This window comes from Triturus cristatus, chromosome 2_1 (genome assembly GCF_964204655.1).
Source record: "Triturus cristatus chromosome 2_1, aTriCri1.1, whole genome shotgun sequence".
NCBI lineage: Eukaryota > Metazoa > Chordata > Amphibia > Caudata > Salamandridae > Triturus > Triturus cristatus.
The window spans coordinates 147,619,734-147,763,912 of NC_140581.1; positions in this window are offsets into that span (position 1 = coordinate 147,619,734).

Consider the following 144,179-nt stretch of genomic DNA (forward strand, 5'->3'; position numbering starts at 1 on the left):
TAAGCGCACCGTAAGCTGGCTCAGATATATATATTGATTTAAAGGCTATTTTCTCAGAATCTACTGAACAGATTTACACCAAACCTACAAAAGGCACTTCCTTGACCTGAGGACTACCTCTCTGCCAAATTTCTAGTAATTCTGTTCAGCCGTTCGGGCTGTAGCTGTGTCTAAAGGTCCTATGGAAAAATGCATGGGAAAAACGCGTTTTGGGACCCCCCTTTTATCTCAGCCCCCGCTTGACGAATCCCCCCGAGACTTTCAGGGTAGGAGCAGAGCGTAGCGCCCCACCTATTTTGAAAAATTCGCGAGGATTCGTCGACCGGCGCCAAAGTTATTCAAAATAGAATGTTGCGGATTTCCTATGGAAACGTGGTCCTAACTATAACTACCTACTGGCGACCGCCAGTAGGTAATATATATATATATATATATATATATATATATATATATATATCCTTAAATAACAATCCAAATCAATGCGCTCTTTGGATAATACATTCCAGTGTTCAGATGCAAACCAAGTTTAATCAACTACGAGTTTCGACTGCATCCACAGCCTTGCTCTATGTGTACAAAGTGCACGAAAAAAAGGTGTCTTATAATGTCAGATTGAAAATCATCAAAGCAGAGAAAGGACACTGGTGATAGCCTACATTGGCGGCCATACTTGAATGGTTAATCCAGACCACATACCATGTTTGTATAACAGAGAATACACAGTCTGTCAATCAGAAGATACAAATAATCACAGTGCTCAGCAGAGAGGTTATGCTGCAAATGCAATACATGTACATTACATGTCGCCAAGCTCATAGTGCAAGTTAATGTAGACATGAATAGTAACAAAATACAAAACTCTATGTATATGTAGAACCCAATTTATGACTATTGTCCGGTATACCGCATTCAGTCTATACTGCTGACTGTTATTCAACACACTTAAATGAGACATGGGACCGGGATAACGTAATACCTCCCAGTCTTAGAAAGAATCGCGGCTGTGTAGTAAACGCCTCATATTCTGGAACCAGGGTCGTGTCAGTATGGAGTTGATAGTAACCCCTTAACGGCAGGTATTCGCATAGTGCTCAAGGGCATACTATCTAAAACCCTTTGATGTCAAGTATTCGCCTGGTGCTCGATGTGTACAAACGCATGGTGCTTGGATGAACTACATTCAGTGCGTGTGTGCCAATCAGCAGAGGACTCACAGTATTAGATATGAGTGCTAAAAAACGTGGACTTAAAAAGGAATAAACAAACCCACCACTCCATGGTCAGTCCTTCCATAACTCTGCCTTAATACGAGTCTCAATCATGTACAATTGTGCCCAAGCGGTGATATCCAAAAGTGAATTTGAAGAAAAGGTTAGGTGACCCATGTAGGTGAGTGGGCCCCTTCCTTCCCTCCTGCAAAAGAAACAAACAAAAAGAAATTATTAAAAACGTGGCGTAAATGTGCCAGTGTAACTCTATCAAAACACAGTTACTGATGCACAAATTTCTGGAGGAAAAGACACAAATGCTATATTAAGCTAATTCCAAATGACTATAACAGATGTAATACCTGTGATAATATCGAGAGAAAAGGAGGGAAAAAGGCAGTAGAATAACGCAGAGAACCAATTAAGAGAGTACAATATGACAGTCTATTCCCTTTTGAGGTGGATGGCAAGTTACTCATCCTGATTGAGACTCCATGGGATCCTGGTCTGAAAATGCACAATATACCTAGACTCTCTTTGTCTAAGCCTAAGTACTCTGTCTCCTCCTCTCTGACCCAGCTGGATCTGTTCGAGTATGAAGTACATCATAAGAGAGGAGTCCGAAAAATGTTTATCCTGATAGTGATGAGCCACAGGATATTTGGGATCTTTGTTAGTGACAGCATGCTTGTGCTCTAATATTCTCCTTTTTGCCATCAACATCGTGCTCCCTATATAGAAGAGCTTACAGGGACATTCAATGACATACACCACAAAAGTGGTGCTGCACGTGAGGAACTGAGTGATGTCCTTCCTGCGGGTTCTGTGTACAAATTCATTGGGAAAACCGCTGGTCATACAGGCTTTGCAGTGTCCGCAAGGAAAAAATCCTTTGAGACTGTGCACTCCTACGTCCTGTTGCATGGTGATGTCACTGTGTACCAACATATCCCTTAATCTCCTGCCTCATCTGTTAGTGATGTTGGGTCTGTCCTGTATGGTGTCGCCTATACTGTTATCACACTTGAGTATATTCCAGTTCTGAGCTAAGACTCGTCTGATACTGTCTGCGTCTGAATTGTAAGTCAGAATGACTCTGGTGTTCTTGTCACATGACTCGTCCCCAGTATTTTCCCTTTTGGAGAGGGTCTGAGCTCTACTGACACCCTCAGCTCTGTCAATGGCTTTTTTGAGTAACCACATCGGATATCCCCTAGCCTTAAATCTCTCAATCATGTTACCACTTTCAAGGCTTGAGGAAATATGAATTTTGTGATCAGTTATGTCCCCTATCGTAGACCCCAACGGCTCCATGTGCATGCTATAAGTACATGTATGTTCCCTCCAGTTCCAGTTTTGAAGACGCAAATATATGTGCGTCCACCGTCAACATGTCCTCTTTCAGATCCGCCATGAATGGGTCAGATATTCCACTCCTAAGTATGAAAGGCCACCGACTTTATGTGGTTCACTTTCCACATTTTACAGATTCAGGCGAGTAGGCCCTGAATTCTGCCATCAAGCCTTTTCCTGCCTTCTGCCTCTGAAAGCTCCAGTCTGAGCCTGCATCTGTATCCATGAACTTTGTCCTACTCCCTGCGCGGCTAACGGTGCCTGATCCAGCCTGTTGCCTGCCAAAAACTGTATTTCACCTTCAAGATTATCTGCTCCGCTCCTCATCCGATACATTCCTGTCTAGTAGTTTAGGTAAACATTCCTCCAGCTACCGTGCAAAGGGCCAGGGCTCGCTGTCCTCATGCAAGTAATTCATAGCCCCTGTTACCATGGAAGATTCCTGCCCCCTCGCATCTCATATAGACACTTAGACGCTTGTACACGCACTAACAGTCAGTATAGAATAGATTCTATCCTAGAGACCTTTCCTTTTGGATAACACAGTTCTTTAAACATAGGATATTAGATATGATTTGGGATTAGGTTGACATGACCCCCAGACTTCTGTCTCCACATGTAGAGCTAAATGTCAAGTCCCCTTCACCCTCTAGTTGCACGTCAATCACACGTCATGCGGCTGCGCGCGCATCTCTGCCAAATATTTCTGCTGACATTGCAGGATTCTCTTATGGATCCACCCACTTGTGACATCATGTATAATGACGTTTTATAAGTTACGCCTATATGTCCGCCTTTTTTAGTTACGTATGCCTATTTTATCTGTATTATCAGCTGTTACGCCTCTTGCATCTGTTTCACTGTAATGCATTTCCTATAAAACTGATTATCTGTCAATAATGTATGCCCTTCCTTCCTGAACTTTCGTGGTGATGGAATTTGAAGCCTGCAATTCGAATTGTATTTCCTTTGTAAAGGAATAAAGCCTTTTAGAACCTCTAATACCACGGATTCTGCCTCTTATATTTACTGAGTTATTCTTACTAGATTTTACCGTATAAAAAATAGTACCGGTAATGAAATATTTACCACATAATTTGGCGCCCGAATAGGGACACTTTCTCATCTCACGCGCCGGCGGTGCGTTGCAGGCCCGGTCTCCTGCTACAGCTGAACGGACAAAAACGCGTACCCGCAGGATTTCCTGTATCTCCCTCCGGCCAAGCGGGGGCGACTGAGGCTGCGATCAACACCCAGACGAGGCGGTGAGAAGTGCGAAGTATCCCGACCAGAGCCTAGCTGAGAGAGCAAGATCCGAGGTATACAGAGGCCCACCAGGTTCCAAAGTTCCGAGTCCAGTCGAGTCGAGTCCAGTCCGGTCCAGTTTCAGTTCCGTTCCGAGGCCTTCCGTTCCGAGCTACCCGGTGAGTACCATTACCGGGGAGGCATTTAACGTGCACATAGTCTGTGCCGGTCAAGACGGGTTTGGGTACACAAATCCGGTCTGCACTGTTTCAGCAGTGTATCTGTACTGTTTAGCAGTATATCTAGTATATCTTGCATATAAATAAGTATTATCTAGTGTCAGTATTATGTCAGTAACTAGCTTCCTATTAGTTATCATTATTCGTTACAATGTTAAATGTTAAATGTTTTAAATACGTTCTACATATTGTGGTGTGAATGACTGTTCATTATTGTGTTTAGTGTATTAAGTGTGTTTAAGATTAAGTAACCAGATCTAAAAATGCCGCTCTTTTCGAAATTAAGACAGATCAAAACTAGAAAAGGGGTACTCGAAGAAGCTGTTCCCATTCCACCTAGGGATACCCCAGGATACTTTATGTATCATAAACATGGCCTAGATGCCGTATTATTTCTTGATTTATGGGTGGATTACACCAAGGATTTACCAGAAAGTCAGAGGTGGCCCGCAGCGGGGACCTGGGATGCAGATTGCATCATGAGAGTAGAAGAAGAATTATGGAAAAAGAAAGCCAGACAGTCACAGAAAGATGCCATTGAATTATGGCGTAAAGAATCATATAGACGTACAGAAAAAGCGCTCAGACAGGAAGAGAAAGGTAGAGAGAATTCAAATAAAACCCGAGAAAATCTATTAATTGAGGAAGGTACCCGAGTAAAATCAGAACAAGTAGATAGACAAAGAAACACTCTTATGAATGGTATGTATCCTCTTCTGGCCGAAGGGTTACCTAAGGCTACCCCGGAAATACCAAAAGACTTGACTCCTCCATTGCTCCCGATAAAAGCACATCCCAAAACACATCCCAAAACAGCAAAGGACGTTTTCCTTTCCTCCTATTTAGATGACGTAGCTCCCGAGTATGCTAATACCATACCACCCACACCGCTTGCCGATGGTGTTCAACACCAAGAGCATCTGTCTGTATCCCCACAACAACAAACTCCTACGCCCATTCCCACAGGTCCATCCGTTTCTACTGTTTTTCCCGCATCTACGATTTCTATCTTACGTCCAACGAATCCTTTCTTGCCCAGCACTTCAGATGGTGCTACAGGAGGTGCGACAGACATGTTTGCCACACCGCCGCAAAATAAACAGACCCTTAGAGATTTAGCACTCCAGCGTACACCCCAACTAGCGACATCCGACATGTTTAAAGAACAGCTTGTGGATTGTAGATACGACCCAGTACCAGGTAAACAGGACAGATTGCTCATATCATCACTACGTATACGACGAGCTACATTGTATTTAATGACGATACCAGGAATGGTTGAACACCTAGACAATATATATCGCTTTGTCCAAACAGGGCGAGGTCCAGAAAGTATTAACGAAGCTATGGAATACCAGAAAGTGGATGTACAAAGACAACTACTACGCTTTTTCATAAATTGCGTGATTAGGAACCAAGACAGGCCTGGGGCAGATCATGATATCATGCAAAAACTTGTCAAATGGGGTCAGAACTTATCAGAAGAGAAACATGATAGACAGGCGTGTATAATCGCCATGTATCGAAAGATCCGTAAGGAAATAGAACGAATACATAAAGAAAGACGAGAAGCAGACAGAATTGAATCAGAGGAGGAGGAGGAGCAAGAATCAGAACAATTAGATACGATAGCTTACGTAGGTAGAGGAAGACCCCATAATAATACTAGAGGCTTTAATGATCCGATACGTCCGATACGTCCAGAATATAGCAGACATTTTACAAACCCTATGTTAAATACAAGATCCCCTGAACACCTATTCCAAGCCGCTGATGAATTACTCCGAGATCGAAGGGGGTACCATATGCTCGATTCCATGGATGAACAAGAATTAGCCAGGTCAGCAGTACAATGGGCTGACAGTCCCAGCGAATACAATGATGATGCACTAGCACACACGTTTCTGAATCTTGCCCCATACGAACAACGTTTAGCTAGTATATACATGATTCAACACCTCCTTATATTATATAAAAGCCAACACTCCGATCCAGGACCCTTACCTGACATATTGACAGAACTACTCACGAATAACTGGAGAGGTTCAGGTACTGATTTAATTAAAGAAATTCTAGAATTCCGAAACCAGTATATAACTTTTGTGTGTCCAGAACACGTTCCGGTTCCCATTATGGGAAGAAAAATGTATCACATAGATAGACAGAATCCGTTACGCGAAGTACACCCAATCAGGGGTGAAGGTAATAACTTTACACGCGTGTTTGTGTACACGCCTATAACTAAAATTGAATTATTAGAAATGAAGAAAGTAGTACCCAGCCATGACAAGGATCCAGCAGGTTTCCACCGTGAGATAAAAGACATGTTACTCATGGGAGAGTACACATACCCCGACATTATGAAAATACTGAAAGTGTTAATGCCTGCCGGTGTTTACGAGAAACTCATGGAAAAGGAATGGGAGGTGGGAGACCAAAAGATAGATTGGACAGCATTAGAAAACGAAGAGAAGGCCCGAGCTGCAGGAGCAGGGCTTGGGGAAAAGACTACAGCATTACCAGGATTATTAGTGCAGGTACTGCCACGTTTATTAACTACGAAAAAAGAGGACTGGGGTGCAATCTCAGCCTGTAAACAAAAGCAAGATGAAGACACTAGTGATTTCTATTCCCGATTTGAAAAATGTTTTGGTATTAACAGTGGCATAAAAGCAAGTAGCGAGTCTTATCCGCATCTGTTTGTGACAAAATTAGTTGAAAATTCCCTGCCGCAAGTTAAGAATAGAGTATTGAAATTCGAGAGTACCTGGCAAGGTAATACCCCGTCACAGATGTTACAGATGTTACAATATCACCACAATAGAATTAGAGAAGAACAAGAACACGAACAGAGACGTATGAAAGATACAAAAATGAAAATGCTTGTTGCTCAGTCAGTCCCAGCTGATGGTCATCAAAAGGGGGATTCCGCAGGTCCAATGAAAGGGACATGCAACTATTGTAAACAACAAGGACATTATATACACGATTGTCCAGTCCTGAAACATAATATTGCCACAGGTAGAACCCAGGAAAGACCACGTCCACCTAGACAGGATCAGAATCAACAACAAATTCCTCAGCATGTACAACCTAGGTCAGCTCCGCAACAACTAGCTCCGCAACAGGCAGCTCCACAACAGACCGTAGCACCACCACAAGCGCAGCCTATTGCTGCCACACAAGCAACAACACAACAGATGTATCAGTATGCACAAGCAGATTATCCCGATTATCAGCGATACACATGAAATAGCCTAGAGAGGTAAGTTGGCTTACCCCTTATTGAGGTTCCTGTAGATCAAGAGGGACCTTATGTACATAGTGAACTATTAGGGGAAGACAGAAAGTTACTTGATACAGGGGCAAGCAGAACAACTATAAGACGCAGTGAAGTTCCAGGGGCACCCCTCTCAGGCTCACAGAATATTTCCCTTGGATTCTCAGGAAAACCTATAATTAATGACGTAACACAACCTCTTCCACTCACGGTTGGTCCATTGACACGTACTACAGATTTATTGCTTACTAAATCATGTCCAGAAAACTTGTTAGGTATAAAAACATTGAAAGCTCTAGGAGCTATAATATGTTGTTCTCCGGAAGGAGTACGACTATTTTTACGTGACTTTAAAGGTCACTACGTGTCCAGAGACATGGATCACCGACTGCAGAATTTACCTACACATTTATGGGCACAAGGCCCCACTGATGTTGGTTGCATGAACATTACACCATATCGAGTCACACTAAAAACAGGAGTAGTACTACCACGAATGCGACAATACAAGTTACCACCAGATGCTGTTGTGGCTTTGCTGCAAATCATTGACGAGCTCATTGCACAAGGAGTGGTTGTAGAAACCGACTCCAATGTATGCAATTCCCCGATAATTCCGATTCTTAAAAGAACGGATCCAAAAGCACCACCAGTATATCGATTAGTTATTGATCTGCGCGAATTAAATAAATGCATTGTACCACAATACCCTGTGGTCCCAGATATCTCTTCACTACTAACAGCTATTTATCCAGAAGCAACGTTCTTCACTGTAATTGATCTCAAGAATGCTTTCTTTAGCGTCCCAATAGATCCGGAAAGTCAATATCTGTTCGGATTCAGTTTAAATGGACGAAGTTTTAAATTCACACGCGCACCTCAAGGATTTACAGAAAGCCCCAGCATCTATAGCCAAGCACTGAAACGAGAACTTGACAGTATCCACATGCCAGTTAACACTGCCTTGCTTCAATATGTCGATGATCTACTGATCACCGCCCGAAGCGAACCTGAATGTGAAACAGCGTCACTGACGGTTTTAAAAATTTTGGCTGACAAGGGGCACAAGGTGTCCCCTTCTAAGCTGCAATTCTGTGTCCAGCGAGTTGTTTACCTTGGGCACTCGCTGTCCAAGGAGGGAAGACAGCTTACACCCGACCGCATCCAGTTAATCGCTAACATGTCACCACCCAAGACACAAAAGGAGGTGCAGGCTTTTATAGGCCTCACCTCGTACTGTAGGCAGTGGATCCCTCAATATGCATTTCTAGCAAAACCACTCATCCAGTTGACAACACAGGAGGCAGCCACATCGACTGTCCTCCCTTGGACTCAAGAACATACACATGCCTTTGAAAACTTAAAGAAAGTTTTATGCCAAGCACCTGTTTTAGCAACACCATGTTACAATAAACAGTTTACACTCTTTGTTACAGAACGCGAAGGTACTGCCTTGTCAGTACTCACTCAGGAACAAGCAGGATCACACAAACCATGTGCTTATTTCTCTAGTACATTAGATCCAGTAGCTCAGGCTCTTCCTGCGTGCCTGAAATCGGTGGCAGCAACAGCTTTAGCAATCAGACAAAGCGATACCATAGTGTTAGGACACCAATTGACAGTACAAGTACCACACGCAGTAGAGGTTCTTTTGAACCGCACACAAACACAACACTTGACTATAGCGAGACTCACCGGTTACGAATTGACATTGTTTCAGCCACACATAGAAATCAGACGTTGTAATACGTTAAATCCTGCCACACTGTTACCAGTAGGCGGAACAGATCCATTGGCACATGATTGTGTCGAAGTCATTACTATCACGACGAAACCCAGACAAGACTTGACAGACATCCCTTTATCAGATCCAGACCTGACATTATATGTAGATGGTTCATGTATGAGAACAAGTACAGGAGAGTTAGTGGCCGCTTACGCAGTCACAACAGACACTGAAGTCATTGAAACAAATTGTATTAACACTTTGTCAGCTCAAGCAGCAGAGCTCATCGCTCTGACACAAGCCTGTATTCAAGCCAAAAATAAGAAAGTCAACATATACACAGATTCACGTTATGCATTCGGAGTCGTCCATGACTTCGGCGTACTGTGGCGAGAGAGAGGTTATTTAACTTCTCACGGTGCCCACATCCAACACGGACCCCTCATTCAAGCCCTATTAGACGCGATTCATTTACCTACTGCAATATCGATTATGAAATGCAAAGCCCATACAAAAGTTACCGATATCATTTCTCGGGGTAATGACCTAGCTGACAGAACAGCTAAACAGACTGCTCAGAATCAGACTCATATAACTGACACGACAAAGACAATAGTTCCGACACCAACACATTGCATGATAGTTAAGGATCCCGTCCTTGATGTAATTGACATACAGACACATGCTACACCAGAAGAAATAAAGAAATGGACTGAATTAGGAGGGATCCAAACGGATCAAGGATGGATGACGAAGGAAAAATCTATATGGTTTCTTCCCGACTCCATGGTTCAAGTCATCATTAACACAATACATAGTCCAGCGCACCTAGGAGAAAAAGCTATGCTAGACAGCATTCAACACATTTGGTTCAACAAACACTTGCGAGCAGCAGCTAAACAAAAAGTTCGTACCTGTATGATATGTTGTCAGTTTAATCCAGGTAAAAGCATCCCCGTAGAGCAGGGTGGATTTCAACCTCCCGATCATGCTTTTGAAGTCCTCCAGATGGATTATATCCAGATGGAACGATGTCGAGGATTCAAATATGTTCTCGTAGTTGTCTGTGCTCTTTCCCGTTGGACAGAAGCCTACCCGGTTTCAGATTACACTGCCCCGACTACTGCCAAACAGTTAGTTCGAGAATTCTTCCCACGGTACGGTTTACCACGTGTTGTCTACTCAGACAACGGCCAGCCATTCTCATCCGAACTAATGAAACACGTTTCCCTTTTGTTAGGCTACCAATGGAAATTCCACTGTGTCCGACATCCCGAGGCAGCAGGTCTCGTGGAACGCCATAATCAAACACTGAAAATTAGATTGTCCAAAATATGTAGAGAAAAAGGTGTCGATTGGATAGTAGCCTTACCAGTTGCGCTCTTTTACATGAGAATGGTAGCACATTCTCGAACAGGGCTATCCCCGTACGAGGTGATCTTCGGTAGACCACCAAATATGTGGGGGACGCCTATACCTCGCAAAATCACTGATGTTGATTGTAATATGCTGACAGATTACCTGGCTTCCTTGATGTCTGCACTACAATCTTGTCGTTCACAGGTAGCTGCAGCTTTTCCCGCTAATACTGAGGTGAAGCCCCATGACGTGGTTCCGGGCGACCTGGTTCTGGTCCGGAATTTCGACCGGAAGACCCAACTGGAGCCTAGGTGGAAATCGCCAAAGCTTGTTCTACTGACAACAAGGACAGCCGTGAAGATCGAGGGACGTAAAGGGTGGTTGCACTCGAGTCATATCAAGAAATTTTATGGACTACCATCCAGTGTGAATACTCAACCCTGCATTCCCTCACAGACAGACTCTAAGCTTCCCTTGGTTGAGCCGTCAAAAACGGAACTTTATAAACTAAAATTAAGGTCTAGCAAGTCAGACAATTTGATTGTTTGAGTCCTCTCCAAGGTGAATCGGTTGAATTTGTCTCTGACATGTATCCTCTAGACCGGAATAGAGAAAGAAATCAACAGATGCAGCTTAAAAAGCATGCGTATTGTAAATCACTTCGTAGTCACTGCACAGTAACCTTATTAATTTTGTTTTTTCTAAGTCTTCTGATCATCGTTTCCAGTATACTATTGCACATGTATTACCCTATTTTTAAGCGTGCTTACAATGTAACTGCAGAACACTCTTTTAGCGAATTACCTCCGCATGAGTTGTCCTATAGATTTGCGCTGCGCAACAACACATTCATTAGTATGTTACATCATTCCCACCAGACCAGCAATGCCACAAATTGTTGGATATGTGGCCGACTCCCTCCCTATCAGAACTATAAAGGAGTTTTGCCCCTCTTTCCATATCCGTTCACACACAATGGCTCCTGTGGAGCATGGTTTAGTTTGATTAATTCCCTAGATTCAAATTCCACAGTTTATCAAGACAACTGGGTATGGGGAAATCTGAACCTAGTTTTGCTTAAAGTCTGCTACCCTAATAAGGAGGGACTTCCCAAAAGAACAGGAACTGATCTAGAGAATGAAGTATATGGACTAGGTAATTTTACACTTAACCTCATGATCCTGAACGTTGAATCTGAAGCTACACCAATCTTGCCCGCCATGTCAGTATTCCCAGTAAAAGGGGAATTATGTGTAAGAAAGAATGGTTCCATACACATGGGCCATAGTAAATGCACCACTGTAATAAAATTCAGTGATCAAGGCAAGTCTACATTTAGAGCGTCCCGTCATTCCTACTTCATATGTGGCCAGACCGCATATATACGTCTACCTCTAGATTGGGATGGTACCTGTTACATAGCATTCCTTCTGCCACCTGTCTTCCTAGCTCCTCCTGATTATCACAGAAATACCCATTTAGTACACAATAGACAGCAGAGAGATCTCCTAATTGTCGATTACACTGAAACGGCATGGGAGCAATACACAGATTTCAATAAAGGTTTCTTTCCCTATATAGGTACAGTCACTAATAGTAAGCTGATACGTAGATTAACTAGAACCCTTGAAGCAGTAGTGAACGAGACTACTTCCGCCTTAGGCAATTTAACAGAAGAGCAGTCTGCTATGCGGATTGTTGTGCTTCAAAATCGTCTTGTCCTTGACGTCATCCTGGCCGATAGGGGCGGAGCTTGTAGGGTCATCGGATCAAGTTGCTGCATTTTCATACCAGAAAATTCGCCGTCAGTATATAAATCCATAACCCGCCTTCATAAGATTATAAGCCAGATACACCAGAGCCCAGGCACCTGGACTTGGTCCGGTTGGTTTTGGGGCGTGTTGTCCGCCTGGGGATGGAGGATCCTATCCTTCCTAGGTATTGGCTTCCTTATACTATTCAGTTGCTGCTTATGTCTACAATGTGGGCCAGCGATTTGTGGTCTGTGTGCCACATCGTGTATCCCACATCCAAGATCCCGGAAGAAGAAAGAAGAACAAATGATGCTATATGAACAGATCGATGGATTGATGAAGATCGATATCTCCTGAGGGTCCGTAGGGGACAAGGAGGGAATGAGGAAATATGAATTTTGTGATCAGTTATGTCCCCTATCGTAGACCCCAACGGCTCCATGTGCATGCTATAAGTACATGTATGTTCCCTCCAGTTCCAGTTTTGAAGACGCAAATATATGTGCGTCCACCGTCAACATGTCCTCTTTCAGATCCGCCATGAATGGGTCAGATATTCCACTCCTAAGTATGAAAGGCCACCGACTTTATGTGGTTCACTTTCCACATTTTACAGATTCAGGCGAGTAGGCCCTGAATTCTGCCATCAAGCCTTTTCCTGCCTTCTGCCTCTGAAAGCTCCAGTCTGAGCCTGCATCTGTATCCATGAACTTTGTCCTACTCCCTGCGCGGCTAACGGTGCCTGATCCAGCCTGTTGCCTGCCAAAAACTGTATTTCACCTTCAAGATTATCTGCTCCGCTCCTCATCCGATACATTCCTGTCTAGTAGTTTAGGTAAACATTCCTCCAGGGCCAGGGCTCGCTGTCCTCATGCAAGTAATTCATAGCCCCTGTTACCATGGAAGATTCCTGCCCCCTCGCATCTCATATAGACACTTAGACGCTTGTACACGCACTAACAGTCAGTATAGAATAGATTCTATCCTAGAGACCTTTCCTTTTGGATAACACAGTTCTTTAAACATAGGATATTAGATATGATTTGGGATTAGGTTGACATGACCCCCAGACTTCTGTCTCCACATGTAGAGCTAAATGTCAAGTCCCCTTCACCCTCTAGTTGCACGTCAATCACACGTCATGCGGCTGCGCGCGCATCTCTGCCAAATATTTCTGCTGACATTGCAGGATTCTCTTATGGATCCACCCACTTGTGACATCATGTATAATGACGTTTTATAAGTTACGCCTATATGTCCGCCTTTTTTAGTTACGTATGCCTATTTTATCTGTATTATCAGCTGTTACGCCTCTTGCATCTGTTTCACTGTAATGCATTTCCTATAAAACTGATTATCTGTCAATAATGTATGCCCTTCCTTCCTGAACTTTCGTGGTGATGGAATTTGAAGCCTGCAATTCGAATTGTATTTCCTTTGTAAAGGAATAAAGCCTTTTAGAACCTCTAATACCACGGATTCTGCCTCTTATATTTACTGAGTTATTCTTACTAGATTTTACCGTATAAAAAATAGTACCGGTAATGAAATATTTACCACAGGCTGTATGCTTCATCACTGCTGCAGTTTGTTCTTGCCCTCAGCAGTTCACCATAGGGGAAACTCCACTTCAGTGATTCAGGGTGGCTGCTGAGGGCATGGAGAATAATGTTACCCGGTGTGCTCTTAGTGGTGTAAATCGTATTCTGTTTAATCTCCAAGCGCACATCCAGGTATTCTGCACTGGTGTTGCTAATATTGCCAGTGAGTTGTATGCTGCGGTCATTGTTGTTAAGTTACTCTAAAAACCTATTGGCTTCGATGTCTAGATCTCCTATGTGGCCTGAACCTGCGAAGATCTCTTGCTCCCAGAGGCCCATAAAAAGATTAGCAAAACTGGGAGTGAAGCAGGATCCCATCGATGTCCCGGTTGTTTGTCTGTAGAGAGCATCGTCAAACAAAAAACTGTTGTTGGTCAGCCAGTATTTGTCATTTCTAGGATCATATGACTGTGTTCCTAGTACTTGACATGTCTGTTCTTAAGGAAATGTGAACATGCAGCTAACCCTTGTTGGTGGTCAATGATTGTGTAAAGCGAGTGTACATCCAGTGTGATCAGAAGAAAATCACTCTCCCATTTGATGTTCTCTATTCTGCCCAGGAAGTCTTTGGTGTCCCTGATGTAACTCGGAAGTTTACTGACAAAGTCCCTGAGAAAGTGGTCAACATACTTGGATATGTGTTCAGCTATACTCCCTCTAGAACATACTATGGGACGGCCGGGAGGTTTGACAGGGTCCTTATGTGCTTTGGGCAAAAGGTAAAGTACTGGCAGTTTGGGATAGTCTTTCTTCAGATAACAGAATTCCTCACATTCAAGAATCCCCTTATCTTTCCACATGGTCAAACTGTCCAATATGGTGGTAACGCTAGTATTTTATATATCCCTGGAGATAGGTGTGTAGTATTTAGTGTCGCTCAGTTGGCAGAGTGCTTCAGTGATATATTGCTCTCTGTCTAGGACAACAACATTGTCCCCCTTGTCTGCCGGGCGAATGACAATGTCCTTATCCTCGGCAAGATACTTAAGTACTTGTCGTTGTTTTAAGGTCAGGTTTGTGTTGCGTTTGTTCTTAGTGAAGGACTTGTGTCTGAAATCAGTAAGTAACCTGGTAACACTCTCGTGAAAAGTGTTGATACTGTTGTGTGGAAGAGATGGTAAAAAGGTAGAATAAGGTCTGAAATCAGTAGAAGCTGCCGCATCTCCAGTGATGGCCAGCTCCTCAAGAATCTGCTGTTCATCAACCATGTAACATTGGTGTCAGTTCACTGTTGTAATTCGAGCATGGTAGTCAAAGTATCAATGTCACCTATGTTCAAGCAGGTGGCTTGACTATCATCTCCACTACAAACGTTCCCCTTAGGTCCCTGTCTCCTCAACAGGTGCCACTTTCTGAATACACACACACATATATATAGATTCACAGAAAAAACCATAGGTTTCAGGCACGTTATAGTTAGGAATTAGCATTTTAAAACCTCAGAAATTCACTGAAAAAACCATAGGTTTCAGGGGTGTTATAGTTAGCTGGACTTTTCACTTGTTCAAAACCATTGAAATTCCCCCGTTATAGTTAGTTCAGCTAACTATAACTCACGCGCCCGCAATGCACTGCTGATGACGTCACATATTACATCACTCATGACATGGTCAGTGACATTGCTGGAGCAGAGTTTTCTGTTGAAAATGTATTGGGTTTAAAGCTCCAGTTTTGTTTATATGTTATGATTAAAATTACTGATTTATAATCACTAATTATTAGTTTTGTTAAAAGTCTTGATTAACCAACATTACTAATGACAGAAATTACACGTGGGAATGCATATATGTTGCTTAATAATACGTGAACTAAGTTGGTGTGCAATTTAATTAAATAAGTGTTGCTAAAGTGCTATTTGTTTCGTGTTTACGCTTTTAAAATAACGTGCTATAATGCTTCCTTGTGTCGCAGATGGCTAGGTAATTACATACACATAAGGGTATTAGTGGGGATTAACACTGTATAATCATTATGATGTGGTAACGTTGTTTTGTGTTTCTTTTAATTAAGATGGTCCGTTTTGGCCTAAACAAAGATGGCTGCTATTTACAGCCTGCGCTCGAGTGATTGAGATGTGACGAGAGGCCTTGCTGAACATGGTTGGAAGTCACCTGACCACAGCCTCTGTCTGATTTAAAAGTTTCCGTGAGGACAGCAGCTCCGGGCATGCTTCCAATTGCCCTTGGAAAAAAATAAAGCCACAATGAACTAAGATAAACCTGCGGTGGCTCTGCTATGGTACCAAGGAAGAGCATTCATGAAGTATCGCTTCCAAACTCGAGTTTCCTTCTTCCGTGTTTTTATTTTTGTGATTTTTTCTGAGCGGAGGTTTTCTAAATGTTGCCAGACGACATCCTTTCCTGCTCGCTCTGCTCAGCGGCTCAACGGACATTCAGAGTTTATTTGTTACTTTTATTTCGCTAGTTTTGTTATAAATAATGTTAGACTAGAGAGGGTTTAAGGCCACTTCTTCCTGAACCTATTTTCGTGAGGATCGATGCTGATCGAGAGGACGGCAACTCGGGAGTCTTTACTGAGAGACCTGTCCTGACCCATTTAGCTAGAATAGGTAACTATGAGAATAATGATCTTGCTATTGATTGACTTTCATTTGAATTAATTTAGATAAACAACCATTTGTTTGAATTCCAGTGTCGGGTGGTTATTTCTTTGTCATTTATTGAGTTTCAAATGTTTTCCCTATGTTTAAAATCATGACTCAGGACAATTTCTTTATGGTCGCATTGACCTCGTTTTAGATGCAGATTGGTTTAGGTTTCTCTCATATATTCAGTGTGGATAGAGTAATAGAATGAATGTTAGTGTGATGGGCCCTAGCGTATGATGAGTGTATGTGCGTGTGACTGTAGGTTTACTGTGTCCGTGGAAGTAGGGAGAATTTATATGCGCCGATCTGCAGCAGTTTCCTGGTAGCAGTATGATGGTTTTAGATTATTTTCTTGATCTGATAGATTGCTTGTACATAGGCTTTTGATTCATTGATTTATTGATTGGTGTTGGTATATGTACTAATACTATATGTTGAAGTCGTCGTATTGAGTTCTATGTAGTGTGTATGGCTTCTGGAACGTGGGGAGCTGGTGACGGTTCTGTAGTAGGGCAGAGGGAAGTGAGTGCTGCTCTCGGGAAAAACGGGATTGTTGGCCCTGTACGTATGCGGGGAAAAACGTGTGACAATTGAAGTTGCGCGTCACATTGTCTGGGTTCGGAATCAGTGACATCGTCGTGTGTTACTATTAGGGACATATTTTCGGTATAAAAGGAGTGTGTATGGTAGCGAAGGTTATCTGTGAAACTCTGGTCTTAAGTCCCAGGGATCCGTAAGGTTCGCCGTTAAAGCTTATCGCGGGAGAAGTAATAGGTATTCTCTGAGCTTGTTTGAAGGACTGGGCAGAGGTAAGCGCTGCTTGGTTAACGTATGTTATAATTCGGTAGTGGGACAGATTGTTTGCTGTTCTCGGGAAAGGCTGGATTCTGTGTGGGTGTGCTACATTTTTCTGGTGTGAAAGTGCGTGAATGTATGAGCATTTAGTTGATTGTAAGACTCTTTGGAGCAGTCCTAGAGGAAACAGTTAATGGATGCATGTTAGAAGGGCAGAGTAGAGGGATGTGCTACTGTGTCAACAAAAGTAATAATTCCGTAGTGGAGCAGAGGTAAGAGCTGTTCTAGAGAGAAGCCGAATTCTTGTGAATAAGAATTTCTTTACTATTCTGTGGTTAGCGAAGCAGACAATGGAGATGTTTATATGTTGTAACTAATAGATTTTGTGGAATCTGAAACGAGGTCTACTGAAAAGGCTTTTGTAAAGGAGGGGTAGACGAGTGACAGGAGACAGAGCAGAAGCGACTGCAGCGACTACTGACGTCATACAGACCGCGCTGTGATTGGGTAGTGGATCAGAACAGTGCTCGCGCTGGGATTGGTGCATTGGTGTGAGCCGCACAGGGATTGGAAGGAGTACAGGGTGACGTAGATGCTCCAGGATTGGTGCGTTGGTGTGAGTCGCGCTGTTATTGGACAAAGATCGTACAGTTGCGGAAGGGACTAGAGAATATTGGTAAACGTTAAAATGTATTACCAACCGGAGGAAAATAAAAATAAATCCTTGTTCGGTAAAATTAAAAGGTGGTTCGACAAGGATAAAAACATAATAATAGAGAAGGTGAATTGCTACCTCCAACGAGAACTCCTGCATCCTTCATGGTTTCAAAATATGGGTATCATACCTGTATATGGTTAGATAACTGGGCTAAGTACACTAAAGAGGATGGTGTTTTAGCGTTCCTGGAACATGGTTCATTTAATTTGGCTGTGTTAAGAAATTTACGGGAAAAAATGATGTGTCTAGAGCCTAGACCAAGGCCGACACAGTTCGAGGCGTTGGTGGAATGGGAAGATGAGGTGCATGAGCGAGAAAAGCAGAGGAGTGGAGGCAACTATAGGTATATGTTCGGGAGGAAATATGATCGTGAAACTCATCATGATCGAATGAGGAGATGGCGAGATGCTAGTATGTCAGAGGGATTATATCCTATGAGAACTGTTGAGGAAGCGGAAGGGAGGAAGGGTACAGAAAAGGTGCCTGATGCAGAAGTGAGAAGGTATGGGGCTAATGATTACGAGGATGAGGTCTTGGATGACATGATTTACAAGAGACCCCCTCCATATAGACCAGAACCAGAAGAGAGCACGCCAGTTGCTACTCCTGTAAGAGATACTTTGCGAATTATTAAAACTGAGGTTATGACACCTGATCTGAAAAGTGGTAACTCTTTCACGGAAAGGGAGAGAGAGAGAGGTCGAGAGAGAGAGAATCGAGTCAGTGACGAGAAAACAAGAGAATTAGCCAGAACCACATCTGAGCTGACTGAGAAAATTAGAGAGCTGACGAAAAATCTGGAAGCTGTTACAGTGCCTGTAACCATAGGTCCGGTTTTGCCTATTTTTGATAAGCAAAGAATGGGTGAAAATAGTTTGACAGTTCCCTATGTTGGAAATGGTTTGGTTGGTACTTGTTCTTTGGAGGAGTCAGGAATGAGTACTGGAGGAAATAATTTGAGACAGTCGAGACATGACATATGTAGTGGGGGATCAGATGTACAGCCTAATTCAGGATTAAATACTGGTTGTTTGGGAGGAACGATTTTGGAACCACAGAGGATGACAGAACAAGTGGGTGCAGTGAAAAAGTCTACAGAAATAACAGCTGAGGATTTGAATGATTGGTTGAAAGTTCTTCAAAAGAAGGATAAAGATTCACAGGCAATTGATGTAGCCAAGTTGCGCATAGAATTGGAGGAGCTTATTGCAGGAACAATTCCTACAGATATACTGAAAAATCATCATGATGGAGAGTTGTTATTTATTTGCAAGAGTATCACCTGGAGGGCTAAAAGTAAACATGACAGGTTAAAAGCAATAGCGAGTGAACAAGGAGTTGACATGGATAAGGTAAAAGCTTTGCAGAAGCCTTACAGGGTGGATTTCACCGACAAGGACATTGAAAATCTAAATGGTGTTGGTAGAACAGGACAGATTAAGGAAATGATTGCCTTATTGCGAAAATGGGGTGATGTGGAAAAATGGAAGGATAGATGGTATAAGAAAAGGGAAGATTCAGTGGACAGGACTTACTCAGCTTTTCCCATGAGAGAAAAAGAAAAAACAGTGGATGCTTATCCTATGAGGGAGATTCCTGGAGGAGGATATGTACATGTCCCATGGACTAGACAGGATATTTTGTCATTTACAAATGATTTCCCTCGACTGAGAGAAAAGCCCGTCGAGTGGTATAGGCAGGTAGACAGGTTTGTGAAATTGTCAAAAGTGCTGTGGATTGACCTGAATAGTCTGTTTGATATAATTGTTCCAGCAGACTTGTGGGCAGAGTGTAAAATAGTTGTAGATTGGCCTGCTAAAGAGTATCCAAGAGATCCGAAAACAGGAGCACCAGACCCAGAGGTGATGAAAAAATATGATCAGGTTATTGTGTTCCTGAAAAATAAAGTACCACCGAAAGAGACAGACTGGGTTAAGATAGATCGAACACATCAGGAAGCGAAAGAATCAGTTCATGCTTTTTACAAAAGGCTGATACTGGCTTTTAAACAGTTCAGTGGAGATGAACACCTGGGTGACAAGGATTTGAGTCATTTTGTATACAGATTTGTATATGGCTTGAGACCTGAAATTAGTGAAAGAATACGTGAGCACACAGTTGATTGGCAGAGTAAAAAGATTGATGAAATCTTGAGACATGCAAAGTACTTCAGTGATGAGATTGAAGCAAAACAGAGAAAGCTGAAAGAAAAAGCAACGTGGGCACAGGTGAAGGTTGCTGAAAGACAAGAAGCACAGTTGGTGGAACAGGCCAATAATCCAGGAAATAGGCCAAGATATGCAGGAAAAGGAAAGGGGAATCTAGAGGAGGCAAAGAAAAAGTTCCCTTGTCACAACTGTGGACAATTGGGGCATTGGAGATCCGAGTGTACCAATCCACCATTAGTGAGTAATGAGAATAAACCCTTGAATCAACAGGTGCAGAACGAGGGGTGTAATCATCAGCAGCAACAGCAGAAGGTTGTCAGACAGCAGAGCCAAGAGCCAAAACCACCCTTGCCGCAGAATAGACGGTCCCAAAAGTATAACCAGGACTCAGGATTCTACAATGATGAGCAGGTAAACAAACCGAGACGTTCTAACCCGGTACAGCAGTACTGGTTAAAGAATGAGGGGAGTGAGTCTGAAGGGGACTATTGACGGTGCCGAAGAGAGGAGGAAGAGTGCATACTTGGTGCAACTCTAGAAATAGACCAGGCAGGACCATTTGTAGATGGGAAAATAAATGGGGAGAGTATTACTTTTTTGGTAGACACAGGAGCGACGAGATCAACTGTCAGGCCAGCAGATATTAGAAATGTTCCTCTCTCGGACGAAGCAATCCAAGTGGTTGGTGTAGCCAATACACAGATTAAGACTCATCTTACCGAACTAGTAAGTGTAAGAATAGGGAAATTCTCAGACATGCACAGGTTTGTAGTCTGTGACACTAGTCCAGTGAACTTGTTAGGTAGGGACTTATTGTGTAAGATGAACTGCACAATTTTTTGTACTCCGGATGGAATAGCTTTTGAAACACCAGATGAGGATGTTTTGTACAGGATGACTCTAGATAATAGAGAGAGTGAGATTGTTGGTACATATGCTGTGTTTAATTCAGATGATTTGCCTCAGGAGTTGAGACACACAGTGAAAACAGCAGTTTGGGATTTTACTGGAGAAGATGTGGGATTGATGAATAATGTAGATCCAGTGAAGATTTCAGTGAAAGAGGGGATTGTTTATCCTAATATTCCTCAGTACAGATTGACACCAGAAATAATTGAGGGAATAACCCCTATAATCGACAAGATGATTCAACAAGGTGTTTTGAGAGAGTTACTGAGTAGCCCGTGTAATTCACCGATATTGGGGCTAAAGAAACCTAATGGAAAGTTCAGGATTGTACAAGATTTGAGAAAAGTTAACAAAATTGTGGTGGCATGTTGTCCCATTGTGCCAAATCCTTCAGTGATTTTGTATCAGATTCCTCATGATGCTGAGTGGTACACGGTGATTGATTTGTGTCATGCTTTCTTTTCAATTCCATTGCATCATGACAGCCAGCCGATTTTTGCATTTCGGTTTGGACAGCGTATTTTAGCATGGTGTCGTATCCCACAGGGGTATACAGAGAGTCCTTCGATATTCAATCAGTTGTTGAAAAAATCATTGGAGAGTTTGATCATGCCTGAAAGCTCAGTTCTAGTGCAGTACATCGATGACCTACTTGTGGCATCGAAGACACGTGAAGCATACAAGTACCGCTGGAGGGTTTCTTTTGGTAAATACGGAGATGATTGCCGTACGTGCCATGTCTATGCAAAATCGACTTGCCCTTGATATTCTATTGGCCAAGGAGGGTAGAGTTTGTGGAATGCTGAAAGTTCAACATTGTTGCACTTACATTCCTGACGAAAGCAGAGATCTGAAGATCTATATCAAAAATATTACTGATTTGCATGAAGAATTAGTACCACTGGAAGCTGAAAGTGTCTGGCCTAAAATAGCTAATAAGCTACTAGCTGTTCAGAGTTTTATTGCTAAGATAGGTAGTACCATTATTGGTAAGATATTATTTCCTTTGACATGTGTAATTGTTGCTTTATTGATACTTAGATTAGGGTGTTTGTGTTGTAAAAACAGGGGAGGGAAAAAGAGAATAATTAGAGGAAATATTGCAAAGAAACAAAAGAGGTCAAAGAGAGACCCACAAGAAATAGAATTAGAAGAATTGAGGGAGAGTGTTTACTTGGAGTCGAAGAGGGATGATGAAAGAGAATCTGGTGTTTAATGTTGTGTCACAAAAGACATTTTCAATTTCTCCTAAAAATTGCGACAACATTTTTTTTTTGGGTTGGTTTTTGTGGTGATAATATATCACCAAAGGGGGGATTGCTGGAGCAGAGTTTTCTGTTGAAAATTTATTGGGTTTAAAGCTCCAGTTTTGTTTATATGTTATGATTAAAATTACTGATTTATAATCACTAATTATTAGTTTTGTTAAAAGTCTTGATTAACCAACATTACTAATGACAGAAATTACACGTGGGGATGCATATATGTTGCTTAATATACGTGAACTAAGTTGGTGTGCAATTTAATTAAATAAGTGTTGCTAAAGTGCTATTTGTTTCGTGTTTACGCTTTTAAAATAACGTGCTATAATGCTTCCTTGTGTCGCAGATAGCTAGGTAATTACATACACAGAAGGGTATTAGTGGGGATTAACACTGTATAATCATTATGATGTGGTAACGTTGTTTTGTGTTTCTTTTAATTAAGATGGTCCGTTTTGGCCTAAACAAAGATGGCTGCTATTTACAGCCTGCGCTCGAGTGATTGAGATGTGACGAGAGGCCTTGCTGAACATGGTTGGAAGTCACCTGACCACAGCCTCTGTCTGATTTAAAAGTTTCCGTGAGGACAGCAGCTCCGGGCATGCTTCCAATTGCCCTTGGAAAAGAATAAAGCCACAATGAACTAAGATAAACCTGCGGTGGCTCTGCTATGGTACCAAGGAAGAGCATTCATGAATGTATCGCTTCCAAACTCGAGTTTCCTTCTGCCGTGTTTTTATTTTTGTGATTTTTTCTGAGCGGAGGTTTTCTAAATGTTGCCAGACGACATCCTTTCCTGCTCGCTCTGCTCAGCGGCTCAACGGACATTCAGAGTTTATTTGTTACTTTTATTTCGCTCGTTTTGTTATAAATAATGTTAGACTAGAGAGGGTTTAAGGCCACTTCTTCCTGAACCTATGTTCGTGAGGATCGATGCTGATCGAGAGGACGGCAACTCGGGAGTCTTTACTGAGAGACCTGTCCTGACCCATTTAGCTAGAATAGGTAACTATGAGAATAATGATCTTGCTATTGATTGACTTTCATTTGAATTAATTTAGATAAACAACCATTTGTTTGAATTCCAGTGTCGGGTGGTTATTTCTTTGTCATTTATTGAGTTTCAAATGTTTTCCCTATGTTTAAAATCATGACTCAGGACAATTTCTTTATGTTCGCATTGACCTCGTTTTAGATGCAGATTGGTTTAGGTTTCTCTCATATATTCAGTGTGGATAGAGTAATAGAATGAATGTTAGTGTGATGGGCCATAGCGTATGATGAGTGTATGTGCGTGTGACTGTAGGTTTACTCTGTCCGTGGAAGTAGGGAGAATTTATATGCGCCGATCTGCAGCAACATCACTCATGACATCACTGATGACATCTCAAATGACATCACTGATGACATCACTGATGACATCATCCAGTGAATGTGTGTTTTTCTGAAAATTAAATATGTTTTATATATGTATATCTCAAGGTCGATGGAAGAATAAATGGGTATAAAAGTGTCTAAATGGATGATTTGTTTTTGAAAAATTGATTGTGTAACTGACTGATTAAGTGTATCATAGTGAATACATGGCTTAGTAAGTAATGTTTAAATATATAAATATCTGTATCAGTCTCTCACTTTGTGTATAAGTGGCTGCATGGGTTGGTGAGTAGCTACATGGGTGTCTATATAGGTTATTGGTTGGTTTTTTGAGTATCAGTCTGAGTGTCTGCATGGTTCGGTGGGGGGTATTACGTAGTGCATAGGGGCATGAATGAGTGACTCACTGTTTGTATGTGTTGAAGACAGCATGTGTGCAGGACTGTATGGGTGGATGAGTGTGTGTATGGGTGAGTTAGTGAGTGAATGACTCTCTCAATAGTGTCTTTATGAGTAACTACACATGTTTTAAACTATTGGTGTATATAAGTGAGTATATGTGAGAGTGAGAGATTGAAAGAGTTCCTGTATGAATAAGTATGTGTTTCTATAAGTGATTGTTTAAAAGACTAAGTGCGTGTAAGTTTCCGTAGAAGTAAGTGTGGTGGTGTGTGTATAACTGTATATGCAAGTAAATGTATGTTTGATTCTTTATTAGCATGAGTGACTATGTGTGTGAGTAACTCTATGGATGAGTGGCATTGTGTAACAGGATGTATAGGTGGATGAGTACATATGATGAGTGAGTACATGTATGAGTGACTGTATAGGACTGTTGGTGAATGAGTGGATGTGTATGTGGATCTTAGAATTACTGAAGAGGTTGTTGTAACTGGTATTGGTATGTGCATTGTTTTGAACATTTTAGTCTCTATTTTTGAATGTGTGTATCAAAGGTTATATTAGGGTGAGAGGAGGTCTGCCACTCTATCACAAGGATGATGTCATCAGTGATGTCATCAGTGATGTCATTTGAGATGTCATGAGTGATGTCATGAGTGATGTCACTGACCATGTCATGAGTGATGTAATATGTGACGTCATCAGCAGTGCATTGCGGGCGCGCGAGTTATAGTTAGCTGAAATAACTATAACGAGGGAATTTCAATGGTTTTGTACAAGTGAAAAGTCCAGCTAACTATAACACCCCTGAAACCTATGGTTTTTTCAGTGAATTTCTGAGGTTTTAAAATGCTAATTCCTAACTATAACGTGCCTGAAACCTATGGTTTCTTCAGCGAATTTCTAAGGTTTTTTAAATGCTAATTCCTAACTATAACGTGCCTGAAACCTATGGTTTTTTCAGTGAATTTCAAAGGTTTTTTAAATGCTAATTTCTGACTATGCCTACAGAGATAGGACATGTGAAGAAAGAAGAAAAAATGCACAGAAAGAAAAAAAAGAAGTGCAGAAAGAAGCAACAGAAGTCCTCAAAGACGAAGAAAAGTGCAGGAAGAAGGATAACGTGCAGAAAGAACAAAAAGAAGAGCAGAAAGAAGCCTTGCTGCAAAATCATCCTGTACCCTCAACTTTTTCAGACGGATACTGGTGGTAACTGAGTCTGACTAACCAGTCCTAGAGCCAGTGCTATGTTAAAAGACACTTAGAATACAGTGAAAACACCTACATACACTAGGGAACATTATGCGTTGGGGTCCCCCTGTGATTAGCATGACCTCCTCTGTAAGCCCCTAGTTTATAATAGGGCAGGGGGATTAAAACTACCTCTTAAAACAGGCCACATGGCGTTTTTGCACACGTTAACTCAGGCCCCATCCCCTCCCTTCACTACTGTGTAAACACGCCCTGTGTCCGTTTTTAGTTGGAAGATTAAGTTCATTTGAATCCTGAGGGTCCCTAGGGTCCAACTAGCCCACTAGGTACCTCCAGTAAGTGCCACAGAGCTGCTTTGCAGAGAGGTGTAAAAAGTGGCACAGCCTGGACCACCTCTCTGCAATGCAGCTCATTGGCGCTTACTGGAAGCACTTGGTGGGCTAGTTAGCCCCCAGGGGCCCTCAGTATTGAAGGGAAATTATATCCCCAATTTAAAACGTGCCATAGTGCGTGTTTGCACACGTCACCTCAGGCCCCGTCCCCTCCCTTCACCACTGTGTAAACGCGCCTTGTGGCTGTTCTAAATTGAGAGATTAAGTCCCCTTGAATCCTAAGGGTCCCTAGGGTCAAACTAGACCACTAGGTACCTCCAGTAAGCGCCACAGAGCTGCGTTGCAGAGAGGTGTAAAAAGGGGCTTGGCCTCAGAACAGCTGTCTGCAGCGCAGCGCCCTGGCGCATACTGGAGATGCCTGTTGGGCTAGTTGGCCCTCAGGGACCCTCAGTATTGAAGAGGAATTAATTCCCCAACTTACAATTCACCAGGAGGCGCGTTTGCAGAGTGCTGCAAGGAGGGGCGTGGCCTCCGGCACGATGCCAGTCTTTTATTTATTTTAATTTTTTAAGAAGGGGGGCTGTGTGGTTCCCCTTCTTATTCTAATTTATTGGCCCTGATGACCCCATCCCCCAGGGCCTGTCTCCTAATTATATTTTTTTGACCCCAATCCCCAGGGCCGGCCACTGTTTTTTATTATTTTAAAAAAATATATATTTATAGACACACCTAGGACATGCTGGACAAACCGTACATACCTATCACCATGACGATTTGCGTGATATTCATTAAAAGGCGACTATGCATACAATGAATCCACGTGGAATGTATCTACACCACTAGTGAAGCTCTGACATGTCTGATGCCCTACCGTGCCTAATCCCGGTAGACACCCTTGTCGTTTATTTATACAAACATGGGTAGCTATTGACTGGCACATTTAATACACATGCACACCAAGCCTTTCAAAGGGGATTCCACAAAAATTAGACCAAAACTATGCAAGAAACCCCCCTCAGGGTTAATAAAACACACATCCACTGCCGGATGTGTAATACTTTTTATTTTACTCTCTGGAAAGGGGACGGACATTACTTGAGAGTCACAGCGCGCTCCTGGCAGAGCCCAATGCTGTGTTACACCCACCATTGCCTGCTGAGTGCCACACACCTCTGTGTTGTATTCCACTAGCTAGTGCATATGCTATGACACTCTCTAGCCCATGTGCACTGTAACACCACCCCGTAAATATGTCATGCCACACTTGTCTTCACACGGGTTATATTGCCCCATCTAACGTGCCTTCCTCGATGCCTATGTTATAACGCACAGTGCTATGCCATACATATTACAATCTGGGATCCATATCTTTGTCACAGTGCATATGCAACGTTACACTCCCCAGCACATATTTTATATTACAACTTTAGAGACTAGTTAGGTTACACAACACTGCCCTGTGCATATTACACTCCAAGGTGCATATCGCATAGCACGAGCTAGTGCCTGTGCTATCTCGCGCTCTCCAATGAATCTGAAATTGCGCACAATGTATTGCATTTTATATTTCACGCCCGGTTCATCTTATATCACACTTTTTGGTGCATAGTTTATACCATACACTATATCTAGTTTTCATTTTCAACCGTGCTCTCAGGACTATGTTCTATATAACACTGTGTTCACCTACCCTTTTCACGGGCATTACATTTTGCGATAGGGGGTGGAGGGTCAGGGGGTGTTTCTGCCAAGTAAGCCTGGAGTCACACTCACAAACGTCCTCTTCTTCCTGAATAAAAGTGAGATTATGCTGCATACTTGTTCATATTTTAAGTAGTTCACACAGACACACGTTTTAAAAACAATAAAGTTCCTAATACCCGCCTTCTCTGAACAGTTAGCTTGCTGCCCCATCCCCCTCCTCCCTATCCTCTGTTGTGTGAATCCATGGACTAGCCTCCTCCCTCCTGCCATGCATGGTCTGATGTGCTGCCACTGCTCTCAATTTAGTATGATGTACCAGTCCACTCTTCCTGCCCTCCATTGCCCAATTCTATGCCCCATCATTGACCTCCTGCTTAAACTCTGTGCTTAGATTGCGGCCCCTATTCTCCTTCCCCCTGCCCTCCGATGTCTTTGTGCATGCCCCTGCTCCATCCTTTTTGCCCACCATGTTCCATGGACCTGCCACTCCTATCTACTCTGACTGTTCTAATGAGCTGCCACTCCCCTCTCACCTGCCTAGCATTGTCAGATGACTGTAACCTGTCCCTGCCACCTCCACCCTGCCTGTCCACATGCCATGCCCCTATCCTCTTCCTCCTGTCCTACATGGTCCATTGTACTGCCACACCCTTCTGCCCTCCCTGGTCTGTTGTGCTGCAACTGCTCCTCCTGACTGCCCCGTGCGGTCTGTTGTGAGGCCCCTTCCACTGAACTTTCTTGTCTGTGCACAGGTCCTGACCCAACCTTCTATCCTCCATTGTCCTTTGTGCATGCCCCTGCACCCTCCTTCTTGCCCATCATAGCCATTGTGCTGCCACTAACCCTCCCACTTGCCATGCATGGTCTTCTGTGCTGCCATGGCCTCTCCCACCTTCCCTGTGTGGTCAGTTAGCTGCCCCTGACCCCCTCCCACCTTCCCTCCATGGTCTGTGTGTATGCCATCACAGTCTCAGTGTTGCTCTTCATGGTGTGTCTTGCTTCTAGTGCCCATCCTGCCTGACCTCCATGGCTATCTTGCTGCTCCTGCCCTGCCCCCTTGCCCCCAGCCCTCTGTTTACATGTGCAGACCCATACTCCCTCCCTCCTGGCTTGTCTGTTCCATTGTAATGCCCCTGATCCGTCCCTCCTGCCCTTTATGGTCTGTTATGCTGCAGCTTTCTCTCCTGTCTGTCCATTATGGTCAGCTAGCTACCATTGCCTCTTGCCCCTCTGTTCTCTGTTGTCCATGTGCATGGTCCTGTCCCCTCCCTCTTGCTTTCTAGTGATTGTTGTGCTGCACTCCCGTCCCGCATGCCCTGTGTGGTGTATTGTTCTGCTGCAAACCCTGATGCCTGCCCTGCAGGGTCAGTTTGGTGCACCTCTCCATGTCCCTTCTGTCCTCTGTTATCCAAGTCCATGTCCCTACCCCATTTCCTTCCATGATCCAATGTACCATACTTGTGAACATTTTGAACTTGGTAAGAGGGAGATTTTGAAAAAAAACTGGGGTATTGATTTTCCCCTTTGAGTTACATTGAAAAAGAGGAGATTGTAGACAGGAGACAGATCAAATAAAGCCCATTTGAGCTTAAAAACATTGGACGTTTCCTGGCTGAATCGGGTCTGTTGGCATGTATGGTTGTACTACCATTGCCTCTTCCTTCTGCCCACAATGGTCTATTACATTGCCACAGCCTCTCTTGCAAGTCCTGTATTGTTGGTTTGTTGCCCCTGCCCCCCTTTCCACTGCCCTCCATAGTTTGTTGTGCTGCCACGGCCCTTCCTGCCTGCTCAGTGTGGTTAAATTGTTGTCTTTGCACCCTCCTACCTGCCTTCAATTTTCAGAGTACGTGCCCCTGGCCTCTGCCTCTCAACAGTATCCTAATGAACAACTAGATTGCTAACATTCAAAATTTATTACAAAAGTGTGAAACGCCTGACGTCATCTTGATGTAATCAAAACTGTAATACCTAAAGCATTTCCTTTAGAAATTACATATATGAGAGGGTCTTATTGGCATCAAAATTATGGTTAGTGCTCTAAAAGACTAAAATAAGGACATATTTTCTGAGTTTTCAAATAGCGACAAAGTACTTTTAAATTATTTGTTATCTTTATGTTTTTTTATCCAGTTGACCACTTGATTAAATGTTGCACTTAGGGGAGAGGATGTGGTGTTACTTCCAGAACTGCAGACTTTGCAACTGGGGAACCAGGTTGGAGTTTCTGCTTCAGCTCGACATTCTGTGATTCTGGTCAAATCACTTAGTCTCCCCATGTCTACAACCAAAATGAATTTGTTCTTGTGTGATGTAACCAATGCTCATGTAAAGCACTTCCATACCTGACAAGTCTGCACTATATAACACTGCAAAAACACAAAATAATAAGTGTTTTGCACACTTCTGTCATTGGGCTATATTTGGGCTACATCTGGGTGATTTTGGGCTACATTTGGGCTCTTTTGTCTCCGGTGGCCATCTTGGGAGATTTATTTGTTATGAAGTTTCCTAATTTCCTCATGTACTGCAGTCTCCTCAGTAGGAAATGCTTTCAGTTTTTTACTTTGATTCCATCATGAAGGTATTCAGATATGTCACACATTTGCCATAAATTCTGAATGTTAGCACTCTAGTTGCTCATTAGATCACTGTAGTAAAACTACTGTTCACCATGGAAGTCTGCTCCTGGTATTAAAAGTGCATGTTTCAGTCTGCATGTCAGAATTTTTTAATGAAATAGAAGAGGATTTGAGAAGTCACTCAAAATGTGCCCTCATTTTCTTTCTTCAGCATTAATCATAATTTCTATGGCAAAATGAACCCCCTCATTGTGTTCCTTTTTAAATTAAATGTTTTAAGTGTTACCAGTTTATTCCAATCAAGATGGCTTCAGGTGTGCCATACTTTTGTCATAATGAAGACAGTAAGCGCTCTAGTTGTTTTTAAGAACACTCTGGAAAATTCTGTCATTGGGCTATACTTGGGCTACATCTGGGTGATATTTGGGCTACATTTGGGCTCTTTTGTCTCTGGTGGCCATCTTGGGAGACTTATTTGTTATGAAGTTTCCTAATTTCCTCATTTACTGCAGTCTCCTCAGTAGGAAATACTTTCAGTTTTTTACTTTGATTCCCTCAAGAAGGCATTCAGATATGTCACACATTTGCCATAAATTCAGAATGTTAGCACTGTTTTTGCTCATTAGATCACTGTAGTAATGCTACTGCTCACCAGGGAAAACTGCTGCTGGTATTGAAAGTGCATGTTTCAGTCTGCATGTCAGAATTTTTTAATGAAATAGAAGAGGATTTGAGAAGTCACTCAAAATGTGCCCTAATTTTTCTTTCTGCAGCACTAATCATACTTTTTATGGAAAAATGAACCCCCTTATTTTGTTCCTTTTTAAATTAAATGTTTTGAGAGTTACCACTTTAATCCAAGCAAGATGGCTTCAGGTGTGCCATATGTTTATCATAAGTAGGACTGTTGGCGCTCTAGTTGTTCTTTGAAACACTCTGGGAAGCTGCAGTAGAACACAAAGGAATCAACTGACAGTCTGTGCCCTTGTTGGATGTACATGTTTTACTGAGAATGTCCGACTTCATTCTCACATGACTGAGAAAGATAATGTGAATTTACAGAAAATATGCTCTCAGTTTAGCATATAGATCACCTTCCAAACCTCTGTGGGAAAAGCATGAGAAAATATTTTTCTCTCAATCATGATATCCCAGCAGAAGGCTTTTTCACATGGTGAAATCACCTTAGAACATACCACAATTCCTAAAATGAGTATGGTACCATCAACAAATGATTTATAATGTAACTAAAGTCTTAAAACCTTCTGCAATGCTTTTTAATGAGGTGCTATCATGAATATTGGTCCCAAGATGGCTGCCAACACTTCTTGGATGAAGTGCTGACAGCCAATCAGATCTCAGGATGAGATGTGTGGTTAGGCTCCGCCCACATATATATATGATTTTACTTTTGATTTTCTCAGGAACTACTGAACAGATTGACACCAGACCTGCAAAAGGCACTTCCCTGACCTGAGGACTACCTCTCTGCCAAATTTCAAGTAATTCTGTTCAGCCGTTCGGGCTGTACCTTGGACTAAATGTCCCTATGGAAAATTGCATGGGGAAAATGCGTTTTGGGACCACCCTTTTTTCTCAGCCCCCGCTTGATGAATCCCTCCGAGACTTTCAGGGTGGGAGCGGAGCGGAGCGCCCCACCTATTTTGAAAATTTCGCGAGGATTCGTCAACCGGCGCAAAAGTTATTCCAAATAGAATGTTGCAGATTTCCTATGGAAACACGGTCCTAACTATAACTATATATATATTCACTGAAAAAACCATAGGTTTCACACATGTTATAGTTAGCTGGACATTTCACTTGTGAAAAACCATTGAAATTCCCCCGTTATAGTTAGTGCAGGCAACTATAACTCACGCGACCGCAATCCTCTGCTGATGCTAATACTGTATTTAGACACTTATTTGCCCATGTCTTCTTCCATTAAATTTTAGCTATACATATATTACAAATTTTTTTTTTTCATAAAGACACATATGTCATCAGCAGAGGATTGCGGTTGCGTGAGTTATAGTTGCCTGCACTAACTATAACGGGGGAATTTCAATGGTTTTTCACGAGTGAAATGTCCAGCTAACTATAACATGTGTGAAACCTATGGTTTTTTCAGTGAATTTGCAAGGTTTTTTAAATGCTAATTCCTAACTATAACGTGTGTGAAACCTATGGTTTTTTCAGTGAATTTGTACGGTTTTTTAAATGCTAAGTTACTTTACGCCGTTCGTGGCGTGCACGCACGGTGGGCACGCGGTGCGCTACCCGCACCGCGTGCCCACGTGATGCTGGATGGGCCATGTACGCACGATGCGCTTCGCGCACCGTCCGCACACAGAGGACATATTATGCGCTTCGTTGTGAAAGGTTATCTATTAAATGTTCTATTACTAATTAAGCCATGCACAAAAGGTGCCATACGGGTGGGGGGAATATGTGGATATTTTTTTTTTTTATTTTTTTTTTACCGTACGCGTACGGTAAGCTCATTCGGCGTTTTTTCAAAAAAAAAAAAATTGAATTTTTGGCCTTGGGGGTTCTTTTGGGACACCCTAACCAAGGCTCGGTGGTTAGGAGCTGTCTAGCCTGCCCCTTTTCATGTTATCCAACTTTGTTTTTCCTCCCCCCCCTAAGAGTGCGAGAGAGAAAATGGCGGCCGACACTTCCTGGTTTCGACCGATTCGAATGTTTACTAAGATCTAACAGCCAATCAGAATCGCGCTCGCGCACGGCACCGTACGCGTACGGTAAGCTTACCGTAAGCGCACGGTAAGCGCACGGTAAGCCCACGGAGCGCTGCCACAGATATATATATTGATTTAAATGCGATTTTCTCAGGAACTACTGAACAGATTTACACCAGACCTACAAAAGCCACTTCCTTGACCTGTAGACTACCTCTCTGCCAAATTTCAAGCCGTTCGGGCTGTAGCTGTGTCTAAAGGTCCTATGGAAAAATGCATGGGGAAAACGCGTTTTGGGACCCCCCTTTTTTCTCAGCCCCCGCTTGACGAATCCCCCCGAGACTTTTAGGGTAGGAGCGGAGCGTAGCGCCCCATTAGTTTTGAAAATTTCGCGAGGATTCGTCGACCGGCGCCAAAGTTATTCCAAATAGAATGTTGCGGATTTCCTATGGAAACATGGTCCTAACTATAACTATCTACTGGCGACCGCCAGTAGATAATATACATATATATATGTATATATATATATATATATATATATATATATATATATATATATATATATATATATATATATATATATATATATATATATATATATATATAAAATTTAATAATAAACGATTTTATTTTTCAATTAATTAAACATGTTCATTTTAACAATGTTTCTCTAAATATTAAAAAGAAATACAAATGTTAGGAGGAATGAGTATTTTTTAAATTACAGTTGAAAATTAATATTGAAACATTTAATTTGTAAATTTCATTTATTTTATTATTTAAAAACTAGTATTTTGGGGAGTTAATGTGCTGCAACTTTAATTTAATTATTTCAAGCTATTGCCAAATATTTTAAGTTAATTCACAGTTATATTATACGAGAAAGTAATATATATATTTTTTTATTATACTAATTATACATTTTATTACATTTCCCAATTTTTTCCTACAGGGAGATCTCCATCTTCATTGTATAGGTCTTCACCTAGGTTATTGACATTTCTTTAAAAAAGCCAGCAGATAAAATTTGGTTACTCATAGTAACTTTACAGTCGTAAATGCCATTGTAGGGGGCTCCACTACTTAATTGGAGGAGGTGGAGACATGCAAATCTTCTCTGTGTTGCAAATCTTCACTTGGAAATAGTGAAAGAGTTACAAATAGGTATTGTATTAAATATGTAAATCAGCAAATATAAGTAGGTTTATTTGCCTTTGTGAATCAGGCACAAGGAATGGAAACTACAGATAGCAAATAGGAGGCCAGATGAATGAAAATTGAGCCCCCATGTTTTGCAAATTCATTGAGAGTTTGCAAACCGACCTGTGCATTAATAGTTCGGTTCATAAAACCCACGTTCAGAGTGTCCCAGAAAGACAAGGGTATTTCTGGGTCAGCAGGCCACCATGTCTATGAGCACTGTTTAAATACATTTTTCTTTTTTTCTTTTTTTTAAATGCATCCCATTTTCCTTAAGGGAAATAGTCTGTTTTAAAAAAACAGCTGCTTTCTTTTTTCAAAAAAAATAATTTGTTTAAAAGTTGACAGTGTTCCTCTAGACCACATCCCAGTCGGGTATCTTTTTTTTTACATTCACATTGAGAGAGTGTATTCAGGGGACTCCCACTGCCTTTGCGAATGGTACAACCTCCTTGGTGAAGTGGGTAAGCTATCAGTGGTTTGCAACTGTACTTGTGGTCATCAACCATAGCATTGCTAATCACAAGTTGTAAGGGACGCCCTAAACACGCCCCTTCCCGACTGTTCATTATATATTTCTAAACCCATTTTACGACACAATAAGCACCTATTGAACAGCTAAATGGGTTTAGTACATTTAAAAAGCCATTTATGGTGCAAACTCTATGATTTATCGCAAACTTTGCAACAGCTAAAAGGCTTCGTGCATCTGTCCCAGGGCTCCTAAAATGCTTTTTATTTTCTGTTCATGATGCTGTCGTCATGTCCCTCGACACCGGGGTAGCAGAGGCAGTGACAATGATACAAAGTGCTCTCTGTGCGCATTATCTGCCACCCCAGAAAACCCCCAGATGACGCCCACCACAGAACCTTAGAGTGACATGCAACCCTTTATAAACTACTAAATGAATACTATATGCAAACATTTCAACAGAAATGCCAGCCTCATCCCTTTATACAAAAAACACATGTTCTTCTTTGTTGCAGAAGCTATAAGCACTATGCAATAAGGCACCTTTAAATAATGCCTTTTCCATAGTCAATGTATTGCGGAAAAAGGACATTTTGGAGATTGTGTTTTTCATCATTCTACAATAATTAAATGATCCAAATACAGAAAAAAAAATCAGGTTGTTTACCCTGGCTTTCCCGCTTGCACTTAGATAAAATATTGCTGACAGTTTCTCATTGTGGATTCTACGTCAATACGTCCTGGCATGCTTTGCTCTGCTAATATTCCAACCCACTGCCAAGTTGCCAAAGAAAGCAAAATAAAGCATCTTTAAAGCACAGACACTATTGATTTATTTGTATTCCCTCAATGAGAAAAGGGCTGTTAAAACGATTTTACTCGATTTTCTCTTGTCCAGCCAGTCATTATTCAATGTAAAATCCCCTTAACCTGTTGAAGTTGCTAATACCGCCTAAGGATTTATTAGAGCACAGGAATGGAACAGCAGTCCTCTGCTCCTGTAATTGTTCTCTCTGCTAATAGTTCCTACACTGAGGCCCAGCCTTTGCTTCGATAGGACATTTAAAGCATTCCAATATCGGATCACTATGTACTAACCAGCTGTTCTTTGTGGACTCGAGGTGAATTCAATCATTCAACAGCATGCTTTGCCACAGCTTGGAAATTAGCTCCTCGTCGATTTAATGCATGACGATTTATGGGCATATCATCAAGGCCATGCGATAAATATCGCTCAGCGCTCTTAGTGCGAGGATAATTATCGCCGGCCAACTCTGATTTTTATCGCGGAGATAGCGTGCTATCAGCAACGCTTTTCTCCAAAGCGATAAAATTCATAGCGCAAGCTGCCAATTGTGAGATTATCGCTGAAAATACAGCGATAATCGCACAAGGTTTGGCGAAAGCTTGCTGATAGGGCAAGGCATAATTAGCCATGATATCCAACTTCCATAGGATATCATGGCTAAGTCAGTTTTGAAGCAGGCGTAAGGAAAGTAGCGATAACAGAGGTTATCGCTACTTTGCTTGTCGCTCTGCAGGTTAGCGTGCCCATTGATTAGCGACATTTCTCCAGTTATGTCAGGGCAGGAACGCCCACTTTGCATCTCATTAGAGATGCAAAGATGGGCGTTGGGGGAAAGGGCGATAATGCAAGGATTCACACGTTAGCGTGACCTTGCTGATTAGGCGATAAAATTATCGCCGCTTTCCGTCCAAAAACGGACGCTAAAGCGGCGATAATTTTATCTCCGGGGCTTGATGATATGCCCCTTAGATCTCAAAATCTTCTGGCTCTATTTTGAAATGTTCTAATTTAAACCAATTTCTTCTCCACAGGTGAAACGCAATCAGCTCCAAATTTAAACAAATAGATCACAATACATGATTCCTTGTGGAATGTGCTTGGACTGCACACAGTTTAGCATCCTTGTGCAACGTTTTGTGAAATTCTCATATTTCCGCTTGTACCAGCTTTCAGTTTCTTACTTTTCCTTCATCTTCACTTGTGTTTTTTTCACTTTTTTTTATTGTTGGACTTTTTCCTGCATTAAGAGATACTTTTCACCCATTGTGAAATAATTGTTCATTTTCTTTGCGATATTTCCGCGTGTTTAAAGAGAGTTTTAACATTTTCGCGTTAATTTGCGAAAGTCACTTTCGCAAATTCCGCCCACCCCTAATGTAGAACCCTTTTGTTGATACCAAATATGGAAATATGCTACATAAATTGTAACAAAAGTCATGATTTTCGTTCAAACTTGCAAAAGAAAATTTTTTCAGCCTGTGTAAAGTTGCAAAGATTTCAAAAGACCTTCCTAAATTTATAAAAGAATAAAACTTGCACCTTTACGAATAGCTGATAGTGGCATAACTGCAGTGTCCAGAACAATGTATTCTGACACAGACTACCCTCTGTGTCTGATCATCCCATGCAGCTACGCCATGTGAAAGTGCTGACACAGTAATGGGCTCCAAACACACGTAGCTTATATCTCCTCCTGCTAAACAATGAGTTGTGAAGTTATGGAAAAGTAAGTGGATACTGTGGTCCTAGTAAACTAGCTAGTATTAGAGACAATCACCAAGGTACAATTCTGTGACTTGACCCTAACTACTAAGCAGCCTACATATACCAGCTCCAACTGAGATGAACATGGCCATCCTCTGAGAATCCTAACTACCTTTCAACTAGCAAATCCACACAGTGGTGAGAGCAACAAACCATTTGGCTTTATGTCCTGAGTATGATGCTACCTTTTCCAGCTGCATCACGGTATGATCTCATAAAGGCATTAAACCCCTTACTCAGGTTACAGTTTTGAACCCCTGTTAATGTTTTTGTGTGTTTATATTATATTATATATTATATTATTAACAGTGTGCAGAATATAGATCTATTCCCGATTTGACATGTACACACTGGTATTGCATTTGAAACACATTTCCAGGGGCATAGTCTTGCCACTGCACACTGCTGATTCAGCTGGGCCTCCACTGAGGGGTGGAGCCTCGGCCTACAGCACAGAGGCCGGCCGGGTCTCTGCCGAGAAACGGATTGCAGGAGCGGGACGTAGTGACGCTGACTGCCGCGCCTCCCCTCTCGTCTCGCACCGCGCTGGCACCTACTGTCCCGACATTGAAGGTGAGGACGGAGGCCGGCATGACGTGCGGGAGGCTTAGGGCGGATTGACGTGGACTGATATCTCTCATACCCAGAGACTCTCTGCCACAGTGAAGGGAGCCTGCAGCCTGCCCACACACCACAGTCAGCCACTCACGCCACAGTGTACTAGCTCCTACACAGACGGCGGGGGCCTGGACTGGGTAGGGCCCTGCCTCAGTGAAGGCCCTTGAAGCCCCGGATCTGAAATCCACCACCTCGCTGTTAGGCCACGGGGGGGACCCAGCTGTGCTGGATTCCCACTTGTCTACCCTCCCACAAACAGGGCCATACCTACAGGCTGGTAATTGGACTCGCCCTCATGGTCTCTTCTCAGGTGCAAGCCCACCCCCTGGATGCCAGCAGTAGGGCCCAGCACCTGCAGCGTTGAACCTTGCCCCCCATATCACACAATAGAGGCCACAGCTGAACAAGGCATGCATATGGTCAGCCCCACTGCCCACTTACCTTGCCACACCCAGGTGTGAACCCATCATGCTACTTTAGCCTCAAGAATTCGGCGACTATGGTTGAGGGTGAGACAAAGGAGGCACATCCTGTGGAGGGGGCATTCACATCCCACCGGACCTCTGGGAGTGCACGGACGCCTCATCCTGTCTGTGAGTCGCAGCCAGCCTCTCCATCCAATCCACCACCCAGCCGCCAACCACACCTCCCTGGCCTGCACCTGTACCCCTCTCGCCACCCCTAATTGCTAAGAGACTATACCTAGTCTGCAGTGTGCAGAGTGGACAACCTGCCGGACTTGAGGTCCCCACCCTAACAAGCGAGGCAACTGACCTGGACCTTGGAGCACACAGGAGTGACCTGCTGACCAATTGGCTGCCTCCACTACCATGATTCATTTGCTAACTCGCCACAGAGAACATGCCGGCTGAGAGGCATGGCAAGGGGATGTCATCTGGCAAGACTATGGATAAGCCTGCCCGTCAGCTGCTCTTTTGAGAGGCGCTCAACCTGCCTCGCTTCACATCTGCCCCTCTGGGCACGGCCCCCGTCTACCGACCCACCCCAGCTTACAGCAACTGGAGCCCTGGACCCCACTATAAAGCGTATTTTGCAAGAGATCACAGCTGTGGGACAATTTTTCGGAGGGCATCAACTCAAATATCTCTGCATTTACGTTGGAATCCAAGTTCATCCATTCGGACATCGCGGGCTTTCAGACCAAGGTGGATGGCCTGATGCAACAAGTGTCGTTGTTGGAGGACCGACTCCAAGCACCGCCGGAACGAGAACAGGAACTCCTAATTCTCCGCGGCAAAGTGATTGACCTGGAAGATCTGAGCCGGCGAGACAATGTGCGTTTTTTGGGATTTCTGGAAAAGGTGGAGGGAACAGATGCACAAGCTTTTCTCAGAGACACGCTGATGGTACTCACCAACCTTATCTACGATCCTCCCTTGGAAATACAGAGCACACACCGCATAGGTCTGCCAAAAATGGGCACAATCTTCCAGCCGCGGCCCCTGATTGCTTGCTTTCTGTGCCATGAACAGGCAAGACATTTAATCTCAGTGGCCCAAACACATAGTCCTTATACCTTTGAGGGGCAGGAGGTTCAATTTGCAGCAGACTTTTCAAGGGAAACCAATGACCGACTAAAAGCATTCCTATCCCTCTGCCCCAGGCTGCAACAACTGGACATAAAGTATGGTCTCTTCGAACTGGCTCGATTTCGAATCACCAGAGAGGGGGAATCCAGAGACTTCTTCAACCCGGAGAACCTACGCCGCTTTCTAGCAGTTCTCCCCAACCAGGACATGGACACTACCTCCCCTGCCCCTTCAGGGATGAGGGCCCCATCCCAATCCCTGCACACCTCCAACTACAGTGACTCATGGTGGGATAGGGGGGTCCCGCCACCGGGTCAGTGACCAAGGCATGATGGCCTGCTCCCAAGGGGATAGGAGCCAAGCACTCAAGACAGTGGTGGCACTTACAATGGAGCAGAACAGAGACAAGTCCTGCTCCCCCTTGAAGCGCGTCTCTGCCACGGAGGTCGGAATCTGAGAACCCTAGTCGTGGTCAAGGTGCCTTCACAGCTGAAGGCAGATCCCACCTGGAGGAATGATGATGGAAGACGGCGGATGGCTGAGTCTCTCCTCTCTCTTTCAACCTTTCACTTCTCTAAGTTTGTAATATTTATATGCTCTTCCTGTTGTCCCTATCCTGCTTCCGGCATGCTATTGTTGTTTTGAAGCTTGGAATATGATTGTCTGTATTGCCTACTTTTGTGACAGCCCCACACGTATCCCGCTGTGCACCATCACATCAGTCTGTCCCCTTCTCACCCTGGGGGCTACCATCCACACGCCACATGCACAGCTTTTAAGGTCATGACATGCACAACAGCCCCTCCCCTCTTGTGAACCTCCTCCTCCCCCTCCCATTTATTCTTCTCTCCCTCTGCAATATTACCTCCACAGCGTGACCCTATCGCCCAGGGGAGATACCCCCTGGACGGGTATGTGCCTTGGGACCTCAACACCATGCACCCCCATCACTGCCCCCCCCTTCGACCAACACCACATGGACACACAGCAGTGTGTAGTCCCTTCAGCCTGCCCCTGCCCCGGATGGGGCCCCCTCACCCTTTGTGCTGCTCCTGAGAGTTTAGACCTGCAGCACAAAGTCAGGAGCCCCGAACACTGTGCTCCTCGCTGCGCTACCCTCCCCACTTTTTTTGCTGTTACCCACTCACTTATCCTCTCATGACCCATCCCTCCCTCCCCATACCCTTACATCCTCCCCTCCCTCCCTTGACACACCCCAGGATCACAAGACCTCTATCTCCCATTGGATCGGTTTCCATCGAGTAGTGTGCCCAACGCCCCCCTATCAGCTGCACCCACCCTCCTCCCTCTCTCTGTGCCAGCCTACCCTGCTCCCGCTCCATTACCGCTCTTCCTTTTCTCTTCCCAGCCTCGTGCCCCTCCCTTCCTCTCTCTTCTCTGGGTACCTACCCTACTACCCTCCCAGGTCCGTTGCCCACACCTCTCCCACATCACTGCTCTCATCCCCGGATAATTCATTACCCACATGCCCCCTTCTATGCAATGTGCTCCTCAACCCCTTTGCATTCTCTTGTGGAATGTCCATGGCCTCACACACTACATTAAGAGGAAAAAAGTGCTGGCATACCTACAAGCCAAGCGAACGGATATAGCCCTCTTGCAAGAGACGCACCTCGATGGCCCGGAGGTTGACGAGACTGGGTGGGCAGGGTCATTCACAGCATTGCTCCGGCAACTGCTTCCGGTACCACCTGCCCTAAACGTACATGTGGGGTAGCACTCCTAATCCGTAGATCGCTGTCTGCTATGCTGGCGAAGACATGGTCTGACCCGGAGGACAGATACACATTTGCAAAGCTAAGGGTAGGAGACAGGTCCATATGTGTGAGTTCCATTTATGCCTCGACTGGTAACAAGTGAGCCATCTTTCTACAGCTCAACCTCCTAGTAATAGAGATTAATGCATTTAAATGTATCATCAGGAGATACTGAAATCTTGCCCGGGATGGGATTCTTGACAGGATGGGTCCCCTGCATAAGAGCAATGATGCAGACAGAGCCCTGCTGGGGGACATTGCATCAGACCATGTCCTTGTGGACCATTGGCGCCTCTGCCACCCAGCCGACAAAGAATATACCTTCCTATTACTGGTCCATGGCACACAGTCCAGATAGGACTACTTCATTGTCTCGCACCAGGTTGTGGCACTTGTCAGGGAATCCCGAATCCTGGAGTGGCACTGTCCGACCACTCACCGATCTTGCTGTCTCCGGAAATGGGCCTGCTCTCTCCGGGGCGCAAACCCTGGCGTTTGAACATACAAATATACAGCTCCCCCCAAGGTAAAGCCCAGGTCTGCGTGCACGTTTCCATGTATATAGCAAAAAATAAGCCCTCCATAGACTCCTGTATGGTCCTTTGGGCTGCTGCAAAGGCAACCATCCAAGGGCAGTTGATGAGAGAAGCTGCTATGGCAACCAACAGGCCTCCGTCCAGAGCGCTGAACTGGAAGCACAGATTATTACTAACCCTGGGCGTAGTTTGTGTAGTAGCGCTATGCAAAGTGCACTTCGCACTACGCGAGATACGCGTAGCACGAAGCAAACTGCATAGTATGCTGTTCCCGATGATTGCACAGTGCCGGATGCTTGTCCACACTGTGCAATCATTGCAAACGGCATCTTGCACAGTGCAAGCGGTCATTTTCCGCCGCTCGAGTAGATTTTTACTGGAGCGGCAGCTTTCTCAACGCGGACTGGTAGTTTCTCATCAGAAAGCAGTCGCGAGCATACGCGACCACTCGCAATGAGAAACTTGACCTCCCCGCGTTGAGGTTTATTTTCCACGCTCGCGATCAGCAACTTGATGTTGCTGATTGCGAACGAGGAAAAAGTCTCGCTGGGATGTCATTTTGCTCGCTCGCGGTCGCCAGCTTGACGTTGAGGACCGTGAGTGAGCAAACAATTCCAACTACGCTACGCGATTTGCACTGTGCTACGTGCAATTTGCGTAGCGCGAAGTAGCACAAATTACGCAAACTTCACGAGCATAGCGTAGTTGTCCGCCCAGTGTTAATTATTACCCTTAACTGCCTATATTCCTCCCACCCCACAATACCCAACAGGCGACGTCTGGAACAGGCCTGTATGGCCTTCAGTAGTCTGTACATCTCCAAAGCTGAGTATGCCCTACAACGCGAGAAAGGGAAGCATTATGAGCAGGGAGAGAAGGTAGGCTACCTACTAGCGGCCCAACTTTGACAACGAGAGGCAGACATGGCCATCCCAGCAATTAGATCGGAATCTCGGGAACTACTTACACAAGCCAAAGTTGATGGATTTGCAAAATTTTATGGCATAATATATATGCCAGAGACTCTGGCAAGTGAGGAGCGAATCAACAAATTCCTTGAAACTGTAGACCTCCCACACCTGACGGACAGGGTCGTAAGCTGCTAGAGGGAGATATAAGTAGGAGGAGATCGCATCAGCCATCTCTTTTTTACCCTATCACAAGGCCCCGGGAGAGGACGACATCCCTCCTGGTGACACGGCTTAAGGCGGTCCTCCTCTCCCTTACACACAACATGCAGATTGACTTCGTACCCAGTCGCTCCTCAAGGAACCATCTTTGCACCCTAGCACACAAGCTTTGGGCAGCCAGGTATCTGCCTGAGGAGGCTGTAGCCCTCTCCCTGGATGCCGAAAAGGCATTCGACCATATTGAGTGGGGATATCTATTTGCTACCATGAAACGGTTTGGCCTGGGAGACCTGTTCCTCTCCAAAGTATGGCTTCTGTATGATTGTCCCACAGCCCAGGTGGAGGGTTCATCTCCGCCTCCTTCCAGATACGATGAGGCACACGTCAAAGCTGCCCACTCTCCCCACTTCTATTTCTGCTGGCAATGGAGCCTTTGGCTTCAGCTATTCGCCACGTCCCACTTGTCTCAGGCATCCTATTCACCCTTTGAGACCACAATAGTTCCCTTGCAGCATTGCTGGAAATCATAGACGATTTTGCATCACTCTCTGGCTACAAGGTTAACTGGGATAAAAGTGAAGCCCTCCCACTGTCAATGTGCACCACCATAGCAACAATTCAAAGATTCCCGTTCAGCTAGAAAGCCTCTCAACTCAAATACCTTGGAATACTAGTCAATAGGGGCCTATCCGAGATGGTCACGGACAATCTGACCAACCTTACAGCACAGATGAAACGGAACTTTGAAAATGGTCCTTGCTGGGCCTCTCCATGTGGGGGCTGAGCACAGACTGTGAAAATGGTCATGTTGCTGCGCTTCACCTATACTCTAGGAATGCTCCCCATCACTGTACTATTGACCACGCTACGTTTCATTGACACTCGGAAACAAGCCTTTGTGTGGAGTAATACCCGCCCTTGACTCGCCGCTTCCAAGCTACTGGCATGCCGTTCCTGGGGTGGTCTAGGACTGCCCTCAGTGGAACACTATGCACTGCCCTTGCACTTTTCTCAACTTCCTTATGTTATGCCGGGGACTCCGGACCCCCTGCAATGTGTGCACACTGAATGCTCTCGCCTCGCTCGTGATGATGGTCCAGGCCTTCTCTACGTAACCTGTACACCCTGATGCAACATCACCACACAGTACTGCGAGTCATGTCTAGCCCATCACCTCTTAGGAGTAGACCATGGCCTCCACAAAGGAGCGCCACTGTGGGGCAATGACAGCCTCCAGATAGGAGACAGACCCATTCACTGGCTGACCAGGAGGGATGCGGGTATCCATATGCTGGTCCAGGTACTATTGGATGGTGCTTTGAAGCCCTTCATCTGCATCCGGTAGGAGTTTGGTCTACACCGGCGACACGTCTGGCAATCCCTATAACTACAGCACTGCCTGAGGCAATGTCTGGGCCCTCCCCCATGGACCCTACTTTCCTCACCGGAGGTGGAATATCTCCACACATAGGGCTGCTGCAGGGGTGTGATGTTTGACCTTTACGGTGCATTCATGAACCATCTTTTCCCACAACCACTCTCGCGTAGTCTCCACAACAAATGGGAAGACCATCTCCAGATGACCATTGAGTAGGAGGACTGGCCTGAAATCCTAGAGGTCTTAGATAAGGGCGCTCAGGAGGCCAGACTAAAATTCTGTCTCTTCAAAACATTCCATGAGTGGTACTGGACCTCACACAAACTGCGAAGGGATAGCCTCCTGTCCCACTTGAACTGTTGGAGATGTGCGACCACCCAATGTGACCTCACCCACATTCTGTGCGAATGCCCCTCAATCCAGGAGTGGGCTAGCACTGTCTGGGTTGTGTGAGGAAGGTTATAGGCAGGGCTTGCTCTTTTGACTCTCCCTAAATAGGAGAGGATGTGGCATAATATCCAGAGCTGCCGACTTTGGAGATGGGGATCCAGGTCTGAGTCTAGGCGCAAGCTCAACGTCCTGTGATTCTTGGCAAATTGCTTAATCTCCCCATGCCTATGAACAGCGCCTAGAGACCCTTGCGGGTGATTAGCTGGCACTATACATATGCACGTATACTGCTTCAGGAAAGCTAATGACAGCCAGGTGCTGAGTGTTACTTTATTTTGGATAAGCTTGCTTAGAGTCAAGAACATCGCTACCTACTGTAACAGCTTTCAGATTGCACAAAGGCTGCGTCTTCAAGACAGCCAGAAAAGACAATCAAAAATCAATTAACTCAAACGGGTTCTGAAACCTTGGACAGTGGATTCACATCCTCTGCCTCTGAATATAAAAGTAGGACCAAAACCACCATTGTTTCCAGTTCCTGGTTCTTTTGGATCTGGTAAGTGAGTGCTCTGCAGAATACTCCAAGAGCTGTTGTATGACCAGGGCTGAAGTCTGCATGGCAGTCAGTCTCTCCGGGGTGAGGGGACATCATCTGAAGTCTGCAGTCTTGCTGGAGGAGCTGAGGGTCTACCTATCACCTAGAAGCCAGCCCTAATAAAGCTGGAAGGAGAGTACCCGGCCCTGCAGGAGATTAGGCTCTTTAGCTAGTTATAGCTCATTGAAAGCAGCCCCACCAACCTCACTGACAGCGCTGGCAAGGTAGCTCAGCAATGTCAGTGTTTTCAGCTTACATTTGGGTAGATTTAAAAGTCACCTGTCCAAATCCCATCAAGACGAACTCAGTATTTCTGATAAAAAGAGAACATATACATTGACTAAATATGAGGCCTGTTATTTTAACGTGTTTAGGCACATCAAAAATATAATTAATAAGCACGATGTGAATCACAACATTAGGAGAATTGTTTTGCAGATGAAATGCGGGGGTCTTGTGTACGAAAATACTTTTTTGTGTGATTAGCCACACCCACACATTTTGCTCGATTTTATTTTTTTATTGCTGTTGTATGGACTCCGGACACTGGGTAGCTTCTGCCCAGCATCCAGTGTATGTCCTCTCATCATAAAAACAGGTAGAATTGACTAATCTCTACGGGGCATATTTGCAACAGGCAGCGATAATTATCGCTGACCTTGTATACCAAATTTTTTTCTATCGCTGGAATATTTCGCCAGGCTAGCATTGTATTAACAACGCTTAGCGCCATGACGATGTATATTCCAGCGATAGCGCCCTTTTCCATGGAACATCGCTGGTTTTCCAGCGATGTTCCATGTAAAACAGTGATATGCTTGATGATATGACCCTGTGGTCGTATCACATGAATCCACCTCCCAGGTTAGGTATGCCTTAGTCAGGAATTTAACAGACGTTAAATTCCTGCGTTAAGGCATACTTAGTGCGATTAAAATAATCGCTTCCCCGCATTGTAAATATCACGAAGCTGCCTTTGCGATATTTACCCATGTTGTTTCCACAGACACTCCTGCTTTGCATCTCATTAGCGATGCAAAGTTAGGCGTGCTGGAAACGGGGGCAAAATCAGCAAAACACGTGATAGCGTGTCTTTGCTGATAAGGCGATAAAATTATCGCCGCTTTTTGGCCGAAAACGGCCGCAAAAGAGGCGACAATTATTTATCACCGCATTGTTAATATGCCCCCATGTGGTGTATTGGCATATTTCACTTACCTGTAAGTCCCTAGTATATGGTAATCTGTCTACCCAGGTCCTGAACATTAAGAGCCTCTAGTGAACTGCAGCACCTATTGTGCCACCTCAAAAATGACACATTTTAGGCATGCCTTCAGGTCTGCCTCTGCAGGCTGCGTGTGCAGTTTCATACTGCAAATTCAACCTAACAAAATAAACTTTTTAACAGGTGTAAGCCTTCCTTTTCAATACTTATAAGCCACCCTAGGGCAGGATCTAAATGCTCATAGGGCAGGGTGCATAGAATTTAAAAAGTAGGACATGTGTTTTTAAGCTTTACATGTCCAGGCAGGGGAAAATTTCCAGTGTCACTGCAGGAAGGCTGACTTTGTCATAGAAAAGCACTTGGTTACATTATAATACTTTATAATCCATAACTTAATTTGTGGGAATAGCTAGAACCATGGTTCAGGGACTCAAATCCAATCTGATGGTCAAGAAGGGTTTTTAATAACTTTTTAAAATGTTGCTTTTAGAAATGTTTCTTTTTCCCACCTGAAGCCTCTAGTAGACGTTGGCAAAGTTAATTCCCAACGGTCACCTGGCAACCTGCTGTAGGTGTTAATGGCTCCCAGCAAAGGAAACAAAATGGCCTTGGTTGGGAGGAGGTGTGAACTCCTCCTGACAAAATGGGCGGGGGGGGGGTGCCCACCAACTGCACAAGCTTCAAAGGGGCAACCCCTGTCACAGGTATATGTAACTCAAACCGAGACCTGCCCCTGCCATTATCCAAGTAGCCAGAGTGGCATCAAACCTAGTAGGGGTAAAAGTATCCAGAATTGGTTTGACAGGGGAGTTCCTTGTTTCCCTCGGCACACCTCAGTGGTTTGCCTGGAGCACTGACCTGGGTAAAAAGATTCTGCCATGTTGGATTTTGGCTAGGCAGGGCATTGTGGGATCTTTTAGGGCCCCATCCCCAGAAATTATATCAAAGTGGGTAGAGTTACTACTGGGAAATGTTTCTCCATTGCACAAGCTCGGGCCAGGTATAAATGTGGCAGCCCCAGGATATCTGATTCAGAACCCGTCTGGACCTGTGGTAGACAGAAGAAGGACTACACCTGCTATTGAACCAGTGGCGAGAGACCTCAAGGACTGAACCTGCTCCTACTTGTAACCAAGACTGAGAAGGGGATGTCAAGAATCAGCTGGGTGACCTCCTATTAAGCAACAGGGGTGCAAAGCTGCAAGAAGCCTGCCTTCCTGAAGAGCCCAACTGGCAAATTCCAACTACACTGCCCCTGGAGCCTGCTTGATGCTTCCACTAGAGTGAGTCATGACCCCCAGGTGGTGTAAGGCCCTTGTATAGTGTCAGACTGTACTCCTTCTGCCCAACCTTAAAAGATGCAACTTATACGTTTTTTTTAAGGACTTTTGCCAAAAGAATCAGAGGCTAAAACCAGCGGGTGAATTATATATTGGCGGTAAGCATACTCCATCACAACTGCAACTATTATTGTTACTGTTAATATGATGATCCATCCACCGAATTTTGATTGGTGCATGCAGGTGTAACTATGGCAGAGGCTACTCTATCTCCACCATGGTTATATCCCTTTGACTACCTGACTGAGTATGGGCCATCAGAGGCTGACCTATATGTCTGCCCACCGAATTTAGAAGAATGGACATAAAGGTCAGTTTTTACTGCCTTTCATTGCCAGGAAAACCCTGGCGGTAAGGGTAAGTGAGAACTATCTAATGCCTTCCTCGGCCAAGGAAGGCATTTTATTTAAGTTAAAAAAAAACTTTGATGGATGGCTCCATCATGTTGACAGAGCCGTGTGTCAAGCTTAAAAAAGCATTAACAAGAACGGTTGTGATGGCGGTTTCTGCAAATGCTACAGAAATACTGCTGACTTGGCAGTCATTTCTAAATTTGGCCAGTAGTTACTCCATCAGGGCAACAGAGTAATTAACTCTGCCACCCTGACAGAGTAAACTCTATCTGCCATGATATAAATCACCCCCTAAGTCAGAATGTAAACTTTCCATTAGACCAAACCTAGTCCCTGTTTCACCCACCTCCATCACAGTCAGCCTTAACTTTTGATTTTGTCTGGTCTACTGTGATTAGATACTCCTGGTTGGCATTTTGCACTTTTTCAATACTTAAAACATAATATCACATATCTAGTTCCCTACATTTGATTCTTGTCATTTTGCTGTCAATGTTCTCATTAAAATGTTCTTTGTATATTCAAATGGGATTTTTAATGTTTGTGTTTCCTGCTTTTAACTGATAAATGTGTTTCACATTTCTCCTATCTTAAGACTGTCTGGTCTGTCCTACAGCTACCATGAGTTGAGCTCAGATTTAAATAATTGAGACCTGGACTTAGTCAGGAATAGTGTCATCATTACTTGAAGAGGACAGCCATCCACTTCTACTAATAATCCACTTTCTCACAAGAACATATAGTCCTGCTTCCCATTGTTTCCTGGTGGGCCAGCCATAGCCTTCTTCCAATAAGAATAAATTTGCTTTTGGGTTCTAGTCACTGTAAGGACATGTTAACTTAAAATTTTCTACATGTCATATTTTTACGTACCATGGCCACTGCCTTGTGGGCTTCAAGGCCTACATGGAAGCAACTTATTAATATTTAAAAGGAAAGAATTGTCCTGTCAAAAGGGTTCATATGACAGGCCCTATTACAGGGTTTATCTTGCATTAGTCAGGCTACACAGGGTAGGACTTAAGTCATGTTTGACCTGCAACTGTAGTAGATGGCACAACATATGCTGCAGTCCACAAGTAGCATTTAACTTACAGGTCCTAGGTACCTTTTCTACACAATATACTAGGGGCTTACAAGCAAGTTAAATGGGCCAGTTTTGGAATTAGCCAGATCAGCCACGTATGAATGGAAGCACAGCCACTTTGCTACTGGTTAGCAGGGGTAAAGTGCACAGAGTTTTAAAGCCAGCAAAGCAGATAGGGCAAACCTCTGGGGGACATCACACAAAAGATGGTAATTTTCTAAAAAAAAATCTCAGACCTTCATTTCTGATGCCAGTTGAGAAGAAACCTGTTCCCAGATCAGGAAGTAGGAGTGGTTCCTGATTTACAATGGGCAGGAACCTCGGAATGGACCAGGAGCTCCTAAAAGAGGAGCCTGACTCCTCCCATTTTGGGCAAAGACTTCTAAGATAGTTTGATAGGAAGCAAAACAGAAAGTGATGCAAATTTGGGATGTTTTGGTGTTGGGAACTGTGGAGTAAGTAGGTCTGTGACTGGCCACAACAGTGGCCAGTACAGCAAAGAAAATGGCACCAGTCCACCACCCCATCAGAAAACTCCTGGGCCTTGGTAAATCCCAGCAGAGAGGAGCAAGCGGAGGATGTCTGCTTGGTACCTGCTATCTTCCCATGAAGAGGACCTAGGTGTGACCTGCTCTCCACTTATAAACACAGACTGAAAGAGCCCTCAAATGGACACATAATGCTGAATAAGAGATCCACCCTATGAAGGAGAGTCAGCTGGCTAACTGAGTGGTGACTGGACTGGCATGTGCGAGAGCCATAGCTTGAGGGAGATTTGAACCACAGGAGGCTTCCTGGAAGCCGTGGAGCGCACAATGGTAGTGTGTGGAAATTGAGTTTCAGGGAATAGTTATCACTTGTACCTCACCAAATAAAGTGTCTTAGTTTTTTTATCCATTTAAAATGTTTTTTCCATCAAACTTTAGAACTACAAATAAAGTGCTTCTTTTGTGCTTTTATAACTGGTGAAATATGTGGACAATTCAAGCTTTGTTGTGTGTTGGAAAACAAATTAACATCGTATAGCCTTTCCATTCACACTTAGGAAGATTGCCACATAGTCCACATTATTAAATCCTTTCACTTTGCAATAAAAGAAAAGAAAGGTAAACAGCAAACTCTGTGTTAAAAGAAGCAATTTGTCAGAAGACAGAGCATGGCATTTGACCTCCATAACCTTCTGTTGGGACTGGATTCTGTGATCAGAATCCAAAGATGTTCTTGGACTGTGATAATAAGAACTGGACCGGCAGTTGCAGCGGTTCCCCTGTCCGGTCAGCCATGTATTCCTGTACTTGCCTGAACCTGGATAAAGGAGAGAAAGCGTACCTGCTGTCCTGTGGGACTTCCTTTTACCTTCTGAATTCCAACATGGGTATTTTGAGGGTGCTGCTACATCCCCAGCACCCCTATTTCCAGCGCCTTTGCGGTATGTGGAATGAAATGCAGAATACTGCAGAGGATTCTTGGTAGTTGCTTCCTGCCCCTGGCTCTGCTCAGTGCAGAGTGCATTGTGAGCAAATTGTTAATAAACTCCTTTTCAACTACTCACCAGAGTCTTCTTCATCTCTTCAATGTCCCACTACACCCCAAAGTCAAAATTCTGCTGATCAGTCCTCTAGTCCTGCTGACCGACTGTGCAGGCTTAACCTGTTCACTTAAGCCCCTTCCTACCAGGAAATGTCCTGATGGTAGCCCCCCTAAATATCAATGCCCCCACCACAGCTCAATTCTCTATCTGACCTCAATGCCCACTCCTAGCTTTTGCACAGACTGTCCAGCAAAGCTCTGCCTAGACTGCATAGTGAGGGCAAACTGCTGCTGAAAGCATCAGATGAAGACTTCCTTTCTGATAATGGCAAGCCCCCTAACTCAGAAGGCTGGGGAGCTCTTCCACTGGACTTTGTTTAACGGAGATGAAATAGGAAGTAAGGCCGGACGGAGGGTTTATATAGGATTGGGAAACAACATATTTTATCATGAAGGTCAAAATATCCCAACTTGCATCTCTTCACATGAAAAGTAAAAATTCATCCACTCCTAGTTTGGAGTTACAAATTCCATAGAACAGCTACTGTAGTAAACGTAGAAGTGGCAGGATCGGTCAAATGTTTAAGAATGGGCCAGACTTTTTCGAAACTGGTATAGAAGAATGTTCAAAACCCCTGTGCACTTCTGAAGAAAATACACCAGAGGGCACCACTAACTGAGACTCTAAATATTCTGGTGGAAAGGTCATGGACCAGGCTTTTAAGAAGCCAACCTCATGACTTGTGCTCAGCGAAACAGTGGTCTGTGTCTACTGTATGGTCACCTTCTCAGATTTTATATGATTTGATTTGATTTGATTTTGGATTTTATAGGGTGCTCGATTGCCCTCAGGCGTCTTGGCGCTGATCTAAGCAAGAGAAGATGCAGAAATATGAGCAGAGTAAGGATATATTATTTACAGTAGAGCCAAGTTTTTAATTTTTTCCTATAAGGAGAGTGGGGCAGTTTGCAAATCAAGGGGAAGTTCTTTCCAAAGGAGTGCTGTGTTTTTCACAAAGCCTCTGCCGCCCAAAGTAGTCAGTCTGTGACGAGGCACAACAACTGGTACAATTCAGTAAGTAGTGATTCTAGAGTGAGATGCTGACCTGCCTGGAACTGTAATTGTGAGTAGACCGAATAATTTTGTGAAGTGTGAATGTGAATGTGCCTTGTAATTAATTGGCAACAAACATGGCAACAAAGTTTGCACCAAGTGAAATGGACCACTGGGGATCTGTAACTCTTAGATCTCTTCAAAGCAGATGTGTGCATTTGACCAAGGGCTACTTTGAGATAGTCTCCTGTGGTGTATATTGGCTTCAGCATCTAGATTGGTCCTGTAGTGACTTTACAAGCTGCATAATTCCTTCTAAGACTCAGGGTATTAGAAACATTTGTACCTCAATGTCTTTCTAAAAAATATTATATATAGGGCATCCTCCACCGCAGCAAGATTTCAGAGCGTTTTACAGTGCATCATAAGACATCCAATCCTTCACTTTGCGTAAACGATTTGAGTAAGAATGTTGTACTGAGGGAAAAACATGTCTATTTACAATGGATCATAGGACAAATATTCAAAAGTGTAATTAGCTATAATTCTTAAGGATAGAATATAATAAACATCATAACTAACAAGTGCTGTAAGCTAGTGGAAGAAAATGCATTTGATGGGTGCCAAATGTCTACAGCAAGTGTAAAGAAAAAGCTGCCTCCCAGTCCGTGTTGTCGAGTTCTCCCACTTCACCTTCCCATTATTCTCCAAGCTTCCCCAGGGTGTCTGGGACATTGTTAACAATTGTCTTGTATGTCCTGGAGGTCGCGTTCTCATCTCTCTCTCTCTGGAGAAGTCATCCCTCAAGGGGTGCATACTCTGGGGGGTCTTCTATTTCTATCTTCTCTGCCTGCTAAGCGTGTTGCACCTGTACGTTTCGCAATGATATGGGTATAATGCAGCTGGTGTTATTAATGTAGGCAGTTAAATGTAATCATTCTGCCCTCCTCTATGAGGTCTCCTAGTTTAGAAATCCTAATCATGTCCCACTGGCTAAAACTTGTTAGTTTTCTAAATTCCTTCAAGCGGGCACTTACCCACAAGGGCCTCTCTCGTGTCATTCTTTTGACCCATTTTGTTACCTTCTCCACCCCTATCACACATCCATCATAGCTAGGTCGTTGTCAGTAGATGTTTAGTACCTGACTCACATGTAGGTAATGGAGATAGGAGAGGGTGTGATCAGGGTCCTCTCAAGTGCCTATGTTGGATGCTCTCGCGCATGTCACCCCATTCGTTAATCATTATCAAATGGGACACCCAATATTATGCTTGGATGTTGCGGAGTGAAATGCCCCCCTTGTACTGATTCCTCTGCAAAGTCCCCATTGCTACTCTAAGAGGGCCCTCCACCCCATAGCAGTTTCCTAACCTCACCATCCATTCTGGTAAACACTTCGTCTAGGATCTTATGATATGCATTCTACAGTACATTTAAGTGTTTCATGGCTGCCTGTCCAAGAATTGTCAATGTAAAACCCGTCCACCTCTCCACAACATCATGAAAGTCTGAGACCACCCTCCGTATATTGCGATCCGGGCTGAAATCCTTATCTGATGTCACATGTACCCCTCTGAATTGAAAACCTTGTCTGTCTATTTGTCAATGCCCTGGCCAATCATGTTGGGCAAAGGGTGCCTTCTGCAGGGTATAAACTAGTCTTTTTCCAGTTGATGCAATATCCCGCATGGACCCCATATCAGTCAAATATCTGGAAGACCATTGATCTCCATCCAAATCAGTTGAGAGTCTAATTTGCAAGGTCTTTCTTCTCTTTGGCAGAGCTCTAAATCCCATACAGCCCCCTCTCACTCTAGGCAGCAAACTCACCGGCTCTCCGAGCAAATCAACTCTAGGTAGAAAAGGTCGGGGTCTGCGTCTCTCCAAGACCCCTCTACCCACCGCAGGCACTGTCACCAGTCTCTAGAGGTACAGTGGGGCACTCAGTGTTCCGACAAGGGCTGGGTGTAATCAGGATTTTGATGTGAGCCGGCAGAGCCAGTAGGGAAAGCTGCTAATCGACCATCTTGTTGACCATGCTCTCCCTTTTTTCCTATTTTCAATGCCACATTGCCGTAATATGAAACATTTGCTTTTTATTTCTGACATTTTTCCTTTTCCCGTAAACTTTGAGCCACTTATCTATTTTCTTATTACATTTTTAACTTTGCATTTAAAGTAGAGCAGATTTTTTTTTACAGTGATGAAAGTTCAGGATTTCAGAGTGGTTTGCTTGCTATCCACCATACAGCTCTTTGTAAAGGATTCAAAATCAAAAATGCTGATTTTTGTTTTTTTTTACAAATGTGCAATTTTCAATTTTTTAAATATTTGTGATTTTTTTGTTTCTGAACTTTCTATTTACTGGGATGCAGTATGGAAGTACATACAAACTCTCACTTTTGCTGTGTTTTACCATTGTCTTGCAATGTGCTAAGAACCTCTATTCTGCTTTATTCAGACTCTCTGGCTCCTCCACTAATGGTATTAGCCACTGCATTCCTCTCCAAATAAGGGAACAAAATGTAAACTCACGGAGGAAATAATCATCTTTTGTGTGATGTACAGTTGACCGTATTTCTGGCTGTGGAACTCTGTGTACTTTACCCCTGATAACTAGTGGTAAAAGTCCTTTTCTCCCTCTTTCAACATGATGAAATTGGCATTTTTATAATTGCCATATTAACTTATCAAAAAGTCCCTATTATATTCTACATGATCGACCCAGGGCCTGTATACTAAATGTTACTAGTGGAATGCAGCACCTATTGTGCAATCCACTGCAGTGACACCGCAAACATGACTGCAAGTCTACCATTTGTAGCCTGGCTGGTGCAATTTTAAACTGGTAATTTGCTCTATAAATATTACCCTTTTGACAGTTCAAAACCTTACTTTTAAATGTGTATATGTCACCACTAAGTAGGTCCTATTTGCCCATAGGGCAGGATGCATGGTATTTAAAAGTAGAATGTGTAAAAGTTTAATGTTAAACATATTCTTACAGTGAAAAGCCTCTCAAGTTATTTCTACCGCAGCAAGGGTGTCTGTTACATAAGAAAACACTGGGTTGCTTTATTACATTTCAGAATGCTAATTTTTTTAGAAAACATGATTATCATATAAATAGAATTCAAAGAAACACCTGCTGTACCCACACCAAGTATTTCCAGTGTCGTGCTGGGGGACGAGATTGTCCCAGTTAGCCTTGCATACTGGGTGACACAGAGATGGTAATGAAAACTCACATGCCTTATAGTCCTAAAATGTAGAGGCACTGGCTTACCATCAATGGGCAGAGGGTGGAAGGTCTGAGAGACACAGAAGCCACCATGACAACTGTTATGTGTCATCTGACATCTCCAGAGCAGGCAATCCCTGATTTAGTCCACCAAGTTGTGATAGCTGGCAACTATGCTAGCCACTGTCATGTGGCTTTGGTTTCCCTGGATTAGGGTGGGGTGTCTGGTTTTATATAGTAGATGTGAGTTAAGCTATGCCTGTAGATTGTCTGCTGGGCAATAACCTGGAGCATACCATCTGGAAAGAAGTGGAGCTCCAGTCACATCCTGAGTAAGTGCTTATGACCACACAGTCCATGGCAGCACGACAGGTGACTCAGAAGGACCTGCAGCCCGAAACAGTGGCCCTGGTGCTTTCCAGGAAGAGGAAGCGCAGGGGCATGGGAATCACACCTTCAGAAGTTCTCACGTCTGGGAGGAGGCTGACTCTGAGGCAGAGGCTCCAGCACCTACAGTGGAAGAAATGTTTTCACTGGGAAATCTGCCTGAGCTAACAGGTAGCAAGCTGCAGGAGGACTGTTCAGATAGAGTTTCATAAGATGCAGAGGGAGCGCCCCTCTCTTGAGGGTCTATGGTATCAGGCCAAGGCCCACAAATGTAGCAACACCTCTGGTGATCACCACTTCTATTGTGAGAATGGTCTCCTGTATAGACTAAGGTCCCAGCACCTGAACCAACCAGAGTATTGCTAGTCCCTGATGCTATAGGGCCGCCTATAGCATCAGGCCTGTACTCTCCCCCACAGGGGACGCGTGCAGTGGGTGCGCCGAAGGCGTGCCTAAGGCAAGCCCGTCTGCGCCCGTCCGCGTACCAGTCGCGAACAGCGCCAGGGACCCTGACTCCCCAGAGCCCCTCCGAAAAGACGTCGCCACCCTCCTCACTCTCAACCCTTGAAGACACCCAGACTGCCAGAACTCCTCACCGACCACCACTCATGGACCTTTCTCCTGCAGACACTACCATCGCTCCTTCACCATCTACAGCACCCCCACATCCGCCGCAGGCACACGGGACGCCCGGGCCTAAGGCGCATCCTCCGCAATGTACGCTCCTTCCACAGACATGCCGTACAGATCTGGGACCTGATCGACAGCCTCATGCCCACCTTCGTCTTCTTCACGGAAACCTGGACCAACGCCACCTCTGGTCCCAACAAGGAAGGACCTTGTTGAACCCCATGCCATCACCTCTATGGACTACATCCTACTCGGAGACCTTAATTTCCACCTTGACAACCGCAGTGACCCTGATTCCACCGCCCTCCTCAACAACCTCTCCAACCTTGGACTGAAGGAGCTCATCAACACTTCCACGCACAGAGCAGGACACCATGGACGTCACACCATCCCAGGAACTCTGCAACAAGCTCAGCACCTACTTCCATCAGAAGATCAAGACCCTCTATGACCACTTCAGCACCCAGATGCTGTTCACCACCCCTCCCCCCTCATCACCAAGACCGTGATGAAAACCCGGTCTGGAACCCCCACGGACCTCTGCCCACCTCACATCTACCAGAAGGCCACCATTGCCCACGAACTAGGACAGACCATCAATGCCTCCCTCCAATCTGGCACCTTCCCTGACAACTGGAAGCAGACAGAAGTCAAGCCCCTCCTTAAGAAGCCCACGGACGACCCTACGGACATGAAGAACTACCGGCCCATCTCTCTGTTCCTGTTCACCGCCAAAATCCCTGAAAGAGTCGTAAACGCCCAGCTGACAGCATTTATCGAAGAGCACTCCAGCCTAGATGCCTCTCAGTCCGGATTCCACAGCAACCACAGCTCCGAGACAGCCCTCCTCACCGCAACCGATGACATCCGCCTGCTGCTTGACCAGGGACACACAGCAGCCCTCATCCTACTAGACCTCTCCGCAGCCTTCGACTACGTCTCACACCACACCCTCGCAGGCAGACTGCACACCGGGATACAAGGAACTGCCCTCAACTGGATCCGATCATTCCTCTCCTGCAGAACCCAGAGGATCAGACTCCCCCCTTTCATCTCCGAACCCACAGAGATCAACTGCGGTGTACCACAGGGATCATCGCTCAGCCCCACGCTCTTCAACATCTACATGACTCCCCTCGCCGCCATCGTCAAACAGCATGGGCTCAACATAATATCTTACACCAATGACACCCAACTTATCCTCTCCCTCACGAAGGATCCCGAGGACACCAGTCTTAGCTTTCTGGAAGGAATGAGGGATGTCGCAGCATGGATGAAGGATAGCTACCTGAAGCTCAACACTGAGAAAACCGAGGTCCTCATCATGGGCCCATCGACCTCCGCCTGGGACGACACGTGGTGGCCCACAGCCCTCGGGAGTCCTCCCACTCCGACAGACCATGCTTTGAACGTCGGCATCATCCTTGACTTCTCTCTCACCATGACACGCCAGATCAATGCCGCCGTCGCTTCCACCAGTTTCAACTTTCTCTGCATTCACCGAAATACCTTCAAAAGGATCCCCCCGAACACAAAAAAACCATCACCCACACACTCATAACCAGCAGACTGGACTACGGGAACGCTGGCATCAACAGGACCCTCCTACAAAAGTCCTAAATCATCCAGAATGCCGCAACCAAACTTGTCCTTGGGGCCCCACACTACGAACGCATGACGCAACACCTACAAGACCTACTCTGGCTCCCAGACGAGAAGAGAATAACCTACAAGCTTCTCACCCACGCCTACAAATCCCTTCACAACTTCGGTCCCAAATACCTCAACAATAGAGTCTGTTTCCACGCTCCCAAAAGAACTCTCAGATCCGCCGACCTCATCCTACCGGAGACACCCCGCATCTGCAGAAGCAAAACAGGAGGAAGGGCCTTCTCCTACATCGCAGCCAAAACTTGGAACGAGCTCCCGGTCAGCATCAGACGCTCCCCTAACCTGCACATCTTCAGGAAGGCCATCAAAACCTTGCTCTTCGTCTGAGCTGGAGCTGCCTACAGCCCTCCCCCAGCACCTTGAGACCCTCACGGGTGAGTAGTGCACTTTGTAAACCTGTGATTGATTGATCGATAGATTGATTGGAGTTGGCTCATGATATCCCTCATAGGACAACAGGGGCAGGCCAAAACATTTGACCGCCTGGTCACCCACATCTATTGGGCCCAGATGAGAACCAAGCGGGATGCATTATATAGGTCTTGGCTAACTTACCAGGCCAATAGGAAGGCAAGGGTGAAGTGTAAAGCTCTCAAGTAACCTTTCCTCTTGGTGGGAGCACCCTTTGGGAGTGCAGCAGTGGACACTGTTGGGCATCTTAACCGTAGGACAGCCCTAGAGAAGAGGTTTATCCTAGTCATGATGGACCATGCCACATGATACCTCGAGGAAATAGCTATGAGGACAGTAACTACACATGTAGTGTTCAGGACACTGATGGGGATATTTACCCGAGTAGGATTCACCAGGGAGGTAGTATCCGACAGAGGCACCAATTGCATGTCAGCCTACAAGAAAGCAATTTGGGAGGAGTCTAGTTTTACCTAGAATTTGTCCACACCAAACTACCCCTAGACCAATGGGCTTGTTTAAAGTCCCTGAAAGGCATGGTGGAGCTGTCAGAGCCATTGAGAAGTAAGTAGGATGACCTGTTGCCATGCCTTTTTTTGCCTACAGGGAGGTACCACAGAAAGGAATAGGCTTCAGGCATTTTGAGCTTATGTTTGGGGATCCTGTGAGAGGACTTCTAAGTGTTGTAAAGGAGGGGTGAGAGCAAGCTCCCATGAAGCCCGCAGAAGATGTTGTCAGTTACATGCTAGCCTTCAGAACAGAAACAGGGCTCTAAAGATGCTATTTAAAATGTAGAGGCCAGCCAGGAGGTGATTAAACAACAGCACAGAAAGACACTTTTAGAAATACTACCCTGTTCAGAAAGTGGGGGTAATGGAAATTGTGGATCCCCGAAGCCTCCAGTACCAGTGTGCAGGCCTCCATGAAATCAAAATGAGGAAATGGAAGCTCACCCACTTGGTGGACTTCCAGACATCCAAGAACTCCTTGAGGGTCTTGCAGGTAAACAGACTCGAACCATACTTTGAGAGGTCTGAAGTAACAAAGCTGATGGTGACAGACAGTGATCAAGAGAATGAACCACTCCCAGACTTCCTGTCTTCCAATGAGCAAGTGGTGTCAGTGGAGGGAGTCATCCTCTTCCCCACACTGCCAAAAGAGTAGCAGAGAAACTATTGCCAGTTACTGGGACAGTGCTCCTCTCTTTTCTCCTTTTCCCCGGGGCTCACCAACTGGCGAGCCCGTGAGATTGGAGCGGGGGAAAGCATGCCTGTCAAAAATAAAATATTTAGGCTGTCTGTTAAGGTGAGAGACGGCCTTAAGGATGAGGTTTCCAAGATGCTGGAGTTGGGTGTGATTGAGTTCTCAGTAGTCTCAAGTATAGCCTATTAGTGTCAAAGGTTGGCCTACCAAGTAGCACCCCTGAACTCAGGTTCTCTGTCAACTGCAGGTACATCAAATGAATGCCAGAGACTGATACACAACCTAACCCCAGAGCTGATGGACTCAATGGCAGGTTTCGGGATTTCAAATACCTTAGTTCCTTTGACTTCAGGACAGGGTATTGGCAGATTGCCCTATTTGAGGGGGCCAAGTCAGGTTCAGCATTCTCTATATGAGAAGGGCACTTTAAATTCGGAGTTATGCCCTTTGGGTTGCAGAATGCCCTTTCCACCTTCCAAAGGTTGGTCAACCAGATCCTGGCTTGGTTGGAGAACCTCAGGACTGCCCAATTGAATTGCATTGCAGTCTTTAGCTTCAGCTAGGGGTAGAGTCTGCACAATCTGGGGAAAGTGCTTCAAATCCTGCAGCCAGCATGCCTGACTATCAAGGTTAGTAAGTAGGGTATCAAAGGTGGGGGGCATGAGCAACCTTTTCAACCCAAAATTCAGACCTTTATGGCCTTGGAACCTTCCACTTTGCAGACAGAGGTAAAGGCTTTTTTAGTACTCACAGGACATTACAAGAGGTTTGCCAAGGGTTTGACAAGGTTGTTGACCCCCAACTGACCTGACTGCCAAGAAGCAGCCAAAGTGATTGAGACTGAGATGAGCCAGAAGGCATTTGACATCCTAAAGGAAGCTATGAGTTCAGCAATAGTACTCAAGGCACTTAACTTCAATACAAAATTCCTTGTGTAGACAGATGCTTCAGAGCATGGTATTGGGGCTGTTCTCTCTCAGCTGAATAATGATGGGCTTGATTATCAGCATGTAGCTACTACCCAGGAAGAAAATGTGGAGTGGAAATGAAGCAAAAGCATTTGCAGTGGTCTGGGTACTGAGAAAACTGAGACATGACATGCTTTTGGTCCAGCCAGATCACCGACCTCTCAGCTAGCAGATGCTAATGTGGGGTGAGAATCTTAATTTGTTGAGGTGGTCCGTCTTCCTACACAGTATGTGCTTCACAGTAGAACATTGCCCTGGGACAAACAACGCCGGTGCTGATGGTCTTTCCAGGTTTTCCATTCTAGCACTGACCCATGCAATGTAGCTATCATTTGCGTGCTGGACCCCCGATTTTTAACTTGACAACTTTTGCTAGCTGTAGAATTCTGTGCAATATACCCCTGCTTACCAGAGATAAAGTGGCTGTGCTCTCTCTTTCAACACGATAAAAGTTGACATATTCAACTTTTAAATCCCTGGTATATAGGTCAGACTCAAAAATGTATTTTTAAATATTAATGAGTCATCCCTACCTAAGCCTTATTGTCCACAAGGCACGGTGAATGGTATAAAAGGATTGTTAGACCTGTCATCCTTGGCATGCTCTTCCCCCAAACATTTTGCCCTCACCTCTCATGTTTTTGGAATATTGTGTTTGTTGGCATTACCATGCACTTTACCGCTCCTAACCGGGGCTAAAGTGCTTGTATTCTCTCCTTAAAACATAGTAAAATTGGCCTGCAACTCATTGCCAGGTTAATTTACTTAGAAGTACCTAGAATATTGTAATATATGTACCCAGCGCCTTTAAATTAAATGCTACTAGTAGGCCTGCAGTACTCATTGTGCCACCCACTAAAGTAGCACTGTAAAACATGCCTGAGGCCTGTCATTGCTGCCATTTTGACCTGGCAAATTATACCTTTTGCCAGGCCTATACCTTCTTCCTTAATACTTATGAGACATGCCACATGTAGGTCCTAAATAGCCCACAAGGCAGGGTGCATTCTATTTAAAATATAGGGCATGTGTTTTTAAATTTTACATATCACAGTAGTGTAAAACTCCTAAATTTGTTTTTCACTACTCTAAGACCTACTGTTCACACAGGATAATGTTGGGTTACCTTATTTCATTTACGAAGAGCTAGCATTTGGACTGGGAACAGGTAGGGATGTCATGTTTGGGCCCAAATTAACAGGTAAAGTCGGATTTTAAGTCACAATTTTGAAATTGCCACTTTAAGAAAGTTGGTATTTTCTTGTTTTGGGGGTGGAGCTGTTCCCTCCCCCATTTGCACTTGAATAAGGGCTTCGACAAAGTTGCCTAAAAACTCTCTGGAATTCCGCCCCCTGCATGCAGCATGATGCAGGCAGCAGACCTGGAGGGTTCCTGACCCACAGACTGCCACCTGCCTGGATTACCAGTGTGTTCTGTGCTGTGCCGGGGCTGTCCTACACCTCCTGGCTGCCTCCGCTCCTCTCCTGCTCATTCGTGCAAAACAAAACCCCCTCCCAAGACGTACAGCGTAGGGGTTTTGTTTTGCATGGACAAGCCTGGAGAGGAAAGGCTGACACCACAGAGAATGCACCAGGTAAGCCGTGCAGCCTCGCTAGGGGTGGGTGGCAGGGGCAAACACCACTACGCCGTAGAATCCGAGTTTTTGCTGATTTCCACGTTCCCTCCAGAGCAGAGTTCGCCACCCACCCTTAGCAGCAACTCCTGTTCAACTGGATCTCCCCTAAAGAGATGCCATTGTCAGCCGCTGTCTGTAACTTTGTCACACTAGATATTTTCGACTTCCAAAAAAGTGATGTAGTCCGTAGGTAGAAATCTTCATCACTCCCCCATCTAACGGCTCACCTCTGCCGACAGCTCCTCCTTTGATGTCGCCAGCTGCCTTACCCCACTGTACTTTACCTTCTCAGTAAATTTTCTTTAAAAATTCTTCTAAATCCAAAGGTAAGCAGGGACTGGGCCAAACCAACCTTGTGTATCAAACCACACTCCATCAAGGTCAGCCTCAACTTTTTACTTTGCCTCATCTTGCATAACCAGATGACCATGGTTGGCGTTGATCTCTTTTAGGCACTATTGTTTATTAAATTTTCAGAAATTCATAACCCAAGTTCTACCAATTGGATTCCATTTGTTTTGGTGTCATTTAATTTATAAAATGTTACTCTGTGTTTCTAAATTGGTGAGGATTTTTTCTTGTGTTGCGTTTTCACTTTATTACTGTTTGTGTGCTGCATAAATACTCAGCATTGTGTCTTTAAGTTAAGCCTGACTACTTTGTGCCAAGCTACCAGAGTGTTAAGCACTGGTTAATTTAGTAACCTTTGTGGTTGATCCTGGCAAGGATTGTGGCTGTTGCTTGAGAATGGTTTACACCCCCTCAATCCTTAAACCAATTTCCTACAAGGAGGACATGTAAAAATTGTTTGTAAAACATGTCCTTACAGTGAGAAATCCCAAAAAGCTACTTTCCTCATAGCAAGGCTCGCTGTTCCATAGAAAAGCACTGGGTTACTTTATTACATTTAGTAATGCTAATTTCAGTTAGAAACAGACAGAAATGTAATTCAAAGACTCTTTTTGATAAGTATTCAAAATCAAATTTAAAAGTAAATTTGTTTTTTATAACTTTTAAGGAAAACATACATTTACAAAGGAACCTTTTCAAAGTCTCTGGGGGTCTATTTGCATGAGCTCCAATTGTCACATGCCAGCTGAATATCCCTCTTGATGAGGTGTGATAACTACTTCCAGGGCAGGACAAACGTTTTGGGTGTGGGTAGGTGTTGTTCCCTTGACAGGAGGATACGTTTTCTGTGCTCAGTAACATTTCAACTTCTAAGAGGCTTACATTGTCACAGGCACATGTTAGCTGGCACCTGGGCAGGTCCTTCATTCAAACCACCCATCAGGCAGGCATCATTCCCATTGGGAGAGGAGCTGCCCCACAACTGGTATAGATTACTATAGTGTAAGGGTTCCTCTTTTCTATGGTCACATCTATGGGGTGGGCACATAAACTCTGCACATCAGATGAAAGGTTCTGCCATCTTGTTTCTAGATAGAGAGGGGGTACTGTGAGATTGTTTGCAGTAGGGCAGACAGAAAATCCTGAACTTGTGGGTAGGGGTTACTCCTGGAAACTTTAAAACTGTTACTTGGGAAGTTCTCCATTCCAACATGCTGGTTGCACTCATAAATGTGGCACCTATAGTACCCTCCTCAGTATGCTCCTGGACCTGTGGAAGATCACAAAAGGATTGAACCTGCTGTCTCAGACCTGAGAAGAGCCTAGAAGACCGGCCTACCCTCCCTCTTGTACCCAGAACAAAGATGTGGACTCCAAGGAGCATAAGGCTGTCCTCCTTTTGAAACTGCAAGGTCACAATAAACCACAAGATTCCTTTCCTGCAATTTGCGGGCTAACCAGTCCAAGCTTGACCTGCGCTGGATCCTGCTGGTAGCTTCTGCTGGAGTGAGTCTTGATCCTTAAGTGCTATTCCTGAGGGCTTGGAAACGTAGACTCTGTCAAACTGTACACCTTCTAATATAACCTGAGAGCTAGGACTTAGATACTTTTTGGTCGCAAAGAACTCTGGAGGACCGTGGACAATTTGCCAAGTCCATCCGATGAAGCAATGTTCCTGTTGGGATGAAGATTCAGTTGCTTTGACTAGGAGCTTTTCTGTACCAGCAAATCTAATCTGCCGGACCTCACATGGAAGATATCTGGCCTTGTGGTGCCATCTTCGACTATAACCAACAGCCTGCAGGCCTGCCTTGCTGTAGGATTCCGAGCTCCAAAAATGTTGCTAAGTGTTTATCGTGGAAATCTTCACTGGGTGACTGTGATAAAAGTATCTGGCCAGGGGGGGACCATCCATGGGTTCAAAATTAAAAAATGTCCCACTTGGGGCATTCCTGCCAGAAGTCAGCTGCCTCACTGAGACCTTATCCATTGGCTATCTAATGAAATGAAGCTCCCTTCAGCCACAGCCTGCTGCCGTGCCCCACTTCCATTGAAAAAGCCAACTCCATAGGCAAAAATACCAACTAGGTCAAACCTGGTTTCTGTAGCCAGCCCGCGCTCCATCCCGGTCAGCCTTACTCGAGCCTAGGTAGCGCTCAAATGTAACCAGATGATAATGAATGGCGCTTTACGTTTTTTTGCCCTATCTTTAAACTTCATATCTCGTTTCTTTTATTGGATTTTTGTCGTTTTGGTAATATATGGTTTACTAAAATGTATTCTATTTTTCTAAATGGATTTGGGATTTTTGTTGTGTTGTACTGCATACATTCTTTGCCCATTGCCTGCAAGTTGATCCTGTCTGTTCCGTGCCACAGACACCAGGCAGTTGAACTTAGAATAACTTGTTGACTCTAGTGATTCACCCACAGGGATTGTGGCTATTACTTACAATCGGTCCAACCCCCCTTAACTGACACCTTCATGTCCACGAACCACCAGATGTTCTGTTTACGGTTGCAGTGCCAGTGCTCATGGTGCCTGACAACCTACCCCTGGGTTAAAGAGGGTAACCCCTCCTAAAGTTATGCTCTTCAATGATTGATGCCTGCTTATTTTAAAGTTGCAGAAGTCACGTAATTTCGTATTCTTTAGAATAGCTTTATGGTCGCGATGACAGACGTCATCTTCCATCTGCATTTTCACAGCATTCTATGCACTTTGACCTTAGATCCTATTTACAGTATGGCCTCAGCACAGTCCCTTGCCAGTGCGCGAACAGCTTGCATTATGCCGAAATACTAATGTACATATCTGAGAGGAATACCCGGACCCTTTAACCTTCCTTTCTTTCAGGTGACGCCGCCGAGAAATCCTTTTCACATTACAAAATGCTCAGGCAAGTATTTTGGATGTTGTTGAGCGCCTAATGACGAACGTCTTTCTCAATCACACTTTGCCACTTCAGTCCTGGTAGGAATTAATGCCTTCCGAAAATGTCATTGTAATATAAAATGATGCAGAGCAGCCACTCGGCGTTGCAGGAAGATGACAGCAGCTCGCGCCGCCGTTATCATTCAAGAGCACAATGGCGACGAAGCTGCACATCTAATAGTGATTATCAGAATCGCTCTTTTTTTTCTCCTATAAAAGAACATTGCCGGTGACATAGAATGTAATGATCGTTTTACTTCGCCTTAAAAGCTCATTTTCGTCAGGACACATTGAACCAAAAAGAATACAAACTTTTAAAAGAAATTGATAATAAAAGAGTCTGCGGCTGGAAGAGCAGCTTCGATGCACGGAGTAGGTGGTTCCAATGGCCTCGTGTCTCAGAATAGCTCAATGAGGAGCGACAGAGATTTTGTACTGTAATATAGTGCTTTAAACCGTGGTTAATGTAATGAAATAGAGGCTGCATTGGGAATGAAGAAGATAGTGAAAGAGCTTCAATTAAATAACCTATAGATCAAGTTTGGCGTTTTCTTTTTAAGATGTTGAACGGTTAATCCTCCTCAGCTTGGGACAGCACCTGGTTGCCCACCGCCCTCGGCAACCCCCCCACTCCCACGGACCATGCCCAAAACCTCAGTATCATACCCGACTCCTCCCTCACCATGGCCCGACAGATCAATGCCTCCACCTGCTTCAACACCCTCCGCGTCCTTTGCAAGACTTTCAAATGGATCCCCCCGAATCCAGAAAGACAGTCACCCACCCACTCATAACAAGCAGACTAGACTACAGAAACACTCTCTGCACCAGAATCAACAAATCCTTGCTCCGCAAGCTCCAGACCATTCAAAACACCATGGCCAGACTCATCCTCGGCATCCCACGACATGAACACATCACCCAACACCTGCGAAACCTTCACTGGCTCTCCATCGAGAAGAGAGTAACCTTCAAACTACTCACCCATGCCTACAAATCCCTCCACAACACCAGACCCCAATGCCTCAACGAAAGAGTCTGCTTCCATGTACCCAGGAGAAACCTCTGATCTGCTGACCTCGCCCTCAGCGAATCCCCGTGCATCCGCAAAGCCAGAGTGGGTGGAAGAGCCTTCTTCTACATCACAGCAAAGACCTGGAACGAGCTCCAGATCAACATCAGACGCTCCCCCTCTCTGCACATCTTCTGGAAGAGCCTCAAGACCTGGCTCTATAGCTGACTCGGAGCTGCACTCCCCTCCCTCAGCGCCTCGAGACCCTTACGGGTGAGTAGCACGCTTTCTCCTGATTGATTGATGGAATTATGCAGTTTGTTCTTACAAATGTTTTCTGTTTATATACTCAGGGCAACCACTTCCACTAAACTGAGTAAACTTACGTGAATAGACTTTCATGAAATACCATAATGATGCATATAAAGGATAAAAATAATATACATTCAATGCTGGGGGGGCATGACTGGTTTTGTGACAATCAGAGGGTTAAGCACAGGTTAATTTAGCAATTTTTTGGAGTCACCCTGACAAGGATTGTAGTTGTTGACAGAGTGGTGCTTTTTCGGGAGGCCTCCCCCTCCCAAAAAGATTTGAAAACAACTTATTTGTGTACATTAGGGCATGGGGGATGATATATATTTATAAACCCCTATATATGTATAGAGAATTATAAATATATATAACCAATGGCAGCTGCCACTTGGTAGTTAGAGTTAGGTTAGCTGTTTCAAATAAAAATCATTTTTTGTGTTGCTAACAACTTTGGCCCCGTTTGGCGAATCTCCACAGAAATCTCCCAAAAAGTGCTACTGTTTGACTAATTTCTGCATGGGAAGTGTCTGGGTAATCCATCAAGCAGGGGCTAAGAAAAAGGGGGTCACAAAATCCCTATGTATTTTCCATAGACTTCTTTAGACAGGACTACAGCAAAAACTGCTGAACGAAATTACACCAAATGTAAATTGGTGTAGATCCATTCAATAGATTTTGAGAAATTAAGGTAAAAAAATATAGATATCTGAAGAGTTGGTGTCTAGATATGCTCTGATTAGCCAATTTAAAGGGGACTAGTCAATCCTGATTGAATCGTTTCAACTGGAACAATATTTTTGGCAGCCATTACAAGACTCAGAGACTTGGTCCTTTAAATGAATTAAGAAACAATATTTAAGGGGGCAGAGTGAGCACACCCAGACCGCAAAGGGCATGAGGGAGTGGCTGGTCACAACATGGACAATATGCTCTGGCAGCAGTTACAGGGCTGTGGTACATGGACCCCATTAAAATGCATTGTAGTGAATGGTGTAGCGTACCACCCCAGCCCGGGTACATGTAAATGATTATGCCATACACGGACCTTGGTATTGCAGCTCTTTATTTCTCAGCATGTAACGTTTAACTGAACATTCTACAGTATGAATTCTATCACTCACACTCATGCACTTATGCCACTATTCTATGGAGTCCGTCAGGAATCAAAAGGATTCTGTCATCTCTAACTCACAAGACACTACATCTCCCCCTTTGTTAAATAATAAGTACCAGTAATACATATATACATTAAAACTCCTCAATAAGTCCTTTTGGTGCTTGAATCAATTGCCCTGATCTGGTTATGTGAGGCCACAGAGATACAGGACTGGCATTGGTTACAAAGACATCAGTAAAGTTGTTGGACTCTCTGTATTTTCAGGTGGACATGTCTCACTCCTGACATCTGGAGTTGGCGAAGATCAAGGCAGGTGCTTGAAATGTGAAGAATCTCATGTAATAGACTTTCCAGGATGGTAAGCAGTCACCATTTGTCCTTTACTAGTCACAATCCTCAGTGGGTCAGCATCAAAAGGAGCATCACACTTGTGTTTCCATTTCTGCCTGGCGATGACTTGGTCTCTTCTGTTGAACACAGTGCTACAAGTCTACATCTTGTGTTTGTGAGATGAGTCAGTGGTTCGAAGTTTCTCAATGCCAATCGACCTCTGAGTGGTCCATTGTTGCAATTTGGTTCTTATGGCTCTACCAAACATTAATATGGTAGAGCTCTCACCTATTGTAGAATGGGGAGTCGACCTGTATGCACAAACAGTAGACTGAAGAACTGATGTGTGCTCAAGCTTTAGCAGCGCAGCAGACTGAGCAGTCAATCAATCAATCAATCAAGAAAGCTTTATTCGATTTTGAATTTAAAATCATAAAAGCGTACATCAGAATATTCATACATATATATACAAATAAAAAGGTTTAAAAATGGGTTGTTTATACATAATCAAGGTCAATCGGTATAGTCCCCTGTTAATGAAAAAATTTATCGAATTACAAAGAAAAACAAATTAAGATTAGTACATTGAGCTCCGAAACTTAACAGCCAGCTTTAAAAAACTTGTTAATGCGGTAATAGTACATTCATTGTCCAACTGTAATAACCTCATCATAGCCAGTCTACAAGTGCGTATACCCCAGGACTTTAAAATTGGTTTCAGAAAAGCCCCCCTGGGCAGCTGATAAAATTTACAAAAAAGAACACAATGTATGTTGGATTGGGCAGAGGTATCATCACAAGGGCAAGGTGGGAGTTCATTCGACCAAGAGTTGCAGAGAGGGAAAGCAATCATACGATAAAAATTTCCAAATCTAAGGCGAGTGAGAAGCATTCGGGCATAGCAAGAAGGCTGAGTTAGTAAATAGTTTTGGAGGCCTTCTTGCATGGTTATTTTTTGGTAATTGAGAACTGTATGTTTTGTTTTTTCCAAATTCCATCTTTTAGTTATAAGATAGTTTAAAGCCAGCTCTCTTAGGGTCTTCCTAGAGACCAATTCCATGGTAGAAGGCTTCATAAAAAACTCAGGGTGGCCAAGGTCAATCATCATATTTTTTACATATGTGAGCCATTTTATGTTGGTTAGTCCGTCGAGGTTGAGACAGTCAGTAATCAAGTCTCTGTTTAATTTGGTCTCCGGAGTAACCCAAATCTTATGCCACAAGAGTATAGGCGCAATTTTAATGATATCTAGAATATACAGCAGTCCCAATTCAATGTGTATAAAATAGGTCGATGTAGATTTTGAAACTCCTAATAGGTAGCACAAAAATTGATTTTCAGTTTTTTGTAATAGTTGTGCATTTTCAATACCCCAGAGACCGGCTCCATAGGTGGCAGTGGAGATACATTTAGCCTTGTAAAGAACAATCAGCTCTTTCACTGGTCTGCCACCTAATTTAGCTGAGAACTGTTTTAGCGCGCCAATAGCTCGGATGAGGGCCAAATTTCTAGTATTTATTGCTGTATGCCAATTTCCCCTCCTATCAAAATGTATTCCTAGGTAGGAGAAATTGTCCGTGGTCTCAATTCTGCTGTTATCTAAAAAGATTGGACAGGGCAATTTCTTAGTTCCCGGACCACAAGCCATCGTGTATGTTTTTGCAGTATTTACTTTTAACCCTCGTTCATTCATGTAAGTTGCAAACTTCAAGACAGCCCTCTGAAGGCCTATCTTGTTCCGAGACATAATGGCGGCATCATCAGCATAAAGGAGTATTGGGGTCGGAGCTTCTAAAATTTTTGGGTAATCATGCTGTGATTCTACTAAGTGTTGGCCAATAGAGTTTGTATATAGGGTAAAGAGAAGGGGGGCTAAGATGCACCCCTGTCGTAAATGTAAATGTATGTATGTGTCTTGTAAAGCGCACTGCTGCCCTGAGGCGTTGTGGCGCTGTAGACCGTACCCCTCTCTTGATAGGGAATTTATCAGAACACTCGCCTTTGTTTCCGTAACGGACTCTAGCGCCTGCATCATGATACAGAGTTCTTATAAATGCTAGAATGTTGGAGTCTAAGCCCATTTCAGATAATATGGACCATAGTAGTTCATGGTTCACGCAGTCGAATGCGGAACTCAGGTCCACAAATGTAACAAAAAGATTTCCCTTTTTTGCCTGCGTGTATTTTGATAGAACTAAGGCCAAATTTAAGCTCTGTTCTATAGTCCCTTTTCCTGGACTAAAACCATACTGTAAATGGGATAATACATTATTTTCCTCTGCCCAGAGTTGAATTCTATTTAAAATTGCCCTTGCTGCTACCTTCATTAAGGCATCTAAAAGTGAAATTGGGCGGTAGCAGGTTGGGGCATTTCTGTCTCCTTTTTTAAAAATAGGGACGACTATAGCTTCAGACCAGGATGGTGGGAGCCCATGTTGATTAAAATTGTTTAAAACATTCGTTAACAGGGGAGCCCAAAGATCAGTTTCTGCCTTGTAGACATCCATCGGGACGCCGTCAGGGCCGGGTGCTTTACCTGAGGGACTGTCTTTAATTGCTTTAGTAATCTCCACGCAGTTGAAGGAAATCCCTATTGGGAATGTAATCGGATGAGATGTGGGTGGTTGAATGATAACCCCATCAATTAGGGGGTAACCGTAATTAAGGTTTTCTGATTTATCATATAAATTTTTAAAGTGATCTACCCAGATTTCCCCGTTTATAGCCATGTCTATAACATCTGTCTGGTTTTGCTGTAAATAGGGAGCGTTGACCGCTTTCCAGAAAGCTGTATTGTCCCTGGATTTGGACGCTTCAATTAAGGCCAACCAAGCCTCTTTCTTTAAAGTCTGCTTCCTGATTTTTATGGCCAAATAGTACTGTTTTCTGGCTTTTCTGATCTCATCAGGTGATTTGATGGTTTCATGCAGGGCCCTTTTTAGGTCTTGAAGAGCTTTGGTGCAATTTTTGTCAAACCAGCCATGGCCAATTTTAATGTTAGGTTGACGCTCTCTAGTTAATAATTTTTTTAATTCAGATTGGATTTTTAAGAAGGGAGTCAAAAGTACTGATGACTCCTCTGTTTCTGTTAGGCAGGCGAGTATATCGGGTAGGCTAATTCCCATTAAGGTATGTAGGAGATCGACAGGGTTGACCCTATCCCATTTTATGGAATAGCTATTTTTAGTAGCTAGATTAATATTGTAATGGTATTTAGGTGTAGCTACAGGGATCTCCTGAATCGTTCTAATTTTAAGATGGAAAGCAATTGGGTAGTGATCACTAAAGAAAACGTTAAGTGTTTCCCAAGCGGTGACCAATCCTTCACTTGGTGGAGATATAAGGGTAAAATCAATAGTCGAATTGCATCCCCGCCCGTGAAAAGTTGGTTTAAAGGGGGTATTTGGGATGCAAAGTTCGTTAATAAAAGACAGGTTAAAATGGAAAAGCATGTAGTTAAGAGTATCGCCCAGTTTAGAGTGAACAAAATGAGTAGGGTTGTCGTCCTTATGTTTACCAAGGCCGCAAATGCCATTGGAAACATGTGGGCAAATCGTACAATTAAAGTCGCCCAACCAGATCAACACCGGCTCACCCTTTTTCTGGGACTTAATAGCATTGATACTTGACGTAAGATCATCGATCTTGCTTTCTAGATTGCAACTGGGGATATTATTATAAAAATTTATGAGGGTTAGAAATCTTTCCCGCCCCCATCTAACATTTAAAATCTGGTAATGCTCAGTGAATGTGTGTCTCAATACCTTTATGCCCTGCGTTATTGTAACATATATGCACAAACCTCCTTTATTTCTCCCCTGAGAGGTTATTTGTGCAGGAGCATGGAAGGTCTGGTATCCTGGGATGTGGAGTTCGTCTATAGCCCACGTTTCCTGGAGACAGATAAAGCTGTAGCATGTAACTATATCTAGCCACGGTTGATGTGATATTTTGTTAGAGAGGCCTGCGACGTTCCATGAAATGATGTTATCAGCATCCCCTATTTCCCTCATAAAAGGTGCAATTTTATTTTTAGCTCTAGTTGTTAAAGTTTGGGGGAGAGGGGGGCTGAAAAATGTTGGGCAGTCACAATTAGGCATAGTCGCAGGGTATGATTTGTCACCACTGACTTGTGGCTGATCAATAAGAGCCACACAATTTGGGATACCCATATTACAAGTGTTAACGATATCTGTTCCAGGGTAAGAGGTGGCAGCATGGGTATTAACAGTCGAATTAGGAGCTCCACGTAAGTCAAACTCCAGGGTAGGTTCTATCTGTCAATCAGGGTCTTCTAGATCTATAAGTGCCTCAAAGCGGTTTGTGACTGGTATAGGCCAGGTTGAATATTGAGGTAAGCTTTGTATGTGCTGGTGTTGGTGAGGAAAAGGCCTGTCTGGAAAGGGCGAAAAAGAAGGAGGAACATTCCAGCGACTAGGGTTTCTAGGATGTTGAATCAAAGGAACAGTATTAATAGATCTTGGGTGTTGGAGCGCTAGAACTGTTCTTCTATATCTTGGCGGCCTATGAATAAGACTATTTCCTTGAAGAGTGAGAAGGGATTGAGGGTAAAAATAACTCAAAACACGTGTAGATATTCCTTCCACACCTCTTTCTAGAAACCAATCCGCTATAAAAGTGACTGCTTTCTGATCTTTGAAATTTATAGTCACAATGTCTCCCTCTATATCTTTAGGCCTACACCCAAGCCAGGTCAGCCTTCGCACAAATAGAATCTCGCCGTTAAGATCTGAGGGCAGAGGTCTATTCTTGCATAACCAATATATTACTTTATTTTTAAGTTCCACAAACCCCTCCTTCTTTCCTGGACTTAATTTTGGCACACCCGTAAGTATAATAACATATGGGGCAGATTCGGGTGGTAAGTCAATATGTTCGTCCGTTCTGTCAGAAGACTGTCGTGAGTTTAGCTCCCCGGAAGTTCTGGTCTTTTTCCCTTCTAGTGTGTTTTGCGGGATTACTTTTTCCCTCTCTTCTAAGGAAATGGGCGCAATTTCGGAGACAGGTAAAATGGCCGAAGGCTGAATGTTTGTATCATTAGACAATTGTACATCTCTTCCAAGAGGCACAGCTGGTTGTTTCCTCTGGTCAGCAGTTGTTTGAAAAATAACCAGATCCTTCAGTAAGGAACCGTTTGAGGAAGTTACAGCTGTTAGAGTGTCTAGTTGCTCAGCTAGCCTTTTTATTCTCTCAGAGAGAGGTAGTAAAAGTGACTTCACAAGTTGTTCGAGTCTCTGGAATAGACAGTCACTGGGGTCAGGGGCAGCAGGTAGCGTAGTATCATTACATTTTGAAGAACTGGGGAATAACCTCGGTGCTTTTGAACAGCTACCTGTTGTTCCTGCACCGCCCCTCTTTCTTTTCAAAGTTGCCACGAGTCTGGGTTGTTTAGGGGGATTCATTTTCCTAATAGGCCTTGGTTTCGTTTTAGGAGGCGTATTCGGTAGGACCCCTTCCATAGCGAGGTGTGGGGAAGTCTTCGCACCTGTATTGATGATAATTAAATCCCTCTGAGAATCTGCGGTCGGCGGCAGATCCTGGAGAAGTAGCGGAATGCCCGGGTCACTAGTTGAGGCAGAAGTATTTACCAGATTATGTATTACAGGTGAAGGAGACGGAATCAACTGAATGGTACCCAGAGAGGAACGTTTATCAGAGAGTAGACCATGGGACAGACGACGTTCCGTGTCCGCTATTTCGTTGTCCAACTTAGAAACAGCTTTGGCCAGAAAGTGATCAAGGGTCCCTTTCCGTGGGCCTCCCCCTAGTGTAATCTTGCCTTTAGGTGGCTGTGTAGGCGGTGTGACAGGCATACTTTAAATGTGGGCACAGGCAGTGGTAAAGTGCAAATGTACGCGTACTGTACACACAAAGATTACAGAGTTCAAAATATAGTATTTACAGCACAATACGTGACCAGGCTTGTGATATGTCTTACTTGCGACAGCCAAGAGGGGTGGCCCAGCCCAGCCTCTTCTGGCCTCTGACGGCCACAGACGGTCCCGCCCTTGTCCCGGGCTTCTCCCGGCGCCGACCCGCGCGCGATCCCACGGCGCGATGAAAGTCCGCGGGATTTAAACGCCTCCTGGCGCGAAGTTAGGGCTGGTGGTGGCGGCTTCCTGCCGCAAAGGCTCTTGGGGCTTGTGGTCCCTCCCTCGCTGCGGCCGCACTGATGAGGAAGAGCAGTCTTCTTGAGGGTACTCCTAAATCGACCACACCATTTGCCTGTCATCAGAGAGGTGTGTTTTTCTGACGCTAGACATATAAATGTGTGAGAAAGTCTTTAAATTCTCAACTATTAAAAAGGGTTTTTTTTCAAGTTGAAGGAACACCCCATGTTGCAAAAATACTTTCTAGTCTCTCAATGACTATGTCATGAGTAGTTGACAAGAGATCTTTCACAAGGGGAAATCGGTAATTTTTATCAACAATTTGTACTAGATAAAGTCCATTGTCAATCGGTTCAAAGAAATCAATTGCAATCTTCTCCCATGCATGCTTCTGGGAGAACAGATATGGTTAACAGACGTGGGGTTGTCTTAGAAGTCAAATAGTTGCGCAATGACATGACTTTAACTCTTTTTCAACTCTTTCATCAAGACAAGGAAACCACACTTGGTCCCGTAAACCTTGTTTCATAGCAACAACTCCACAATGTCCATCATGGGCTAGTTCAATAACTTGCTGTCGCAGACTCTCTTGTATGACAGTTCTTGGCTCTCGTAAGATTTACCATTTGGAGTACCTGCAAGTTCTTCTTACACATTTTTGAATTTCTGTTATTCAAGATCAACATTAAGAGGTCGATTGTGTTTTTTTTCAACCGCTGGTGTGTAATAATGTCTTTGACTATTAGAAAATCTTTTTCAGTGCTCATGGCAGCAATCATGTGTTCTACTGATATGGCAGCAGAAGTACTGGACTTCACAATGAAGATAACATAGGAATCAGCCGCTTTAGAAGTAGCACCATGGCAAACGTGAGAAGTAGTGAGAAGGGTTTTGATCTTTTCCTGGACAATGCACAATTGTGTAATCGTACTACTGCAATCGCAACCCCCACCTCTGAATGTGAGGGGGCATCTTGGCTTTGGGATTTCTAAAAATGGTTAGCAATGCTTGGCGGCCAATGACAACTGTGAAATGTTTTCCTCACAGAAATACATGAAAATGTTCACAAGCCCACCCTACAGCTAGTCTTTCTTTTTCGGGTTGTCATTGACAAACTTTAGCTAGCTTAAACCACAATGTGTCTTGGGGACTGTGGATGTCCATTTTGTTGGACAAGGATGGCACCCAACCCCATTGGGCTTGCATCAACAACAACCTCGGTGTGCAATTTTGGATCAAAGTATACCATTTCAGTTGCCTTCTCAATTTCTTTCTTGATTTTCTTGAAGCTTTGTTCACATTCACTTGACCATTGAAATGGGACAATTTATTTTGTTAAATCTCTCAATGGGTACTTATAGTGACAAAGTCACGTAAATACCTTGAACAGTAACTGCCATACCAAGGAAATATCTCAGCTTAGTTACATAGTGGGGGGTAGAAGTGAAGGACAAGGCCTGTAATTTATTTGGATCCAGAGCCATTACCCCATCTAAAAAGATATGACCAAAGAACTTAAGTTGGGATTGATGAAACTCACATTTGGCTGCATTTAAAGTGAGACCTGCAACAGCAAGTTTACGACACAGCTTTATCATGTTTCATTTGTGTGACCCAAAAAACTAGAATGTCATCACTGTAATTGAAAGCATTTGTTAATGACTGTATAATGCAATAAATTACATCCTAAACAGGTCAGCAGCTGATGACACTCCAAAACGTAGCACTTTGTATCTAAATAAACCAACAGTTGAAAAGGTAGTAATTTACATGCAATTCTCTTCCATTTCAAGCTGGTGATACCCTTCGTTCAAATCAAGGTGAGAAAAGATTTAGCTTCATTTAGTTGCACAATCATGTCAGCAATGTGTGAACCCTGGATGTCGTTCTATTTCAATCACCTTGTTAGCTTGGCGCATATCAGCGCAAATGCTCATGGCTCCTCCACTATACGTTTTTTGAAGATACCAATATGGGTGATACTCATGGCTTTGGAATAAAAGGATCGCTCAATGATGTTGTGCTGTATTAACGTATTAAGTTCTGACTCATCAGTCTGTTGTAAATGGAATACAATTCCACAATGTTGTTGAGGAACAGGACGAATGTCTTCATTTATGTGAAGTTGCACTTTCATGGTCTTAAGTCTTCCTAATCCATGAAGCACAGATGGAAACTGATTCACTATCTCGTGATAGGTAGTTTACAGAAATCAGCCCCATGTCAGCAGCAGTACTGAAACTGAGTGAACATGTGCTCAATGAAGTGACTGGCAAGACGTGAATTGGTGCTTGTATTCTCGTATTTTTATGCTGCACAGTCGCTATGAATAAACCTTGACTTTGTAGTAGCGTCAAAGCAGCCAATGTATACACTTTGCTCCAAAAGGATGGATCCCAACAGAATCCAGAAAGATGGTCACCCATGCACTAATCACCAGCAGACTAGACTACGGCAACGCACTCTACGCCGGAATCACCCAGAAACAGCTCAGGAAAACTTTAGAACGTCCATAACGCAGCATCCAAACTGGTCCTCCACATCCCCCGGCGCAGCCACATCAATCAACACCTCCGTCAACTCCAGTGGCTCCCAGTTAATAAGAGAATCACCTTCAATATCCTCACATATGCCTACAATGCTCTCTACGACGCAGTACCAGCATATTTGAACCACCGCCTCTCTTCCATGCACCCGCCAGAGAACTTTGCTCTGGCCACCATCCCACAGATCCACAAGACTCTGCCCCTCCACCTAGGGCAGTCATCCATGATGACCCAATTCAGGAAGGATCACAAGACCTGGCTCTTCAACTGAACCTCCACGCCCAGATGGATCAGCAGCACCACCCCCCCCCCCCCCAGCCCCTTGAGACCCTTACGGGTGAGTAGCCATGCTACAAAAATTCCTGATTGATTGACATATTATTATCAATACCTTACCATACTAATGGGTATTCAATAATGGTCTATGGCTAGGAACCTAAGTGTGCAATGGCCGGGAGCAGTGTACAATGGCAGAGGAGCTCAGGGTCAGGACATTTACTTGTTTTCTTGCAGTTATGTGATTTATATCAATTTTCTATCTTTGGTCATGTGCATATAATTCTTAAAACAACACCAAACGTTCATATATAAATCCCACCAACATAACAACATTACAATATAAAAATAATACAGTAAAAGACAATTGAACCCCAGCTTATCAGCCACTATCTCACATTCATCAGCACACTTCATATATACGTATTTCACTCGCACACTCAGAACAATATTCTTTCATCAATAGACAAGTAGACCATTCTTCATTAGTCTTCCATTGTTGCATCTTAGAACTGGGGTTTTTCAAGTGGTAAAATCACATTTTGGTGGACTTCAAATTCTTTCAACCACCTTCTTCAGGACCTAATATTCATCAACTGCCCTATTTTGAGCCAATGCAGCAAGTAGTGTATCTTGTCAATAAAGTCTAATAGCTTGAAAGTGGAATTTTTCTTCATTCTCGCAGTGTCACAATAGACAGAACCAATTCCCAAAGCGTCCAACGGTCGAATCCATCCACCGAATCAAATGGTTTTCAGCACCTCTCTTGCACTGATGGCAATCATTAGACACCTTCTAAGGCTTATTATGACGACCACTCTAAGAGTGCTCTAATTTTCACAATTTTCCCACACTGGCTGGCATCATCCCAATCAGTAGGTTTCAAAGGTACAATTGTCTTTTATAGGGGCGGGTGGAATTGAAGGAATTTGATTGCACAGAATTCTGTGGAATTACATTAAAATTCCATGGGATTCCACAGAACCCTGCAATGGGATGGGATGGGCTGGCCATTTGGCCCTATTTCCTTACCCCAAAATACACCCTTGCATCCAAAAATGAATGAAAGGACGCATTTTTCACAAAGAAAATAGCGCAGCCAAACACCACTCAGCGCCCATACCTACACTGCAGTGATTACTGCAGAATATGTAAGGGCACCGCCTCCGAGTGGTATGCATTGATTTCTAAACTTTATAAACCAATGCATATCATTCTGCAGTGCATACCCCTCGGTGCCCTTTTACATACTCTAATTACTGCAGAGTATGAAAGGGCACGTAAGGGAATGCACTGCTGTGCTGTGCAGTGATTTTTAAACAGGGTGGGAGGAGGGAGAAGTCTCTCTATATTTAAAAACCACAGCAGATTAAAGTTACACACACACATATATATATATATATATATATATATACAAGACATTTTTTACAGTCATTTGTGTAAATATTCTACAAATATGGGCCATTTTGAGTTCACAAATGTCCAGAATTTTCTGCATTATGCAGTTACAAGCATTGTATAACATTTGGTTTTGGGATTTTTTCTATGTCTGTTTGCCTCTCCGGGCACGTGATATTGCACTGGCACTTTAAAAAATAAGGCTTCCATCTACAGCGTCACGTGATCAAGGCCTCCAGTAGGCCGATAGACGTCATGGCGGAGGTGCGTTATTGTTGGACTGAATAAATAGTTTGCACCAATCGATGGGTCCGTGTTCATCTTTGCATGAGGATTTATGCGAGTTGGAGACAATGTCCTTTGCATTTCATTCACAGAGAGGCTTCTACGGTGTTTCACGGACCCCTTCTTCAACTACGGACCGAGCAGCAGGAAGCGTCCTTCTGGTAACCCGGACGTATTGTGAGTTCCTAAACGGAGCAGCTGCAGCAGCCCCCGAGCAGCCGGAATCATTCCTACCGCCAGTCTGAGGCAAACCTGCACGGAATCGCAGGCTGCCGTGAAGACTGCGAAGGTAGGATTATCTTCGGAGAGCTCGGTGAAGGAGGGTGCTTGTCACCCTGCGTGTGCTGCTATTCAGCTTTGCCAGTTGTACGTGACATTAAATATCTTTCCCAACATGACACGCTATGGCCGCCAGCGCTGTGAGAAACCACGAGGAGGCGGCATCGGAAATGTTTGACGACTCCCTAGTAATAGAGCCTGTGGTGACAGCACATTTGGAGGCTGCTAAAACGGGTAACACTGACCTAAAAGATCTTTTTTTTTAAATTGGAAAAGGCTATGCGCACAGAGACTTCCAAATGGTGAGAACACCGGTCACTATCACGATATCTGGAGGTGGGACGCATCCCACGAGGGCTCCGTATTATGTTAGCGCCCAGCTATGAGAACCCAGATCCTAAAATGCTGGCAGAATGGGCTGAGTGCAATTTGGAATCATCAGCCTAGCTAGTAAGAATATTAGTGAAATATGCAGAGAGTGACCGCATAGCAATACAGATTAAAACTGATGAACTGAATGACGAAATTTCAAAATTAGGGGCCCCTGATTTGGAGCAGAAATACCGTGAGGAGATGCTTGTTCGCCTGTTAAAAGAAGAGGATATAATAAAAAAGAGCAAGGCCTTTAAATTTCAGAGGGACAAATTGGACTACCAGAATTGCCAGATATTTACTTGTGCTAGGAAATTTGATTCCTTAAAGAAAAAGAGCAAAACTGGTCAAACACTGCAAGGTCCTTCGGGTATTAAAGACACTGTTCAATCCTCTACATCTGTGTCTGACTTAAGTTCAATACCAGGCAGCGAGTCAGACAATGAACAGGCTGTTGCAAGCTCAGGTTTGGGGTTTGCAAGATTCACACTGGCGCAGGAGGTGGATTGCCTGCGCCAGGACAGACGACAAACCTTAAGGCCACGTTCCCAAAAACAATGAAAGAGCAAACCTCAAACGAAGGGAACGAAGGCAATGCCACAAACTCAAACAGCGGAAACAAACCGCAATACAAAAAGGCACAAAGGAAATGGAATCACAAGTAATCAGCACTACCTATAATCCCCTATCTATTATCAACTGAGCAGCAATGAAGAGAAAATCTTAGCTCTTGGGTTGTCCTTTTGCCCTGCAAACAATTTTAATTATGCTCAAGTACGTATAGACCTGTACAAATATACACGTAAGCTCAAGCTACGCAAGTATTTTAAAATGAACAAAGCTGAATACAAAACAGTGCAAGAGGAGGGTCCCCTCAGTATTCTTAGCCCACCTATTGCCACCATAGGTGATTACAATCTAATGCGCAATCTTCACGATCTTTATGATGAAGGGAAAGTGGATGAATCAGTGGGTGGTGACTCTTTTCCTAGGATAAATAAACCAGGCATGACGCCCTTAAAACCTAAGTCTACCTAAAACCCTATCATGGTACATGACAATATTGACATCTATAACGAACTCGTGACCAATCAATTGAAAAAACTACACAAGTCTACTATGTTTACACGCTTGAAACATCATCAACGGAATTACAGCTATGAACAACTAATGAAAAAAATACCAATCAGACAAAGGCGGAAACATTGTTTTCTGAAATTCCCCCCAAAATAACTAAGAAGTTAACCTGCAAAACTGATTTTGCAGTGTATGTGCTGGAGTGTACGTGTGGCCTGCAATATATTGGTAGTACCAAGTTGAAGGCACACAAACGTATACTCCAGCACATGAGGGCCATCAACAATCAAGATGCTTCTTACCCAGTAGCCAGGCATTTCAAGGATAAGCATGACAGTAGCTTGGAACATCTTAGCTACTTCGTCATTGATACCATCCCACCACTCAGACTTGGGGGGGATCGAGAAGCATTACTGAGGAAACTAGAGACACAATATATTCTTGAGTTTGATTCTAAGCCACCGAATGGACTGAATTCTAGCGACGATTTTTATACGTGTCTGTGATTCAGGTCGTAAGCACTTTATTGATTCAGCTTCAGTGCATATACCATTAATACCAGTCAAACTAGATGTCATGCCTCCTCAAGACATGTACAGATTCATTTTTTATCAAGTAAGTTTATCAACACAAATTTTTTAAACATTTTTGATTTTCATTTTAGCACGAGCACTTATTTTAGGCAACAGGCATATGTTTCACACACTGAGAACAAGGGTTAAGATATGAAAATTAATGATGAGGGCATGGAAATCATCTTACCTTAGATGAGATTTCATTCATGTTGTAATAAATTTCCTAGGGTTCTTGATTTCCTAATCATCACATATATATATATATACAAAAAAACCATTTTTAAGGGGATAATTTTAGGATTTTTCTATAACTTTTTAACATTTATGATGATATTAAATAAATGTTTTAAGTAGAATTTTAGGTGAATGGTATACAGAGGGTTCAACTACTTTTGACCTTGCTGAGTATTGTTTCTTCAATAATTCTATGACTTAATGAATATGATACAATTTTGTGTCCAAATTATGCCTAGATTATTTTTGAGTTTATTGTTCCCCTTTTCTCTCTCTTCTTTTGTTTTTGGTAGGTTTCTTTTGTGTGCAACCCTGGGTGGCCTAGGCTATATAGCAATACATCAAAGTAGCATATATACAAACACATTTTTCTAAAAGGTCAACTACATTTACATCTAGGCACTATTGGGACAATCAATTGAATAAGGAACACCATGGTAAATGTTTCAGGTACAACACATAGCGACACAGGCAAACCCTAACCCGGTCCAGCATGATTCATTTCGAATGGCAACATATACCCACTTGGGTTTCATTAGGTTTCTTTGGACATAGGTACCACAGGTAAAATAGACGAAATTTAGACACTACATGTCTTTTGTAACAGTGTTTTACCTTCACGGGTAAGTAGGTTCAGTTTATGTCTGCCAATGACGTATAACTAGCATTGCTTATTCAGTTGGACGTATTGTTGTTGTTATCTGTCTTAAGTTAATTATACACTAAACGCAGTGGTGCTCAAAATTTGTTTATGCATAACACGCAAGATTTTAGCTTTATGATGTTTTTACCAGATTTGTTTTGAATTTTTAAGGCAGACGACATAAACACACAGATCTAAATATTTATATTTTTATGTATTTATAGATTTGTAATATATATATCGGTATGTTCCCTTTTAACCTGAGTATATTTCTCACAAGTAATTTGTGTACAGTCATTTGTGTAAATATGCTACAAATATGTCCGGAAACTGCTTCCTGCAGACTCATTGACCTCATCTGTGGGGATTTGGCATAGGGTAGTCGAGCAAGTCAGTTTAATGTGCTGCTGTACACCAAAGTGAAAGGGCAGGAATGCACCATATTTATGCAATACGGTGCATTCCTGTCTTTTACCCCTGTGCTGCCACTGTTTCATCAGCCTAGCGCCAATGCAGTCACCTTCCTGCACAGAACAAATCCTAAGTGGTGCTCTCTCTTTCTATGTGTGCTACAGAATGCAGCACACATAGAAATAGGAAAAAACAAGGAAAAACAAAGTTATTTCTCCTCATTATGCCTCATATTAAGAGAAGTGAGGTTTTGGCACTTCCCCAAGTTTACATGCTGTTGTAAATCTGAGGAAGTATCAAAATTCATGGTTGGTGCTTTGTCTTGCCTTACTCCATATCTATGAGGCCATTCAAAGCAACACATAGTGGCTTTGCGCGTACTCATAGATATGATTGTGTGATTTGCGCCAATGGAGAGTCACAAAAAGTGATGCTGCAGCAGCGCAAGATGCTCGTAAATATGCCCATGACATTATATGTGACTCACCAAGCTCTCTGTCTACACGGCAGTCTTCCATCATCTACTAGTGGCATCCTTACTTACCACTACTCACTCTGTGCAAAGTGTTTCTACCTTCTCAATGATAGATGTTTCAACCAGCCCGTCTGACCACACTTACTCCTGCAGATGGTTGGCACGGTTAAGGATAAGAGCATTAGCTTATGAAAATATTCTTCATTTTTTCCTCCTGTCATATGTCCTGTGCAGGCCCATTGTCGTTTTCCCAATGTTAGCATGAGCACGTTGCAGACTGCCCTCTGTTTCACGCATGTTACTATACAAACGTATTTTGCTTTCTGCCACCCACTTTCACACAGAACCTGGTGTTGTTTTTGCATTCTGTCCTTTCATGGGATTTAGTCTGCACACCGTAGACGTGGTCAAACAACAATGCCACTTGTTATTTTGTTCTGGTCAGGCCTCAGCACCTAGACGAAACACACAAAAGCAGTTGTTGTTTCAGAACACTTACTTTGTCATCGAGCTATGCACAGAATAGGTAACAACACACTTTGGGGAGGAATCTTTCAAGGGAAGAAATCATGACAGCAACTGAGTTGTAGAACTTTCATCTGTTCATGCTAAGGTTCGGGGTCTGCTACCAACACCCAGCGATCTTCTGATATATAATCAGATTGCTTTTGTAGAAGGGGGGTTAAGTTACCCTGTCTCATATGATGACAGCTACTTTTATGATTTATGGACAACTTAATATGCTAACGGTATTTGTGTTAGTCATTTTCTTACTTATTGTGGCACGTATACTGCATACTAGAGCACGATAGTAAAAATAAACATTTTAAACTTTTCTCGTGACTCTGTCAGATCTTATTGTGGACTAGTATGAGTGTGAGAGCAAAAGGGTGCGTCCTGCAACTGCGATTCTTGGGAGGGTCGGAAATGTTGTGATCTCGGTGTCTAATCACTTGTTCCTCTGTGAGGAAGTAGGAGGCAAGTGAGACACTATGGCTAGTTAGTCCTGGGCTCATGTGTACTCAGGTGGTAGGATGACTCAGTCCCTGCCTACTAAGGTTCTGTGATCCCGAACAATGGGGCCGATTAAGATGTAGGGCGGATCGTTACCGCCCGCATGGTGGTGGCGATCCACCCTACATTTCCCTCCTCCCGCCACCCATTTCCCCCGCCATATTAGTATTGCGGAGGGGACCCCGGCGGACGGAAAGTCCGTCCGCCGGTTGACCAGTTGACAGGGCGGAAAAGGGGCTGTGTATGGTGGCGGTGTCTGCAAGACACGGCCATCCATATTACAATACATGCGGTGAAATGCATTTCATAGAAAGGCATGCGGGAACTGCATGCGGGGGCCCGTTGCGGGCCCCCAGGGTATTGGGGGGGGTACCTATGGCACCCCCCTGCATTGGCATGCACAACATGGCAGACACCGCGCGGTGCCTGCAACGTTGTGCATGCAAATGCACAACATGCCTTTTTGGAATTGCGGCGGGTGCTGCTGAAAGCACCGCCCGCCGCAATGTCAGAAATGCGTGGTGCGCCCGCCAGTGTGACAGGCGCATCCTAATCTTCCCCACGGGACCGCCGCACATATGGCGGGCAGTCCCATCTCCGTTAGGGAGGCGGGCAGACAAGAGTCCACCCGCCATCCTAATCAACCCCAATGTTCTGTGACTCCACAGAATCCCAGCAATACTCCCTTCCTCAATATGCTTATAAAATATGAGAGCATTACACGAAATTTACCAAGGTATATTTACTGAAATGAAAGAGGTGAAAAACCACACGGAAGTATGCAAATATCCACTGTTATAACTTTTTAGTATATTTCTACCTTCACAATGACAGCACAATTGCCTCTTCCATGAGAACACCGATGGTCCCAACCCAATACACAAATTGCAGATTTTCCATGGTAGGAAACTCCATTTGCAGAGATATGCGAGTAATTCTTATTGCTATGACACAATAATGTTTCTGATAATGATGTTAATGTAGAAGGCCTGCAACCATTACTGAAAGTAGAATAAAACAAGGTTGAATATGTGGCACATCATGGCATTGATGCATTGCTTTTGAAAATAATTTTAAGTTAAATTAAGGTTAAAGTCACTAATGGTCAATTACTAATGGCCATCTAACATGAAAACACAATCCCTCCAGAGATTTCTGAATATAGGCAAAGAGCAGAGTTGTGCAAAACGCAATATTAAGGGTGATTTGGAGCTAATGTATTTATAGGGCAATCTGGCATTGCAGGCAGAAAGCTTAGTCATCAGAGAGTGGAGAGTTGAGATGTTGAGCTCTCTCCTGCTGTTCCTAACGACATCCCAAGTCTGCCTCTAAAATGTCTCTAAAACGGCTTTTGATTTTATTTATGCAAATCTTGTACATGTGTATGTTATCCAAGTACTGTACCTTTGTAGAGGGGAGGTAGAGGGCTGATGCGGCGATATTTCTATACATAAACGTTTTAGTATATGCATCAACAGTATCCTCCACAGGTCGTATGGACCTTGCGTTGTCAATTGGAAGCTTTTGAAAGGAGCTAGCGTCAGCAACGCATTTCAATTACAGTGAAAACAACTGGGTAAGGTATGAGAACTGTGAACATTAATTAGCACAATTCAATAAAGGTTACAAAAAAATAATTTAGGAAATCAATTAATCCAATATGATTATGCAGACTGAATATGTTTAATATGAAGAAAAAGAAGAAAAATGTGATGATGGAGACAACACAGAATAAGAAATAAAATGGTTCCATAACAAAATGTCCTTATTTGAAACAATGCATTGGAAGTGATAATGGGAAGTGCCAAGAGGAAGGTGTCAGCATCAGAAGGACCAAATTAAGGTTCAGGGGAAAAATACAGGTGTTCAAGCATGAAGTTCAACACTCCGAGCAAAGAGAATCAGCAGAGTTCAAGAAAGGTCTTCTCTCAAATGAGTCAGGGCAGGATCTGCTGAACTGTTCTATTGAATACACAATTAAAACACAATAGAAGGTTATGGAAGCTTCATCCCACCAACTCCCTCTGCATGGTACAATCAGAAGATGATGTTCTCTGGAAGCAGTTAGACTCTCCAGGTTCCCAGCATCAAACAAAGAAACATGCATCTATACAGCCATGAAGTTAGCAACATTCTGGATGGCCTGGTACAGGAGGTTTTCTCCCATCCCCATGCACTACATGTCCACAATAGGGGTGAGTGGAATTGGTGGAGTTTGATTCCACTGAATTTTGCACAATTACATCAAAATTATAGTTACCTAAGGGCAAAAGTTATAGTTACTTGAGAAAACTATGACAATAACTAGCGGATTTTTGGGGGTTTTGTATGTTGAAAACGTTACATTGTTACTCAACATTCCACCTAACTAAAACATCACTTTAACCTTTGTTTATTTCAGTGAATTTATAACTTTAAAAAAAAAACATAAACAGATCCTTTTATCAGACCTAACCATAACGCTACCTTAACCATTGGTCTTTTCAGTGAATTTCTAAGTTTTTTCAACGTAAAGTAAGATTATATTACCTTATGTAAAGCCAAACCCTGCCACACATGGTCTTCAACAGTGGGCGGGGGTGAAAACCCCCTACAGGCAGCCTTCGGCCATACACAGCATGGGGTTGGTCTCAGGACTTGACCTGCTGCCAGGCCCTACGGCCAAACCCCCAGCTGGCTGCCAACCCCATGCTGCATACAGCCTTTGGCCATGCTCAGCGGGGGGTTGGCACAGAGCTTGGCACACCGCCAAGCCCTAAGGCCAAACCCCTAGCAGGCTGCCAACCCTACACCACGTACCGCCTTTGGCGTGTGCAGTGTATGGTTAGTCTTTGAGCCCCGGGGACCCTATCCCCTGGGGACAAAACATATATATCAAGGGAAGAAAGCATTAGGCATTAGGGATCGTCTTCCCTGGGGCCAAACCAATAAAAGAGGGGAGGGGTTCATGTGGCCCTCATCCCTGAGCCTTTAATAGGCCCGGGGACCAAATCTGCTGGGGGATTTTATGTTTGAAAGGGGAGGGGCTCAAGTCCCATAATGGCTGCCAGCAACATTTTTCTCATGTTGCTGGCAGCCAGTCAGAGTGCTTGCTCCCACAAGAGCATGACTCCCACAGGAGAGAGATGGCCCAATCTCCCTGAGCCTATTAAAGTGCTCTGTTTTTAAAACTGGTGCTCTTGCAAGACTCCTGCGAGACTCTCATGTGACTCTCATGGACCCAACCATCCAGAAATAAAAGTATATTTGAACCTTAATTTCTCAAAAACAACTGAACGGATTTACACCAAATTTGTATTCCCCCTTTTGTCTCAGCCCCCACTTGATGGATCACCCCGAAACTTTCCAGGAAGGTACTAAAGTTTCATGAAGATTCATCACACAATGCCAAAGCGATTAGCAAACGAAAAAAAATATTTCCAATAGAAAAGCAATCCTGACCATAACCTCCCAGTGGCGACTGCCACTGGGTAATATGTATATGTCTGTATCCACTCAAAAAAACAAATCTTACATGAATGTTATAATTAAGCTCAGATTTTACTCACACAAACCCATAGACATTCAGCAGGTATAGTCACAGTTATCTCAAGTAACAATAACTCTCTCCAACACCATGCACAGTTTTCTCATCAATACTTTCACTGCAAATGTTACAATGATGTCATAGCAGCTGTCATGAGTGATGTAATATGTGGTGTAATTGGCAGTGCATGGCGAGTCATAGTTACATTAGGGCAATAAACACATTGCTTGGTAAAGGGTCACATAGTATATTCCTGAGTGTCCATGTGACAGCTGCAGCATGCAGGAGGATGAGAGGGGCCCAGGACATGGGCCTCTGTGTGCAGTTTAGGGGCCAAGGATGATGCTTGGTCACATGTGTGGCTCGACAGTAGTGTGTACAGACCTTGTGTCAAGGGGGAAATAAAGGAGGGAGAGGGCTGGGAAAGAGTTCAGGATGCTGCTCAAAATGGTATGTAGATGATGCCTGGGCATCTGGCTCTGAAAGGGCTTAGTTATGTTGATAGGGAAAGACAGAGAGCCCCTGGAAGGGATTGTGTCACAGGAGTTCAGACGAGTTAAAGTTACTTGAGATAGCTATAACTGCTGACATTTTATGGTGTTTTTATGCATGTAAAATCTGAACCTAACTATATCGTCCCTGTAACCATTGCTTATTTTCAGTGAATTTCTAAGGTTTTTTCAATTCTGTTTCCTAACTGCAATATCCCTGTAAACTTTGGATTTTTCACTAAATTTCTTTCATTTGTTAATGCTATTTCCTAACTATAAAGTCCCTGTACAGTTTTTTTGTGGATTTCACCTGTTTTTAATATTAATTGTAATACAATTTGAACCATAAGTTAAATTTACCATACACATGTTCACAAATTTACAAATACATGTTATTCACACATTCATTCTTATTATATATTTTCAAATCTAGATTAAAAAGAAGGTAAGGTAGCTTATGTAGTCTTTCTATGAATGCAATGCACTATTTCTTTCTTTGTATGGAAATGTGGATCTGTCGGGAATCCTCCGATAAATAAGGGCCTGTAATATTGTACACATTAAATCCTAAAACAACAACCCACTAAATACAAACATTTGCTATTGCAATTTCTATAGTTGTACCACTGTCTGTGGGTGGTTGTGTTAGTAGCTGTGTGAGTGACTGTTTGGTTGTGGGAGTGGCTATATGGGTGTGTGAGTGGGTTTGTGGGTGGTAGAGAGTGTAAGTTGGATGTCAGTATTTGAGTGGCTGTGTGGATGTGTGAGTGGTTTAGTGTATGTGTAGTTGAGTGTGTGAGTGTGCAAGTGTGTGGCTATGTGGGTCTGTGAGTCGGTGTTTGAGTGGTTGTGTGGGTGAATAAGTGGGTATGTAAGTGAGTGTGTGAGTAGGTGTGAGAGTGACTATATGAATGTGTAAGTGGTTCTATATATGTGTAGGTGAGTGTGTGAGTGTGCAAGTGTGTGGCTATGTGGGTCTGTGAGTGGGTGTGTGAGTGGTTGTGTGGGTGAATAAGTGGGTATGTAAGTGAGTGTGTGAGTGCATGTTCAAGTGGCTGTGTGGGTCTCTGAGTGGGTGTGTGAGTGGTTGTTTGGGTGGGTCTATGAGTGGGTATGTGATTGGTTTTATAGGTCTGTGAGTGGCTGCATGGGTATGTGAGTGGGTGTGTATATTTATATATATGAAAACAATAAACTTTTAGGCTCAGAGTGGCACATACATTATGCAAAAAAGAAGCAGACAACTCTGGCTAGTTCACAAGTTTAGTTGGAGAGCCGCTCCTTTGTTTTTGCACCCTACAACACCAGCAACACTCTGAATCTGCTCACCTCAATTGTCTGTTTTTCTAGTAAAGTTTTTAAGCATAGGATTAGCACAGTGCCAACCACGCCAAGCTAAGAACGGACAAACTCATTTGCCATAGGTTAAAGGGACGTTATAGTTTTGTGAAAATATCAATTAAATCATACCGTTTTAAAAATTAACAAACCCACTGAAATTCAGCAGTCATAGTCTCAAGCAACTGTAACTCGTACTCTAAAGTAACTATAATTTGCAGCCCGAATAACCCTGCACAGCCTTGTTATCAATGATATAATCTCAGATGTTGCAGTGATGTTATCAATGATGTCATACAACATGTCATGGGTGATGTAGTATATGAGGTAGGTAGCACTGCATGGCAGGGGTGGAAGCAGTAGGCACATTAGGGCATGAGTTATAGTTGGTTGAGATAACTGGTAAATGTAAGTGGTTTAGTTTGTTTAAAATAGTATGTTAAAATGATATTTTCACTAAAGTATAACGTCCCTTTAACGTATGTTTTTTTCGGTGAATTTCTGGATTTTTATTGAAACATAGAGCTAAATATACTTACAATTCCTAACAATTAGATTTCTGTATCCTTTGTTTTTTGCAGATGCCCTGCACCCAACCAACTGTGATCACCCTACACCCAGCAAACCACAGCCTTCGGGGCCAGTACCCAACCGCTCTCTTGCATCAAAATACTGTTATTTAAGTAAAGCAAAGAGTCAGCACACCAAAATATAAAAATATGGGCCTATTAACTTTATCAAGGAGTGTTGGACTTGGCCCTTTTTGCAGAGTCTCCTGTAGATGTGTGCCTTCTGTTGCTGAACCCGTTTTAGTTGGTATTAGGACACATCTTTCCTGCTAATGGTAAAGTTCTTGTGCTGTCTCCCTAAAACAAGGCAAAACTGGCTTACACCCAATTGGTACTTTTACTTCCTAGTAAGCCTCTACTAAATGGTATTACATGTTGGCATTGCCTGTAAATTAAGTGCTACTTGTGGACCTGCATCACTCATTGTGCCACCCACTGAAATAATCTTTTAAAACAGGTCCAATGCCTGCCATTGCAGTCTGTAGTGCAGTTTTAAACTGCTATTTCAGCCTGGCAAAAAAAATCTTTTGCCAGGCCTTCACCTTCTTTTCAGTACATATCAGTCACACCTAAGGTATGCTCCAAAGGCTCATAGGGCAGGGTGCCTTGTATTTAAAAAGAAGGACAATTTGGTTTTCACAAACCCTGCTAGTTAAAAACTCCTAAAGCTATTTTTCAGTACAGTAAGGCATATTTTTCCCTTTAACTAACATGGGGTTACCCTATTGCATTTACTAAGTGATAACTTTGACTGAGACCTTCTAGAAAGAAGCTGCTTACACTCAAAAGAACTGTACTCTATAATGATAAAATAGATTTTTTTGTTTCTGAAAGTGCTTCTTTTAGAAAGTTTGCATTTTCTTAACCTAACCATTTGTGCCTTATGCCAGCGTCCTGGGTCACATGACTGTAAATGACTCTGCAGTTGGGGTATGTGTATTCCTTCTAGACAGTGACACAAAGAAGATTAGGTATGGACAGAATGGTACATCCTGCCAGGATGGTCCGGGACGGAGCTCTGTCCATCCGCACTTACATTACAAAGGGCTTTGCATTCTAGGGACACAAAGGAACCTGATACTAGCCTTTTGTCACCTCAGAGTTCTTGGACCCTTGACAGAGGAGTGTAATAACTTTCCAGAACCAGATCTTGGGGTAGTATTAAGGGTGGACGGCAAACTCTGCCCAGAGGGTAGTATAGGGAATCATCCACTTCAAAGGCTGGCACTAGGTATAAATATTGGACCTTCAGAGCCACTCTTAAGTACACTCATGGAGATGGACATTACAGAAGAAGAACTGCCTTATTACCCAGAGTACTGCCCTGCTGCTTGAGGATTGTCTTGCTCTACAGAAGACTGCCCTGTGCTACCAGAGGACTACCCTACTACTTGAGGATTGCCTTGACCCATGGTGGCCTGCACTGCTGCTTGAGGACTGCCATGCTTTCTGAGAAAGAAGACTGGACCCGCTCCCTTCATCTAAGGCTACCAGGACACAACAAGCACCAGAGGCCTCTGTGCCACTGCCCAGCTGGCCTGCTGCACAGGACCTGTCTGGACCTCCAACTGGACCTACCTGAGCTCTGCTGGACTCTGCTGGTTGCAACAACTGCCAACACGAAGCTCCAGTCACCTTAACTGCTCACGCTACAGCAATGACCGGCAATGCTAAATCTACACTTTGCGCTACCACAAAGACAGCCTGTGGAGACCACCAACCCGACCCTCCAGCAACGACCATCTGTGAAATCAGGCCAGCTCGGCGCACTATATCACCGACTATCTGTGATGCTCTCCACCCTCCTCGCATCCTCCTCAATCTCGACAGACGTCTTTGTGGTGGACTTTGAAAGTTAACTTTTTCAGTGGGACTAACCTGATCCCTGCATCTAGACTGCACTCCATCGTGTTCAGTCTGAATTTGTGACTTTCCCCATTCTAGCACGACCAGATGGCACTGAGTGACAATTTGTGCTTTTAGGCACTATATCTACCTGAAACTTTGAAATTGCATAACTCCAGTTCTACTGATTTGATTTGAATCTTTCTAGCATCATTTAGTATTTGAAATGTACGCTATATTCTTAAATTGGATTAGACATTTTCTAATGTTCTATTTTCACTTTATTACTATTTGTGTGCTGCAAAAATACTTTACACTTTCCTCTAAGTTAAGTTTAGCTGCTTTTGGCCCACAGGTGAATTTTGTGGTTCACCCTGACAAGTATTGTGTTTTTTGCTTGAGTAGGGCTGCCACGCTCTCAAACATTAACCCATTTTTTGACACCTATGTTCAGAGGTAGGACCCAGAACTTGTGTTTGTTCAGTGCTGCTATTGTGTAACACTAGGATCATATATAAATAATCTGATGCCAGTGTTGACCTCTTTTGAAATTCTCCTTAATTGTCCATATTTTTTGTTTTCAAAATCTATTTATGTCTCACATTTGTACACTTGTGAATCTTGCCTACACGGATCGAGTTGGAACTCAACAACCTTGAAAGCTGCAGTATAGCTGAGATGAGAAAGTTGTGCAGTGAAGAGTCCTTCAGGAGGATTGGGGAGCTAGAATCCGTAGGCATATACCAACTGAGACGAGGGATTCATTGCTGGCCCTAGGTAAGGATGATAGGATAAAGTACCCATCATGAAAGAAGCCATGGTCAGGAAGTATGATCTCACCATTGAGCAGTATAGGTTCAAGTTTAAGGGATAGTCATAAACTGCCTCACCAGTCTTGGATGGATTTGTCATACTAATTTTTTAAGGCACTGGATGGTTGGGTGAAGGGTAGTGACGTAAACACTTATGAAGAGCAGTACAATCTGTTTGCAAGAGAAAGCATGTTCAGTCATTGTTTACCAGAGCTACCCCAACACTGAATAGATAGCAAGCTCACTGACCGTGATGGGCTTGTCAAGAAAGCGGACCTCTAGCTCAGCACAAGGGTTCACAGAAGGTACTAGGGAGAGACCATGAGGAGGGCGGTTCAGGCACTCCCGTGCAGAGTGAGAGGATGCACAGTGACCCAGACAAGTTCCAAATAGTGTGGGGGGAGGCTTCACATGCCCCTTTTAAGAATAGCAGTGAGGTTCTGGAGGGCAGTGGCCCGGGGCACACCATTTCCAACCCTGATGCTTTTATTGCCCACATCTGGGGTACAAGCATGGGGACCCAGTCTATACCAAGAGACCATCCACTGGTGACAACAACTCTACAGTGGTGGTTAGTGTAGCTTTAGGGGGAAGTAGTCTCTAAGAGCAAAGTGAGCATGCCTTGGTGTTTCTTATTAGGAGGTGAATTCCAAAGGTAAACTTGTGATTCCTGAGAGTGAAAGCCATCACTTCCATCAGGTTACACATAGTGGGAAACCTGTCACTGCCCTGGGGATAACTTTGCCAGTCAGACCATGGTGGTGGAAAGGTTTGGTTTCCCAGAGCAGTATGCCGGACAGGTGTGTAGGGTAACTCAGGCCCATGGGCAGGATGTCTTCTACCCTATTGCTCTGGTGTCCCTGGAATGGGGTGGGGAAGTGACCCAGAAGAGGGTCATAGTTAGTCCCCAGATGCTTATTAACTGCATTCCAGGAAATTAATTATCACAAGAGTTAGAAGAGCTGGGAAGGGCAGCCGCCCAGGGTGCCCTGAAGGCTCCTGTATTTGGTAGTATTATTCACAAAATTAGAGTACAGAGACTTAGATGGAGGGGCAGGAGGTGGAGACAGTCCACAGTGGGAGGATCAGTGGATTAGTGGTCACCAGCTTTGAGAACAGAGTACCCAAAGACTGACCCTAGAGAGGCAAATTTGACTTTGAGGTCCTCCCTGCACTGTCACAGAGACAGAGGGCCACAGACCTGCTCCAAGGCGAATGTTGTAAGTATGACCCAGACAGAATCTGTCACCCTTGAGTTTGGTGGGGGTCCCCCTCTGGACGTCCTGGCTTTCAAGGCACCTATTGGCTATGGTTGTACTGTCTGCCTGTTGAGATGCATCTGAGAGGAAATTAAGGTCAGGAGACAGGCCTAAACCTTTCGTCTGTATACACATGCCACGTGTAAGGAAGGACCTAAAGGCTCACAGATCAGGATGCCTTGTATTCAAAGAGTAGTGCATGTGGGTTTACATTTTACATATCTGTAAGAAATTGAGCTTTTGACTGAGGGGGGTGAAGACCCTTCTCATGCAACAATCACAATCCCTGATAGAGTGAACCACAAAAGTCACTAAATTAACTTGTGCTTAACCCTCTGGTAACTGGACACAAAAGAAGTCAGGGTTAGCTTAGAGGCAATGTGTAATGTTGTTTTGCAGCACTCAAACAGTAATAAGTGAGTGAGAAAGTCGTCCTTTTTGCTTGGTACTGTTGATAACTGATTCTGACTGCCCCCTGGGCTCTGCTTTCTAGGCCCAGGGCCAATGCTTTGATAATAAGGATATAGGCAAATTAGGTGTAATCATAATTGGTACTGATAGCCTAGCTGTAAGTCCCTAGAATAGGATAGGGCATGTAGGTTAATAGGCCTAGTAGACCTAATGCACTCAGGTGCCGCTGCAGGAAAGAGCGGTGGGGCGGTGGGGCCGCGTGGGAAGGGGTTTCGAGAGACGACCACGAGGGAAAATTAAATAAATAATTATTTTCCCCTCGTGGTCATCTCTTGAAATCCCCTCCAAACCGCCCACCTCTCTTACCTGCAGTGGTCGTGGCTGTTTAGGTGTGCACTACTGTAGTGCATGCCGTCATTTGTTTTAATTATTTTTATTGAAGAAAAGACAAATATCACAAATCAAGCAAAGTGAGGACTTACGTCCCTGCAAAAAAAATAAAAAAACCCTCAAGGGGAGTCCACATACCATGATACATGACGTAACAGCAGAGGAAAAACATACATCTCAAGATCCAGTTCAAGTAAAATGCTATCAGGCTGTACACAATAACATTATACTGCAATGGAAAGGGACGGGGCACGCTGAAACCTCCTCTCCCATTATCCAAGCAATAGTCTCAGTATGAAAAAGAAAGCAGGCAAGGTTCCCAAGAACCTTAGTATGAAACATGGACTTAACAATATTGATAAAATGGGGCCTTGTAGACGCCCAGAGCCTAACAGTGCAGTATCTAAACTTGACCTCTCAACTGTGAAAGCATCAGGGTTGAGGGGGCAGCAGGGGACCGCCCATTAGTGTATATACAAAAAGAAAAAATAGGAAAGTGTGGCCAAGTGTACAATTCACACAAAGAAGAGAAAGGAGAAAAACAAATTTGCTGAACAGAGCCAGGTTCTGGGACAGAGGCAGGGAGACATCAGAGTGTTAAAAGCTAGAACGCCTAATTTAGATAAGTCATTCTTGGGTGTCAGGTTTCTGGCCCCTAGAGTATGGCATAAGGGAATCTTCGAACAGCTGCAAAGCCCGAAGTCTAAGGGGCATCAACTGGGAATGCCGGGACATAGTAAAGTACCTTATGAGGGGCTGCCAGATGCGGTTGAAATGGGTGACCATGTGGTTAAGGCGGGCGGTAAGCAGCTCGAGAGCTAAGACATTCCACACCCAAAGGAACCAGGTGGCAGTGGGGGGAGGGTGTGGTTTTTTCGAAAATAGGACTATCGACTGTCTAGCGCTCCTAACAAATGGAGAATCAAGCGCCAGTCTGTGGGTGACTTTGCATGCAGTGTTAAAGGTTTAATACCTTAGAGTGTGACTGACGAGGAAGAGGGAATAGGGTATCCCACTATCTCCTTGATGTGGCTAAGGACCTCCTCCCAAAACAATGTGAGGCTCGGACATGACCACCATATATGCATACAATCTCCTCTATCCCTCTGTGACCTCCAGCAGGTCAGGGAGGATTGTGGAAACATTCAATGTAGGCGGGTTGGAGTGTAGTACCACTGCTTCATTAACTTATATGGCGACTCACGTTGCTGCGTGCTCTGGTATATTGTAGGAATATCTCGCCATAGACGGGCCCACTCCTCAGGGGGTGTCTCCTCTCCTAAATCAGAGACCCACCGCATCTGATAGCCATGGGACCTGGGCCGCTGTGAGCGGTGTAAGACGTTATAGGTTTTAGAAATGTGCCCCTTTGAGCCATTGAAGTACGAACCGAGGTTTTAAAGGCAGTGAGTTGTCTGGTGGCACCTTGTGTGTAGGTGGGAGAGCTAAGCTAGTGACGTAGCTGATAATATTGCATGCGTGTCCCCCCTGGGACATAGAATTTTTGCCTACATTGGTCGAATGTAAGAAAGTCCCCATCCTGGAAGAGGAGCTAGATAACCCAGCTTTCACCCTCCATCCAGGCACTAAACACCTGAGGCTGCAATGCCGGAGGGAAGGAAGGAATTGCGGGCTATAGGTGTATTAGGGGATAGAAATTTTGTCAGACCCCGGGAGACTGCTAGCTTATCCCAGATCTCAAGAACTGTTGTGGTGGGGGTAGCTATGTAGGCACTGCGGGTACGCGCCCCTTGCGGGAGCCAGGACAGGTCCCACAACGGCCTACAGAATACCGCTCGGTCCAGGTGGAACCAATATTTTTCACTTTCCCGAACCGCCCATTCCGATATATATTGGAGGTGGCAGGCCCAGTAATATTCCAAAAGGTTAGGGCACACTAGCCCATCTCGAACATGAGGCAGCATTAAGATCTTGTTAGAAAAACGTGGTCAGGGTTTTCCCTATATAAATTTAGTAAAGTCGCATTGTAAGGTGAGAATGTCCGCCTGTGGGATCGGGGTGGGCAGGTTCTGAAAGAAGTAGAGAACCTTAGGAAGGAGAGACATTTTGATAGTATTAATACGTCCCAGCCAGGCAAGGGGAAGGCACTTTCATCTGTGCAATTTCTCCCGGATGTCTCGTCTATATCTAGGCCAGTTGGACGCAGTCCACGTCGAGAGTGTGGGAGTCAGATCCAGGCCGAAATACCAAATTGAGACCTCCGTCCACTTTACCGGGATTGGAGCTCGTAATTCCTGGACTTCCTAGGCCGGGAGAGTCAGATTAAGGGCATGGGACTTATCCAGGTTGATCCAGTACCCCGAGGCGACCTCAAAGGCCCTCAAGAGAGAAGCCACCACCGGAAGGGATGTAGATGGGGACGACAATGAGAAGAGGAGGTCATCATCAAAAAGAGAGGCATTATGTTCTTGTCACCCATGGGTATACCCCGTATATTCCGATCATGGCAAATTGCAATAACTAAGGGCTCCACAACCAAAGCAAACAGCAAGGGGGAGAGCGGGCACCCCTGTCTGGTTGCTCCGGTGTATGGGAATAATAGCTGTGAGGCGACCATTAAAGCGTATGCGAGTAGAGGTGTTCGCGTAGGGCGATATCAATTTGGAGATCATTGCCGGTCCCAACCCCACCCTCCGCAGTACCGATGTAAGGAACCCCCACTCCACACAGTCTAAAGCTTTCTCCGTGTCAAGGGAGACCAGACAAGCGGTGATATCCCTAAAGCATGCCTTCTCAACGAGATGGCCCATCCAACGGACATTGTCCGCCCCTTGGCGATGACGTACAAAGCCTACTTGGTTAGGATCAATGAGACCAGGAAGTTGGCTAGGATTTTAATATATATCTTAGCATCCGTATTTAACAGAGCAATAGGGCGGTATGGCACAGGTAGGGAGGGGTCTTTACCTGGTTTGGGAATAAGTACCACCTTCGCTTCATTCATGGTAGGGGTGAAACCTGAGGCATCTGTGAAGCTATTAAAAAGATGGAGCAAGTGGTCGCGAATTTGTCAGTAAAAAACCTGGTAGAAGGTGGCCGGCAGTCCATCAGGCCCCAGGGTCTTACCAAGTGGGAGTTGCTTCAAAGCTTTAGCCATTTCTTCGTGAGTAATGTTTTTTTTTAACAGTTTCATAAAATGAGGACCAATCGGGTCCCAGGGGCAAGAGTTAAGAAATGCATTAACTGCTTCAGGAGAGCAGGGGGAATCTACATAGAGATCTCCATAAAACCTCTCCAGTTCCAGGCCTTTGTCCACCTCCGAGATGGCCCATGAGCCGTCCGGGCGTCTGAGCTTTGCGATATGAGCCCTCACAGTCTGTGCTCGAAGGTGCCAAACGAAGGAGGCCCCAACCTTGTCCCCCCCCCGGTGTAGAACTTCTGTTCAAAGTTAAGTAAAAGTCGCTCAGCCTTATTAGTGCAGTGCAAATGCAGTTGGGCTCGCAGTTCAGCTAGGCGCTGCTTATTGCGGAGGGACGGGTTAAGATGGTCCCTTTGTTCCAGAGTTTTAATGTCGCTAAAAAGAGTGGTCTCAACCAGCCTAGCCTTTCGGATCCTGGCAATTGAAATAGACGTAATGACCCCCCAAACAGTGGCTTTAAAAGCATCTCATCCTGTGTCTTCCAGGGTGTCAGTGAGGGAGTTGGCAACAAAGAAGGCCTCAATCTCTTTTCGAATGTCTGCCACATCCATAGGATCCCGCAGGACCCGAGGCAGCAGCCTCCAGCGGGGTAGAGACTCTCGTTCCGGGGGTTAGGGGGTTGAAGGGAAACCAGAACATGGGTATGATCAGATAGGGATATGTCCGATATCTCTGCTCCAGTCAGGGCGTGAATCAAATGAAGTGAGAGAAAGTAATAGTCTATGCAGGAGTAGGACCGATGCATATGGGAGAAAAAGGAGTAATTCTTAGTATCCGGATGGAGATGTCTCCAGGCTTCGACTAAGGCTAAATCTGTCACAGCAGTGCGCAGTGCGGCCGACATCGCCCCAGAACTTTGGTGTGCATGCGCAGTACAGTCCCACTCTGGGTCCCAAACCAAATTAAAGTCCCCCCAAGTATAATCGGGGTTGTGACCGGCTGTAGAAGCTCACCAAGGTGGAGTCGCAGAAAAGCATCCTGGTTTTGGGTAGGGGCATATATATTCACAAAAGTTAGAGACCAGCCGCCCCATGCCATGTATACTTTAATAAATCTCCCGCCCACATCCATCATGGCCTTGGGCTACATCACATGCCAGCCTAGTTTAAAGAGGATGGCTACTCCCCCTGTTTTAGAGGAGGAACAGGTCCAATATAGTAGGGGATATTTGGGATGGGACATATGGCGGGTGCCACCAGGGAGCAAGCGGGACTCTTGAAGAAAGATTATATCCGGATCCTGGTGGAGGAAATAGCACCAAACCTGATGACGCCGATTAGGGGGAGTTCAGCCCCTTCACATTCAGCGAGAGGAACTTAAGAGGGTTAGACATAGTAAAACAGGAAGAGAATTACAGCCCCTGTAGCCCTCATAGCAGGTCCATGAGCCTAACACCATCCCACTCCAACTGCAAGGCCCACCCAGCAGAATCACAAATCTGGGACAGAACATCACCATACCAGCGCCTACCCAGGTTGCACCCAGCCAAACACCCACAGCGACACTCATCCCTCCAGCCCCCAGAAGCAGCACATTCCTGTGCAATAGGCCAACCGTTGAAAGTAAAAAAAGAAGATAGAAAACAAAAAAGACAACATCTATTGGCCACCCGGGCCAAACTTTCACAGAGTCTATCGAACAGCCCAAGGTCACACGAACGGGCCATTCCGGAAAAGTCACTCTCCTACCAGACTCTGAAGCGGGGGGGTTGTCAGTCGTACAAAAATGCGTGGGTCTCCGCAACCACAGTCCTGTGGCGACAGTCGAAAGAAGCAATAGCTGCTCCAGCCATCGGGCCATTCTCAAAGGGATCAGCTGCACCCGCAGCGCCGATGTTCTCCGGAGGCCCAGTCTCTCCAGGACGGAGGGCCAAGCAGCAGTTCAAAGCCCATGGAGGGCTTCCAATATCAACCAGCCCCCCGCAGGATCAGGGACTGCCTTCCCAAAACCATAAGCAAACAGACTCAGCAGCACAACACAGGTGACCCCCTCGCGGGGCCAGGGTGCAGTATAGCGTGGGAAGACTTAGCCCTTGTGGTCCGACGATCTGGTTGGGGAAGAGGAGCCACTCAAGGATCGGATATGACTGATGATATCTTATTTAAACTTGGAAGAACCAAGTTCCTGTATGTGACGCTTAGACCTAGGAGGCATTACCATGGACCAAATCAGGAAGAGGAACCCCTCCTGAGGCTCCCGCGAGGCAGTCAGGTCTTCCCCGTCACTCTCCATAGGGAGCTGTAGCAATTGATTAGCATCGCTTAAGGAACAAAGGACTCGCCTTTTACCGTCCCAGGAAAATATCAGGGCAAAAGGGTGACCCCATTGATGTTTGATGTTAAGCTCCCTCAGTTTGTCCATGACGGGCGTGAAGTCTTTTCTCCGCCTGAGTGTAGCTGGTGCCAGGTCCTGGAAGATCTGGATTGACAGTCCGTATAGGACACCGCTTTCATACCTTGTACCTTTTTTAGGATAGCTTCCTTGTCGGCGTAGAAGTGATCTCTGGCAAGAATGTTCGAGATGAAATCTCGGCGGTCGCGTGGGCCAGCGACCCGATGCCCTCCTCATTGTCCGTGATGGCCTGAAGAAGCTCCGCCGTGTAACCCAAGATGTCCTTGCCTTCCACCCCCAATGGAACGCCCCGGATGCGCAGGTTGTTCCGCCGAATGCGATTTTCAGTATTTTTAAAAACAGGTAAATCAGAATCCCATGTGCAGCATTTAGTTCACCCCCTCGTAACTCTTATGCTGCGCGGACGTGCCAGCGCTCCTTTTATCCCCTTTCAGTCAAACAACTAGAAGGCTGACCTGAAACACTCTGTGGCCCCGCTCTAACAGGCGAGGACCGCTAGGGTCAGTAACAGTAGATGGAAGGGCCTATAAAATGACTACACTGTGCCAGTAACCGTTTAAAACAAAATGTCAGTATTTTTAAAAACAGGTAAATCAGAATCCCATGTGCAGCATTTAGTTCACCCCCTCGTAACTCTTTCAAATTGGTGGAATTGGTGGACTAGCTGTTAGTAAATTCTTTTCAGCATGGTCACCCCAGATTTTTTGCCATTTACTGGACCCCTTTTTACTGATTTAAAACTCTGTGCACTCAACTCCTGCTAAATAGCAGTAAGGTGTCTTTGCCCTCCTTTAAACATGGTTATATTGGCTTATTCCTGATTGCTCTGTTTAAATTGCCTGTAAGTCATTAGTATGTGGTGTTAAAAGTACATTTAGGGCATGGAAGTTAAATACTGATTGCGGACTGCTGCATCTACTTTGCCGTCCCCTGCATTGGGAGTGCAAAGTGCAAACATGGCTACAGGCCTACCCTGTGTAGTCTGACTGCTGCAGTGAAAAAACCTGAAGTGTGACCTCTCAAAATAACCCCTTTTTACACGTAATAACCAGACTTTTAACTTTTAGTGAAAGCCTCATAGCCCAGAAGGCAGAGTGCATAGTATTAAAAAGCGGGGCAGGTAGAAAGTTAATGTTACCATGTCTCTACAGTGACAAGGCCCGCCAAGCTATTTTCACTAAAGAAGATCTACCTGTGCAATGTAGAAAAACATGGTACAGATATTAAAATACTAACACTGCATCTCTGGAAAGGGATCAGCGATTAAAAAAATTAAACCACTATTTTTAAAAGTTACCAGAAATTTAATTCAATGGTAAAGTTGGATTTGTAATCCATATTAAGGAAAAACAACTTTTAGAAACATACCTTTTCTGTGCCTAAAGCTGCTGGAGGCTAATTGACATTATGTCTCCAGCAGTAATCCACCCAGTGATTAGCATCAAATAGATTTGAAAGAGGTATGAAATGCTCCCAGGAGCAAACAATAGACTGACCTGAATGGGCAGAGATGACTCCTCTGAACTCCAGAGAATAATCAGAGTGGGGACGGTGATCATCCTGTGACATCAAACAGTCAAATTCTGTTTGGCGAGCCTGTTGAACAACATGCAACACTTGGCACATACTCAAAATGTAAAGGACAGGATGCCAGAACAGTTCTTGTGCATCCCCTGTCTGGTGGCAAAAGGCTCTGCTCTTGTCCTACAAGAATTTGTCTCTTTGTTTGTGTTGGGTACAGTGCCTACTTCAAACTAGAATTTTGTGTTAGTTGTGGGAAGGCACTGGTGACTTCACTATGACATCCAACCCCCATTCCCCCTGCCATTAGAGCCCAAATTTAGTGTGGCCAAAGACTTTTACCATCTTGGAAATGTCTTGCCACGTGGTATTTTCTGCTTGTTTGCAGTAAGGCAAATAGGAACTACTGAAAAAGTGGGTCAATCTGGCCCTTGGAACATTTACCCTATTTATTGTTTAGTTCCCACCCACTAACTGGGGCTGCTATCTGTGACCTGGGAGAAGCAGTAATGTTTTATAAAAAACGTTATTCTATGTTTGTATTGTAGGTATTATACTTTGAAGCAAAGTATATGTATTTGACCTTATACAAAGAGTAATTAATAAATCTTTCCTTTTTATATAAAACTGATGTAGGAAATAGGGTTATTAGTGATTGGGCTTACACAAGTAATAGGTCCACAATTCCCACTTACTGAAAACCAAGCACCCTACTGTAGCACTTGACGCTCTCAGGGTAACGAAGCAAATCAGGACAAGGCAGGCACGCAATAATAACAGTCAGTAAATGAATGTAGAGTCAGTGCATTTCCTTTAGAAAAAGAAAAGTGCATTTATTACACACCCTACTATATAGTATGCATGCATTTACAAATATAATATTAGGAAGATGAAAAGTATCATTGAAAACATTGTGTCATCAAATTTGACCTCCTAAAGGGTCATACCGACATATAAGGTAAGTATATTGGCTTTGTCAAGGGTTCAAGATCAACAAACCACATGCTAAAAACACCATTTACCAAAATGCAATGATACATAATAACCATGTGTAAATTCACTTATTAATTTTAATAACATATATCCAGATTAATTATTAATCAATGTTAACATTATTATGTAAATAAAGCATTTTAAAGCATTTTAAAATGAACAAAACATTACCTGACCCCCGCAAACGTAAGGTCAGTAATTTTAAAATTCCTTAGGGTATCTTGGGAAAAGCTGCAGCACTTCTGCAGCTCGCCTGAGCTCGCTTCTCCATGTTGGGCATGGCCCAACTGTACAGGGACCCTCACAAGAAGCAGAAATCGCTTCAACAATATCCTGCCCCATAGGGCATTATGTGGGACCTCTACTAATGCATGAGTGGCTCTGGCCACTTGTTTTTGTTATGCTGCCCGTCCTCACATGACGCAACATTTTATTTTTGTTTCTTTCTTTTAGTTGGTAGTGTCCTGTCCTACCCAACCATTGGGGGCAGCTCAGGAGCCCATCTCTGGCTATCCTATCAGCTCAAGTGTAGCTTTCACATCTGCGTGTGACCGCAGGAACCAGCAGCTTCTCCTTCCCTGCCCAGTCTTTGAGGGTCAGCATGGGGTCCCGTCCCCCTTCTCTGGATACATGGCCTAGGTATTGGGTCTCAGGGCCGATGGAGAGTCTGGGGAGGGGGCCCCATGCAAGCCTCCCCTGGAAAAAATTGAAGCCTCCACCCTGTGCTGACCTCCAGGCTCTGGCCAACCTTAGGGGTATCTTCAGGGAAGGCAGTGGATCCCATGCCTTCTGTTGTCAGAAAAGGGTCAAAGGTCACCAATCTTGAAAACACCATAACTTGGGCCCCGTTGGGTCGATCTTGGGCTTACCAGGAGGAGCAGTTTCAGCAGATCTCCTCACCTCTAAAGTGGTTTAGTCTACAGGGAGCTGGTTCTCCTGGCTCCTTTTGTCAGTCTTCCTCTTTGTTTTTGACTCTGGGCGCAAAAGTCTCCCCCAAATGGTCCTCAGGTGTTATAAGTTACCTGGGTAACTCCGCTCTGCCAGCTTAGTTAGAGGAGATTTGCCTACTCCACGCTCTGTGGCGAATGCAGAGATAGGCAAAATTCCGCCTCCGTAGCGGAGCGGAGTTAGCTGCTCCCTCCCCCCTTCCAAATACTTTAAAAATAATAAAAATAAGGAGTTACCTGTGTTTCTGCCGCCTCCCCTGCCTGGTCGCTCTCCTTCCTGCTCGTCTCGCGTACTTTTTCATTTAAAAAAACACTACGTTTTAAGTCTTACGAGTGCGCATGCGCAAGACGTACAAAATAGTGTATTTTTAATGAAGAAGGATGCGAGGCGACGAGGAGCAGGAAGGAGAGCGGCCAGACAGGGTAGGTGGCAGAAACACAGGTATGTGCCTTCTTTTTATTATTTTTAAAGCATTTGGGGGGGCGGGAGGGAGCAGAGTAAAGCTAGTTTTTTTCAAACTCTGTGGAGCTACATGTAGAGGCACTATGCCAGCTCCGCCCACCCTTAGTTATAAAAGGGTCAGGCTCACAGGGCCTTGGAGAGACCCACTGGTCCTGGGGTCAACTGGGCAGCGTCATTAGTCCTTTCTGGGCATCAAGGGGTTCCTCCTTCCACTTGTCCATGGCAACCCCATAGTCTAGCAGCGAAGAGCAGAAAAACACCAACAAAGGGACAGTATGCCCCTTGTACAAGAGTTTTTAAAGGGGGGGTGGAAGATTTTAGAAGCCAGTTGCCCCTGGCCAATCCTAGGGTGCCATGTCACCTCTCCACCCTTTTCCCTACCCTCCTGCACAGCATGATGGGACAGTTGAAGATTGCATCATCCAGGAGTCACTAGTCACATCTGCTCTGGGGGCCTCAGCTCTGCCCCTCGCTGACATCCTTGCCAGGGCTTTTCTCACCAAATCTTCATAGGGGAGCCCCCTCCTGTGTTGGCTTCAGAGGTCTGAGATCGTGCATTGTTCAGTGGGCTTGGGCAGGCCCCACCCTGGTGCAGTGTGACAGCTGATTGATTCCAACTCAGGAGCTGAGTGAAGCACTGGTCATTACTCCCTTTCTGTGGGGTGGTCTTTGTTCCTAATGCTGGAGAGAAATGTAATTAAAACGGCAGGTTGACAAAAGACCTGGGCTCTGATCCTGAGTGGAGCCAGGGAGAAATGATAATCCGGAATGACCCATAAGTAGTGCAGGTATCTTTTTGGAACTCACAGATTTGATTTTCTTGCACAGTTTCCACCCCATTTTGATATGTCACTAGACTTGTGGCCAAATGGAAGCAAAACTGCACTCTAAGGCAGTTTTCCCCCTATGTGTACAAGAAAGTGTCACTACAAACAAAACAGTAAATCACAATATATTATCGCACAAAGTCGTCTCTGCACCAGGCTACCTGTATGCAATTACCAGGCTGCGTCCAATGGTAGTCTCACATGCACAGGACACACATGTGCACATGTGTTCACTTATAACCATCCAAGAGCGTCGCAACAGCTTAGTCTTAAAAGTGGACACTGATTGTAAACATACTCAGTACATTTCCCATGTGATTTCCGTGGGTGAGACACATGTAGTATATCTCACCCACAGTAAGAATTTCTAAGGGCCGAATATACAACTGCTACTTTTTGCGAGTTCCTAATTGTGGCTCTTTGCTACTCGCAATTAGGAAGTCGCAAAATGTGATGTACACCAGTGTGTTTGACACTATTTATGATTCCCAGTGGGTCACAAATGAACCTTTGCTTATCAATATATGTGAGGCAGGTTGCAATTTGCGACCCATTGGGAATGGCCAAAATCACAAGGATGGTGTCCAGCTGGAGTCAGCAGACCACCACATTTGTGATTGCTTCATTTAAAAGCAGCCCGTTTTCCTCAAAGGAAAATCGAATGCGTTTCAAAAAGGTAAATGAAAAGTTTCTGTTTCATGTTTTTTAAGAGAAGGCAGAGGTCCGTAGGTCCATTGCCTGCTCTCAGGTTGTCGCAACCATTCACAAAAGGGAAAGGGTCCCCTGGGGATCCCTTCCCATTTGCGACTTGCTTACCACATACTTAAAGTAGGCAGAAAATGTTTTGCAACAACATTCCAATCGCAAATCATTCATACATCCCCCAGAGACTGAAGGGACATCCTTGACACTCCCCTTCCTAATACAGACTCGCAAACCCTATTTTGAGAGTCTGCAATAGGTTACTGACTCACAAAATAGGGATAGTACATGTCTTAAGGCTATTTAGTGGTTTCAAACTGCTCGAATCTCCATTTGCGCCCACTAAAAACCTTTTGTACTTGTGGCCTTAGATATTTCCCTAGAAGAAAACATCCAAAACATGCAGTTTTCTGTATCCCAAAGAGCAATTGTTTGTTTTTTGAGCCCTAGAGTATGGATAGAGATTTAGAATATGAACATTTGTTGAGGAGCTCACATTCAGTTCAAAAATGCAATTTCTTTTTGTTGAATTGCCATTTCAACATCTATGAAAAGCATATTGGGCTACATACTGCTAATCCAGAGTGTCACTGACTGCAGTACATCCTCATGTATGCCAATGATTGCCCCCGGGGAAAGCATGCCGCAGACTAGTCTTTCCCCGGGGGATTTTGTGTAGAGTACAGGACATGGGTGGGGGTAGGTAGTTGGGGGGGAAGGGGTGGGTTTAGGGGAAATGTATATAAGGGTCCGGACAGGTATAGTCTGCCTATTCCGGACTCAGTGCATCACCGGTGGGGGTGTGAAAAGGGGTAGTAAAGTTTTGTGGCCTAGGAGTTGCCTTAACGGGTGGACTTGGGGAGCTCTGTGGGGTTCGTCATTGCGGCACAGCAGGCGCAGGTGCAGTCTGTGGAAGTTGCCTTGTTGTGAGCACTATGTCAGGAAATAAAGGAGCTTGCAGCGCAACTTGTCAGGTGGGAAAAGGGTGGTATTGAAGGGGGTCTGTGAGGACTCCAGACCTAATGTTTTTTCTCTTTCAATGCAGGTTGTGTGAGCGGTCTACGGTCCAAGACGATGACCTGGATTATGCGACATTCCTTTGTGCATTGGGCAGCCAAGTATGCGGACAAGCAGATATACAGCAGGAATTTGGACTTGCAGAGCAGCCGGCAGGAAGTGTTGTGGTGGGGTAAAAGTGGAATGCGATGGGGTAATTTGCTGCCTTGGCAAACGAAACTGGTTCCGCCGAGTGGTTATCCGGATATGCTTTTGGTTCACTTGGGGGAAAATGATCTGCTGCACTTATTTGGTTTGACACTCCTACAACACATGCAGCGAGATATTGAAGCCATCAAACAGAACTTTGATGGGACTTGCATTGTGTGAACTGAATTTGTCCAGCGCTAAGTCTGACGGCAGCGGTATGGCATGTGGCGATCAACAAGGCTTGTCGCAAGCTTAACAGAGTATTGAGTCTTCTGCATGGGGATGGGAGTTACGGGGATCTCTCATGGGGTCATTCTTGAGGAGGAAGCATGTCTGTTTCAGGCCAATAGTGCACACTTGTCCCGCATGGGGAATGCCTACTACATGATGGAGCTGCGTGGCACAGTGAGTCATTTGTGGCATGAGAACATATGGTGCAGAAGAGATCACTGTTGAGTGGTGTGCTGGTTGCTCCCAGGGGCAGAAAAACGCCTTCCGGAGTTTATTCTGGGTGGCAGGAGTTTTGAGGGGGTGGAGAGTGACATGCAGGCGCATCTACACCCTCTGGGGGAGAAGAACGGAGCACAGGTGATAACTCAGTGAGCGGTACCTTTTTGAAGGAGGAGCGATTTCAGGGGAGGGTGTTTGGGAGATAAAAGAAAGAGAGCCTGGGAGACAGCAATAATGTAAGGATTGGATCAGGGAAGGATGGAACAAGAAACGACGTTTGGGGGAATGGAAGTTGGTGAGAGATGTGAGTGGCTGCATGATGTATGGGGGATCGTGTCTTATCTGCAAAAGTTGATGTTATTGTTGAATAAAGTTTAGTAAATTTGCAACCATGTTCGAATAAGCGTCCGTTTATGCTAATCATGGGTCATGTGTGTTTTTGTTGTTGCATGATGATGGTCCCAGGGGAAAACATGTCGCAGACTAATCTTTCCACGGGGGAGTTTGTGCAGGAAACAGGACATGGTTGGGGCTGGGTAGTTGAGGGGGAAGGGGCGGGATTAGGGTAAAAGTATATAAGGGTCCGGAGAGGTGTAGTCTGCTTCTCCTGGACTCTGTGCATTACCAGGGGAAAGTGAAAAGGGTAATACAGTTTTGTCCACCCGCCCACCCTACAGAATGTTAGGGTCCTGGGAACAAGGGCTTGTTTTCTGTATTACAGCATTGTTTGCCAAAGTTAGGAGAGGTTGCAGGGGGTCGTAGGCGGGAGTCTTGGGGGGTGGAGATTCACATGCGGGCTCTAACACACCCGGGGGGGGGGGGGGAAGAAGAACGGAGCACAGGTGAAAACTCAGTGTGTGGTACCTTGTCGATGAAGGAGAGAGTTCAGGGGAGAGTGTTTGGGAGACAAAAGTAAGAGAGCCTGGGGAGACAGCAAGAACGTAAGGCTTGGATCAAGAAAGGATAAAACAAGGTATGATGTTTGGGGGAAAGAAAGTTGGTGAGAGATGTGAGTGGCTGCCTGATGTTTGGGGGATCGTGCCTGGTTTGCGAAAGTTGATGTTATTGTTGAATAATGTTTAACAAGTTTGCATCCATGTCCTTATAAATGACCTTTTAAGCTAATCCTGGGTCATGAGTGTTTTTGTTGTTGCACAAGACTCGACCCGATTCAGGTGGGAGTCTAACGATTTTTGAAGCAAGAAATTGCTTTATTTCAGCTGTCTTTCTCCTCTCTTGCTTCTGCTTCAAAAATGTTTGCATGTATGCACAACGTAAACAAACACCAACATGTGCACACTTGGGTTAAAGATCTCAAAAGCAGCACTTACTTGCTGCTCAGAAGCAATTATACATACCAACCAAGTGACTGTGTGAAGTGGCAGCTTGCATGTTGATTCTTCAGCCCCTTTGGAGATTTGCCTTCCGGTGCACATGGATTTCAAGACTAACAGAGAAAGTCAGAAGAAAAAGTGCCAAGCAACATATAAGGAGGAGATAAAATGATTGTGTTGACAGACTTGGTCCAAATTGGGAACACAACTGCATGTCGGCAAGCGATAGTCTTTCAGGCAGACTAATCCCAGTAATTTATCATGGACAAGTGCTTGTGTTCTAAATAATTCTCACCCCATCACTTCATGAATTGTTTAAAGCTTTGAATCTTGCCTGCATCTCATTATGTATTTTAGTATTAAGGTCCATTATTGAAATGCATTTGGAGATAATGCAGTCAATATATTCCTAGGTGTTTATTTTTCCCATGACAGATTTCACTTCACTGTGTTCTCATACTGTGTATTATTCTAATTATTGCTCCTGTGCATCTCCCGAGTATCCTCTTTCTCTCCTTCTCAATGAAATGGTACATCCCAATCTTGCACAGGTCCCTGTTGCTTTATAAACGGATGAGTGCTCCATTGGTTTCTGACAGGTACAGATTAGGCTCAGGTGAAATATAAATTTCGCATTATGCTTCTTACACAAAATTCCCCAAAATACGCCATTACTCCACATCACAAACGTACGCACCAGTAAAAGTCACGTTTTACCATGCGCACTCAGGAATAGCACCAATGCAAGTGGCTATTGCCACTTCTGTTTTTCGCACTATTTTTTTACCCCAAAATGCGCTTGTGCTTCAAATTTGACACAACGATGTATTCTGCACAAAACATATAGTGCTAAATGATGGATATACATTTCGCACATTCACTCGTAATTTCCCCAAATTTTCCTGAAATTTTACATTATTTCAAATAAGCAAATTACATGCGTTTTGCACATGTGTAACATACATAAATCCAGATTTACAAAGAGTTGCGACGGGTTTCCGTTACTTTTTTAATGTAACCAGACACAAAGTCTACTGCTGGGATTTACACACCAAGGAAAATCACGATTTTCATTGGCTTGTAACCCAAAATAGCACAGAGTGAAATGCACAACCTTGCGTAACTTTGTGTCAAGAGGGCATTCCATGGTTGGTGCATGGATGTTCCCATGCATCCACCCATGGGTATTGACACAAATCCCAATCTACAAAGAATTGTAGACAGGAATTTTCACGAAAATCCTGGTCCTCCCTTAGGTAGGCATAAGGAGGAGAAATGCGTTTATTTCTCCTCGCTTTTTCCTCTTTGCATGTGGGCTGCATTCTACAGAACAGATACAAAGAGGAAAAGATAATGCCCTTCCTGCACAAAACCTATGCTGACTTAATGAAGACACCCTTGCACTATGGTGCATATGTTGGCGCACTACACCATTCGTTCACCAGCGTAAAAAAAACAAACAAAAAAAAAACAACTAAAGTTTGTGAATGAGCTGCTGTGCGCGATTGAATTTGAATCTGTACTGCTAACGCGCTGACTACTAGCGCCATTTTTTGCTCATTACCGCTTTTAGAATTGTTTTAACCGCGCCGTTATTCACATATGAAAATCCACTCACCCCCTCTTTCACTTTGCAAGCACTGTCACCGCCATTCTCCCGCTTACCACGTGACCCCTCCTCCAGAGCGGACACGTGTAGCGGTTGGCATTCTAGTGGCTCAGCTGCCATTTGCTCCCCGCCTACTTAAGACCGGATGCTGCGACTGTGCAGCGGGCGCGCGCCAAAGGCAAGCCCATCTGCGCCCATCGGCGCCCGGAGCACGCCCAGCGCCAGAACCCCTGCCTCTCCGTCCAGACGGGTCTATTCCCGTTTTGAGCTGTTATCCTTCAAACATGGTGAGTGCCCAAACCTGATTCATGACAGACAGTCCTGCATCTTTCCTTGGATATCCTGCAACAGATGTAGATTTAGTCAACCCTACCCCACGCAGACCGGGCTTATCCCTTGTCCCCAGCTTATCCCCACTAGAGCTCCATATTCAGCCCAGGGTGTGCTACATAGGTGCAAGCAACCCACCCCCTCAGACAATAACTTAATAATAACACGCCCTAATCGTATCAACTGCGTGCTAATTAATATTCGATCACTGATGAAACACAAAAACGATCTACACTGCTTCATTCAACTTCATCACCCTGATTTAATTTTCCTAACGGAAACTTGGGCACATGAAGCAAGCGACCCTGACTGGAATCAGGCAGCCCCACCTAACTATCTCATTTCCAATCTGGACAGATCTGGCTCCACCGGTGGGGGAATCGCCCTGATCTACAGAGATCGTTTCAAGGTTAGAATAATACCCGAATTTTTACTAGCCGCAGAAGCTATGTTCCTGAGCATCAAATCAAACAATCAAGAAATTTTTCAAGGAATCCTAGTATACAGACCCCCCGGCCCTAGGCGTACATTTGTTACTCAGATGCAAACTCGTATGGAGTCCTGTCTCAACTCAGCATCTTTCACCTTGCTTGGTGACTTCAACTTTCATCTTGAGGTTACCAATAACGCAGACACTACTAATTTAATAGATACCCTAGCTAGCTTTGGTCTAAAGCAATTGGTATCACAATCCACACATCAAGCCGGAAATACTTTGGACGGCATCTTTACCAACTGCCCTCTCATCTCGGTTGTAAATGCACTCCCCCTCCTTTGGTCAGACCATTACGCCATCAACTTTCTCATTAACACTACCGTCGGCAATCAGTCCCGCAGAACCAGACCCACTTTGAACAATTTTCGGATCTGGAAAAATGTTACGCAAACTAAACTGTCCGCTGCTCTTACAAATCTTCCCACTTTCCAGCCTGATCCTAATTTGGCTGCCGTAGGCTTTAACAACTGGATTTCACAGGCCACCAATCCATTGGCCCCGGAAATGTCCAAACCAGCAAAAAAAAGACTTGTGTCAGCTCCCTGGTATTCCACTGAGCTAAAAAGTCTTAAAATTCACTGCAGACATATGGAGCGAGCCTGGCGCTCTGCTTACTGCCTTGGCAGACTATGGTGCAGCCGTGAAAGAATATCAACAAGCTATAACCTTAGCCAAGTCGACCTATTTTACTGCTAAAATTCTTGCAGCTTCCAACTCCTCCAAAGAACTATTCAAAACCGTCACCGCTCTGTCCTCCTGGCCCAGGGACCCTACCTTTCTCCCCAACCAAGCGTTCATCGACAACCTCGCAGTCTTCTTTCAATCCAAGGTCAACCTGGTCTATGAAGAACTTCTGAATTTACCCCCGGACAACACCAGTCCCTCCTTGGAGATATGGGACTCTCAGCCCCACCATGGCAGCTTAACCAACCTTTCCAAGCTGGAATTGAAGCAAGTGGTTGACCTGCTCGCCCAGACTAAATCAGGATCCCCACTTGACCCCTGCCCCCCATATATCCTACATTTAGCCCCGGAAGAGGTCGGCAGAGCACTGACCCCGCTACTCAATTCAGTAATCGAAACAGGGATTTTTCCCACCAATTGGAAACTGGCCTGTATCAGACCTATACTGGAAAAACCCTCCCTTAATCCTTTGGAGACCAAAAATTACCGGCCCATTTCATGTCTACCCATCACCTCCAAAATCCTGGAAAAATCCATTAATCAGGATCTCATGTCCTATCTGGAGGGCTGCAATCTTCTAGACTCTACGCAGCATGGGTTTAGACCCAACACTCGACGGAATCTGCCTTGATCATGGCAACTGAGGAAATTAGAAGGGCGTTGGACGATGGAGGAAGGGCTGCTCTAATACTACTTGACCTCACAGCAGCTTTTGATACTGTAAACCATTCAGTATTGCTAACTAGGCTGCAATCCGTGGGGGTCAATGGTAAAGCCTTAACCCTTCTCACTTCCTTCCTCGACGCCAGGGAACAACTAATCCCCTGGGATGGTATGCAATCGGAAAGGTTCTCCCTCCCGGGTGGAGTTCCACAGGGCTCCGCCTTATCACCCACCCTTTTCAACATTTACGTCACCCCATTGGCCAGACTGATTAAGAGTCATGGCCTAGTGCTCGTCTACTATGCCGACGACACACAAATATTGGTGTCAATCACCCAAAATGATAACCAACCAGCTGATCGTTTCCGTAACTGTCTCTCCTCTGTCATGTCTTGGATGAGGGCTAACTTCCTAAAGCTAAATGCCCAAAAAACTGAGGTGCTTGAATTCGGAAACAAACCCTCCATTTGGAACCACCACTGGTGGCCCCCGGAGGCCGGTTTGTGCCCCTCTCCAGTAGCCAAGGCTAGAAACCTTGGCTTTCTTTTCGACGAGGGGCTTACCTGTGCCCCCCAAATCAACCAAGTGGTCTCCGCTTGTTTCTTCACACTCAAACTTCTCTACAAAATTTTCCCTTTCATCCCGCCTTCCCTCAGAAAAACCGTAGTCGGTGCCCTCATTCTATCCAGAATAGATTACGTTAATGCACTCTATCTAGGCTCTGGGGCCAAACAGCTTACAAAACTTCAATCTCTTCAAAACGCTGCAGCCCGAGTCTTATGTGGCCTTCTAAAACACCATCCTACCTCAGCTAGCATCAAAGCTCTACATTGGCTCCCGGTAAGACGCAGGATTGACTTCAAGGCCCTTTGCCTTGTGCACAAAGCCCTTTATGGAGGCGGGGCCAAAGATGTTCAAACTCTTTTTCCTCGCTACATTCCAACTCGCTGCCTACGATCCTCTGACGTTGGGCTGGTCCTCCCTCCTAAAATAAAAAGGGCAAGACTGGGTGGCAAACGCTTTTAATTCTTGGCAGCAAAACTATGGAACGGCCTCCCGGTCTCACTACGCCTTCAGCCCTCCCGCTCCATCTTCAGAAAGGCCATAAAAACCAAACTTTTCTTTCAAAATTAGGATTAGTGCTGCCCGGATGGAGATACCCAGCGCCAAGACGCCTCGGCATAAGTGCGCTTTACAAATACATTCAGTCAGTCAGTCACTCAGAGACAGCAGAACTGTCCCACATCTAAGTAGCTAAGGCGCAGCTCTGTTCTTTTCCATTCACACTGTGTACATTCACTGCACTGCGTTGCATGATCGCGCTGCATTGAATGAACTCTTTGTAAATATGCCCCATGGAGCATTGGCACGATTTCTAAAAAGGATGAAACCTCCTGGGCTATGTTGTATTGATTCCTGGAGTGATATTAAATAGCCCCTGTCCTTATCTTGCATCCTTATCTCATGCCCCCTTAGGGCAGCATCTTATTTCAGTAATTACCGTGCTGCAGTCACTATTTAAAGTGAGGCCCTCTCTGCCGACCTATTTCCTACCCCACCATTGACCCCCATCTCCACTACATTGCCATGGAATTCAAAATCCTCACTTCCCTACTTAATTTTAATTCTTGTTACACAAAACTCTGTTGTTTTGTTCTTAGGTGTGCGATCTATCATTGTCAGACATCCTTATATCAGTGCTTAATTTGAGCCGGTGGTTTCTTGCGCCCTGCACTGGCACTTAATTGTCAACACGGGCGCATATGACGGTCTGATGGATGGTGGCCCTGTTTGTTTAATTTTCAGATCAGTGTAACAACAGTTGTTTATTCATTCAATGTCCATTAAAAATGACTAACGCCTGGCGCCAAAGCCATTCTTATAGCTTTAGGGGCCTGGAATAGTCTGAAGTGTCACACTTGCAGCAGTGTGATGGTTAGCATTTGTGTCAGTGCGGTCATTGGCAGCATGGCGGGCAATGGGTGGTGCAAGCTGCAGTGGATTCCTGATGCGGCCCTGGCACCTACCTTTTATAAAATAAGAACTGCCTTATACATCAGAAATGGGGTGCGCTTTGTTATTGTATTCTATGACTGGAATGGTCATGAACTAAGGGGACCGAGTTCTGGGGTAATTCGTTGGCTAGAACTCATTTCTATCTCGACATTTTGCATAAAATGAAGGTGCCAGTGGGACTGGCTATTTCATCCGATTACAGGTGAAAGAGATCAGCCCAGAATTTGAAAATAGTTCATATTTTCAAGCTAATTGATGTGTTGTTTTCACACCACTAGTCGTCTGAGACTTACTTTGTTGTTGGCTTACTGCCTTTATACAGCCTCTCTTCCGCTGCAAACTCTCCCCAGGTGGTGAATTTCCAGCCCCATGGGGCATATTATCAAGCCCAATTCTGCCGCTTTAGCGGCCGTTTTCGGCCGAAAAGTGCCAATTTACATATCGCTCCATTATCAAGGACACGCTAACGCGTGTTTCCTTGAGATACCAGCCGTCTTTTCTCCACTTAGCATGTCAGCGAAATTTATCGCTAATGACATGCAAAGTGGGTGTTCCACACTAAAATGACACGAATACTGTCGCTAACACAACTTCCCTCTATCATCAATCCGGCGCCGGACCCACGTAGCGATAACAAAAGTCGCGCTAACCGTGATTATCGCTGGTATGTGAACGCCTGATTCAAACCTGACTTAGCCATCTTATCAATGGGAGGTGAATTGTCAGGATAAGTCCACCATGGCATATTATCAATGATTACCCTATCGCAGCGCTTTTATCGCTGGATTTCCAGTGATATTCTGGCATTTCGCCGCTATCGCTGGATTTTTTATCGCCTTGTAGTTAAGCGTTGATGATAACGCGCTAACTCAGTGATGTAATCCAGCGATAGCCGGCGATATTTAAATTCACGTTAAGCGTGCTTAGCGAGAATTATCGATGCCTGTTGATAATATGCCCCCATGTATTTCCATTGCAGCGCTCTCTAGGGACCCAGCGTTATTTCAAATGTATTTTTAGCAGCTTTTGCAAGGAGAGTGATATCGAAAGAGAGGCCAAGGTAAATAGAAATATATCTGAGCTTTTTTAAACTACTTGCATTGCTTTGTGTTGGTTTCAGAGACCTTTCAAATAATGAAATCCGATTGCTGTTCAGGCTCTGATTCAATACCAATACATTCTCTACGGCCAATTCACAAAAGCGTTTATGAGTACGGAATTTAGTACTATGGGACAGGGGCATAGCTTCCACTGGTGCAGCAAGTGCAGTGGAACCCAGGCCATAGGCGTCCATTGAACCCCGATTATTGCGGTATTTTATTTTATTATAATTTGCAGCCAGGGTGCCCATTTCCTTCCTTGTACCAGAGGCCATGACAGACTGATCGGCGACTGGATCTTTTGTGAATCGGCCCTGAAACATCAAACTTTCCACTGGGAAAAGTTCTAACCGGACACAGTCCTTTCAATCATGGCTGGACTGGCCAATCGGGCAAGGGGAGAATCACCAGGTAGGCTCAGTGGCTAACGAAAGTTGAAGGGGCCCCCCCCTGCAAGGTACACAGAAGGGCCCCCACTCCGGATTTAATCCGGAACTCTCCGGCGTGAGTACAGTGCAGAGGGGGCCCCCTGCAGCTCGGGGCCCCCCGCTTTGCGGGTGGGGGGGGGGGGGGGGGGTCGGGGGCCTGTGTTACGCCCCTGGGTAGGCTGGAGCCCCAGGAGACCCGTTTTGACTCTTGGAGGCCTGTTTTGGCCTCCAGGAGTGGTGCTGCACGTTACGCTATCCTGGTGCAAACTTGAAAGATTTGCTCTGCTTCGAGCGTGCATTACTTAGCACGTCGGCAAATGGGGGATGAATTTATTGTTTTTGCCAGGACTGTTTTAATTTCCCAGTCTGGCTCTACATTTAATTTGAATAATTTGTGCATAAGTACTCTCTGAACCTACCCTATTTTATCACATTTTACATGTTTTGGGGCAAATTCACACATACATGGTAGAGTGCATAAAAGATTACTACAGGTTCACATGCTTTTGTGAATATGCCCCCATTTTGTAACCTTCCCTGAAACCCAGCATCTCACTGCAAAATGCAGGCTAGAGAGGGAAGGAACATGAGCTGGAAACGAGGAGAGCACCAGAGAGGGGGGGCAAAGACCTCCCGTGTAATTCAGCTCAATCAGTTAGGCATTACCCAACATTCATGGCTCTCGTTATACACGTGAGATATGGATTTGACTGGCCATTAAAATGTACACACCGAGAAGGGCATTCGAAAAGCCGGGGGTATTGATTTTGCCATTCGTTCTGCTATTCTGCAGCCTGTAAAATGGTGCATTCTAATAATCTCCATAACTTTCGTTCTGACACAAATTGGCATGAGTTAGGCATGAATTTAAAAATATAGCCACAGGAAGAGCGCGGGGAGTCCAAGTTGCACGTGTAGGACTTGAACTGCAATTGAGGCTTAGCACTTACACCTCGGCTGATCATAACGTGGTTTAACCTGCAATACAATCTCTTTTTATTCGGGAGCTTCCGGTATCTATAGCCATATGCGAGTAGACCAGCATCCGCGAGGGGGATGCTGGGCCATGAAATAACCTTCTCGCTTTTCGAAAGAAAGCAAGCCTTTGCCACGTGTCAGTTTCAGGGGGGGAGGGTTTAGGCAGATCTGTCCGATAACGACAGGGCTCTTTATTGTATATGGTTTATTAACCATGTTGATGACATCATTGACATGTATCGGTTTAATAATTGTGGCGCAATTATTGCATTTTAGAGCATAATAGCTTAAATAAACCTTGTAAACTTCCTTCATGTCTCTTTTCAATCTTATTGTGGACAAATACAAGTGAGCGAACGGAAGGTGTGCCCTGTTCTCGCGATCCTTTCGAGGGTTTTGTGTTCTGGGCAAGGCCGGACTGGCTACCGGGCGTTTTGGCATGCTGCCGAGCTGGGGGCTGATTTCGTTGATGGGGACCTGCGTGTGCTGAACGAAATTCGTTTTGCTTTGTTTATTTCGAAGCACACGCAGGTCTCCATCAACTAAATTAGCCCCCACCTCAGTGACACAGGCCCCCAGCTCGGCAGCATTCCAAAACGCCTGGTAGCCAGTCCGGCCCTGGTTCTGGGGTGCCAACTCATCTGTCCTACTGGAAATGTTAGGAGGGCAAGAGAGGCAATATAGCTAGCCGGACTTGGGACCATAGATACTGATGTGGTATTGCGACTCAGTCCTCCTATACTGATCTTCTATGGTCCCAAGCATAGTTTTGTTCCTGAGCAGAATCCCTGCAACAGAAAGGCAGGCCTGTAAATTCAGTGCATGGGAGTGTGTTTTTGGGTGTTTGTGGGCCTATTTTAAGGTCTTGTGAGCTGGTTTTTACTGTGGATTTCCCAGATATTATCACAAACATTGCCTGCAGCAAGTACAAATGCACGCAGTAACCAATGCCTAGCAAAACACCTTCATAGTGTATCTTTACAAGTTCAGAATGGCCCGGATATGCACATGTGGGCCACTTTTTTGATATCTGCTTTTCTAATGAGGACCACTTTTATTTTGGTGCTCAGGTGAATTTTCTTTTTAAGTTTGACCCTGTGCTCACCCCAATTCTTGCTTGGCCAATGAGACAGGTTTTATTGTGAGCAAAGCAGTATTCAGGCTGTCTTGGAGCAGCTACATTTATTGTATTTGTTTAGCTGTAAATGTGCCTCAAGGATGTTTTTTGAAACCTTTTGCAAAATAACAATTGGAATCCTGTTAGCAAAGTAAGGTTTAAAAAGTATGAGGGCACAGGGAGATATGTGAAAACCAAGACGTAAGCATGCATGTAGGGTTGTAAAAATTGTTATTACCTAATACCATGAACCATTGAGCATTATCCTGAGTTGCCCTTCCTAGCTGTCCACCACATTCCATGTTGCGCAGAGCATGCAGCGTAGGAAGGATGAAAGGCAAAAAAGCCTGCTTACCTTTTCTGTGTTTCCTTTACATAAGTTGATTGAAAAGATAGGCAGCAAGAATGGATTTTATATGACCTGCTATGGCGTTTGGGGCTCTACATTCCTGACATCCCGGTACTTCCAGACTCAGTACATCATTTCCACCCAGTGATTCCTTCAGAGCCTCCTCTGGTCTTAAGGACCTTTCTATTGCTGTATCCTGCCCCTGCATGTGTGTCGCTGCAATGTGGGCACACTGTACTTTCAGGACCATCTGTACCCTGTCCCTTCATCACACATGCTGCAGAGGGTGTGGGTCCTGAAAATTGAGTAGGAACTATAGTTATAACTTAGTATCAAACTAAAAATATCAGCAACAAAATTATAGACAGATAGTTGTGTATAGATTTTCCATACTGAATTCCACAAATGAACCTTTAAGATATATATCTTACCGTATGTAGATTTGAAGTTAAGAATAGTAAATCTATTCTTACCTAAATGAGCCTACATTTCTATATTTTAGTCCTCAATATTGTGGCTACAATATTAAGATATTCCAGGAGGTGGTTGTTAGAAATGGGGGTCTCTAGTTGGCAAAAAGTTTATCGAAATAGGGACTCTTGCTTCCAGTCACGGTAAGGGGGATACACTTCTAAAATAACCCTGCTCACCCCCTTGGTAGCTTGGCATGAGCAGACAGGCTTATCTCAGAGGCAGTGTGTAAAGCATTTGTGAACACATACAGTAAAACAGTGAAAACTCTATAAATGAACACCACACCATTTTAGAAAAATAAGTAATCTTTATTTAAACCAAAACAAGACCCAATGACAAAAATCCACAATACAGTAATAAAAATATGAATTTCAGATGGTAGAAATAGTTCAGTTCAAAGTAAATTGCAGATGCAACACTTTTCAAACAAAGTACCTTGGATGCGTAACGCAAACAAACAAAATGGGTCACAGGGAAGGTGATACATCGGTTCCTTGCTCCGGGTGAGGTGATGAGTTGGTTCCTTACTGCAGCGCAGGGGAGGTGATGCATCGGTTCTTTACCAGAGAGGAGGTGATGCATCAGTTTCTTACTGTGTGGGGAAGTGATGCGTTGGTTTCTTACTGCATCTCCTGGACAGAGGGAGGGAGACAGAGGTTGACAGAGGGAGGGAGAAGAAGGGAGACAGAGAGAGAGGGAGACAGAGGGAGGGAGACAGAGAGAGAGGGAGACAGAGGGATACAGAGAGAGAGGGAGACAGACGGAGGCAGAGGGAGACAGAGGGAGGGAGTCAGGGGGAGACAGAGGGAGGGAGAGGGAGACAGACAGAGGGAGACAGAGGGAGCGAGACAGAGAGAGGGAGACAGAGGGAGTCAGAGAGAGAGGGAGACAGAGAGAGAGGGAAACAGACAGAGAGGGAGGGAGACAGAGAGAGAGGGAGACAGACAGAGGGAGAGGGAGATAAAGAGAGGGAGACAGAGGGAGGGAGACAGACAGAGGGAGGGAGACAGACAGAGGGAGATAGACAGACAGAGGGAGACAGACAGAGGGAGAGAGAGGGAGGGAGACAGAGGGAGAAAGAGGGAGGGAGACAGAGAGAGAGAGGGAGGGAGACAGAGGGAGAGAGAGGGAGGGAGACAGAGAGAGGGAGACAGAGGGAGACGGAGAGAGGGAGAGAGAGAGAGAGAGAGCGAGAGAAAGATGTGTGTATGCCGGGTCTGGTGGCTCAGTGGACGAAGGCGTCCGCTGCAAGGGCCTGTGTTCAACCTCCTCGTCACGTTTTTTTTGTTGCTCTAGCCTGCCCTCCTCCCACACTGACCCCGCCCCCACTGGTGCGGCCCTCGGCCAAAAACCACACTGTAAATTTGGCCCCCGAGAGAAAGTTTGTGAGTACCCATGCTCTAGTATGACCACTTCCTTTAAAGTGTGACAAACATCTAGCCCAGAATGCACCATTTTACCAAAAATCAAAACAGACAAAATGTCGCCTTGTAGTGTGTGTCTGTGTAACCCAAACCAGAGGTGTTGTGAACAACTGACTACACTCCCCTTCCAGCCCCTCTTCTAACATAATTAGGGGGTCTCCCATCTGGCTAGACACCAAGGAAGTGGTGGTGCCCTGGGTCTTGTGGCATCCTTTTTTCTGCAGATGCTCCTACGTTTGGCGTCTAGCTTATCTACCCAGCCCTCTTCCTCTTCCGCACTTCTCTAGGAAGAAGGTCTCCTCCCACCAAATTGATGTATTGTTGCAGCCCCAGGCCTCTTCACATCTACTTAGGAAGAAGCTTGTCTCGAATTTGTACACAGTTTTATTTTAAAACCAGGCACCAAAGCAGTGCACACCTAAGTGCCTTAAGGCCACTGCGGTCTCTAAACCTACATGCCCTACCATATCCTAGGGACTTACATGTAGGCTGTCCTTTCCAATCAGAACTATACCAATCAGCATATACCTTTAGAGGCTAGCGCACCAGGCCTGGGCCTGGTTAGTAGAGCCCTGGACCTTTTCAGAGTCAGTAACCATCATTCCAAAAATGGGGGTGATCCCATCAAAAACTCCAGCAGAGGCCACCAGCAGGGTCCAGGTCAGGTGCAGTTGGTGCTGTTCATCTGAGTACTTCAGAAAAAAGGCCACTTGCAGCTTGTTGCGGCCTTGTAGCTTCCACAGTAGGTCAGCTAACTGAAACTTAGGGCCCGATTACGAGTTTTGGCTTTGCAACAACAGGTGGTAGGCCACCGCCGTTCCCCACACTGCTGAGACTCTTCGCTGCCCACCGGTCAGATTACGACTTTAAAGTGGTCTGGCCAGTGGGCGGCATAGCGGTCCTGTGGTGGAGCCTTTAAAAAAAGACACTGAAATGAGACCGCCGAACAAGGTTCCTGCATGGCATCGACTCGAAGGTCCATGCCGTGCAGGAACTGGTGTGCATGCACAAAGAGGACCTCATGTGGTGGAGGCAAGGGTGGCCCAGTAGGGCCCCCTTTCTTTTCTCTCCACCACGATGTACATGGAGGAGGAACCTTCATGACACAGCCGATGAAGAGGAAACTTGTAATATGATTACTGGTAATGCAGTGGTCCCACCATGCATATTGCGGCCTCTGACCACAACACCACCTCCAGGGAATGGCAGGTCCCTGAAGGCGATGGCAGCGGTCCCAGGGTGGTCCAACCAACCAACTTGTAATGGTGCGGGCAGACTGCCTGTGCGACGGGGGCTGAATGGTCACCACTCATAATTAGGCCACTTTTTGATCCTAGGTACATGTGGGAACAGATTCAGGTCTTCTCACAGGTCTCAAGCAGAAGGTGCAGTCCTTCTGTTCTTCCAAAGGTCCAGGTGTCTGTGTGCCATATCCATGCCTGGCACTAAACTGTGGGAGGGGATGACTCCTGGCTGCTCCATAAGCAATGGTGTAAAATGTTCCCAAGTGTAACCCTACCTATTTTTGCAGCAGTTCCTGTGTGCCCTACTGCAAACAATCCCACAGTGCTTCATATTTACTAAATACAAGATGGAGAATCCCTTATCCCCTTTGGCAGATCTGTGTGCACGACCAGAGTTGTGGTCAGAGCAATGAGTAGTTCCTCCTCCATTGTAACTCCACACCTGTTCTGGGGCAGATTTTCCACCACTGGGTTTTGTTTGACAAAGGTCGGTTATGAGAAAATGGTTTATTAGCTGGGGAGGATGGAGATCCACACAAGTAATAAAGGCACTATCTTGTTCGGTCCAGTTAAAGGTTTCAGGATTTAAACCTGAGCTCAAACCCTGTAAATTCAACACAAGGAATATCCCATTCCAATTTATAAAAATAGAAAATAATTTAATGGCCAAAATGACAAAAATCTAGGAAGGGTAATCGGAGATATACATTTTTAAAGATGAAGGTAAAAATAGTGCAAAAAGTGCACCGGCCTATGGTAGTCAATTATCTCGGTAGACCGGAAACCTAGGTGTAGGTTCAAAGCTGACCACAATGGACTAACCAAGCAAAACGTTTTATTCTTATGTTTATTAAACTGATCATTACATTTTTGCATCTGGCACAAAGAATGCTTGTTTAGCCATGATTCATATACCTTCTGAGAAAAAAGACAAAGTGCCATTTTTTAATTAATTATTGGTGCGATTGTTGAGGACTAACCATGTGAATTTTAAAGAACTAATCATGTCAAACAATTCCTTTGGGATTTCCCTTCAAAATATTGTTGTTATAAGATACTCATCGCCTAAGGAATGATTAGGTTGCCCTAGTGTTTTTATGTTTACTCAAATTTAGGACTCAAGGTGTCAAGAAATAGGAAAATATGTTAGACCCAATAGGATGGAAAGCTTGGTGAATTAGGCCTAGGATCTTTAAATGGATGCATCGTTTAATAGAATTTTGTTCAAGTCTATTTACAGAAGTCAAAGACAGATTGCACTAGAGAAACAAGAAGGCTGCCTTTTATTAAATTACAAAGTATATTTAAAACATTAACCACAACTTATAAATGGATGCATGTAAGTATGTATGCAATATTTTCATAGCGGAATAGCGAAAAGGCACTGACTAAATCTGAAACTCAAACGATGTGGGCAACATTTTTTACTTTTGAGGCTGAATTGGGCAGTTCCAACGAGGAAGCCCACAGTCTGTTAGACCAAACTGAATGCTCACCATTGATAATCAATATTTCTATCCAATTACCATTCACTTTTTGAAAGCTGTTGGTCATCCACCCTCCTTGCATGGAGGGGCATTCCCTTCTGGAGGAAGAGTAGTTGAATGTCACAAGTAGCTGAGTGTCTTAAAGCTGTAGTTTGATTGATTGTTTTGTTTTGTTTCATATGTGACCTCAATAGGTTTTTAATAATATGCAATCATCGTTGACTGAGACAGTATCTGTTGGCAGGGTTCCATGACAAAATATCATGTTGAAAAGTGCTGTAAAAAATATTGTTCATATTGCTATATCTATAATAAAAATAACAAAAATAGGGTGACAAACATATTGAGGAAAATAATTCCATCCTAAACAAGGTAAGAATATAGATTTTTTACATTAATTTAAACTGTACATATAATTAAATATTATTATAGTTGATGAATTACATAGTTTTAATCAAGTACCTATGAAAATAACCTGTAAATGAAAAAAAATTCAAACCATTCAAATTAATTTACATTTTCCAAATGTATTCAACTGAAATAATAGCACATTTTGAATGTTAACAAAAATATATAAAACATTATCTATACAAATGTAAATATAGTAAAAACATACATATAAAAGTAGATCAATGAATTGTAAAAAATGTAAAATTAAAATTATATAAATACTATAAAATATAAATAAATAAAAAATATAAACATACAACATCAAATAGCAATAAAAAAATAATATAAATGCATGCTAACAAACAGTTCATAAAACATTTTACGTACAACATTTTATTTTACTATTTCCAGTCTCTCTTAAAAAAAACAGTCACATAAGTGTAGGTCTTTGGAGGGGTTATATTTAGTATTGTCACTGCAGTCTATGCATTAGTAGGGATGCTACGCTCCAGCGACTGGTCTTTGCGCAGTCCCCAGAGTGAAACTGGCCTGCACGGGAGGTCGGTCCCCGCATACTGGGGCCCACGTTGTGGAATGCTTTACCTAAACCCCTGAGAAGCTGCACCTCATCAACCATCTCTTGTAAATAGCTGATACCTGGATGTTTTGATTCAGTGGCGCCTTGCTAGACCGACCTGCCGCTAAAGCTCCGAGAAACCCTGTGTGGGTAGCTGAGAGTTAAAGAAGACTAATAATAATATACTCAATTTCTCCCCTCTGAATTAAACATTTAAAACAGTACAAAGAAGAAGAAATTAGAGATATCTAAACTTTTCTTAAATCACTATTAAAGAGAGGCAGAATTGAGATGTTAGAAAAAGAACACATGTTTACACACATTCTTATTTGAGTACCTGAATTGAATTACGTGACCCTACGTGACCCCTCCTCATGGCGCTCGTGCGTGCTCTCGTTGATTGGAGTCTGCACGCCGAAGGTGTTGGCAGCCTCCGGGCATGGAGGTCAGCGTCTCAGCAGATTTTGGCGTAGGGGTGCGGACTGTCCCCTGGTTTGTAGACAAAGGAAGCAAGGGAGTTGAAGGTAGGCAAGCGGCTTGGCCTGTGAAGTTCAGTGCCTCTGCTTGTATATGTGCCCAATCCAGACGGGCGGAGTAGCGAAAATTAGCGAAAGGGTGGTGAACCAGCTGGCCAAAACCCTTTGAGGCCCTCAGAGACCCACAGCGTAAATAACACAGCTTTTGCCTACAATCAGCGTCTGCCAGCATATGTCATGAGAACTTGCAATGCACAGCTGTGTACCCTCAACCGGGAAGCTGTCAGCGATGCAGGGACCATTTAAATAAGAAAAAAACAAGACTAAAGCAAAGCCAAAAAATGAATAACAATAACAAAATCTGAAGACTGAAAACAAATAATTTATCTGACCGGACACAGTACGAGGATAGCGCACGCACACGGACACAACAGAGGCTCAACAGTGGCTGCCGCCGAGAGGGACATTCTGCTTGCGCCTGCCTGCTGCTGCTGGGACTCTGCATGTGCCAGCCCCTCTCTTGCGCCCTGTTTGTCATATAATGAAGCAGGAATCTGGACAGGGAACAGCAGGCAAACCCATGAGACAGCGAACCACGGACACCTCCACCAGCTGCACTGGCACAACTGTTCCCTGAGAAGGTGTCTGCTGCTGCACTCCGTGTGCCCTTCCCCTGAGCTCAAAACACCCTGCTGCCGAAGACTACGCACCCCAGCATCAACTGCGGCACCGCGACTCTGCTGCCAATGCTACCATGCTCCTAGGCGCCAGAAGGCGCCTACAAAAGGCACCAGGAGCTCCCGTGCCCGACTGTTTGCACCCGTCAAAGCCCGGAGGAGGCTGGGCTGGGCCACCCCCTGATAATTGGTCACCGGTTCTTGACTGCATTTTTCAGGCTACAGGTACTGTTGCACACACTAAAATCCCTTATATTAGTACTTGTGTTGCATCATAATATTGTGTGGAAGCTACTGAACTATTCAAGACTCGCAGTTCCAACATGAGCAAGTGCAAAGGAGTAGCATGCACCTTAGATGCATTTATTGTCAGGGCAAAATCATCGTTGACCTATGAGGTCGAAATAACAGAGCGGCGACTTTCCTTAGATCCATCAATACTACAGAGATGCTCATCATTAGGTATCTCCAACCCGGGGGACTCCCCACATATGTGCCTGTCCACTATGCCCTAAAACATGCCCCTGACCTCCCCCTTGCCAACTTTGGACATATCTCCAAGAGCTGTTCCAAATGTGTAAAGTATAGCTACTAGAACTCGGGTCTCCAAACAACCAGATGAGAATATGGTGCGAGAGCTACCGGTTAAACGAAAACGGGGTGTTGGCACTCAAAAAACCAAAAGTACAAAAGGATCTCAACCTGCTGATCATGTAACTGATCTGTAGCACCATCGACCAACTCTGTTAGCACACAGACTGACGTGGGTCTGCTTTCTTCTTTACCTAGACATGAGAGTATTGGGGACTCTGCCTTTGCCGCCGTTGTGGAGACTGCTTTGGGAACTGCGCTAGCCCACTTTAAAGAACACATCAATAAGAACTTTACTCTTCTTTGGGAAAAGTTAGAACGGGTGAACATTGTATGGACAATTTAAGTAGCAGTAATGTAATTTCACACTCTGATGCCATTGAGGGGGAAGGTCCGTCAACATCAGTAGATGCTCGTTTTATTGTTAATTATTGTAGTACAAGCTCTAAAGCAAAGGAACACCCTCTACTGAAACCTAGCATCGGGGAGGGAAATACACAGGAAGTGTCCCGGGATCTTAATATAAAGAGTATGGGTTCACAGAGCATGTATCCCGAACGCCCACTTTTGGGCACTACACCAAGCAACCCGAATAGGATCACCATAGACAGCTCAAGGAACAATTGCCCGAAACCCAACACTGATGTTTTCAGCCTACCTCCAGCCACGTGTCCCTACGTCTTAATTTTGGCTGGTGTCCCTGTCCTTAAAGGGGATCAGGAGTCCTGGGCTGACCTACGTAATAAGACTGTGGATTGGTTAATAAAACACAAAAGATTCCACCCATCTGATATGAAAGAGATCCTCATGGTCTGTAGAGTTGGGTGGGTTGGTCAATCCCCTAAGAGCATTGATGGCGACTGCGTAGTGATTAATTTTCGCAGGCCGCAGATGGTTCATTGCCTATTAAGAATCTATGAGCAAATATTTACCTAAAGCTCCAGTATCTGTGCCCTTTCTCTGGGTTATTTTTACAAACCACCATCTAGGTTTATTGGAAACAATTGTGCCCCTACCCCTCTATCCAGCAGGTTTCAGGCCTTATCAGGCTTTGATGCCCAGGATTGACAACCATCCTTATTGTAACATAAATTATATTCCCTTGATAATTTTCAGGCTCCTGTACCATCTCTTGTATGCCCCCCCTCCTATTGATATGCTAGACGATCAGCTAGCCATAATTAAAACCAAGCCTGGCATAGATTTAAGTATTTTGAGCTAGAATGTAGCAGGTCTCCAGCCAAGGATTTGTGACCCGGATCGGCTATGTCTAATAAATGAACAGGACACAGCCACACCCCAAGAGACCTTAGATGCACCATTAGTGGCCGGGCCCTGTGAAGACGTGGTTGCATTTGAGTTTTATCCGTCATAAAGTAATGTGCCCCCCCCCCCGATTCTCTCAATGAACACTATGCAATTCAGGGATCACGGACTGAGATGGAAACTGTACTTAATCAGGGAACAAGGTAAAAGTGGCAACTAGAAATACGACTCACATCATGGAACATAGCGGGGCTGAAAAGGAACCTAAGGGATGCAGAACGGCAGGAATACATTGAACAAAGCGATATATGTCTTTTACAAGAAACCTGGACTTTAGAATCTCTCCACAAGGTCTGGTTCAAAACATATAATGTTAATGCTACCCCCTCGGTTAGAGGTAGGCCCTCAGGTGGCCTTGTTATATGGGTAAAAATCACCCTTGGTATTGACATGACCCAGTTGGATTTTACACCACAGGATATAGTTGGTGTGAAGATTTGTACATGGTCTAAAACTGAAATATATTTAATAAATATCTACAGTAGACCTAGCTCATTCAGCAAGGAATTTTTTGTGATAGACCAGCTAGATCAGTTTTTAGTTCAATTGATCAGAGGGCAATGGTAATTGTGGGGGGTGACTTTAATCGCAAATTTGAACCAGCTGTGAGACTTGAAAACATTTTTGAAGAGGAACATATGGCAAATAATATCCCAGCTCAGTTGCGGTTGCCCAACTTACAAGATTGGTGTCAGGGCATGGACTCAGAGCTTGCAACGGTCGATTACCTTCTGATAGTCCAAATGCCACTACATTTAACAGAGGTAATTGTAAGAGTAGCATTGACTACATATTGACATCCATCGGCTTTTGGCCAAATGTACATGACTTGGTAGTTGATGCCAGAACAGATAGCGATGATCACCCCCTACATTTGACATTAGCAGCTCACCCTTTTCAACCGACTTCTTGGAGCAATGGCGACACTAACCCTATCCCGAATGAACTCTTAGTAAGTAATAACCACAGAGCCTTAAAATGGCCATCCATAGTGGAAAATAATAAAGCTATGATGTAGATTTATGACACCTTTGCAGACGCAATTTCTCCATACATTGATTTACCTGCTCCAGAGTTCCCAATACTGACTATACATCATGCACTGTTAGAAGCATTAAAACCCATTTTGAGTAGGATCCCTAAAGAACGCCGAGGGGGAAAACTCATACAAGCAATTTTGTTAATCCCTGGTACAACATTGAGTGCCGCGAGGCAAAAAACATAACTCGTATTGGCAACAAAAGTCAACAATGTTGTGGCCTTAAGGGAGAAAAGGATTAAGTATAAAAGATTACTTGTACAAACTAAGAACAATTGGGATGATAATATCTGGACAGAATTGATTAGTGCAGCAAAAACTAAAGATCACGCTGGTTTTTGGTGATTAATAGCCAATGGCAATGAAACAGGAAGATGTAGTAAAGACCTCGTTTTAGACACCAATACCTGGGTCAATCAATTTTCCCACCTTTATTCCGTATCCACAACTGAAATAACACACAGCCTGCAAGATCATGTAATCATCCCTAGCATAGCCCCTTTGTGCTTTAGTTTGGAAGTTACTCTGGCAGCAATTGATGCACTAAAACCGGGAAACGCCCCAGGCCCAGATAAGATACCAGGAGACTTACTGAGGCATGACAAAACTGTTTGGGGCCCTTACATTAATTCTCCTTGTAATTCAGTAGCTGCGGGTACACCAATCCCAGAATCATGGAAAGGGGCTGAAATTACCACCATTTTTAAAAATGGTAACCGTCAAGACCCTTCAAATTACCCACTGATTAGTTTAATAGATTTTTTACAAAAAATGTATGCTAGGCAAATTTTAACAAAACTAAATGATTGGATTGATTTAGAGTCAGAACCAGCACAATTGACCAGGCCTTTAGATTTCTCTGTATGAGCTGGAAATATACAATTTTAACCCCTTCGACGCCCATGACGGAACGGTTCCGTCATGTACGTCGGTTGGGCTGTGCTTATGACGGAACCGTTCCGTCATGGCCCCGCCCGCGCTCAGAACCTTCAGCGTGGCGCGGAAATCCGCGCCGCGCTGAAGGGGTTAAAAAAAGGTCATCTGTATATTGCCTTTGATGACCTGAAGGCCGCATTCGACCTCATCCCTAGAAATCTACTCTGGTAATCATTAAAAGATCAAGGGGTACCAGGAGAACTCCTCATGCAAATAATAAGATTGCATGAGGATAACTATGCAAAAGTTAGATGGGGTCCGAGGGGCAAACTCACTGAGGCAATTTCAGTAAAAAGGGGCGTAAGGCAAGGGTGTGTGTTGGCGCCCACCCTGTTTTAATTGTACGTAAACGATATGCCAGAGGATTTATTGGGTTGCGAACATGATTCACCCAAGTTAGGGGGGTCGCCATAACCAGCCCTTTTATTTGCAGATGAAACTATTTTAATATCTCAAACCCCAAAAGGTTTAGAATGTCTAATAGACTCTTTCAGCATATACTGTGATACTAAGGGCCTAGAAATAAATTCTAGCAAAACAAAATACATGACAGTTAACCCACATAAATCTTTTTAAAAAAATTAATGGTTAAAAATCAGAAGTTAGAATATGTGAAACCTTTTGATTATTTGCTACTATTTACTATGCAATTCAGGGATCACGGACTGAGATGGAAACTGTACTTAATCAGGGAACAAGGTAAAAGCGGCAACTAGAAATACGACTCACATCATGGAACATAGCGGGGCTGAAAAGGAACCTAAGGGATGCAGAACGGCAGGAATACATTGAACAAAGCGATATATATCTTTTACAAGAAACCTGGACTTTAGAATCTCTCCACAAGGTCTGGTTCAAAACATATAATGTTAATGCTACCCCCTCGGTTAGAGGTAGGCCCTCAGGTGGCCTTGTTATATGGGTAAAAATCACCATTGGTATTGACATGACCCAGTTGGATTTTACACCACAGGATATAGTTGGTGTGAAGATTTATACATGGTCTAAAACTGAAATATATTTAATAAATATCTACAGTAGACCTAGCTCATTCAGCAAGGAATTTTTTGTGATAGACCAGCTAGATCAGTTTTTAGTTCAATTGATCAGAGGGCAATGGTAATTGTGGGGGGTGACTTTAATCGCAAATTTGAACCAGCTGTGAGACTTGAAAACATTTTTGAAGAGGAACATATGGCAAATAATATCCCAGCTCAGTTGCGGTTGCCCAACTTACAAGATTGGTGTCAGGGCATGGACTCAGAGCTTGCAACGGTCGATTACCTTCTGATAGTCCAAATGCCACTACATTTAACAGAGGTAATTGTAAGAGTAGCATTGACTACATATTGACATCCATCGGCTTTTGGCCAAATGTACATGACTTGGTAGTTGATGCCAGAACAGATAGCGATGATCACCCCCTACATTTGACATTAGCAGCTCACCCTTTTCAACCGACTTCTTGGAGCAATGGCGACACTAACCCTATCCCGAATGAACTCTTAGCAAGTAATAACCACAGAGCCTTAAAATGGCCATCCATAGTGGAAAATAATAAAGCTATGATGTAGATTTATGACACCTTTGCAGACGCAATTTCTCCATACATTGATTTACCTGCTCCAGAGTTCCCAATACTGACTATACATCATGCACTGTTAGAAGCATTAAAACCCATTTTGAGTAGGATCCCTAAAGAACGCCGAGGGGGAAAACTCATACAGGCAATTTTGTTAATCCCTGGTACAACATGGAGTGCCGCGAGGCAAAAAACATAACTCGTATTGGCAACAAAAGTCAACAATGTTGTGGCCTTAAGGGAGAAAAGGATTAAGTATAAAAGATTACTTGTACAAACTAAGAACAATTGGGATGATTATATCTGGACAGAATTGATTAGTGCAGCAAAAATTAAAGATCACGCTGGTTTTTGGTGATTAATAGCCAATGGCAATGAAACAGGAAGATGTAGTAAAGACCTCGTTTTAGACACCAATACCTGGGTCAATCAATTTTCCCACCTTTATTCCGTATCCACAACTGAAATAACACACAGCCTGCAAGATCATGTAATCATCCCTAGCATAGCCCCTTTGTGCTTTAGTTTGGAAGTTACTCTGGCAGCAATTGATGCACTAAAACCGGGAAATGCCCCAGGCCCAGATAAGATACCAGGAGACTTAGGTGCCGATCACGAACCGGCAAAAAATTTCCCCGTGCGACTCGTATCGGGTCTTTTTACCGTACGAATCGTACAAATGCCGTACGAACTGGCAATCACGATTCGCATGGTAAAAAGTCCATACGACCCGCACCGGGAATCATTCCCCACACGTCCTCGGGTCGGAAAATGTGTCCGACACGTCCTCGGACGATTTACCTTACAAACGTAAAAATCCAAGTCCGACCGAGGAATCACGATCCATCCCGTGCGTCCGAGCCTACAACCGTATGGAAAAAACACCGTCCGCACCGAACACCAATAGCAACCATGGAGACATGTGCCCGCATACGCGCCCAACACTCCCCCCAGCCCCCGTACGTCCGACACGTACCCCCCGTGTATGTACACCCCCACCTGTCTAGGTACACCCCAGTACGTTCGAGTCCTACCCCCACCCCAGTACGTGTCGTACCACCGTCAATGTAAACCCCCCCACCCCTGTACGTGTCGTACCACCGTCCATGTACACCCCAGTACGTTCCAGTCGTACCCCCACCCCAGTACGTGTCGTACCACCGTCAATGTACACCCCCCCACCCCTGTACGTGTCGTACCACCGTCAATGTACACCCCCCCACCCCTGTACGTGTCGTACCACCGTCCATGTACACCCCAGTACGTTCCAGTCGTACCCCCACCCCAGTACGTGTCGTACCACTGTCAATGTACACCCCCCCACCCCAGTACGTGTCGTACCACCGTCAATGTACACCCCCCCACCCCTGTACGTGTCGTACCACCGTCCATGTACACCCCAGTACGTTCCAGTCGTACCCCCACCCCAGTACGTGTCGTACCACCGTCAATGTACACCCCCCCACCCCTGTACGTGTCGTACCACCGTCAATGTACACCCCCCCACCCCTGTACGTGTCGTACCACCGTCCATGTACACCCCAGTACGTTCCAGTCGTACCCCCACCCCAGTACGTGTCGTACCACCGTCAATGTACACCCCCCCACCCCTGTACGTGTCGTACCACCGTCAATGTACACCCCCCCACCCCTGTACGTGTCGTACCACCGTCCATGTACACCCCAGTACGTTCCAGTCGTACCCCCACCCCAGTACGTGTCGTACCACCGTCAATGTACACCCCCCCACCCCTGTACGTGTCGTACCACCGTCAATGTACACCCCCCACCCCAGTACGTGTCGTACCACCGTCAATGTACACCCCCCCACCCCTGTACGTGTCGTACCACCGTCAATGTACACCCCCCCACCCCTGTACGTGTCGTACCACCGTCAATGTACACCCCCCACCCCAGTACGTGTCGTACCACCGTCAATGTACACCCCCCCACCCCTGTACGTGTCGTACCACCGTCCATGTACACCCCAGTACGTTCCAGTCGTACCCCCACCCCAGTACGTGTCGTACCACCGTCAATGTACACCCCCCCACCCCTGTACGTGTCGTACCACCGTCAATGTACACCCCCCACCCCAGTACGTGTCGTACCACCGTCAATGTACACCCCCCCACCCCTGTACGTGTCGTACCACCGTCCATGTACACCCCAGTACGTTCCAGTCGTACCCCCACCCCAGTACGTGTCGTACCACCGTCAATGTACACCCCCCACCCCAGTACGTGTCGTACCACCGTCAATGTACACCCCCCCACCCCTGTACGTGTCGTACCACCGTCCATGTACACCCCAGTACGTTCCAGTCGTACCCCCACCCCAGTACGTGTCGTACCACCGTCAATGTACACCCCCCCACCCCTGTACGTGTCGTACCACCGTCAATGTACACCCCCCACCCCAGTACGTGTCGTACCACCGTCAATGTACACCCCCCCACCCCTGTACGTGTCGTACCACCGTCAATGTACACCCCCCCACCCCTGTACGTGTCGTACCACCGTCAATGTACACCCCCCACCCCAGTACGTGTCGTACCACCGTCAATGTACACCCCCCCACCCCTGTACGTGTCGTACCACCGTCCATGTACACCCCAGTACGTTCCAGTCGTACCCCCACCCCAGTACGTGTCGTACCACCGTCAATGTACACCCCCCCACCCCTGTACGTGTCGTACCACCGTCAATGTACACCCCCCCACCCCTGTACGTGTCGTACCACCGTCCATGTACACCCCAGTACGTTCCAGTCGTACCCCCACCCCAGTACGTGTCGTACCACCGTCAATGTACACCCCCCCACCCCTGTACGTGTCGTACCACCGTCAATGTACACCCCCCCACCCCTGTACGTGTCGTACCACCGTCCATGTACACCCCAGTACGTTCCAGTCGTACCCCCACCCCAGTACGTGTCGTACCACCGTCAATGTACACCCCCCCACCCCTGTACGTGTCGTACCACCGTCAATGTACACCCCCCCACCCCTGTACGTGTCGTACCACCGTCCATGTACACCCCAGTACGTTCCAGTCGTACCCCCACCCCAGTACGTGTCGTACCACCGTCAATGTACACCCCCCCACCCCTGTACGTGTCGTACCACCGTCAATGTACACCCCCCCACCCCTGTACGTGTCGTACCACCGTCCATGTACACCCCAGTACGTTCCAGTCGTACCCCCACCCCAGTACGTGTCGTACCACCGTCAATGTACACCCCCCCACCCCTGTACGTGTCGTACCACCGTCAATGTACACCCCCCCACCCCTGTACGTGTCGTACCACCGTCCATGTACACCCCAGTACGTTCCAGTCGTACCCCCACCCCAGTACGTGTCGTACCACCGTCAATGTACACCCCCCCACCCCTGTACGTGTCGTACCACCGTCAATGTACACCCCCCCACCCCTGTACGTGTCGTACCACCGTCCATGTACACCCCAGTACGTTCCAGTCGTACCCCCACCCCAGTACGTGTCGTACCACCGTCAATGTACACCCCCCCACCCCTGTACGTGTCGTACCACCGTCAATGTACACCCCCCCACCCCTGTACGTGTCGTACCACCGTCCATGTACACCCCAGTACGTTCCAGTCGTACCCCCACCCCAGTACGTGTCGTACCACCGTCAATGTACCCCCCCCCCACCCCTGTACGTGTCGTACCACCGTCAATGTAAACCCCCCCACCCCTGTACGTGTCGTACCACCGTCCATGTACACCCCAGTACGTTCCAGTCGTACCCCCACCCCAGTACGTGTCGTACCACCGTCAATGTACACCCCCCCACCCCTGTACGTGTCGTACCACCGTCAATGTACACCCCCCCACCCCTGTACGTGTCGTACCACCGTCCATGTACACCCCAGTACGTTCCAGTCGTACCCCCACCCCAGTACGTGTCGTACCACCGTCAATGTACACCCCCCCACCCCTGTACGTGTCGTACCACCGTCCATGTACACCCCAGTACGTTCCAGTCGTACCCCCACCCCAGTACGTGTCGTACCACCGTCAATGTACACCCCCCCACCCCTGTACGTGTCGTACCACCGTCCATGTACACCCCAGTACGTTCCAGTCGTACCCCCACCCCAGTACGTTCCTGGCGCACCCCCAACACAACCTCCTAAGTACGGAGCGCACCCCATGCCCCAACATCACAACCGCATGTACGAGTCGTGCAAAGCCACACACAAGGACCAAATCGTACAACCAAATGGCCCATGTACACACCGTACACACGCTCAAAACGCACGTACACAACAAGGACAAAACAAAACAACTCAACAATACACCATTCGAAAGGCACACAGCCACTAAACATGGCCAACAACCACTAAAATAACACAATCACTGACCTGCAACTGTCAAAAACAAACAGAGGCCCAATACACCACCACTCCTTATAACACACCCACCCAAAATTCAAACACTGCCACACCCACCCATGGACCAATAAAAAGGGCCCACACACACAAACCATGAGCCTTTGCAACAGACCCACTGCTGCCAGACACCACAGAACCAGACTACAAGCGACACCACATCTTACACTTGCACACCTTCACACGACCACCCTCACAAACACCCTCTCATCACATTCACACACACACACAACCATCCACACCCCCCCCCAACATCCACACACCCCCCACACCCACACCATCCCCACCCACACCCCTCACCATGCCCACTACCAAGAATCCAAAGTTCAGTCACCGAGAGTTGGAGGTCCTTGTTGATCAAATCCTCAGAGTCGAGCCACAGATCTTTGGAACATTGGTCAGAAGCACCAGCCAGGCAGCCAAAACAGCCATGTGGCAGACCATCGTCGATGCTGTGAATGCTGTTGCGGACACCAGGAGGACCAAGCAGGATTGCCAGAACAGGTGGTACGATCTGCGGAGGAGGGTCAGAGCCAAGAGACAGGAGGAACACGACCAGGCCAACGCCACCGGAGGAGGGCCCTCCCGCAGAGCCGTACAGTACCATCCCTGGGAGGAGAGGGTGATGGCCATACTGCCGGTGGAGGCAGTTGAAGGAGTAGAAGGACTCCGAGACCCGGGTGAGTACACAAACAACGCACGTCACATGGGGGGAACTGCAACCACAAACAAAATTACTAACAGGCACGCAACCACCACAAGCCATCGCATTACTCAACCACACTCCATGAGCAGGCACATGCCACTGCTGCCACCATGCCCCATGCACCCAGCTGGACAATGTCAAGTCACAGGCCACAGAAGACAACAACACATGACACGGTAACCCGGATGGCGGGAGGCTGGGCACCAAGAATCACATAGTGCGACTCCAAAGCAGACAACAATGCCCTCTGCCCATATGGCCTAGGTCACAGCCAGACAAACACTGTGTCCCAACACAGGAATGACTTGCCAGCAAATGGCGGATGCCTTGCATCAACACATGGGGGTGAAGGCACTGTTTTGCACATGCCAGCAGCTAATGAACAGCCAACAGTGTGAAAGAGTGGCAGCACACACCACCACAGCAGCAGCGCACAGACACACAGCAGACAAAATGGGTGCCTGGAGATCAGAAACAAACTCACATCAACAGGCCAAGGGCCACTCAAAGATCTGCTAACAGTGTGTGCCCAGGAAGCTGGGCCAAGGTGACAGAGGGTGACACACGGAGGGAGGGAGAGGGGGACACAGAGGGAGGGAGAGGGGGACTGAGAGGGAGGGAGACACAGGAAGATGGACAGAGGGAGGAGGCTGACACACAGAGGGAGGGAGAGGGGGACTGAGAGGGAGGGAGACACAGGAAGATGGACAGAGGGAGGAGGCTGACACACAGAGGGAGGGAGAGGGGGACACAGAGGGAGGGAGACACAGGAAGATGGACAGAGGGAGGAGGCTGACACACAGAGGGAGGGAGAGGGGGACACAGAGGGAGGGAGAGGGGGACACAGAGGGAGGGAGAGGGGGACACAGAGGGAGGGAGAGGGGGACAGAGAGGGAGGGAGAGGGGGACAGAGAAGGAGGGAGACACAGGGAGAGCAAATCAGTCCTTTGGTGTGTGGGAATGTCTGCTCGTCAGCAGGTGGACTGCGTGCATGTAGACAAGGGTGGCCAGTGCCAGAACCCCCCCTCTTCATCATGGCAAAACGCAGGGCCATGTTACAACCTGTACACGAGCACAAGGACAGCCACCTGCATCATATGAGTGTGTGGATCCACTCCATGTGCACATGTACAGTGCTACAAGGAAGGCGCAAACGCATAGCTCGGCACACATGCACACTCCACTGCTGACTGCAGTCACACTTGACGCAGCAAGTAAGACTGTGCCACACATAGTTAAAGGGGCCAAATTGGTGCCCAAGGGACACACACATGCACAAGTGCACTGTGAGTGGAATGCAAGACAGATCCTAATTCCAAGAGGAAATGTGCCAACTTTGTAACGGATGCAACATGGATGTTGCATGGATCAAAAGTAACATTGTCTCTCTCACACACAGGTCGACGTCGTGCTGCACCCCCCAACACTGGGGGGGAACACTCACAGGACCCGGATCTGCAGGAGACCGATCCCACCGGCAGCGACCACTCTCAGCACTCTGCGGACGACCCCGACCGACCTGGCCCCTCTGGTGTCCAACCACCTGCAGCACCTGCGTCAGGTACAACCGTGCCAACCACCACCCCCACTCCTGCCACATCCCAGGAGACACCCAGGATCCCTGCCCCAACACCACAATGCAGCCAGGCTCGCCAGGAGGGACACGGTGTCCCGGGCACCCAGGAGGAGGCAGGCGACAACGCCAATGCCACCCCTCAGGGGTCCCGGAGACCCCATGTGCCCACAAGTGCAGGCCAGACGCAAGTGGGCAGGGGTGGTGGGAGTGGAGAGCGGCGGAGGCGCGAGCCTGACCAGTTGGCTGGGGATCCGGTATTTTCCCATGTCCGTAACATCCTGGACTCATACCGGCAGGACACCACGGGCATGGCCCAGGTTGTGTCCGTCCTCGAGGGGATCAAGGTCCAGCAGGCCCAGCAACATGCGGAGCTAATAGCCTGTCTACAGCTACACCAACGGAGGATGGAGGACAGACAGGCTGAGCAAGTGACGGCGTCCCAGGGGATTCACGCTGAACTCCGTCGGATGGCCGACACCATGGCCGACCCTCCCTGTGCCAGAAGGCGGAGAACATCACCACCCACAGGGAGGGATCATGAGGAGGAGGAGGAAACATCCGACGGAGCATCCCAGACGTCGTCACGGCCTGCTGCTGAGGTTCCCCGCAGGAAGCCGGGTCGTCCACGGAAAGGACCGTGAGGGTGGCTGCTACATCACCATCTCCCAGGACACCTGGCCTGGCACCTGGCCCACTGGAGCAACAGCATCACAGCATCAAGAGACATTCTCTGCCACATGGCCCTGCTGGTCACTGGCTGACCAATGTTGACAAAGACTGTGGCATGGACTCTGAGGATTTCCAATGGCAAGGACACCAACTCCCCTACTGAACTTTGGATTCCCTAATCCCGGAAAGGCCCTCACTTGGCCCCCCCCCCCCAATAATAAATCACACTATTAAGAGTAGATGCCTGCTGGTAGCATTATTACCTAACATGTGTCTTGTACAGTCTAAACATGCCTGAGTCATCTGTTCACTTCAACCATCCACACCCTGGGGCCTGAGTCTGGCACAGGACACATGGGTCACAGTTTTCTAGGCAAGACAGACATGGAGCACCATACACACCCGTGATGGTCAGAACCAGCTGAGGGGGTGGCCGAACAACCGTGCTGACAGACACATTGAGTACAGCAACAGTCATGCGCAGAGGTCAGGGATCCTGGCCCGTGTCCTGGGGGGCACCCAGGTACGTGTAGACAGGTGGCAGAACCATGTCCTGCAAGCTTGAGTCCGGTGGATGCAGAGAATGGGGTCATGGATAACGTTGGATGCATGGGGATGGCACATGTCACAATACCCACACAGTCATGGACATCATGCCCATTACACAGTCTCAGCACACACACACAGCTTGCATCTTGCCAATCGACACATTGACACATAGCCACAATCAGGGAATACCATGCCAGACATGCAGGATGCACCGTGCCAACACACCAGCATTGACTGAGAAGAGGCACCTTGGAGGCATAGGGACACCTTTAATAGTCATGTGTTTGGGATTGCAGAGGCAACTTGAAGTACACATGAACACATCATGTGGAGTAACATGTGGCTCCAACACTGGCACCCCCCTTCTGCAGCACAAATGCGTGATAGCCATGGAACTGGCACACAAGTGTCGGATAATAGCTAAATACCCACAGCTGCTCACGGAGAGCCTGCCATACACCATACATCCGCTGATGTGGAAGTCCCACGCCATGTCAAGACAATGTTAACCGGATGTGTCCGAGGGCAGTGTCACACACATTGATGCCTTCATCACAATCCACCATCCCATCACTGATGACTGACAACCAGGCAGCCCATCTATTCAGGTGTACCCAGCTGCATGTCGTGTCCCATGGGGATGCCACATGTCTGCAGAGGACCCAAACCCCGACCGGGGCAGTGTGCACACATCGTGAACAACTGCCACACCCAATACACCCCAGATGCATCCCTTACCCCATGGAGACTTCCAAACGTGTCCGTGCCTGTAACGCTGAGTCAGCCCACGATGCCATGTCCATGAGGAATAGCAGTGCCACAACAATGCAACCAGCAAACGGCATGCGCAGGTACCTGGGGAAGAGAGACACACAAGAAGTCAGCCACAAGAAGCACAGCCACTTGCATGTGCATGTACTCGACACATGTATGTATGACAACATGCTATGTCACAATTATGTCTGGGGAAATACTACCATCACTGCCACCATCACTCCAGTGACACACCCACACACACCTCTGACCCACGTGCCATACATGCAGGTGGAGACACACATCACAACGCATGCCACACGGGGACCAATGCGTGCACACTCAGACCCTGGTACTCACCACTAAGCAAAGAAGTCGCGTATGAGCCGAGTCCGGATGTCCTCTTGCGGCTCCACATCCTCCACATCACTAGCCCCATTGCCAAGCCCTTCGTCCTCCACGGGTGGATGGTCCTCGTCATCTTGATCCAGGATGAGGGGCACAGCTCTTTCAACTGCCATGTTGTGCAGCATGCAGCAGACCATGAAGATCTTGCAGACCTTCGCCGGGGCATATGGGAGTGCGCCGCCGGTCTTGTGGAGGCACCGGAATCGGCTCTTCAGCATGCCAAACGTCCTCTCTATCACTCGCCTTGTCCGGCCATGGGCGGTGTTGTAGCGGAGCTGGGCCGGCGTGATGGGGTTGCGGAGAGGTGTCAGCAGCCAAGGCATGTTGGGATAGCCAGCGTCCCCTAAATGGAAAGCACATGGATATCGTTAGAACAGGCGAAGCGGTAGTGCTGCTCGGCCAAACAGAATACAGGACAGACAGACTGTACCCACCAACAACACATGCACGTTCGTTGCGCAGCTGCATCATCATATCAGGCATCCCGCTACGCCTCATGATGTAGGCATCGTGTGCTGATCCTGGAAAACGAGCACAGACATGTGAAATCACCATGTTGGACAGACACACCACAAGGGCATTGATGGAGTGGTAGTGCTTCCGATTGCGGTACGCCACCTCCCGTGCGTGTGGTGGTACCAAACCTACATGTGTCCCATCTATGGACCCAATGACATGGGGCATCCCTCCCAGGGCATAGAATCCACGCTTGACCTCAGTCATCTGTTCAGGGGTTGGGAACTTGATGAAGTCATCCAGGTGAATCAACATGGCCTCCAAGAAATCATGCAGCACACCGCTGAACATGCTCTGGGACATGCCACCAACATGAGCTATGGTATTTTGGAAGGTACCCGTGGCAAGGAAATGTAGGGCAGCCATTACCTTCAGCTGGGGTGTCAGTGCCGTAGGATACCTGTGCTGCGGTTGCAGGTGTGGTGCCAGTCTCGCCGTCAGCTCCAGAATCAACGGTTGGGTGAAGCGGTAGAGCCGGATCCTGTCATTCTCCTGCATGGTGGCCAAGTCTGGAATTCTTCGGGCAACAGGAGGCGCTCTGCAGTAATTTGGAAGTGACAAGGAAGAGTGAGTGCACTACGAGAACAACTCATGTCTACTGAGCACATGTAAATCTGCCAATACACACATGCCACATAGGGAGTCAGGCATGTGCTACATGCCCAGGACACGTATGGATGCAAGGTGACACTCCTTCCAAGACCCAGCCACACACGGTGATTGAGAACCTCCCCATGCCACGCCATGGGAATAGCTGTGTCCCAGTGCAAGTGAACAGCCCGACGCAAGACAGAAGTGACATACGCCCACACATCAGCAGACGTGTGATGCTGATTGCAGAGACTGGCAGCGGAACACTTGAGCCACAGGTCACATGACATTACACTAGGCCTGCCCACACACCTTGCCATGAAGGTGCACATGTCATGACTCACCACACATTCCTTGTGAGGATGCTGACATGGCCTTGTCACGCTACTCCGTGTCCCATGCATACATGTGCACCTCACATCAGACACCACATGTGGCATGGTGTGCGGAACAGTGTGCAATGATAATCTACACACAGACACATGTTGGTTGCTGCAACGGCTGCAGCTTTTGAGGGTGCTACAACATCTACCTGATGTAAATCCCGGACACATAAATGACATAGTCACATTGTGCACTGTGGGTAGTGACAAGTCAGGTTTCATGACCCCTGTACCGGCCATCATGGGACACTTCCGTGTGTTGGTGTCCGTGCCATGCCAGTGACGCTCACCCCAAGTGCGCAGTACGACATGCACACATGTCAAAGGAGTCAAGGGCATGCCTGGCACACATTGCACCCTCACACAGTACACCTGTACACATCTCATCATACATCTGGTGCCTTCTCCACTCAGGAGGCATGTTCCACATCACAGCCTGTCACACCTGTGCCCCACACATGTAGTAATGCACAGACGATGCCTAGATGTCCATTCCTGGACAAGTATGTCCATCCATGGACAAGTATGTCCGCCCTATTCCTACCTGTGTGTCGACTATCACCACAGTGATGTGTACAAACCGGCGTACTGCTGCTAAGAGGGCCTGTGTATGTTCCCCAATCACTGTGGGAGTGCTGCCGTATGTGTACCCATCGTGATGGCGAGTGTACAGGCATTTGTACGGTCCGTACCACAACGAGTACGCATACGCGTGCAGACCCATAGTGAGAGGGCCGTACACTCGCATGTACGCTCACTATCACTATGGTTCTGCACGCGTATGCGTACACGTAGTGGTACGGACCGTACACTCGCATGTACGCTCACTATCACTACGGGTACACAGACCCATAGTGATAGTGAGCGTACATGCGAGTGTACGGCCCTCTCACTATGGGTCTGCACGCGTATGCGTACTCGTTGTGGTACGGACCGTACAAATGCCTGTACGCTCACTATCACTATGGTTCTGCACGCGTATGCGTACACGTAGTGGTACGGACCGTACACTCGCATCTACGCTCACTATCACTATGGTTCTGCACGCGTATGCGTACACGTAGTGGTACGGACCGTACACTCGCATCTACGCTCACTATCACTATGGGTCTGCACGCGTATGCGTACACGTAGTGGTACGGACCGTACAAATGCCTGTACGCTCACTATCACTATGGGTCTGTGTACCCGTAGTGATAGTGAGCGTACATGCGAGTGTACGGTCCGTACCACTACGTGTACGCATACGCGTGCAGACCCATAGTGATAGTGAGCGTACATGCGTGTGTACGGTCCGTACCACTACGTGTACGCATACGCGTGCAGACCCATAGTGATTTTCAACGTAGGCATGCATGTACGGGCCGTTGCCATGCTTTTGGGGTGCCCTAGGGCCCGGAAACGCACCGTACCTGTGTGTGATTCTCCTAATTACATAGGGGACAAGTATTAAGGCCTACATGCATGCTGGTTGTCATGGCGACCAGGTTCAAATTTCGATTTTGTTCTGGAAGGTGCACAGCAGAAGTCAGTTGGAATTCTTCTACTTTGTTGCAATGTGTTTGTGAGGCTGACATCATGCAGGAGAATGAAACCGATAGAGAACCCACAGACTGCTAGGTTTGAAGGGATTGGTGGAAACATAGGATGCAAATGTGAGTGACCAATCACTCTGTACTCCTGTGCATGAGACTGGGCAGAAGGCCACATATAAGGCAGCCAGGTCCCATGAGGGATTACTTGCCTGCACATCTTTGCATTTGTCGACCAAGCTGCTGCTACTGATTCCCTGGAAACATGTCAAGGGCTGTGGAGAGGACACAGCCATTCACCCTGGAGGAGAACATGGCTCTGCTGGATGTGATCCTCCCACAGTACCCCATGCTGTATGGGCGACCAGGGTATCAGGTGAGTGCATAGGCCACTGCCACAGACTGTCCCTATGTTGTGACTGTGTCTTCAGGCATTGTGACCCGGTGTGACACACATGCCATGTACTGTCGGGGGGGTACCAGGGGGGGGGTGCCTGATGTCTCCCAGCAGTGCCCTGAGACAGGAGGGGTGTGTGCAGAGTCCTCCCAGCAGTGCCCTGAGAAAGGAGGTGTGTGTGCAGAGTCCACCCAGCAGTGCCCTGAGACAGGAGTGGTGGGGGCCTATAACTCACAGCAGTGCCCTGAGACAGGAGGGGTGGGTGTGGAGTCCTTCCAGCAGTGCCCTGAGACAGGAGGGGTGTGTGCAGAGTCCTCCCAGCAGTGCCCTGAGACAGGAGGGGTGTGTGCAGAGTCCTCCCAGCAGTGCCCTGAGACAGGAGGTGTGTGTGCAGAGTCCACCCAGCAGTGCCCTGAGACAGGAGGGGTGTGTGCAGAGTCCTCCCAGCAGTGCCCTGAGACAGGAGGTGTGTGTGCAGAGTCCACCCAGCAGTGCCCTGAGACAGGAGGGGTGGGGGCCTATACCTCACAGCAGTGCCCTGAGACAGGAGGGGTGGGTGTGGAGTCCTTCCAGCAGTGCCCTGAGACAGGAGGGGTGGGGGCCTATACCTCACAGCAGTGCCCTGAGACAGGAGGGGTGGGTGTGGAGTCCTTCCAGCAGTGCCCTGAGACAGGAGGGGTGGGTGTGGAGTCCTCCCAGCAGTGCCCTGAGACAGGAGGGGTGGGTGTGATGCACAGTGTGAGCCTTGATCATTGATTGTGACATTGCCATCATTCCACCTGAGTACCCACTATGGCACGTACTGCCTTTTCCCTCACCAGAGGATGATGTCCCTATGACAGAGGTGCAATGCGTTGGCTGCATTACATGCCATGTAGTAACCAGCTATTATGTTCACATATGTCTCTCTGTGACATGTGGCTGGTGTATTGATGTGGTGTCACTTGTACTTCCTCACAGGTAGGCGCCTCTGCCAAGGAGCAGATCTGGCTGACCGCCGTCAGTGCCGTGAGGCGTGTGGATGGTCGGAGGCGGAGCCTGTCCCAGGTGAGGAAACGCTGGCAGGATATCCGGTGCTGGACGCGGAGGATTGCACGGCTCCTGCTGGGGGACTCACCTGAGAGCCACAAGAACCGCGGCCGCCGCCGTCTGACCCACCTCCACAGGCGTGTGCTGCCGGTGGTCTTTCCAGACCTGGAGAGGCGCTTACAGGCGATGCAGCAGGCGGAAGGGGGTAGGTACATGTGCGTTTGTTGTGTGTCACCGGCATTTGTAAGGGCACAGTGGCATTCATTCACTGGCAGGGTTTAAAGGTGCTGTGCCCATCCAGTTTGCCCAAGTGTAGCGCTGCGCCCCTGCCACCCTTCCCCTCCTTGCAATGTGTTCCCTGGTCTGTGTGTAGTCACTCCTTCACAAGGTAATGTAGGCTGGCGCTTTGTCCACGAGAACAATGACTGTAGCATCATGGGTGGTAGTGGTGGGTAACAGGTTGTGGGACCTTGCCTGTGAACTGTCAAGTTCACTGCATGTGGGTTCCATGTCAGTTGGCACTGATGCTGGCTCCAGACATGGGAGTTGGTCTCTCATGTGTCATGCCTTACAGCGCGCATGTCCTATGTAGTGGCCTGTGACATGATGTGCATGAGTGTGCGCTACGCATAGTGCAGGGATGGTGACGTGTGTAGCAGTCATTCCCATTCAGCCATTCAGTAGCATGTAGTTGCGTGCCCAATACTGTCCCCTGGGGCACCTTATCCTCAGTGTTGTTTGTGTCATCATCAACGTGGACACTCTCACTGTCTACAGCGTAGGTTGTGCTCTGTGCCATTG